This window comes from Trachypithecus francoisi, unplaced genomic scaffold, assembly GCF_009764315.1.
Source record: "Trachypithecus francoisi isolate TF-2019V2 unplaced genomic scaffold, Tfra_2.0 Lachesis_group4, whole genome shotgun sequence".
NCBI lineage: Eukaryota > Metazoa > Chordata > Mammalia > Primates > Cercopithecidae > Trachypithecus > Trachypithecus francoisi.
The window spans coordinates 16,649,650-16,772,996 of NW_022681469.1; the positions used below are offsets into that span (position 1 = coordinate 16,649,650).

The following is a 123,347-nucleotide window of genomic DNA, read 5'->3' on the forward strand; positions in this document are numbered from 1 at the left end:
AGACAGGTCTGGTGGTAACTAATTTCCTTAGCATTTGCTTGTCTGAAAAGGAACTTATTTATCCTTTGTATACGAAGCTTAGTTTTGCTGGATATGAAATCCTTGGTTGGAATTTCTTCTCTTTAAGAATACTTGACCATAGGCCCCCAATCTCTTCTGGTTTGTAGGGTTTCTGCTGAAATGTCTGTTCTTAGCATGATTGGGTTCCCTTTGTAGATTACCTGTCCCTTCTCTCTAGCTGTCTTTAACATTTTTTCTTTCATTTCAACCTTGGAGAATCTGATGATTATGTGTCTTTGGAATGGTTGTCTTGTATAATATCTCACAGGGGTTCTCTGCATTTCCTGAATTTGAGTGTTGACCTGTCTAGTGAGGTTGGGGAAATTTTCATGGACAATATTCTCAATATGTTTTCCAAGTTGCTTGCTTTTTCTCCTTGTCTTCCAGGCACACCAATGAGTCATAGATTTCATATTTTACATAATCCCATAATTCTTGGAGGTTTTGTTCATTCTTCTTTATTTTTTTCCTTTTTATCTGACTATTTTGGCGATCCATTCTTCAAGCTCTGAGACTCTTTCCTCAGCTTGGTCAATTCTGCTATTAGTACTTGTGATGGTATCTGCAATTCTCAAAGCGAGTTTTTCAGCTCTATCAGATCAGTTTGGTTCTTGCTTTAAATGGCCATTTTGTCTTTTGTCTCCTATATTGTTTCATTGGATTCCTTAGATTCCTTGGATTAGGTTTTGACTTCCTCCTAGATATTAATGATCTTCATTACTATTCATATTCCGAATTCTTTTTCTGACATTTCAGCCTAGTGAAGAACCATTACTAAGGAACTAATACACTTATTTGCAGGTAAGAAGACACTCTGGCTTTTTGAGTTGCCAGACGTCTTGCACTGTTCTTTCTCATCTGTATGGGCTGATGTTTCTTCAATCTTTGAAGGCGCTCTACTTTGGATGGTTTTTTGTTTGTTTGCTTGCTTTTATTTTCTTTGATGCCCTTGGGGGTTTGACTGTGGTATAACATGGGTTCAGTTCAGTGGGGTTGTTTCTGGAAGATTTTTGGGTCCCAAGGCTCAGCTCAGCACACCTGAGCCGTGTGCTCTAACTCTGGGGAGCTGGTTCCAGGACCCCAGCTTTCTTCTCTGGCCCCTCAAGGCTAGGAACCCACTGTGCTGAGGGGGCCGAGGTATTCCTGGTCCACTGGCCACAACACTCTGATGGGTTGTGCTGGCAGCCGTGGCAGCACAGTAGGATGCATGCATGTTGGCTGGGGCAGGCAGGTACTGGCAGAAGCGGGCTGTGACATTCCTGCACAGGCTCACGCCAGCAGTGAGTCACAGGTGGAGACAGGGTTGTCAATGTGTGTGCTTGCACTGGCACCTGTGGCAGGGGCTGCTGGCCTCCGTGTACATGATTACACTGGTGGCCATGGCAAAGTGAAGGGGAGGTGTGGGTAGCCAGTGTCCATGCACACATTCATGCTGCCAGTGGAGTCCTGAAATCTTATCATTATGTAATTGTTTACCTATTTATTGTTAGCCTACCCCAATAGAATGTATTTTCTCCAAGGACAAGACTCTCTTGGCCACCACTGCTCGGCTTGGACAAGACTCTCTTCGCCACAGGTCAGTGTCTGGTGCAGAGGAGGAGCTGACTTCTTTAAGGTCTCAGAAATATTTTTAAACAGAGCTTGGGACCATGTGGTAGAAAGATCAATAGACTATGAATTGCCATAATACATTCGCAAATTGCTTAATCATTTAATCACTATGAACCTTACTTTCCACAGCAGTAAAATTAAGTAGTTGTGTAAAGTCATCTATAATATTCCCTGTGGTTGTAAAATTATACAACTTTATAAACAGGGTGAGATTGAGTAATGGATGAATAATAATTTGAATATTAAAAATTGAATGTTTAATACATTGAAAAATACCAAGATGTTATGTCTTAATATTATTCTACTTCAAATGTGAATTATTTTTATAGATTATAAAATGTTTATAACTTATTTCAACAAATATTTCAATATTAATATCATATTTTGACAAAACATAAGTGAGTATAAATAGAACCATGTGCAGACAAGTTGAGGGACAATTAGCATCCTGTGTATACCTCAGCTGAGGCTGGATACAGTCGGCTTTGGAAAAACACTGTGAAACTCAACATCTCACTGCCAGAACAGGAGACAAGCCAAGGTCTCTCTAAGCCATAATGATCACATTTATTCTGTGGATCACCATCAAATAACAGTGTTCCTAGAAGAACATTATGGCCGGGCATAGTGGTGGTATAATCGTGCAGGATTATTCACCTGTAATCCCAGCACTTTGGGAGGCCAAGGTGTGCGGATCACAAGGTCAGGAGTTCGAGACCAGCCTGACCAACATGGTGAAACCCCGTCTCTAGTAAAAATACAAAAATTAGCCACGCCTGTAATCCCAGCTACTCAGGAGGCCGAGGCAAGAGAATTGCTTGAACCCAGGAGGCGGAGGTTGCCGTGAGCTGAGATTGCACCTCTGCACTCCAGCCTGGGCGACAGAGCAAGACTCTGTCTCAAAAGAAAAAAAAAAAAGAAAGAAAGAAAGAACATGATGAAACACTATGTTTAATTTAATCACACAAACCAAAGAAAATTTTACTTGTATATTGCCACATAAAATAATGGTCAACCACACTGATACGTTCAATATGCACTCTACTGACTGTTTCAAAATCTTTCTTGCCTGATATTTGTTCATACATTTTGTGCTTAGCCAGAGCTTCTACAAGGCAACAAATGAATAGCAGCAAACATAAGAGACTTAAGAAAAAAAAACTGAAAAATATCATAAAATTGGGATAACTGTATCCATGAACTATTTTATAAAGTGAGGAAAGATGAGCATTATTTAATTTAGCAGTGAAACATTTTGTTCAAGTTCAAATAAAAGCCCATTTTACCCACAATCACAGTTTGAGACACACTAGAGACAACCTCTGGAGATAGCTTCCCTTCACAAAGCTTCAGTTTGAAAAAAAAACTCAGCGCAGCCTTATTATAAAGCACCAGTGATACAGACAGGAGGCGGAAATGCTGGGTAGAAGAGGATGGTTCCCCGGAAAAGGCCCCACCCTCAAGTCTGAAGACCCATGGCCCTAAGTGGGGACAGGCAATTCTGTTTTGCCGCCATCCTGCCCACATATAAACCCTAGACTTTAGCGGGCACATGCAAGCAAGCTACTGAATGTTGGAAGCAGTAGAACAGCAATGACAGAACAAGAGGTAGAGAAAGAGAGAAGGAAAAGGAGGTCTGGATACCTAGGGGAGTTCAGCTGGGGGCAGTTGGAGGAGAGTCCTTCTCCCACTGCTGGGTGGCCCAACTCAGGGGAAGACCACCTTTCCACTCCATCCCCCTCTCTGGCTCCCCATTCATCTCATGAGATGCTATGCCACAGAGTTTTCCCTTGTGTCTGGGAAAATTCCATAAAAACCAAATCCAATCAAGTGAAAAGATCCCTGGACTTGTATTCAGCAGACTGAGAGTCAACATTCAATTCTGCTTTTAGGCGTCCTCTGACTGTGGGGAGTCACTGGCTAGAGATAATCTTATTTATCTCTTGGGGTCACAGCCCCCCTTCCTCATCTCTTATTTCTTCCTTATTTCTTTTTAGCAGAGTACCTGGCTCTCCAGAAAACCTAGATTCCCATATATTTGAAGGGGCTCTTAGTTCTCTTCACACCACAACCCCTATCCTCTATTCCTAGCGCTAGCGTTGTATTAAAATTAAGTAATTATGTGCCATTGTTGACTGACTGAAGTGGAGAAAACGTTTCATCTCCACCACTCAATAAAATCTTGCACTCATCCTTCAAGCCCATGTGTGATCTGATTCTTCCAATACACTGGGCAAGGACTTGGGATGCAGAAGGTTGTCACACTGGCCCCCTGCCCTTGCAATAAGGCAGAGGATCCACCAAGCTGATTAATACATAAGCCATCTGCAGACAGCATATCTAAAAGAGCTTAGTAAGACATGTTCACTTGGGCTTCAGGAGTCTCAGACACTCACCCCTAGACACTGCCCTGGGACTGGAGCCCTGAAGCACTCATGCTGGTGTCCGCACCTGCCGTCTGCATGTTCCCCCTATAGGGGGCTGAGCTGCGGGGTGACCAAGCAGGCCACACCCTTGTCACCTGTATTGCAGGGGGGATCAGGGAACTCTCCGTTTCACCAGCACTAAAGAGAAACTTCTCTGCTTCCAGAAGATCCAAGGGGAAGAAAAAGGAAGAAAAAAAAAAAAAAAAAAAAACAGCTGAAATAGACATCAGAACACTCAGGGAATTACAGAATAACAATCATGAATAATAATAAACCTTTGTGCATCGTTTTACAGACTGAAAATGCATTTCCATGTACTTTATTGTAGTTCAGATGTTTACCTCATCCTCCAGATGTGGGAATTGAGGCAAGAAAGGAAAAAACAGTGTCCATCTGAAGCAACAGCCCCCACAGGTGGTGCTCTTAGCACAAGTCCAGTGGAGTGTACTGCACGTATTGGGATCTGGCATCTGAGCCAGCTGAACTCAGGACTCAGAAGTAGCAAGCTGCTGGTCAGGCGCAGAGGCTCATGCCTGTAATCCCAGCACTTTGGGAAGCCAAGGCAGGCAGATCACCGGAGGTCAGGAGTTCGAGATCAGCCTGACCAACATGGTGAAAACCCCGTCTGTACTAAAATTACAAAAATTAACTGGATGTGTGGCGCATGCCTGTAATCCCAGCTACTCGGGAGGCTGAAGCAGGAGAAGCGCTTGAACCTTGGAGGTGGATGTTACAGCAAGCTGATATGGTGCCACTGCACTCCAGCCTGGGTGACAGCAAAACTCTGTATCAAAAAAAAAAAAAAAGGTAGGAAGCTGCTAATTTGCTTTTACCTCTTCTATCTCCACACAGGCAGCCCATCCCTGCCCATTGGTGGCCTCTTCACTCTCTTCCTTATATCTAGGCACCAAGCTGTCTGTGTTCCTTTATCCTAACTTGTGGAGACACAATTCATTCCATACCTTCAGCTCCCTTTCCAGAATGTCTGTTTACTTCCAAGACCAGGTACTCTCCTGTGCTTTAAAATGTATTCTTTATCCGTTTTCTCTGTTTCAATCAGTCAACAATGACATATAATTACTTAATTTTAATACAAAACTAGGAACAGAGGGAAGAAGTTGTGGTGGGAAGAACCCCTTCAAATACATGGGAATCTAGGTTTTCTGGAGAGCTAGGTACTCTGCTAAAAAGAAATACGGAAGAAATAAGAGATGAGGAAGAGGGGCTGTGACCACAAGAGATAAGATTATCTCTAGCCAGTGACTTTTCCAGTCAGAGGATGCCTAAAAGCAGAGTTGAATGTTGACTCTCAGTCTGATGAATACAAATCCAGGGATCTTTTCACTTGATTGGATTTGGTTTTTATGGAATTTTCCCAGGCATAAGGGAAAACTCTGTGGCATAGCATTTAATAATTCTGGCTCTGCCATCAGATGGCAAGTGTTCAAATCTTACGTCTGCTACTTACGAACTTGCCATCTTTAGCTAATTATTTAACTTATATAAGCTTCAATTTCCTCATTTATAAGACGGAAATAAAATAGTATTTCTTTATATTTCCAATAGTATTGTTTTGCATATTTACTTCAATAACACATGTAATACATTTAGTACAATGCCACCAAATACTGTAAATGATAGCTATGAAGCTGACTTCTGCCTAAGACATCACTCCCCGTACAATGTGATTAATTCCCTACACCACCACAAATGACAAGCTCAAAAATAAAGCAAATGCGGTACATATACACTGTGGAATACTAAGCCATAAAAAGGATGCAGTCACGTCCTTTGTAGAAACATGGATGAAGCTGGTGGCAATAATTCTAAGCAAATTAATGCAGGAACAGAAAAGCAAATGCCACATGTTCTCACTTATAAGTGGGACCTAAGGTGGCAACAACAGACAATGGGGACTGCTAGAGAGGGGAGGGAAGAAGGGAGATGAGATTTGGAAAACTGTTGGGTACTATGCTTACTACTTGTGTGGTGGGATCAGTCATACACCAAACCTCAGCATCACATGATATACAAAGTTAACAAGTCTGCACATGCACACCCTGAATCTAAAATGAAATTGAAATTATATTTGAATAAATGAACAAAAATAAAAAAAAAACAAAGACTTGGAAAAAATGGAGAGTACTACCTTTAAATGCATAGCTCATATTATAATCCCATTAAATAGAAAACATCGTGTAATGGGGGAAAAAACATCCCATTCTTCTCCAGGCTGCCATGACAGAAGAGTAACAGGTTGTAGTAAAGACGTTATTCAAAAACAGTGGAGCTGTTCCTTCAGTCTATCCTTTGCTCAACATATGGGGCAAGTCCTAGAGGCCAAGGCAGCCTGGGTCCCAGACATGCTCTGTAGTCTTCCCTCTCCTGAGAACCGGATATCTCCTGTCATCATGAGGAAGAGGCTTTCATTCCCTTCTCCTAATCTCCCAACATTTGCTTTAAGGATTTCTTCAATTTGGCCATCTTTGTATCCTTACATAAAGTTCTTAGATTACACGGAGATTGTGTTCTGATAGTTGATTTATAGGTAATATGCTTCCTACTTAGAAAGCATGTTGGTTAGGTTCCTGAGCTAGCCCACGATATAGTGCCTAACTCACACAGCAGAAATTAAAGAAAGTATGTCATTGTTCAGAATTGGTTTTCCTCATTTTTTTTAAAGCAATGATGTCCTTTCTTCAAATAAAATCTTATGCAAAAATACAGAAGAGAAAACACAAAAAAACAAAGCAACTCTGATACAACTGGGAAGGAAGAGTTTGACCTTCCCTCACCCTAAAGCAGCTTTTAGGAACCCCAAAGGTTCTTCCTCAGGGGAAGTTTGAAATTATAATGCTATTTACAGGTGGGCAGATCTCTTTGCAATCATTTCTCCAACGCTTAACCTGATAAACAGTATCAGACCAGTTGTTTAATCCTCTGAACAACAGTTTTGTTTTTCTGTTTCACATATCTATAGAATCTAAAGGCTTAGCACAGGGTCTTTAGTAGATTAAATTTAGTAGATTAAATCTTTAGTAGATTTAAGAAAATGTCCTTTTATTCAAATAACTAATTGTGATCTTGTTGGGACTCCCCTCTGGAAAGGAAGAAGAAGAAAGTCAGGACCTAAGAAAGAGAAAAATGGACTAATTAACAGACAGACATAGCTCAGACATCCTTTCTCTGAGAACTCAGTAAGAAAGGATGGATTCTTATCTTACAGAGAAAATGATCATAATTCTTATACTGTTTCCTGTCTAGTATGCTTTCCTAAAATGTTCAGTTGTTCCACCTTATCTCAACTGCATTTTAAAATAAGAGAAAGATGACAATCTATATTGGACAGAGTATTGGAAGCAGCAGTGAGGGAGGGCTTGAACTCCAGATCAGTTTGAAGACTAGCTGAAATAGGGAAAAGGCAAAAGCACCTCTCCCTGAGATGCGTCCACCAATGCCATGTCACTTGACCTCTTCCCAGTTTACCACTGCCATGGCAACAACCAGAAGTTACAACCCTTTCCATGGCAACGACCTGGAAGTTACCACCTCTTTTCTAGAAATTTCTAAATGACCTGCCCCTTAATTTACATGTAATTAAAAGTAGATATAAATGAGGCTGCAGAACTGCCTCTGAGCTGCTACTCTGGGTACACTGCCTACAGATAGCCCTGTTCCACAAGAAGCAGTGCCTCTACTGCTGCTATACACTGCCACTTCAGTAAAAGTTCCTGTTCAGCACCACCTACTTGCCCTTGAATTATTTCCTGGGCAAAGCCAAGAACCCTCTCCGACTGAGCCCCAATCTGTGGGCTTGCTTGTCCTGCATCAGCACTCCACTTCTGCCTGATGTCAGCATATGGAGGTGAAATTTATCAGTAAGTGACCACTAAGGAGCAATTAACCTCCCAGGGGAAGATTTAGAACCACAAGGTCTGTCAATTCTCCCTCTACTACCACCTCTATGTCCAAACACATGCACCCTGAAGAGACTCTTTGCATAGCTTACCCTCAAAAATGTGGGTTTTCCTTTGATTGAGAAAGATGACATTTTCTTTTTGTAGAAAGTCAATAAATAAGAATCTTCCTCTACAAAAACTGCCTATGCAATACTAATTTAAGTAAAAGGAAATTTTAAAATGAATAATAAATATATTAAAATGGTGGTATTTGTTGAGAAGTCATTGAATTAGAGGGAGGAGCGAACGGCATATGGTGACTTTCCTCAGGAGATGGGACCCTGAAACAGACGGGTAATAGGAAGTGAATCAGAAGGCCAAGCTCTACTGTGTTTTAAGAAACTGTGTTCTTGAAGCAGTCATTCAACGTTTCTAAGTGTTCCTTTTTGCTTCTGAGAAAAAAAGTGTAAGGATTCCTTCCCTCTCTGCCTCACAGCAGGAGTGGAACTAACCAAAACATTTATGGGAGGCCCTTTGCAAACGATGGATTATGGTGCAAATATAAGGGGTTGTTTTTATGTACAAGGCCCATAGATTGTACAGACTCCTTTACTTCTTTTCTTGAGCCAAACTTTTCTCAATTACATAGTAAAAAATTTCCAAAGTCACCTTCTCTGAAGCCATCAGAGATTGGCTAAGGTGAGAAAACCTCAAACTTCCTTTGGGTCCCAGATCTAACTTTTGTACTCCAACTGATTCTCCATTTTTCCTTGGAATAAGTAATTTATAAAGCATTACAATGTTAAGGATGAATGTTCACCCATCATTCTAACAGGTAAGAGCAATGTGAAATGAGGCAGTGTATGACTTTTCTGTATTCTCAGGCTTTCCTTTTTTCTTAATCTTAGCCCCTCTTCCTCAATGCTAAGTTGAAATTCTTTTCTTATCCAGTCAACAGACCTCATCACTTTCTGGTTATTTGGAAGTTTTCAAGAATTTGTATCATCTAAATCGGTATGTCATTTTCACATCCATGTCAAGTTTTCTGCTTCCCCAGAGACCACCTCCAGCAGTGAGGAAGGGGATTATGGTCTATGCTTTCACACTTCCATATTTTCCTTCTCCTCTTCCTTGACTGTTTCCGGGTATCCTTCACAACCAATGGAAATTAAAGGAAAAGACAAAGGTTCCCATGTGATGGATGCTATGGCAAGGCATCCTTGGGTACCCTCAGCATGAGAGGACCCCAGTGTTCATTTCTTCTCATGGGCACATTAGTGAGTTTTTCAGAGGCCTCTCGTGCAGCATCTAACATGAGGTGAGATGCAATCTGCAGGACCTACTTTGACCTCTCCCCACTACAAACTTAGTTTCTACTCTTGGAAATCCCTCTATGACCTCTCATCACTAGAGTCTCTTCTCCACTGGACAGATTGCTGCATGACAGCCCTAGTCCAGCCACCTCCTCACACCCATCTGAGGAGCCTCAGCTTCCTTGTCCATTGAACACTGTTGAGTCCAGGTTGCACCACTACTTCCCTGGCTCCACATCCACTACTGCAGGGTCTCCAATCCCTGCCACCTTTGGAATTCTCCAGGTAAGACTCCAGCGCCTGGAGTCTTTGAGATTTCATTGGCTTCCACACTCTAGGAGATGCATGATGAGGTTTCTGAAAACCTTGCCCATGCTCCACTGTATCACCTAGTGGGGGTGAGGGGTAAGAGTTCCTGCAGTTCAGCAAGTGCCCAGCTGGGAGTGAGATGCCAGTCCCAGCTCCTCACAGGCACTCTTAATCTCCATGAGCAGTTCTTCTGCAGTGCCCTTCACACAGAGCACCACTCCACTCCCCATGGGGAAGGAAATGTGAAAACCAAAGTGTGCTCTAGCCCTATAAGTTTCTTTACTGGCATGAATGCTCTTTCAACCCTCATTTGAAAGTCTAATCTCATATACACTGAAGTCTGGTGATGGCAATTGACATATTTTAAATCTTGTCTCTTCTCACAATGCTCCTCCTGTAGAAATAGTGGACTATTTTATATCTCCTAATCATACTATGTAAAGTCAGTCTCTTTGTCCAACTCATTCCCCACCTGAAAGGCTTTCCTTGACTCTTTTTTTTTTTTTTTTTTTTTTGGTGCTACAGGGTACCTCCCAGCTTCCCCTACTCCTTGAAGTATTCCTAAATACCTCTAGACTCCCAGTGAGTTTCCTGTTAATCCAAAACATGTCATCTGTATTCCTCACTGAAAAATTAACCATGCACTATGTGTGGCATCTCTTAAATAGTCAACATGAATAGTGTTTACATAGTGATAATTGGAATACTAGAAAATGAAGTTTAAATTAATAACTAGAAATTTTAGGTGTAATAATAATGATGTCCATGGTAATGGTAAAGGTAGGAATGTGTCAAGTACCAGAAGTGTAGAAAAGTAAATTTCTTTATACTTAGAAAATGAGTTATAATCATTAGTACAAAATTAGCATCACATATGTAGGTGACCCAGTGGGGCCAGTCATTATGGAGCTTAGGAGTTTCTCTAGACTTTGTAAATCAGAGTCCACGTACAGGTTTTGCTAGTGTTGCCAATGGTAGTATTAGTGTGTCAACATTGCCCTCATGTTTTCTGAACCAGGTTCCAGGACCACTACTTGTGCATTGACTCCTGAGTTTCAATTCTCAAGTCTCTTCAAACATCTGACCAAAGTCCAGACTTTCGTATATTCAAAGTATTTCTGACCTTTTCAAAATTCCATGATTTCCATTATGTTCCATTTACGTGTTTAAGAGGTTGGACTTTGGTAGCTTCAGAACTATGCTTGTTCAAGCAGATTCGTCTTCAGTTTTCCAAATCCCAGCTGCTTCAAGAGAAGTTGTTGGTCAGTGAATGAGCACTGGTATGGTGGGCTGGCAGCAGAATCTCACGGTACCTTAGCCCACAGAGCACTTTGTCCTGTATCAGAGTTTGTGGTGCCAACAAGATAAATGCACTAAGTTTCCCTCAGTAAAGATACAAGTGAGGGAGTCTGTGACCAAGCCCATAGAATTTGGAGTTTTGTTTTGAGTTGGAAGGTCAAGTTAAGACTCATGTATACACAAGAATAAGGTCTATCAACTTTGTTCAGAGGACTGTAGCTTGTGGACAGATTCCAAAAGGCAAATGTTGCTGACTGATGAATCTGTGCCCCTCATCTGGAGCACCATCAAATCGTCTGGACAATAGTACAGCTGGGCTGGCAGATCAAAAAGCTGGGCAGATGTATTTGTAGACAGTGGAAGATATTCATGTGGAGTAAGTCACAGATGCTGGAGTACCTACATGCTGGGGAAGTTGATAATACACTTGACAAGGACACGAGAGTGGAAATATGTTTCTGCCCACTTAAAGGAAGTTGTTCTCAAACTCTTTACCTTAGAATCCCTTTACATTCAAATTTGGTGAGGGCACTGTGCTTTATTTATGTGGGTTATATCTGCTAATATTTACTGCATTAGAAATCAAAATTGAGTCATTTGTAAAATATTTTTTAAATATTTATTTTTCATTCATAATAACATATTCACTTTGTGATAACATAAATATGTTTTTAATGAAAAATAACTATATTTTCCAAAGCAAAAAAAAAATGAGTGAGAAGAATGGCATTATTTTACATTTTGTAAATCTGTTTAATGTCTAGCTTAACAGAGGACAGCTAGATTCTTTTTTCTGTTTCTATATTCATCTATTATGACACAATATGGCATAGAGTATCTGGACAGTGCCACTATCCACTAATGAGACAATGAAACTGAAAAAACAAATAACTTAGTATCATTATGAAAGTAGATTTGAAGAACCTGTGTGCCCCAGAAAGTCTTGGGGAAACCCATGGATCCCTGAACTAAACTTTGAGAATACTGTCCTAGGGTTAAACCTACAATAGTATCCAACTGACCAGATTTGGTAATGACCATGTGTCTACTCATGGGGGTCTGAGTGATCTAAGAAAAGAATGGATCAAGGATGAACGATGAATTTGGATATGAAAAACCAGGAATAGACCAAAAACCTTAACACAATGAAGGAGAGTCTGAACAGTGAAATTATAAGGGAAAAGCTTGTTTTAATAGAAGAAAATGCAAATAAGATTATGAACTCTGATTCCAATGTGGAGGCTGTCTTCCTTATGCTGTATATTTACATTCTCACCTCTGTCTGGGTAATTTCTGATTTATACTAGAGTCAGAGCCAGTCATTGGTGGTAACAGTGAGGCTTTAAGACTATCTCATAATTTAGATTAATTCTAAGTTTCTGAGAATACTCTACTGTCTACAAGTGGAAGTACTTATAAAATCTGTAGTAAGAGTATTATCAGTACCTATGAAATAATGGTCACAAAGTTCAGGAATTTATGTTTTAGGATCTATAATAATTTTATTTTCTATGATAGTCAAACCCACATGTAATATTTATAATTTAAATTATTTCAGTGCCTGAAGTAAGGTTACACAAGATCTTCAAAGGTAGCATTTTCCATATCTGTAGCTACAGCTAGGATCTCTTCAGAAGCAATAATACTATTAGTATGTGTAATGCAAAAGACTCTATTGGTAGATATGGCATTTGGAATAGTCCATAGGAAAATAAAGTGCATTTTTTTAGCATTACTAATTACATACTCTACTGTAATATCAATAACTGGTGGTATAGAAACCATTTGAGTGCCAGGAGTATCACCAGTGCACTCAGTTACGGTATTATGCTGCCATGTGACCCAAGAAACAAGTTGGGCTACTTCAATAACTACATCTAAGGCAATAGTATTTACAGAGCCTAATGTGGTGTTATCTGAGATACCAAAGTTACCTGTGAAATCTGTAGTAAGGATATATAAAACATCTGTAGTTTAACTGATGAGGTTATAGGAATAATAACTATAATTTAAAAGAATAAGAGTACATATTATGGCTGCAAAATAAGTACCCATAGCTGCTTTGGTGAAATCTATAAGGTTTGTAAGCCTTCCTAAACATGTCTGCAATGACGAGAGTGTTTGGAGTAGCTGTGTCTTTTATGGCTAAAGTACTAATATTTGTGAAAACTTAAGTAGCATAAGATACAGTATCTCATAACTGATTTGCTATATCTGTAATAGTTGTTTGAAGGAGTTATATAAGGTAACTACCCTGCCTTGAGTAGTAATCATGGAACTTGAGTAGCATTTATGGCATTGGTAATATAAGTAGGTGCAGTAGCAGAGGTATGTACTGTACTATCAGGAGTGGCAGTATTTAAAGCATATTTTGTAATACTTGTAGTATCTTTGGTAGCACTAGTTGCAGTAATAGGTAAATAACTAGCCACAGAATTTGTTACCATGTGGGGAGTTTGTGAATCTAGACCAGTAGCTGTTATTGTGTCTGAAGCTGTTGTGATATTTGAAACAGAAATGTGTGTAGTGTTACCTGTAACACTGCTGGAGTTATCTGCATCAGTAATATCCATGGTGCCTAGATTAGAAAGATTTGTAGGAGCTAATGATGTGTGGCTTAAGGCCAGTGTTGTAGTAGTAGTAGAATGGGGAGTAGTGAACTGTGTGATGTGTGTGGTGAATTTGTCTGTGGAAGTAACTGTTGTATCTGGACTTATGGTATTATCTCTGGTGCTGGTAATAGTGACCATAGCATCTATTATCATGGTACTTTTTGTATCAAGAGTGTTGAAAATTATGGTGTTTGCATTTGTAGGAGTAGTAAAATTAGTAATTTTATCAGTAGTGAATGTATGACTTGTTGGAAACATGCTCAAAATAGGAGTAATAGAGCTAGGAATAGAAGTAAGAGTATGGGTAGGAGTGGTAGGAGTTTGGTAATAAGTAGTCATGCCAGGAATAGTATTACTACTTGTAGTAGTAGCATCAGGACTTGGAGAAGGAGTAGTCACAATAGGAACACTATTACCAAAAGAAGTAGTTGTTATGGAAATACTATTACTAGTTGTATTACCAGCAGACATTGTAGCTAAAAGAGAATTTGTCACAGAAGCATCATTATTTGTGCTAGCAACATCAGCACTTGTAGGAGAAGTGGTTACCATAATAACAGCAGTATCCATAGCATTACTACTTTCAGAGAAAGAAGTGGTCATAATAGAAAAACTGTTGCTAGTAGTGTCAACACCAGTATTTGCAAGAGAAGGAATAGCTGTAATTGGAACAGTATTATTAGGAACAGTATCATCAGTTCTTGTATGAGAGATAGCAGTTATATTAGCAACATTAGTACTAGTGCTAGCATTAGTAGTATCTGTTTGAAAAGGAGTACTTATATCAATAGTAGTACTAGTGCTAACATCAGTAGTAATTGTCAGAGAAGGAGTAGTGGCAATAAGTACAGTAGTACTGATGGTGGCATCAGCAGTACTTGTCAGAGAAGGAGTCACTGAAATGGGAATGGTAGCAATAGTACTCACAGTAGTACGACCTGTAGGAGAAGGCATAGTGGTATTAGGAACAGTATTATTAGTGTTAGCATCAGCAGTATTTGTAGGGAAAGGTGTGGTTGTAAAAGGAACACTAGCCCTAGTGCTAGCACCAGTAGTACTTGTAGGGAAAGGAGCAGTTGTATCAGGAACAGTAGTACTAGTTGTAACACCAATAGTACTTGTTGCCAAAGGTGTGGTTGTGATAGGAACAGTAGCATTAGTGCTAGCAGTAGTAATATTTGTCAGGAAAGGGACAGTTGTATCGGGAACAGTAGCATTAGTTGTAACACCAATAGTACTTGTTGCCAAAGGTGTGGTTGTGATAGGAACAGTAGCATTAGTGTTAGCAGTAGTAGTACTTGTAGGGAAAGGAGCAGATGTATCAGGAACAGTAGTACTAGTTGTAAGACCAATAGTACTTGTTGCAAAAGGTGTGGTTGTGATAGGAACAGTGGCATTAGTGCTAGCAGTAGTAGTACTTGTAGGGAAAGGAGCAGTTGTATCAGGAACAGTAGCATTAGTTGTAACACCAATAGTACTTGTTGCCAAAGGTGTGGTTGTGATAGGAACAGTAGCATTAGTGCTAGCAGTAGTAGTACTTGTAGGGAAAGGAGCAGTTGTATCAGGAACAGTAGTACTAGTTGTAACACCAGTAGTACTTGTTGCCAAAGGTGTGGTTGTGATAGGAACAGTAGCATTAGTGCTAGCAGTAGTAATATTTGTTGGGAAAGGAGCAGTAGTATCGGGAACAGTAGCATTAGTTGTAACACCAATAGTACTTGTTGGAAAAGGTGTGGTTGTGATAGGAACAGTAGCATTAGTGCTAGCAGTAGTAGTACTTGTAGGGAAAGGAGCAGTTGTATCAGGAACAGTAGTACTAGTTGTAACACTAGTAGTACTTGTTGCAAAAGGTGTGGTTGTGATAGGAACAGTGGCATTAGTGCTAGCAGTAGTAGTACTTGTAGGGAAAGGAGCAGTTGTATCAGGAACAGTAGTACTAGTTGTAACACCAATAGTACTTGTTGTCAAAGGTGTGGTTGTGATAGGAACAGTAGCATTAGTGCTAGCAGTAGTAATATTTGTCAGGAAAGGGGCAGTAGTATCGGGAACAGTAGCATTAGTTATAACACCAATAGTACTTGTTGCCAAAGGTGTGGTTGTGATAGGAACAGTAGCATTAGTGCTAGCAGTAGTAGTACTTGTAGGGAAAGGAGCAGATGTATCAGGAACAGTAGTACTAGTTGTAACACCAGTAGTACTTGTTGCAAAAGGTGTGGTTGTGATAGGAACAGTAGCATTGGTGCTAGCAGTAGTAATATTTGTCGGGAAAGGGACAGTTGTATCGGGAACAGTAGCATTAGTTGTAACACCAATAGTACTTGTTGGAAAAGGTGTGGTTGTGATAGGAACAGTAGCATTAGTGCTAGCAGTAGTAGTACTTGTAGGGAAAGGAGCAGTTGTATCAGGAACAGTAGTACTAGTTGTAACACTAGTAGTACTTGTTGCAAAAGGTGTGGTTGTGATAGGAACAGTGGCATTAGTGCTAGCAGTAGTAGTAGTACTTGTAGGGAAAGGAGCAGTTGTATCAGGAACAGTAGTACTAGTTGTAACACCAATAGTACTTGTTGCCAAAGGTGTGGTTGTGATAGGAACAGTAGCATTAGTGCTAGCAGTAGTAATATTTGTCGGGAAAGGGACAGTTGTATCGGGAACAGTAGCATTAGTTGTAACACCAATAGTACTTGTTGCCAAAGGTGTGGTTGTGATAGGAACAGTAGCATTAGTGCTAGCAGTAGTAGTACTTGTAGGGAAAGGAGTAGATGTATCAGGAACAGTAGTACTAGTTGTAACACCAGTAGTACTTGTTGCAAAAGGTGTGGTTGTGATAGGAACAGTAGCATTGGTGCTAGCAGTAGTAATATTTGTTGGGAAAGGGGCAGTAGTATCGGGAACAGTAGCATTAGTTGTAACACCAATAGTACTTGTTGCCAAAGGTGTGGTTGTGATAGGAACAGTAGCATTAGTCCTAGCAGTAGTAGTACTTGTAGGGAAAGGAGCAGTTGTATCAGGAACAGTAGTACTAGTTGTAACACTAGTAGTACTTGTTGCAAAAGGTGTGGTTGTGATAGGAACAGTGGCATTAGTGCTAGCAGTAGTAGTACTTGTAGGGAAAGGAGCAGTTGTATCAGAAACAGTAGTACTAGTTGTAACACCAATAGTACTTGTTGTCAAAGGTGTGGTTGTGATAGGAACAGTAGCATTAGTGCTAGCAGTAGTAATATTTGTTGGGAAAGGGGCAGTAGTATCGGGAACAGTAGCATTAGTTGTAACACCAATAGTACTTGTTGGGAAAGATGTGGTTGTGATGGGAATAGTAGCAGTAGTGCCAGTGGTAGTATTTGCACTGGCAGAACTGGTGATTGTCTCAGAACTGGTGGCACTGGTAGTAGATGGAGAAGGAGGAGAATTCGTTGGGATGGTGCTTGTCTTAGTTGGAGTGGGAAGTACAGGATCACCATCAATCCAAGTAACCTCAGTTAACTTTTCCAGGTTGATACTCTTGTCAGTCAATTGAATAGTTAGTGTCTGCCAGAAAAGAAGAGATATAAATGGGTACTTTGGAACTTAAACCTCACATGTAGGTCACCTCTTAAATCATAACTAAAAAAAAATGTTTATATCCAGTAATAGGATATAAACATTCCTTTTTAGGTTAGGTCACATTGATTTTGGTCAGATATTACAGAGAGATGCTCTGTGTGCATAATCCCTATGCTGGAAATCCTTTCTTTTCACTTATTTAGTCAGAACCTTATTGTTTACAAATATTTGTAGCTGTGATTAAAACCAACATTTATTAAAATCTCTTTGCTTTGCCATTGGGTTTTAGTCCTCTTGACAGCAAGCTGGTTTCATGTTTTCCTCACTCCAGACAGTATAGTGTCTGGCACATACTAGGCATCAGATATGCCATATAATTTTCTCAAATACCTCAAAAAGAAGGTATTCAAGGATTTTGTGCACAATCTTAACTGGAAGCAATTACTTGCAAAAAGTGGTTTTGAACTCAATAGTCCAGGTAAAATGCTTCAAGGTAAATACCCAGAAGAGGCTAGAGGGAGAAGATCTATTTGAGTGCTCAGAGGGGCCATTTTCTGAAGTCCAAATACCATCAGGGCACCCATTTCAGTTTTTAGAACACAAGAACTATGGTTATCCATTTTCACTTTTCTAAACCATCCCCTATGGGTTGCTGGTTCTGTATTTATGATGTCTTATGTTCTAAAATTGAGATACCTTTTTCTTTGTGGTTGCCTTTGGTAACTATTGGCATTTCATCTTCCAAAATTCTGTTTTAGTTGGTTCTAGAATCCTCCAGTAGGGCCTGCTACTTATGTCCCCCTGTTTTATCAACCGTTTATCTTATACCACAGGTGGGATGTATTCATTTGATGATTACCACAGTTTACTGCCAATTTTCATCCACCTGTAAGATCCATCAGTTTGATCAGGGACATGAATAACTGCAGGAAGCATGAGGGAAACCTTCAACAGCTTTAGGGAATCGCCTTTGTTTTAGCCTTTGCAGCAGAAAAAAGTTTTATTTTGCTAATGTGGAAGACTAATCTATCAAAACACAGCACAGTCTCTTTGGTAAATACATGGAGAGGATCTCATCAGGCCAGTGATCAATGACCCCTAGGCTATACCAGAAAGACCATTAATGTTGCACATTTTACAATACGATCCAACTTTGCAACTTTTCAGGAACATATCTATTGCACATATTTATAACCTTCTAATACACGAGAATATAACAATGATAATAATTTTAATTGTTAGCAAAATTATTGGTGATAATTTTGCAGAATGATAAAATTTACTTATGATATGCTAATATTCCTTTCAGACCTACCTGATTATAAGGGTCACTCACGAAATTTGTCTCTATAAATTGCCAGTTGTCATAGGTGAAATTGACTTGCGTCACATAAGTAGAGTTCACACCCCAGATTCTAATATATCCAACTTTCAGTGGATTCGAGTCACTCAAATACTTATTGTGTATGGTCTGGATTTGCAGGATGTTCTATAAAGAGTTCATACAGAGAAAAAAAATAACATATTGTTGATAGACTATGGTCCATATTAAAATATTAACAAACCTAAATTTACTTTTCTTCTATCAGTTTGCTATTTCTATTTATGTATTTACATTTTTATTGATACATAATAATTATACATATTTATGGAGAACATGTGATATTTTGATACATGTATACAATGTGTAGTGATCAAATCAGGGTATTTAGGATATCCATTATCTCAAATATTCATCATTTCTTTGTTTGTTGGTTTTTTTTGAGACAGAGTCTTACTCTGTCACCCAGGCCGAGTGCAGTGGTGTGGTCTGGACTCACTGCAACCTCTGCTCCTGGGTTCAAGCGATTCTCCTGCCTCAGCCTCCCAAGCAGCTGGGACTATAGGTGCATGCCACCACACCTGGCTAATTTTTGTATTTTTAATAGAGACGGGGTTTCACTATGTTGGCCAGGCTGGTCTCCAATCCCTGACCTCGTGATCCACCCACCTCAGCCTCCGAAAGTGCTGGGATTATGGGCCGGAGCCACCATGCCCAGCCATATTCATCATTTCTTTGCATTGGAAACATTTAAAATCTTCTCTTCTAGCTATTTTGAAATTTACAATAAATTGTTGTTAACTATCATCACCCTACTATGTTACCAAACACAAGAACTCACTCCTGCTATTTAACTGTTTCTTTGTTCCCACTAACCAACCTTTCTTTATGGCTCCCACCCCTTCCCAGCCTCTGGTTATTATAATTCTACTCTCTACACACTTCATGAAGACATACTTCTTGAGTATCTGCTATAATAAATTTGGTAATGCCAAAAATAAGTTTATTGTACCAGCATTATGGAAGTTATTTTCCCTATATTATAAGTATTCTTATAACCATTTTGAAAAGAAAATATCATTATTGCTATCTTAGAAATAAGGAAACTGAAGCTCTGGAAAATGAAGTGAGTAGTCCAAAAAAATAACATATTGTTGATAGACTATGGTCCATATTAAAATATTAACAAACCTAAATTTACTTTTCTTCTATCAGTTTATTATTATTATTTTGCCCATTAGTTGATGCAGTTTCTTCATAGTGTCAATGGTCTGCTAGTGGTTTTTTCTTTTCCATATTTAGTGCTTCCTTCAGGAGCTCTTGTAAGGCAGGCCTGGTGGTGACAAAATCCCTCAGCATTTGTTTGTCTGTAAAGGATTTTATTTCTCCTTCACTTATGAAGCTTAGTTTGGCTGGATTTGAAATTCTGGGTTGAAAATTCTTTTCTTTAAGAATGTGGAATATTGGCCCCCATTCTCTTCTGGCTTGTGAGGTTTCTGCAAAGAGATCTGCTGTCAGTCTGATGGGCTTCCCTTTATGGGCAATCCAACCTTTCTAGCTGACCTTAATTTTTTCCTTCATTTCAACCTTTGTGAATCTGACAATTATGTGTCGTGGGATTGCTCTTCTCAAGGAATATTTTTTGTGGTGTTCTCTGTATTTCCTGAATTTGAATGTTGGCCTGTCTTGCTAGGTTGGAAAAGTTCTCCTGGATAATATCCTGAAGTGTGTTTTCCAACTTGGTTCCATTCTCCTCGTCACTTTCAGCTACACCAATCAAACATAGGTTTGGTCTTTTCACATAGTCCCATATTTCTTGGAGGCTTTATTTGTTCCTTTTCATTCTTTTTTCTCTAATTTTGTCTTCACGCTTTATTTCATTAAGTTGATCTTCAATCTCTGATATCCTTTCTTTTGCTTGATCTATTCAGTGATTGATACTTGTGTATGCTTCATGAAGTTCTCATGCTATATTTTTCAGCTCCATTAGGTCATTTAGGTTCTTCTCTAAACTGGTTATTCTAGTTAGCAATTCCTCTAACCTTTTATCAATGTTCTTAGCTTCCTTGCATTGGGTGAGACCATGCTCCTTTAGCTCAGAGGAGTTTGTTATTACCCACCTTCTAAAGCCTACTTCTGTCAATTTGTCAAATTCATTCTCTCTCCAGTTTTGTTCCCTTGCTGGCAAGGAGTTGTGATCCTTCGGAGAAGGGGCATTATGGGTTTTGGAATTTTCAGGCTTTTTGAGCTGGTTTTTCCTCATCTTCGTGGATTTATCTACCTTTGATCTTTGCTGTTGGTGACCTTCGGATGGATTTTTTTGCATGGTCATCCTTTTTGTTGATGTTGATACTATTGCTTTCTGCTTGTTAGTTTTCCTTCTAGCAGTAGGGCCCCTCTTCTGCAGGTCTGCTGGAGTTTGCTGGAGGTCCACTCCAGACCCTGTTTGCCTGAATATCACCAGTGGAGACTGCAGAACAGTTAAGATTGTTGCCTGTTCCTTCCTCTGGAAGTTTCATGCCAGAGAGGCACCTACCAGATGCCAGCTGGAGTTCTCCTGTATGAGGTGTCTGTTGACCCTGCTAGGAAGTGTCTCCCTGTCAGGAGGCATGGGGGTCAGCGACCCCCTTGAGAAGGCAGTCTGTCCCTTAGCAGAGCTCCAGTACTATGCTGGGAGATCCACTGTTCTCTTCAGAGCTGGCAGGCAGGAAGGTTTAAGTCTGCTGAAGCTGTGTCCACAGCAGCCCCTTCCCCCAGGTGCTCTGTCCCAGAGAGATGGGAGTTTTATCTACAAGACCCTGACTGGGGCTGCTGCCTTTCTTTCAGAGATGCCCTGCCTAGAGAGGAGGAATCTAAGGAGGCAGTCTGGCTACAGCGGCTTTGTGGAGCTGTGGTGGGCTCTGCCCAGTTCAAACTTCCTGGTGGCTTTGTTTACACCATGAGGGGAAAACCACCTACTCAAGCCTCAGTAATGGCAGACGTCCCTCCCTCCACCAAGCTCAAGCTTCCCACATCGACTTCAGACTGCTGTGCTGGCAGGGAGAACTTCAAGCCTGTGGATCTTAGCTTGCTGGGCTCTGTGGGGTTTGGATCCACTGAGCAAGACCACTCGGCTCCCTGGTTTTCCAGGGGAGTGAATGGTTCTGTCTCATTGGTGTTGCAGGCACCACTAGGGTATGAAAAAAACAAACAAACAAACAAACTCCTGCAGCTAGCTTGGTGTCTGCCCAAACGGCCACCCAGTTTTGTGCTTGAAACCCAAGGTCCTGGTGGTGTAGGCACCTGAGGGAATCTCGTGGTCTGTGGGTTGCAAAGACCGTGGGAAAAGTGTAGTATCTGGGCTGGATAGCACTGTCCCTCCTGGCTTCCTTTGGCTACAGGGAGCTATCATACTGGATAGAACAGCTCTAAAATATGCTCTCAATCTGGTGTTTTAAAAGAAATCTAAGTTAACTGGAGTCTAAACAGAATGATCAGATCTGGAAACCACTATAAGCAGGAAACAGAGGAAATATGAAGTTAGCCTGGTGATGTATAATTCTAAGAAGACAAAAGGAATAACTGAGAGACATCTTCAAATATGTGAATCACTGTTATAGAAAAAAAACAGATTTCTGCTATACTACTCCTAGGTTAAAGTGACTAGGTAAAAATAGAGAAGCAGAACCCAGGTTGGACCTAGAATGATCCTCCTCATACTCTAATTAAAATTGTATAGATTATCCATGGGATCATTTAACATGCAAGGTGCATTGATTGCATCACTGTTATGAATTATTCATCCCTTACAAATCCATACCCTTTTCCATGCAATTTTGCAATGCCCTCCCACTCCAGTTGAGGCATTCTGTCCCTCCTCTGTCTCTGGGCTTGACCATGTGATTTTGCTTTGGTAATGGGAAATTAGTCAACTCGATACAAAAAAATAAAAAATAAAAAGAACTAAGGGATCTCCACTTTTATTTTTTTCTTTTAGCCCTCTTCCATAATTATGAAGAAGCCATGCCTAGACCTTCCCATAAGGCCATGATAAGTCGTATGAGAGTCAGCTGACCAACCCCCCCGCCCAGATATGTGAACACACAGCCTAGATTATCTAAACAGCCCAATAGAGCCAAGACTGACTGGAGATGTATGTGAGCTGGCAAAGATCAGCCAAGACCAGGCCCAGATCCTCCGAGCCCTGCAAGCTCATGAGTCAAGTAAGTACTTATTGTTAGATGCCACTAAGGTTTTGAGGTCTTTCATGCATTATTGCATAATTAATAACTTATATAGCATTTTCTTTCAAAATTTATCAGCCAGTAAATTTCTCATCTTTGGGAAACATGTTATACATTTAAGGCCCCATTTTTTCCCCAGCATTGTATGAATTCCAAGTTTCTTTTCATAGAGATGGTATGCTGAAAAACTGCCAAAATAAGGATTGTTTCTTTCTTATTTTAAGGACAACAGACCTGGATTATAAAAGTAAAGGCAAGAAGAACCTCCTATTAAGATGTGGGATATTACATTTACACAGTTGACTGTAATGTTTAATCTGTAGACAACTGGGAAAAGATTTATAAAATGTAGTAAATTAGTCTTACCTGAGCTGCTATAAAGTTTGCCAAAAAATAATTTCCATTTTCATAGGTATCTGCAAACGAGGAAAAGAAAAGAATAAACAACTACTAACTGCTTCAATTGCAGCAAATAATCTTGAGCATGGTCAGAAAATATCTCTGTGGGGTCACAGTTACTGATGATTGTCACCTCTCTGAGAAGTACTGAAGACAGTGGCTAAGAGACTATTTCATTGCATGTTAGTGTGGGGATGTGCAAACAGAAATGGGTACCTTGCCGGGGAGGTCAGAAGATTACAAATGCAAGAGAATCTGGGTTGAACTAAGGATAGATTAGCTGAAGTGTGGAGACTACTGTTTGGTTATTCTGTGCGAGACAGCAAGCATGTAGTCATAGCAGTTCACATAGCTATGATGTTAAAGACTATGATGATAAAGCAGAGGCAGGTGGTTAGGAGTTTAGGCTCCCAAGTCAGGTAGACATGGATTGAAATCCCAACTCTTGTACTTAATAGTTGTGCAACCTCAGACAAGTTACTCAACATTTTATCATCTATTGAATGGATATAATAGTACCCACTTAATGGCAGTAAGGCACACAATGTTCTTCTTGTGCAGAATAAGTACTTAAAATTGATTGCTCACTGTCATCGAAGTCATAATCAATCTTCACCTTCACCATTCTTCTCTCCCTACTCTTAGCTCATCCTCCCACAGTGCTCCAGATTCCAAGCACTTCTGCCTCTGTAGAATTTACTCCATCAGTTCTTCCCTATACCTTCTCTGCTTTTTCAAGCTACATTTATGCTCCAGAGTACTCTGTTCTGGTAACACTTTTACTTAATTCTATTTATATCAAGCTACTACCACATCTCCTTTTTATTATCATACATCTTAAAAAGGTAGCCTTTGCTGGGTTGGGCACGGTGACTCATGCCTGTAATCCCCACACTTTGGGAGGCCAAGGTGGGTGGATCACGAGGTCAGGAGATCGAGACCATCCTGGCTAACATGGTGAAACCCCATCTCTACTAAAAATACAAAAACAAAATTAGCCAGGTGTGGTGGTGGGCGCCTGTAGTCCCAGCTACTTGGGATGCTGATGTGGGAGAATGGTATGAACCCAGGAGGAGGAACTTGCAGACAGCCAAGATCGCGCCACTGCACTCCAGTCTGGGAGACAGAGCGAGACTCCATCTCAAAAAAATAAATAAATAAAAATAAGTGAATAAATAAATGTAGCCTTTGCTTGTTATGTCTGTGTACCCAACTCATAATTCAGTCTTACATCTCCTAAACTCCAGCTCCTATGTTTCCTTTTTCCATAGAATCTGACCCTTTCTAAGTCACCAGTGCCATAGTATATAAAATCTAAATATCTCCTAATATTGTTCAGGACTTTTAGGTCATTTTGACCACACACCCCTCCTTTGAAATACTTCTTACTTTATGTCTCCTTCCCATATGGTTCCTATAACTCCCTGTTTCTTTTTTTTTTTTTTTTTTTTTTTTTTTTGAGACGGAGTCTCGCTCTGTCACCCAGGCTGGAGTGCAGTGGCCGGATCTCAGCTCACTGCAGCTCCGCCTCCCGGGTTCACGCCATTCTCCTACCTCAGCCTCCCAAGTAGCTGGGACTACAGGCGCCCGCCACCTAATCCCAGCACTTTGGGAGGCCGAGGCGGGCGGATCACAAGGTCAGGAGATCGAGACCATCCTGGCTAACACGGTGAAACCCCATCTCTACTAAAAATACAAAAAACTCCCTGTTTCTTAAAAGTCAGTTTCACTTCATGTTCTGTTCTTGGCCCTTCTCAACATTCCAACTCTTGTCAGTATTCCAACGTATTCTCTCCCAAACCAACTCACTCTCTAAGTATTCTAAATTACTTCTACTTTTATGGAAGCAATTATACAACCCATATTTTAAAATTTAGTCTTGGCTAGAAAATGTAACCTGGGCAAACACTACAGCCTTTTCTAGCAGTTAATAAAAAATTGTAAAGAATGGGATTCTGTCAACATGTTTTTTTAAGATTATCCTTGAATTAGCCATTATATCACCTTATGTGAGGAAAAGTTAAATAAATGGTTCCAAGTCTGTTAACAGAACATTTAAGTTACACTTACACTTACACTGTATCTTAGTAGTTTAAATTTGACTTTTTAAGCCTGTCTGATTTTTAAAAGTGATAAAAATTCCGTAAAAATTTAAAAGTTTGAAGTTTCAGGTACTATTAATTTTTAACCTTAAGACTAAAATATACTGTAACAGAAAGTTAAAATTTTGTAGGAAATGGCTTTATTTGTTTACATTTTCGAAACATATTGCTCATAGAGGGTTGATTTTGCATACTAATTGTGATGTTATTAACCTGCAATGACATTACTCATCTAGTTCTAATCAGTTAAACCTGTATCAAAGGACTTTCCATGTTCTCTTAAAACATTAATCCTCAACCAGCAGTAAATTTGCCTCTCTGGGGACATTTTACAATGTTTAGAGATCATGTAGTTATCTTGAAGATAACTTTGTTTTTGACATCAAGTGGGGAGAGGGCAGGGATGCTGCTAAACAGCTGTAATAACCAGCCCAGCCACCACCACAAAATAATTACTTAGCCCAAAACGTCAACATTGCTGAGGTTGCAAAAACCTGCTTTAAAATAAGGCACATTTTTGAAAACGAACAAAATTGAAGAACTCCTGCTTCCTGATTTTAAAATGTACTACAAATCCACTGTAATCAAGACAGTGCAGTGCTGACATAAGAATAGACATGTAGATTAATACAATAGAACTGAAAATTCAGAAATAAATCCTCACAGTAATGGTCTATTTATTTTTAACAAAAATTCCAAAATAATTCAATGAGAAAATAATAGTCTTTTCACAAATGGTTCTGGGAAAACTGAAATCCACACACAAAAGAAAGAAGTTAGACCCCTGTCTCTCACCATATACAAAAATTAACTAAAAAGAACCAAAGAGTTAAATGTAAGAGCTAAAATTATAAAACTCTTAGAAGAAAACCTAGTAGCAAATCCTTGGGACTTTGTAATGGGCAATGGTTTCTTAGATGTAACACCAAAGGCACATTAAACAAATGGGAAAAAAATTGATAAATTAGACTTCATCAAAATTTAAAAGTTTATGCCTCAAAAGAGGCACCTGCTAAACGAGAGAAAATATTTGAAAATCACGCATCAGATGAGGGACTTTTATCTAAATTCTATAAATACTGTTTATGACTCAATAATAAAGACACTTTAATTTTACAATGTGAAAAGCATATGAAAAATCATTTCTCTGAAGAAAATGTACATATGGATAATAGGTACCTGTAAAGATGTTCAACAACATTAGTTATCAGGGAAATATAATTTAATCAAAACCACAATAAACTACAGCTTTTCACCCACTAGAATGACTATAATCAAAAAGATAGATAATAAATGTTGATAAGGAAGAAGATAAATCAGAGCCCTCATACACTGCTGATTCGTATGTAAAACGGTGCTCCCTCTACAGAAAACAGCTGGATATATCATCAACAGTTAAACATAGAGTTACCATATAAGCCAGAAATTTCACTCCCAGGTATGTATAGTACACAAGAGAGTTTTTTAAAGTGTGTCTATTCAAGAACTTATACTCAGATGTTCATAGCAGCATTATTTATAATTGCCAAAAAGTGGAAACAATCCAAATGTCCATCAATTGATGAATGGATATACACCAAGTACTTGTCATGATCTGACAACATAAAATAGTCTGCAGTCCCATTGGCAAGAATGTCACTGAGGTACCAAAGTGTTGAATGTCTCATCATGGGCACTGACTCCTTTTATTATCATTCCTTCCTCACCTAGCAAACCCTTGATTAAACGTTCATCTTTCACAAAGGCTTAATTTGAGAAAAAAATGTACTTTCCCAAGAGACAAGAATATTAAAGTGCATTTAATAAATACAGTTCTTAAATTTAAAAATTGGCACTGTAGTATATTATGCCCTTATAAGGCTCAAGTCCTGCCACAGCTCTGAAATCCAGGACGGCTGGTCAACCTCCTCTTTTTGACTTTTGGGTGCCTTATTGTTTTATTATCTTATTAACCACACTAATTTTATTTTATTTACTTGTTTATTTTCATTTTGTTTTCATAAGTTAGACATGCTAATTTTAATGTAAAGTATCTGTATCTCATATTAAATGTTTAGAATAGAGTATTATTTACTTTACATATAAATGACACATTTTATTCAGAACTCATGTGCCAGGAATGTTTTACGTATGTTAAATCATTTTATCCTCATAAAATTACAACAGAGGTGTATGTTGTAGATAATAAAGAAGAAATGAGACAACAAAATGAAAGTAATTTTCCAGAAGACACACAACCAGAAAGTTACTGAGATGATATCCAAACCTAGATCTATTTAATTTCAGAATACCACATGCCTCTTCTAGAGTTTCTTATCAGATTATGTTAAAAAGAAAGTCCAAAGACTAAACTGAGCTTTGAAGAGAGAAGTTGTTTAATCCCTTCATATTTTTTCTTTAGCAAGTTTTCACCCATAAATGGATAATAAAACCATTTGAAAAATATCTCTCATATATCATATTAAGTGAATATAGGGTTATATTATCCATAAACTGTTAGGAGAAATTTAAAATATTATTTAAAATATCATCAAAAACTTAAAATACTTAGGACATATTTAACAAAATATGTACAAGATCCATACACCGAAAATTATAAAACATTGCTAAGAGTAATTAAAGAAGATCTAAGTAAATGGTAATTATATAGAGATAGATAGGTAGATAAGTAGGTAAGTAGATGAGAGAAAGAGACAGAGGAAAAAAAGAGATGACAAATATTCAAAAATTGACCTTAAGAATAAAAGCAATTCCAGTCAAAATTCCAGAAGGTGGTCTTGTTGTTAAAAATTGATAAGTTGATTTAAAAACCTGTGTGAAATACAAAAGAGCTAAAATAACCAAAGAAAAAGAAGAACATGAAAAGTATTTCCTTCTAGGATTTGTATAGTTTGAGGTCTTACATTTAAATCTTTAATCCGTCTCTAGTTAATTTTTTTATACAGTGAAAGGTAAGGGTTCAGTTTCATTCTTCTGCACATGGCTAGTCAGTACAGAGTCTTTCTCCACTGCTTGTTTTTGTCAACTTTGTCAAACATCAGATGGTTGTAGTTATGTGGCTTTATTTCTGGATTTTCTATACTGTTCTATTGCTATGTGTCTGTTTTTATAACAGTACTATGCATGCTGTTTTGGTTACCGTAGCCTTCTAGTATAGCTTGATGTTGGGTAGTGTGATATCTCTGTCTTTGTTTCTTTTGCTTAGGATGGCTTTGGCTATTTGGGCTCTTTTTCTGGTTCCACAGGAGTTTTCGAATAGATTTTTTCTAATTCTGTGAAAAATGATGTTGCTAGTTTGATAAGAATAGTGTTGAATCTGTATATTGCTTTGATTCTTTGAATCCACGAGCATGGAATGTTTCTTTCCATTTATTTGTGTCTTGTCTGATTTCTCGACATTGGTCTTAGCAAAAAATTTTGGCTAAGTCCCCAAAAGCAATTACAACAAAAACAAAAATTGACAGGTTGAACTTAATTAAACTAAAGAGCTTCTTCACAGTGAAAAAAGCTATCAACAGAGTAGACAACCTACAGAATAGGAGAGAGTATTCACAAGCTATGCATCCAACAAAGGTCTAACCTCCAGATTCTATAAGAAACTTAAATCAAGAAGCAAAAGCCAAATAACCCCATTGAAAAACAGCCAAAAGACATGAACAGACACTTCTCTAAAGAAGACATGTAAGTGGCAAATAAACATGAAAAAATGCTTATCATCACCAATCATTAGAGAAATGCAAATCAAACCCACTATTATTAAAAAGTCAAATTATAACATATGCTAGCAAGGCTGCAGAGAAAAGGAAATGCTTAAACACTGTTGGTGGAAATGTAAATTAGTTTAGCCACTGAGGAAAGTAGTCTGGAGATTTATCAAAGAAATTAAAACAGGACTACCATTCAACCCAGCAATCTCATTACTTGGTATGTACCCAAAGGAAAATAAATAATTCTACCAAAAGGACCCATGCACTCTTATGTTCCTCGCAGCGCTAGTCAATTGCAAAGACATGGAATCAACACAGGTGCCTATCAACAAAGGATTGGATAAAGAAAAAGTGGTACATATACACCATGGAATACTACACAGCCATAAAAAAGAATGAAATCATGCCTTATGCAACAGCATAGATGCAGCTGGAGGTCACAACCTTAAGAAAATTAACACAGAAAAAGAAAACCAAATAATGCATTTTCTTACTTTTAAGTGGGAACTAAACACTGAGTACACATGGACATAAAGACAAGAACAATAGACACTGCAGGCTGTTAGAGAAGGCAACAAGGAAGGGGGGCATGGGTTGAAAAACTACTCATTAGTTACTATGCTCACTGCCTGGGTGACGTGATCCATACCCCAAACCTCAGCATCATACCATATATCCATGTAACAATTCTGCACACGTACCTCCTGTATCTAAACTAAAAGTTGAAGTTATAAAAATTTACCATTTTATATAAGGAACTTGAGCATCTGTGGAATTTGATACCCATAGGGGTCCTGGAACCAATCCCCTATGGATACCCAAGCAACAGGGGTCCTGGAACCAACCCCTATGGATACCCGAGCAACAGCTGTACTTCTTTCCAGCCAGCTTCTCCCCACTCCTGAGCCTTCCTTCCAGGATCTGGCAACTACTGTTCTGCGTTCTGTCACTATAAATTAGATTTGTATTTTCTAGATTTTATGTGAATAGAATCATACAATATGTACTATTTTTTGTATTTTTAGCATCTTTAACTTAGCAAAATGCTTTTTACATTCATTCATGCTGTTGCATGTAAAAGGAATTAATTACTTTTTATTCCTAATAATAATCCATGGTGTCTTCCATGGTAATATTCCATGACTGTTGACCAATGTACTTAATGATGAATATTTCAGTGGTTTCATTTTTTGACCATTAAAATGAATCTGACATTATTACTTGAATGTAAGTTATTTTGTGGTGTAATATTTGCATATAACTTATACACATCCTCCTGTGTACTTTAAATAATCTCCAGGGTACTTATAATACCTGATCCAATGTAAACATTATATAAATCATGGTATTCTGTATTGTTTACAAAATAATAACAAGAAAAACATGTCTGTACATGGTCAGTATAGATGCAACTATTGTAGGCTAACTACATTTTCAAACCACAGTTGGATGAATCCACAGGCTGACTATAAAAGGGGAACTTTTGGGGTTATAAAAATATTTCACATCTTTATTGTGGTAGTGGCTGTACAACTGTACACATTTGTCAAAACTTCACTATATTCTTAAAATGGATACATTTTATTTGTATAAATCACAACTCTTTTAAAGGTGATTAAAAGATAGTAATATCACTTCCAGGAATCCACTCTATGGACATATTCTGAAATGGAAACAATGGTTAACACTCAAGGATGTTATTTATGGGCTGGGAACGGTGGCTGACACCTGTAATCTCAGCACTTTGGGAGGCCGAGGCAGGTGAATCACTTGAGGCCAAGAGTTCGAGACCAGCCTGGCCAACATGGCAAAACCCCATCTCTACTAAAAATACAAAAATTAGTGGGTGTTGTGCCACACACCTGAAATCCCAGCTACTCAGGGAGGCTGAGCCAGGAGAATCACTTGAATTAGGGAGGAGGAGGTTGCAGTGAGCTGAGATCACGCCACTGCAGCCTGAACAAAAGAGTGAGACTCAAAAAAAGAAAAAAAGAAAAAAGGATGTTACTTATAACAGTGAAAATCAAAACCATCCTGTACATATTCTCTCAATAGAATTTGAGCATCATAATAGTATTTATAAGGAGTAAATAATAACGTTCACACGCTTCTGTCATTATGTTAGAGGAAAATAAACAGGATTCACAAATTAAATATGCAGAACGTTTTCAGTCATATTAAAAATTAAGCATTTTCTTAATATAAAAGCCAAAGTCAGTACAGCAAAAATATTAAAAGTGCTTCTATTTTTTTTCTAATTTTCTATCTTTAACATGTGTTACAAAGAATATCTACTCCTCTAATGAGAATTTCTTGTCTTTATAATGAAGAAACCTAAAAGAGAAGGAATCTCTAGAAATATTAGAAGTGAAAAATAAGCTATAATTTCAGAAAATGTGGTATGTTGCAAGATTATAAGGTTCTGGTGCACAGTAATAAGTAGTGAACAGTGAGAGTCAGCTGGTAACAGTGTGTCCATATTTCTGTAAAAAGTCTGAGTTAGAGGGTGTTCTGATGATAATGACAAATCTCACTTATCTGAAGTAGAACTAACATATTCTACCTCAACTGGGGAAAGGAAGCATACAAAGTAATATTTCACTGATGTAAGTATCCTTTGAGCAATACTTCATTCCCAGTTTATAAGTCACCAAGAAATTTTCTAACCTCTAAATTGCCTCCTGAGCAGGCCTATGTGTGAGGAACAGGGTGCCTGGTATAGATGGCTGACCCAAATAATAGAGTCATGTTTCTGTCCCATTGAGAATGAATTAACCATCAGCGTGATATTTGCATCCACACTTTTTTTAAATCAAGAGTGAGACAGTTATACAGAGATAGATCATCCCTGACTGAATAACAGCAAGTTCCTGGACCTACAAAGGTAGGGACTGTACCCCATCTATACTAACTACAGTATAATATAAATGAGCAGGCAAAAGTTGGAAAAATTCTCCAAATGTTATTGCCTTATCGTCAACAGACAGAGAGAGGTTTTCAGTTCATACTAATTATATGCCAAGCCTCTATGGTATGATTTTTCTCAATGAGGTACGGGGACCCTGGAAAGTTTATACTCACCAATGCTTTGTCCATCATCCCAGAACACCTGGCCTTCAGCTTTCCCATTGTCATCCAAAGCAACAGTCAATCCCATAAAATTCTGTCGACTACCAAAAAAAAAAGATGAGTTATTTTTCTCTAGATTGTAAGTTGTAAGAATAAAGAACAGACTGTGTTAAAACATTACTTATTTAGAAATAAAAGAAATGTATTAAATATGCATATAAAGTTCTAAAAACAGGTAAAATAGATAAAATATAAGACACGTGAAAGTTAATGGAAAACATTTAAAATTTAATAAAACATTTGATTTAGCTTCAATTTCCAAAAATCAAATATACACACAGGTAATATAATGAAATATTAATTTCATAGGAAGAAAATCCCTGAAAAGAGAATCCTCAGTAACTTCTAGGTTGCCACAGAATAAAATGCAAAGTAATTGGCTTGGCATTCACCATTCCCCAGGATCTGATCCTAACCTGCTGGAGTTTTACTTATTTTATCTCTTCCTTTATCTGTGCTCCAGTTAAACTGGATAGTTTACTGTTCCCAAACCCAACCCATTTTTCACCTTCAGTACTTTAATCTGACCAGGATCTCTCTTTCCCTTTTTGTACATTCAGATCTCATTCATTATGCAAGATCCAGCTCAAAGCCCTCTTTCATATAAACCATGCATTACACCACAAGGCTGAAAGTTACCTTCTCTCCTTTTGAGTTGTTAATGTTCTCATGTGCCTTTCTTGATGTGACACGTTCTGTTTAGTCAATGATTTTATAAATTTTTACATAGTATATGTGTAATTTATATATGTGTGTGTACACACACACAACACACAAACATATCTTTCCTCTGTTGACCAAAGTAGACCTAGGAATGAGCACTAAGTCCTTGGACAGGACAAGGACTCAGTCCTATCTAGTCCTTGTTCGATCACAAGTCACAGAGCTCATTAACATTCCCTATTCCTTTTTAATAGTGTGGAAAGAGAAACATTTTTCTGCCTTCAGGAAAATTTTTGCCTTTGATACAGCACTACAGACAAAAAATGTGTGTGTGTGTGTATATATATTTTAACACACTTTATGAACTAATCTTCTTCCAGGTCCCACTCAGAAAGCACTCACAGGATCTGACCAGTAAAACTGTTTGGCAATTTAGTTTCTAATCCACATATCCCTGGTGAAGGTGGGACAGCCTCCTGTAAGGCTTCCTCATTAGGGTATAGCAAGAGGCTGTGAGACATCACCTCTTCTCCTCACCTGGAGTGAGTGTTCATTGCAGGCTCTTGCCAGGGCAGGATGTAGCCTCCTCTGACATGAAGGTTGATGTGGTCAAGGGGAGCTTTCAGGATTTTCCTTTGACCTGTCGATTTGCTGCTAGTTCCCTAGAAAGGAGAATACAGGCAAAAAATGATGGGCGATAAATATATTAAATGAGAGCATGTTTAATTACAAGTCCTTCCTTTCATGGGAAGCATGTTAGAAAGTCAGCAAAAGACTGCAAACCTAAAGAGAAAATCTCTAATCTTTCATTTTTGCTTAAGACTGAAAATCTAGACTTTGTTTCTCCAGAAAAGTTGAGAGGTAAGGGCGAGGGTGAGCGGGGAGCTTCAATGAGGTGTAGGTGCTCAGATTTCATCTACGCTCTTATACATGCTTTCATTTAAACAAGCCTTGCCAAGGCTAAAAAGGTCAAAATTATTGCCTTAGAAAATATGTACTTGGAATTAGAAGGCTCTATCGACCTCTCCACCTCCCCACCCTGCATAGACCAAACTCGTTCCTCACAAATATGTTAGTTCTTACCGTGCTATAGTCATACCAACGGGCTCTCGGAAAATAAGCAGAGATCTCAAATGTGCTCTGAAACATAAAATTGACATGTTGTTATGAATATTTCAATAAAAATGTCTCATTTTCATTTTCAAAACACTCTATAGAATTAAGACAAAAAATGAAAATTTTATTAGTGATTGCAACAATTTGAGGGACTTTTTTTTTTTTTTTTTTTTTTTTTGAGGTGGAGTCTCACTCTGTCGCCCGGACTGGAGTGCAGTGGCCGGATCTCAGCTCACTGCAAGCTCCGCCTCCCGGGTTTACGCCATTCTCCTGCCTCAGCCTCCCGAGTAGCTGGGACTACAGCCGCCCGCCACCTCGCCCGGCTAGTTTTTTTTTTGTATTTTTAGTAGAGATGGGGTTTCACCGTGTTAGCCAGGATGGTCTCGATCTCCTGACCTCGTGATCCGCCCGTCTCGGCCTCCCAAAGTGCTGGGTGAGGGATTTTATTAAGAAAAATCCTGAAAAAGTATTCTTCAAAACTACAGAAAAAATGTATTTTTAAAAAGTATATGACAAAATTTTAAATTGAGAAATCAGTCAGTGTAGTAAAGGTTTCATTAACAGAGAGATCTTTTAAAAAAGAAGATCTCCTGTAGATGTTCTAGAAAGGCATTCACCTGAAAATAGTGAGCTGGGCAAAACCAGATGATCTTTAAAATGCTTTTCCCATGATTTCAGATCATGTGATTGAAGGGTTTCTGATCTACAGAGAAGAACTCACAGTTTCCAACACAGGGCTGATTAAGATAGCAGGACCCAACATGAACTGACGGTCTATATCCCATGTTGTCCTGTCATCCGTAAACCTTAAAAAATAAACGGGGAAAATTCACCTATCCTCTTATGACTGCTACAGTGGATTATTTGCAAGACATGCCTAAACCTGCTGCTTGGGGAAAGAGACTGTACTCACTCATGGAGAAGGGGTCGAACAACAGTGCTGCCCTCAACATGAGCTTTATGCATCAGAGTATAGAGATAAGGAAGCAGGGTGTATCTGGTCCTTAGGACTTTTCTGGACAACATCTCAAAGGTTGAATTCCAGGCCACAGGATCTTGTCTCTGTAGGGATAAAGGAGCATATAGTGGATCACCTTTTCTTCATTCCATCCCAGTGGTATCGGAAAAGAATCAATGGGCATTTATTCAATATGTAGGTTACAAGCCACTTATCCCTTCATTCCTGGCCTACCCTTTCCCCCTTCTCTGCCACCCTACAAAATTAGAATTTCTTGCTTTCTCCTTTTTATCACTGATTCCTAAGTCCCTGGAATAGGTCCGGCTCTGGCCCTCTATATGTGTAGAGGGAGAGGTTTCTGTGTAGCACCAACATATCTTGGATGAGTTTGAGTAAAATACAAATTCAATATTCTTAAAAGCAAAGGGAGCTTCTTTCATTTTAGCCCCATGGGGAACTATACAAACTTTCCCTCATGGGTGCTAATTCTCCAGGAGATGAGAAAGGGTATATTTCTAAAAATTACTGATAATTCCAGAGTTCTGAACTCTGTGGATTTTCCAAGAAATTAAGATTCTGGTGATGTTCTCTGATTTTTATCAGGAAATGAGTATAATACTCCTGGGGTTTAAAAAGAAGTTATGATTTGAGGGTATGCAACACGTGGAGCATGAACTGCTGCCTCACCCTTGTCCCAATGTTGTTGTGGTTTCTGGAAAATGGATAAAATGCCCCCAGTTGCATCCAGCGAACACACATCTCATATTCAGCATCTCCAAAGAACCCACAGATATCTGCTCCTGTCTGAGAAGATGCACAATGAGAGCATGAGGTGGGAATTTCATGAGGCGCTGACTCACTAAAATCTGACTGGGCAATTAATAATGGTCCAAATGTGACTTACATAAGGTATTCCAAAGAGACTGAACTCCATCATGCCTGCAAGAAGAAGCCACAGCTGTGTTAGATGAAGGAGCACTTTGGGAGGAGAGTGAAGCCTTGGCCTGATTTTTCCTTACCCCATTAGAAAGCCCTGGACCATTCATGATGAAAATATTGAAAGATGGGTGTAAATTAAAATCCATGCCCAGAGAGAACTCAGTTCTTGTTAATTTTACCACAACAGAGATGATGACAGGGACATAACCAGTACTGCTGAACAGCACAAACTCCAGTGCCCTCCCTGCCAGCACAGGCCCCTGGGAATGAGCCCACACACCAATGATAGATTTCCCCAGCTGGTCCCACGCAGCTGTATTGTCTCCCAGCCAGTGTCCTCCCCAGCGTCCAGAAGAGGGAAATGTGGAGCGGGTGATGACAATCCCTCGCTGTCCTGTCACCTCCTGCACAGCTCTGATGGGAGGGGAATAAGGAGGTGAATTGAAGAAATGAACTCCTTTACAGGAAGTAACTGCAGCTTGGAGCATGAGGTGGTGAGGGTACTTTGGTCCGAGTCAGATAACTTCTTCCCAGAAAGAATCTGTTGTCTAAAAGCCATGCTAAAGACCCCAGCAAACTTCACAGCAAGACTAGAGGTATATCTGCACCTAGAATGTGCGTTTCATTTTTGAAAAATCTGATTAATTAACTATCTCCCTGGAGTAAGAGAAAGAGGTGGGAGTGAGGGGAAATATAGCTATTTATGGAACAATTCCTCTATCCCAGTATTATACTGGTCACTTTCCTATGTGGTGTCTCATAACATCATGAAAAGGTGTCTTTACACTCCTTTTACTGTTAGGAAGCTACGGTTCAGAGAAGTTAGAAAGGCATTCACCTGAAAATAGTGAGCTGGACAAAATAAGACGATCTTCAAAATGCTTATCAAAGGTCGTTTAAAGAGTAAAGAGGGTCGGGTGTGGTGGCTCATGCCTATAATCCCAGCATTTTGGGAGGTCGAGGTGGGTGGATCGCTTGAGGTCAGGAGTTCAAGACCAGCCTGGCCAACATGGTGAAACCCTGTCTCTACTAAAAATACAAAACAAACAAACAAACAAAATTAGCTGGATGTGGTGTGCACACCTGTAATCCCAGCTACCTAGCAGGCTGAGGTAGGAGAATCACTTGAACCTGGGGAGGTGGAGGTTACAGTGAGCCGAGATCGTGCCACTGCCCTTCAGCCTAGGTGACAGAGCAAGACTCTGTCTCAAAAAAAAAAAAAAAAGGGTAAAGAGGAGGCCAGGCACAGTAACTCACACACGTAATCCCAGCACCTTGGGAGGCCAAGGCAGAGGACTGCTTGAGACTAGAAGTTCAAGACCAGCCTAGGCAACACATTGAGACCCTGTCTCTACAAAAAAATAAAATTAGCTGGGCAGGGTGGCGCACGCGTGTCTGTAGTCATATGGCAGGAGGGGAAAGAGGAAAAAAGAATAAGGAGGCAGATCTGGGATCCAAATAAAAGCTACAGCATTTTGGAAATATTCACTCTGCTTTTCTATACCTCAAAAAGCAAGACATGTTTTGCACACAGAGGCAAATATACATAAAAGATGTTTATCTTTCAGTGGAAGATAGATCATCTGCACACACCCTTAGAAAATGACAATTGTGTGAGGGAAAAATCAACTGAACAAAAGAGAAACTCTATTAACAGATCCTAGTATCTATACAATCCAAGTATTTGCTTTAAAAAAGCATCACAGATCAATAGACACAGATGAATTAGTCAATAAACGATGTTAGGAAAAGTAGCTGACTACTAATGTGGAAACTAATCCATTTGGGTCACTTCCAATTTTTCACACCAAAACAAATCCAAAACTGAATGGAAATACACACACACACACACACACACACACACACACACACGTTCTATTAAAACTGAAAGAAGACATAAACCGCCTGATTTCTACAAGAGAAAGGAATTTCAAATAAAAACAATGGACAAAACATAATGAAGTAAAAGGTACAGATTTAACCATACACAAATTGGAAAAATGCATATGTATGTACGTGTGATAAAGAAATGGAGGTAAGGATCACTTAGATTTTTATAGTAGTCTAGATGAGAGGTAATGAAGACTTGGAATAAGGCAGGAAGATAGAGTAGTGACTGATGTAAAGAACTGAGTCACCAACTGAAAGCAGAAAAAGAAGGAGAATCTAGGATGACCTAAATGACTAGTTAAACTTGGTTCCTCTCACTAAAACAAAGAATGCTGGAGAGGCCACGCGCGGTGGCTCACGCCTACAATCCCAGCACTTTGGGAGGCCAAGGCGGGCGGATCACCTGAAGTCAGTAGTTCGAGACTAGCCTGTCTAACATGGCAAAACCCTGTCTCTAACAAAAATACAAAATTAGCCAGTCATGGTGGTATGCACCTCTAATCACAGCTACTAGGGAGGCTGAGGCAGGAGAATTGCTTGAACCCAGGGAGGTGGAGGTTGCAGTGAGTCAAGATCAGGCCGCTGCACTCCAGCCTGGGTGACAGAGCAAGACTCTATCTTAAAAAAAAAGGAAAGAAAGAAAGAAAGAGAGAGAGAGAGAGAGGAAGGAAGGAAGGAAGGAAGGAAGGAAGGAAGGAAGGAAAGACAGCAGGAGGACAGATTTAAGGGAGAGACAAATAGTTCAACATTTTAAGTATTAGGTTTGAAGTGCGTATGGGACATCATAAATGAGACATCTATGGGCAATTCTAGGTTTGAAGCTCAAGAAAGGTCTGGGTTGGGAACATAGGTTTGGGGGCCATCTGAATCCAGAATGTATCCAGACTTTCTGGATCATCCCAGTAGAGTTAATTGATTTTCCCTCTCATGTTTGACTCCTGTAATCAGACAATGAGGTCCTTGAAAGCAGGGACTGTGACTTATCCGTCCTTGTACTCTTCTGAGGTAAGGTTATTTCTGAGGATACAAAACATCTATTTGTTTTGTGTGTATTTCATATATAGACATGGATGTTTTCCTGAAGAACTAGTTTTTCCTTGGTTGGAAAAGCCTCAAGCTAGGTGTAGAAAGCAAGACTGTGAAAGAGCAACTGAAAGATGAAGATGTAAAGAAAGTGGGAAAGGGAAGAAGAATTTCTGTTCGGAAGACCATGTTGCCCCTGGGTGTGGAACATCCAGTTGATAGCCCAAAATCAATAGTATCACCTGTTGATAGCCCCAAATCAAATAGTATGAGGTTCTTGTAAGCTCTGCGGACAGAAGGCAGAGAGCTTAGATACTTGAGCAGAAATGGGCAGTTGAACAGAAAAGATCACACTCTGTCCTGGAAAGAACAAGTCTGAAATTTCCCAATGACCAATGACATTGGAAAATGGCAAAATCTCAGAAGGATAAAAGACAAAGGGACAGATAAATATTTATAGAAATAATGGCCAAAAACATATACATTGAAAACTAAAAATAATTGTTGAAAAAATTAAAGATCTAAATAAGTGGGAAAACATCTCATGCTAATGAATCAAAAGAGACTTAATATCGTTAAGATGGTAATACTCCCCAAACTGATCTATAGACTCAGTGTAAAACCTATCAAAATCCCTGTCTTCATATTAGACATAGAAGACAGAAAGTCTTCATAGAAGAAGTGATGTTTGAATGTTGCTTAAAAGAAGAGTAGAAATTTTCTTTTGCAAAGAAGGGGCTTGCAGGGCAAAGAAAGCAGCAATAGGCTGGGCGCGGTGGCTCAAGCCTGTAATCCTAGCACTTTGGGAGGCTGAGGCGGGCAGATCATGAGGTCAGGAGATCGAGACCATCCTGGCTAACACGGTGAAACCCCGTCTCTACTAAAAAAAAAAAAAAAAAATACAAAAAAACTAGCCGGGCGAGGTGGCAGGCGCCTGTAGTCCCAGCTACTCGGGAGGCTGAGGCAGGAGAATGGCGTGAACCGGGAGGCGGAGCTTGTAGTGAGCCGACATTGCGCCACTGCACTCCAGCCTAGGCGACAGTGCGAGACTCTGTCTCAAAAAAAAAAAAAAAAAAGAAAGCAGCAATAAGAAGATGTGAAAACTTGATAGAGTTCCTGCCAAAAGTTCATCTTTCCCGTGCACCATCCCCTCCTGTCTCTTCGGGGAAATTTGCTTTTCACACATCGGCATCCCATCGCCATCTTTCTCTTATGAGAAGCTGGCTATTTTGTCAAAACTGACAAAGTGATTACAAAATTCATATCAAATGCAAGGGACCCATAGTAGCTAAAACAATCTTGAAAAAACAAAATTAGAAGAGTCACACTTCATCAGTTAAGACAGTGTGGTACTGGCATAAGGATAGATACATAGAGAGAGATCAATGAAATAGAATTGAGAATGCAGAAATAAGCCTTCTCATTTATTGTCAATTGATTTTTGACAAGATGCCAAGACAATAAAATGAAGGAAAGAATAAAATTGAACCACTACTCACACCATACACAAAAATAAACTTAAAATGGATGACAGATCTCAGTGTAATACCTACAACTATAAAGGTCTTAGAACAAGACACAGGAGTAAATCTTCGTGACCTTGAATTAGGCAATAGTTCCGTCCTTAAATATGACACCAAAAGCACAAATGACAAATAAATAAGTAAGTAAATGAATAAATAGGACTTTATAAAAACTTTTAAAAATGTGCTCCAAAAGGCATGATTATGGAAGTGAAAAGTCTACAGAATGAGAGAAAATATCCTCAAACTATCTCATGAGAAGCTTGAATTTAGAATATTTAAAGAATTTTTACGATCCAATAATTTTTTTTTCTGTAGAGATAGTCTTACTTTGTTGCCCAGGCTGAAGTGGAGTGCCATCATAGTTCACTGCAGCCTCAAACTCCTAGGCTCAAGAGATCCTCCTACCTTAGCCTCTTGAGTAGCTGGGACTACAGGCATGCACCATTCTGCCTGGCTTATTTGTTTGTTTTTTGTAGAGACAGGGTCTCATTATGTTGCCCAAGCTGCCCTCAAACTCCTGGACTCAAGCAATCCTCCCACTTCGGCCTCCCAAAGTACTGAGATTACAGGTGTGAGCCACCATGCCTGACTACAACTCAGTAATAATAATAATAAGATTCTATCAAAAATGAGCAAAGGATTTGAATAGATATTTGAATATATACAAATAGCCAATAGCATATGAAAAGATGCTCAATAACACTAGTGTTAGCGAAATAAAGTGAAAACAACAATTAGACATCACTTTACCCCCACTAGAATGTCTGTAATTTAAAAAGGTGAATACCACCACGTATTGGCAAGGATGTGAAGGAATTGCAACCCTTATACATTTTATCACACATGCAGGTAAGAATGTAAAATGGTAGGCTAGGCGCAATGGCTCATGCCTGTAATCCCAGCACTCTGGGAGGCCGAGGCGGGTAGATCACCTGGGGTCAGGAGCTCGAGACCAGCCTGGCTAACATGGTGAAACTCCGTCTCTACTAAAAAATACAAAAATTAGCCAGGCATGGTAGTGTATGCTTGTAATCCCAGCTATTCGGGAGTCTGAGGTTGGAGAATCACTTGAACCCAGGAGGTAGAGGTTGCAGTGAGCTGAAATCACACCACCGCACTCCCACCTGGGCGACAGAGCAAGACTCCATCAAAAAAAAAAAGGACGTAAATGGTACAGTCTCTTTAGAGACAGCTTGATATTTCTTCAAAATATTAAAAATACAGTTCCTATATGACACAGAAGTTCCACTCTTAGATACATACTCAAAACAAAGAAAACATGTCTACTCCAAATCTTGCACATAAATATTCACATACTCACTACTCATAATAGCCAAAAAAATGGAAATAACTTAGATGTCCACTCATTGGTAGATAGGCAAGCAAAATATGGTGTATCTATACAATGAAACATTATTAATCAGTAAAAAGAAATCAAGTACTGATACATGCTACAACATAGATGATCCTTGAAAACATTATGCCAAATGAAAGCAGCCAGATACAAAAGAGCATGTATTGTGTGATTCAATTTTATGAAATGTCCAGAATAGGCAATCTACATAGACAGAAAATAGATGAGCAGTGGCTAGAGCTCAGGAGGTAGGAACAAGCTGGAAGTGATTGCTAACGGGCAAAGGTTTTCCTTTTGGTGTTCTGAAAATGTTCTGAAATTTAATTTTTGTGATAGTTGCCCAACTCTATGAATATATTAAACACTACCTAATTGCTCACTTTAAATAGGTAAATTTAGTAACCTACTCGATAAATGCGCTCAGAGGTGGTTGGTTGGGCAACCATGCCTGAAATTTTGACATTAACCCATTAAACTGGGATCACGTAGATACATGCACAATGCAAATATGAAATGGCAAAAGGAACAATGTGGAAAATGATCTTGGCTGCCATGACAAAAAGACTCACTCGTATGTGGGTCTGGTCTGGGACCACCCGTACAGGCTGTGCACGTCGTAGTGCTTCACGGAGGAGCCGTCTGGCAGGATCTGCTGACTCTCCATGCACAGGGTCTTGCTGTTCAGGCCCCTGTCCCTAGATTCCAAATCTAAGGGGAAATGTCGCGTTATTTCCTAAACAATATAATTTGCACATTCACTAGAAATGCCCATCATTTTGGCATTTCTTTATTTCAGTCAACAACTTTGTTACAAGTCACAGGCCCAGTTTTATGAGTTTTTAGTCTATAGAAAACAACGTTCTGTGTCTTTATAACTAATGAAGGGTAAGGATAAAATATGGAGCTGGGAAAAGCAGCTCCCCTTCTTTTTGCACCAACTCTGATTTAATGTATAGAGTGTTGTCATAGCCCTTTTGCTAACATAATAAACTCCTTCATTGTTAGGACTGTTTCTTCCACTAGATGGTAATGTTCTCCAGGGAATAAATCTTATTTCGCTCATTTTTTTTGTATTTGTGTCTCTAAATCTTTCTGATTTGACAGCATTTGCTTGATACATAAGTACAGATGATCCTCAACTTATAATGTGATTACATCCCCATGAACCCATCACAAGTTGAAAATACTGTAATTTGAAAATGCTTTGAGTGGACCTAATCTACTTTAAATGTGCTCAGACACTTACATTAGCCTAAGATGGGCAAAATTATCTAACACAAGGCCTGTTTTAAAACAAAATGTTGAATATCTCTTGTAATTTACTGAACACTATAGTGAAAGTGAAAAATAGAATGGCCATTTGGGTCTCAAAGCTCGTTTCTACTGAATGTATGTCACTTTCTCATCATTGTAAAGTTGAAAATCATAAGTCAGACCATTGTAAGTCAAACACCCTCTGCATTAAATTAATGAAGGAGACAATGAATGAATGAATGAGTGAGTGAGTGAGTGAGTGAGTGAGCAATGGGCAGCATAACAGTGATGTAGACATCAAGAAACTTGGATTCTAGATTCTGTCAAGATTACTGGTATAGTGTCTTTTGTTGTTGCTATTTTTCTGTTTTTGGGTGTTTTTGTGTGTTGGGGGGGGGTCTCACTATGTTGCCCAGGCTGGTCTCAAGACTCAAACTCCTGGTCTTAAACAATCCTCCCACCTCAGCTGTGGTACTGTACTTTTAGGAAATGAGTCATTTCCTTCCTTGTTTCTCTGTAACATGAGAAGATTCAACTTTCTGAGATCTTTTTGATACCAACATTTTATTTTTGTTTGTACCACAGGATGACCAAGAAATATGCTTCATCAAATGTCTGTTTACATGGGCAGAGAGACTTCAGAAACTAGGTTTTAATTCTCTAATCCAAAGAACGTCTCTGTAATCCTAGCACTTTGGGAGGCCGAGGCGGGCGGATTGCCTGAGCTCAGGAGCTCGAGACCAGCCTGGCAACATGGTGAAACCTCATCTCTACTAAAATACAAAAAATTAGCTGGGCGTGGCAGTGTGCGCCTATAGTCCCAGCTACTCAGGAGGCTGCGACAGGAGAATTGCTTGAACCTGGGAGGCAGAGGTTGCAGTGAGCCAAGATCGCACCACTGCATTCCAGCCTGGGTGACAGAGTGAGACGCCGTCTCCAAAAAAAAGAACATCTCTCCATGTGTGTGTATGTGTGTGTGTTAGGGTTTATTTAAAATTGTATCAATCTGTTCATAGTTATCAATAGAATCAAATGTACCACACATTGTATGCCTTCTTTCACACCACATCATGTCATTATTTCTTGCTTGATTAGTAATTCGTTTATCTGCACTTATTCAAGGTTATCTTACTTGGGATTTCATGGCATGCTGGAGAATGCTTTCTGTCTTCAACATTAGGCTTCACTTTGACAGTAAAAGGAAAACTTTTAGAGTCTTTGAGTAGGGAAGTAAGTTGATGAAGTAATTATTTTACATACACGGCATATAGGGTGGGTTATTTAGCATTTCATCGCTGCAGCCCCTGACAGATCCATTCACAAAGTTTGATGGCTCATTCATATCCTGAAATGAGTTAACAAAAAAAGATCCCATCATGTCAGGGGCAGGATGGCTTTGGTTGTAGAGGACACTACCTCAGGGAGATGACTTTTGAAGCCCTCACCTCAGCTGGTGGTTTAGTTCACTGTGTTTAATCCCTGGCATTGACCCAAATGGACTCTAAAAATGTATATCGGTCGAAGTGGAGTGCTAAACTCCTTCTTGCTTACCTGGCATTTTAAAACTTACAAGGATTGTTTTATAGTGGCAAAAATAGTCAGGTAATGCTGGACCCAGGACCTAAGGAAATCTCTTGATACAAAGCCCCAACAGAGGTAGCCCATCTTTGTTTTTCTGTGCATGGATTATTCACTTTTTAATCTGTGGCCAGATGTTACTATTATCTTTGTCTATTTTACCTTAGTCCCATTGCTTGGGCTAATTCTGATATTGGCATAGGCCAAACACGAGGAGAGTTATCTCACTTTCTGCCATAAATATATTTCTAAAAAGCTGTACATCACTCAGAAACAAGTTTGGAAATAAAAACGTACTTTGGGGAATTTATTACTTAAATGCAAGGAGTAGGGGCTCCTAAGGGAATGCTCGCTTCACACTTAGACAATGGAACAGTTAAATTTTTGAATGCCAGACTATTTTAAATAGGACATATTAAAGGCAAATGAAAGTACTTGAGGAACTATTCATTACTTTGAATTACCCAGCTATAGCTTTCCCTCCACTGGAAAAACAAGTATGACCCCAGAGTTCTCAGTATATCTTATTCTCAAAGCTGCCCATACCTCTTCACTGTCTGATTTGCCTGTTTGAGTTAATTTGTGTCCTTTCACGTGTCTACTCTGTGCCTAACTATCCCAAAGGTGCAGATGGCCAGGAAGGCCCCAGGAGTTTCAGTGGACTTTTGTCCACTGAATCACAAACTTCTTCCAGCCTGACCCAGCGTTGAACAGCCCTTCAGAGCTGGCCTAGAGCTTACTTAAGATTTCAGGCCACTGGACAGTGGGGAAGGAAATCAGGACAGAAGAAAACACAGATAGAGTTGCCCTTGGACATATATCCCAGGGACATCTCAGGAAGTCCTGCTTTTAAGGCCAACTGGCATTTACAACAAACGTCTGAATAGGCCCTTTAAGCCATTCCCTCAGAGTTGTCTGCCCCAGTACTATGGTGAATGCCTACTTGCTCTCAGCTCCATGCCTCACCCACTCCCAGTTCTGCCCTGTAAGTCTCCCTTACCAAAAGCTTTCAGGTAGATTTGGCCAATGGGGGAGATTGGCAAGAGATTGGAGATGGGAGGTGATTTCTCCCTCTCTCTTTTGCTCTGGCATCTCCAGCAGTAGCAGTCTCCTCTGTGGGCTCCCACTTCCACCAGACAATATGTCCCTGGGCAGATCAGCAAGGGTCTCTGCTTCTCTTGGTCCCAGCACCCAGATTCTATAACAGCATTTCTCCCTTTCATCTCTTCAGTCCTACGTCTCTGCTTTGCTAGTCTCTCCTCCCCATGTTTTGACTTGCTAATATTTCAAAAAAAAAAAAAGACAAGCAACGGTGCACTTACAATCCACAATCCATCAAACTTCAGGCTCTTCTCTGGCTCTCGAGGGTTTGCATAGAGCTCTTCTATCTCTTTCTTCCACCATGCAGCTGTGCTATTACGAAAGAAGTCAGGAAAGGCAACGTAGGCCTTGTAAAGCTGTAAGAATAACACACACTGTCACGGTCAGGGTCTCAGCCTATCCAGGGGACCACAAATGGGAGATGAACAGGAAATTGTGCCTGCCCAGATCAGTCTCTGCTGTAATCTCAGATCTGTTGCTGTTGCAGAGTTTACAACAGAAGCAGAGATTGGGGAAGGCTGATTTCATTCTTTATTTTCTTAGAAGAAGGTTAGATTAAAATCCCTTTCAAATACAGGATTTGTTTTATAACTGGACATGTAATCACAAGACTGGAAAATTAGCAATGTCTAAACAAGTGAACTTTAGAGATGCAAATACTTTTTCTTTTTTTCTTTTTCTTTTTTTTTTTTTTTTTACTTAAAAATTAGTGAATGTAGCAAAAGCTTTTTCTTTTTTCTTTTTCTTTTTTTTTTTTTTGCAGGCCAGTTTAATTCTCAACATACATACCACTTGAAATTGCAGAAAAGATACATATTCTATAGGCTACTTTTTCTGGATATTTCTATGCTTCATTATAGTTCATCTTCAGAAAGACACTGGCTTTACTTAGAAAATCATTTTTTTTAATTTTATTATTATTATTATACTTTAAGTTCTAGGGTATGTGTGCACAACGTGCAGGTTTGTTACATATGCATACATGTGCCATGTTGGTGTGCTGCACCCGTCAACTCGTCAGCACCCATCAACTCGTCATTTACATCAGTTATAACTCCCAATGCCATTCTTCCCCCCTCCCCCCAGAGCAAACACATTCAAAAGCTAGCAGAAGGCAAGAAATAACTAAGATTAGAGCAGAACTGAAGGAGACAGAGACACAAAAAAACCTTCCAAAAAATCAATGAATCCAGGAGCTGGTTTTTTGAAAAGATCAACAAAATTGACAGACCGCTAGCAAGACTAATAAAGAAGAAAAGAGAGAAGAATCAAATAGATACAATAAAAAATGATAAAGGGGATATCACCACCGACCCCACAGAAATACAAACTACCATCAGAGAATGCTATAAACACCTCTATGCAAATAAACTAGAAAACCTAGAAGAAATTGATAATTTCCTGGACACTTACACTATCCCAATGAGATCACTTGGACATGGGAAGAGGAACAAAAGCTTTTTCTAAACCAGTCAAATGAGACGAAGGAGGACTCTCATCCAGGGACAAGTAAACTCCAGAGTAGAGGGGATGCTAGATGACCAGGCTGAAATTAACAACTTTCCTTCATTCAACTGACTTGTATTTTCTTTTGTATGCAGATAATTTATTAAAATTCAGTCTGTTCATAATGGATTCCCCTCTAGTGAGAAAATGCAAGACTTTGGTTCACTATTTTTCAAGCGACATAAAGTTCAAACAAATCACAGCCCATTAAAAGCACACTTATGAGAGGATTTCATTGATGATTTCCTTCTACACATTTCCATGTTCACTATTTGTTGAGCCTTCCACTCGAGGATCTCTTTCTGCCAAGAAACTAACAGTGGATAAGCATCCTCAAGTTAGGGCTACTTAACTCAAGGGTTATCTACTTATTCATCAGGATAAAAAACATAAACATCCAGATGTTTAGGGCAATGTTGACAAAAATCTATATACAACTGTACCTTAACCTGAGTTTCATGGTCAAGGGATCCATCTACAGTTATATCAGGCAGATCTGGCCAAACCTAGAGAAAAAGAAGGGCAATTAAAACCTTTAAAGATTATTGCATACAGACTATGAGATATTTCATGTGTTAGACTCTGATGACTTGCATCTCCATAAAATGCTTGGGAATCTTTGCCATAAATTAAACTGTAAAGGCAGAATCTACAAAATTACATTAGGTGAAAGTAGGCTGGGTCTCTTGACTCATTCCATATGTTTTCAAAATTCTATTTTTGAATTTAATAATTAACTGAATTTCTTTTAAACATATCCTCTGAACAACCAACTTTCAAGTGATTTCTCAGATCTCTGATCTCCTTGTCATAGACCTATAACAAAATTCACAGTAAGTGTGAAGTGTGACTCTAAAGAAATAAGATTGATTTCCATTCACAACCCATAAACCTCATCTCAATACTTTTAAGCACTATCATGACTTATAGGGGACTCCAAGTATATGTAGCATTAAAAAAATCCATAGCATCAACCAATTTTACCTGTAACTACCAGGACATTAACTATACACACACTGATTAATTGATTCAATCAACAGACACTTACTGAGTACTTCCTGTATGACAAGCACTCTTCCAGGATCTGTATTTACTGAGATTTAAGTAAGAAATAGTACTTTTTTCCTAAGAGTTCACAGATAGTACATAAATGCTACACTGTATGCTATGCTGAAGGCAATATTACAGACAAGGGAAAATTGGAAAAACTAAAATAGTTACTAACTACTTCAAATGAGGTAAGATTTGAGTTGATCCTGAAGTGAAGATATTATGTGGGTAAGCTGAGAAAGTAATATTCAAAGTAAGCATGGGGCCAGGCGCAGTGGCTCACACCTGTAATCCCAGCAATTTGTGAGGCTGAGGCAGGTGGATCACCTGAAGTCATGAGTTCGAGACCAGCCTGGTCAACATGGCGAAACCCCATTGCTACTAAAAATATAAAACTTAATCGGGAGTGTTGGCGCACACATGTAATCCCAGCTACTCAGGAAGCTGAGGCAGGAGAATCGCTTGAACACGGGAAGAGGAGGTTGCAGTGAGCCAAGATCACGGCACTGCACTCCAGCCTAGGTAACAGAGCGAGACCCAATCTCAAAAAAAAAAAAAAAAGTGAGCATGGAATACACCCATAGCATAGTATAATTAAGGGGCAGAATTTGAATCTAGGCTAAAAGCTACGATCACCTGAAATCCACCTAAAATGCTATTGCTATAAATCAGACATATGAAGATGAAGATTGAAGCCATAAAGATGAATTAAAGGAAATAAGAGAAAGAGGAGAATCTATAGGATTTAATGATTCATTTAGATATGAAGGCAGATTAAGCACAATAGGTCAAAGATGAATGCATGCTTTGCATGTAGGTGGCTGAGAGACACAGATTTCAGTGTCATTCTAAAAGGGATTCTTAATGTTTGTTAAATGACCACGTGGAATAAATAAAGAGTGGGGACATCAGAGTATTTCCAGGCAATAGACAGTGCTCAATAATAACAGAGGATAAGATTTGTAACCTTGGTCTTATTAATGCTTATTGAGCTAATCAGCATCGGACAGATTTCTACTCATTCATAATTTATTGATTGTCCAATACATTTTCCAACATGTATCGAGAGCTGTTTTATTTCAAGACATTGTGATGTTAATTAACTATAAGCACCTTCCCCAAGCCTTACCTTTCCCCAGACAATGTCACTGGTGTCAGGCCATTTGATGAACACGTTATTTTCCTGTCCTCTAATGAATGGGAGATACTGTGTCTCGTTGCCAGAAATGGCTGGGTCCTGCAGTAAAAGAATTTCAAACAGCAAATGTGAGGAAAACATCTCCAAGAAAATTTCTCTCCTACTAGTTCATAGTGCAGAAGGAAATGGTGAATCGCAATACCAAAAATAAAATGAATTAAAATAAAAATCAATGATAATTTGTCTTATGTCTTACTGCATATATTACCATAGCCAATTGAAAAGAGATGGTGCCATGAGTACTCAACGTAAGATATAAAACCCTTATGCGGGGTAATCTCTTTCGAAGGGTATATGAATCTGTGTCAACAAATGAAGAAGCCTTTCTATATTACAAAAAGTTACCACCCAAAGCTATAAGTAATAAAATGAGAGGAAAGGGGACAATATGGCCAGCTAGATGCAGCTGGGAAGCACCTCTCCCACTGAGAAAAACCAAAGTATTGAGTAAACCATCACACTTCAAACAGAGCTTTTGAAAGAAAACACTGACTGTCTATAGAGAAGCAATGCAAACACTGAGGTATAAGAGGGAGAAAGTTGGAAATCCCACCCAGAGTTGCTGAGTGCCAGGACGCTCCTGGAACTGAACAGGTCCTAAGGAAGGGGTGAGTGAAGGGACGCTCCCACTGCAGACATCCAGGATCCTGGCTACAACAGATGCCACAAACACCATAGACATTTGAATTGGCAAGAGAAACTGCCTGGAGAGTAGGCAGAGGCAGAGTTCAAGCCTGTGCAGAGACCAGACAGGGCATTTGCAGCAAAACACGACCATGGGAACCCATCTGCAAAGGTTCTCGATCTTGCTCTGAATGGCTCTAGCCCCTGCTGACAGCTGAGCTGGGAGGCAGCAGCGTTGTCTTTCCTACAGAACCAGGGTGCATGTGATCTGCATGCCACCCCTGTCTGCCAGCTCCTTCCAAGGCCACTGCTTGGCTGCTCCCAAAAGAGAATGCACACAGCACAGCCTCCACTGCCCTATCTGAGTTCTTTGCTGGTGGCCTGGAAGTACTCTGACCCCTAGCAGAGCCAGTGCTTGACCCTAGGGCCAGAAAACAAAGCTGCAGGCCCAGTCCCAACCTACCAGAGTTTAAGCACACAAATCAGGATTATCTAGCTGATATTGGAGCAGGAATTAAAATAAATTAAAGAATGTGTAAGCAAAAACTCAGTTGTATGTAAGAAAACCCAATTTTCCCTGAAGAAGAAAAAGGGCTGGAGTCCTTTAAAATTAACTGTCTGTTTTTCTGTGGCTAGTGAGCCTTATCTCTCCTTTTCCCAGGCATTGCGAAGACCCTGTTTCTCTAGCTGTGCAGATGCAAGGTCACTAGACAGACAATCTCAAGTCGTAAAACATGTTGTTCCTTGAAAAGTAAGAAATAATGTAATGCATGTCTTAATTGAATAACTGTCTTTGTTTCTCACTTCTGTAACATGCTTCTCCCTGCAGAGATCTCTCTCTGCCCCACAAAATGCTTAAAAGGTAGCTTGATTCTTTGTTTGGGGCTCAGTCCTTTCGATGTTAATCTGACTGGGTCAGTGCACCTAAATAATTAAATAATTCCTCCTCAACCCCTCGGTCTCTCTGATTCCTTAATTATCCCGCTGCAAGATCTGTGGCTGAGGCTTGAGCAGAGGAGAAGCCCCACTCTCAGAACACTGACGAGAGCGAGGTATGGGCTTGTGTGCTGGTGTGGGAGTTGGGCGTGCCTCCCTCTGCAAGACTGGTCTGGGAAGCATGTAACCTGTTTACCAGCCACAGCCTCTGCCCAAGTGAGCTCCACAGCCCAGAACATCTAACAGACCAACAATCTGGGTGCAAAAGGCTTGGGACAAAACTAGATTGTCAGGGCAGCTACTGGGGCAGACATTGGAAAGGAGACTCAGTCGGGGGAGAGCAAGCTGAGAGGTCCCCAAAGCCAGCTGCTATGCAGAAAATACTGGACCATGGCACTATATCAGCTGCACCCCTACAGCAACACTGCGGTGCCTGAGGATCTTCTGCCCTTGACCCACTGCATCAACAGATCACCCCCAGACATACACCACAACCCACTCCGACTCTGCCAAGTACAGAGGACCAACAGGGAGCTGCAGGTCTCATGGTGACCTGAACTTTGGCTCAGGCTGCCCCTAAGAGGGAAGAGCATAGCCTGTTAGGGATTCCCTTGGGGCTAAGGAAACATAGGCATGACATCAGTGATTAGAGGGGGCTCCCTCAAGTGCCAAAAATCGACTTGACAAGGGGGCTATCTCTGGATCCCCCATCTCCCTCACCCCATAGCACTATTGCAAATGTGCTGAAATATGAAAGAGGCCTGCAGCTGAGTAAGAGGCTATGTTCTGGCCCTTACTCTTAAATACCATCTACTGTATTGTAGCCTAAATTACACCACCAAACAAAATTATTTAGTATACACTGCCTGTGAAACCCAATGCAGGAACTGAGCCACAGATAAAGATCTCTGAAAGAGCCCTGGGCCTCTGAGAGCACCCAGAAATGAAGCCAATCAACTATATTCAACATACACCGCAGTCAAACCCTCAAGGAAAATAAAGACTATAAAGGCAAAAAGCCATATCCAGAAGACAGCAACTTCAAAAAGATAAAGGAACATCTGCCCTCTCAGATGAGAAAGAATCAGCACAAGAACCCTAGCAATTCAAAAAGTCAGGGTATCTTGTGACCACCAAACAATTTTACTAGCTCCCCAGCAACGGTTCCTAACCAGATTGAAGTGGCCTAAGTGACAGATATAGAATTCAAAACCTGGACAACAAGGACACTCAACAAGATTCAGGAGAATGTTGAAACTCAATCCAAAGAAGCCAGTAAAATGATCCAAGAGGTGAAAGATAACAGAGCCATTTTAACTGAATGGCTAAACTGAACTTCCTAAACTCAACTTCTGGAATTAAAACAAAAAATTATAACACAATTGCAAGCATTAACAACAGAATAGACCAAGCTGAGGAAAGAATCTCAGAACTCAAAGACCAGTCCCTGTAAACAACTCAGTCAGAAAAAAAAATTTTTTAAATAATTTTTAAAAATGAACAAAACCTCTGAGAAATATATAATTATGTAAAGAGGCCAAATCTGGCCAGGCGCGGTGGCTCACGCCTGTAATCCCAGCACTTCGGGAGGCCGAGACGGGCGGATCACGAGGTCAGGAGATTGAGACCATCCTGGCTAACACGGTGAAACCCCGTCTCTACTAAAAATACAAAAAATTAGCCGGGCGAGGTGGCGGGCGCCTGTAGTCCCAGCTACTCGGGAGTTGGGAGGCTGAGGCAGGAGAATGGCGTGAACCCAGGAGGCGGAGCTTGCAGTGAGCCGAAATCCCGCCACTGCACTCCAGCCTGGGCAACAGAGCGAGACCCTGTCTCTAAAAAAAAAGCGGCCAAATCTATGACTCTTTCGCATTCCTAAGAGAGAAGGGGAAACAAAAAATTATTTGGAAAGCGTATTTGAAGATATCGTCCATGATAATTTCCCCAATCTTGCTAGAGAGGTCAACATGTGAATTTAAGAAATTCAGAGAATCCCTATGAAATATTATGCAAGATGATCATCCCTAAGACACACTAGGAAAGTGTATAGCCGTAAATGCCTACATCAAGAAGTTAGAAAGATCTCAAATGAACAATCCAACTTCACAACTAGAAGAACGATAAAAACAGGAACAAACTTACCCCAAAGACAGAAGAAAATAAATGATCAAAAGCAAAGCAGAGTTAAACAAAATTAAGATTCAAAAATTCATACAAGAGACCAACAAAAGCAAAAGCTGCTTTTTGGAAAGGATAAACAAGATTATAGGCCACCAGCTAGATTAAGAAAAAAAGAGAGAAGATACAAATAAGTATAATCATAAATGACAAAGATGACATTACAACCAGTCCCACAGATATACAGAATATCCTTAAAGATTTTTATGAACATCTCTATACACACAAACTAGGAAATCTAGAGGAAATGAATAAATTCCTAGAAACACACAACCTCCCAAGATTGAACCAGAAAGGAAATAAAACCATAAAGAGACCAATAATAAATTCTAAAATTGTATCAGCAATAAAAAGCCCAGCAACCATAAAAAAAGTCCTTAACCAAATGAATCCATAGTAAAATCCTACTAAATGTACATAGAGCTGGTACCAATCCTACTGAAATTCCAAAAACTTGAGGAGGGATGCCACCCTAAGTGATTCTACAAAACCAGCATCATCCTGATACCAGTATCTGCCAGAGACAATAAAAAAAGAAAACTTCAGGCTGATATCCCTGATGAACACAGATGCAAAAATCCTCAACAAAAGATTAACAAACCAAACCCAGGAGAACATCAAAAAGTTAACTGACCATGTTCAAGTAGGCTTTTCCCCATAACCCTGGGATGCAAGGTTGGGTCAACATAGGCAAATCAATAAATGTGATTCACTATATAAACAGAATTAAAAACAAAAGCTATATGATAGCTTCAAAAGATGTAGAAAGAGATTTGATAAAATCCAACATTCCTTCATGATAAAACCCTCAAGAAATTAGGCATCAGAGGGAAGTACCTGAAAATAAGAGCTATCTCTGACAAACCCACAGCCAACATCATACTGAATGGGAAAAAGCTGGAGGCATTCTTCTTGAGAACTGAACATGACAAGGATGCCCCCCTCTCATGACTCCTATTTAACATAGTACTGAAAGTCCTTGCCAGAGCAATCAGGCAAGAGAAAAAAACAAAACGCATCCACATAGGAAAAGAAGAAGTCAAACTGTCTCTCTTCACAGATGACATCATTCCATATCTAGAAAACCCTAAACACTTTACCAACAGGCTCCTAGAACTGATAAACAGCTTCGGTAAAGTTTCAAGAAACAAAATTAATGTACAAAAATTAGTAGCATTTCTATACATCAGTAATGTTCAAGCTGAGAAATCTCAAATTAGAAATCTCAAGTTAGAAAGACCTCAAATTAATGATCCAGCTTCACACCTAGAAAAACTATAAAAACAAGAATGTTTTATAGTTCATCAAGAAGGCAATCCCATTTACAACAACAACAGAAAGGATAAAATACCTAGGAATACATCTAACCAAGCAGGTGAAAGACCTTTACAAGAAGTGCAAAACACTGTTGAAGGAAATCAGAGATGACACAAACAAATGAAAAAACATTTCATGCTCACAGACTGGAAGAATTAATATCATTAAAATGGCCACACTTCCCAAAGTAATTCATAGATTCAATGCTATATCTATTAAACTACAAATGTCATTTTTTGCATAATTAGAAAAACTATTCTAACATTCACATGGAAGCAAAAAAGAGCCTGAATAGCCAGAGTAATTCTAAGCAAGAAGAACAAAGCTAGAGATATCACATTACCCAACCTCAAAGTATACTATCAAACACCTACAATTATTATCTGATCTTCAGAAAAATTGACAAAAATGAGTAAGAAGGAAAGAATATTTTATTAATAAATGGTGCTGGGGGCCGGGAGCGGTGGCTCAAGCCTGTAATCCCAGCACTTTGGGAGGCCGAGACGGGCGGATCACGAGGTCAGGAGATCGAGACCATCCTGGCTAATACGGTGAAACCCTGTCTCTACTTAAAAATACAAAAAAAAACTAGCCGGGCGACGAGGCGGGCGCCTGTAGTCCCAGCTACTCGGGAGGCTGAGGCAGGAGAATGGCATAAACCCGGGAGGCGGAGCTTGCAGTGAGCTGAGATCCGGCCACTGCACTCCAGCCTGGGTGCAGAGCAAGACTCCGTCTCAAAAATAAATAAATAAATAAATAAATAAATAAATAAATAAATAAATAAATAAATGGTGCTGGGATAACTGGCTCACCATATGCAAAAAAATGGTACTGGACTCCTACCTTTCACTATATACAAAAATTAACTCAAGATAGATTAAAGACTTAAATATAAGATCTCAAACTACAAAAATCCTAGAAGAAAATCTAGGAAACGTTCTTCTTGACATCAGCCTTGGCAAATAATTTATGGCTAAGTCCTCAAAAGCAATTGCAATGAAAACAAAAATTGACAATGGATCTAATTAAAATAAACAGCTTCTGCACAGCAAGAGAAACTGTCAACAGAGTAACGAGGTAACCTACCAAATGGGAGGAAACATTAGCAAGTTATGAATCTGACAAAGGCCTAAAATCCAGAATATATATGGAACTTAAATCAACAAGTCAAAAACAAACAATCCCATTAAAAAGTAGGCAAAGGACATGAACAGACACTTCTCAAAAGAAAACATACAAGTGGCTAACAAACACATGAAAAAATGCTAAGCATAACTAATACAGAAATGCAAATCAAACCACAATGAGATACTATCTGACTTGAGTCAGAATGGCTTTTGTTGGAAAGTCAAAAAATAGATGTTGGTGGGGCTGTGGAGAAAAGAGAACACTTAACACACTGTTGGTGGGAATGTAAATTAGTTCATCCACAGTGGAAAGCAATTTGGAGATTTCTCAAATAACTAAGAATTGATCTAACATACCACCCAGCAACCCCATTACTAGGTATATACCCTAAGGAAAATAAACTATTCGCTCAAAAATCATATGTACTTAGGCCGGGCGTGGTGGCTCAAGCCTGTAATCCCAGCACTTTGGGAGGCCGAGATGGGCGGATCACAAGGTCAGGAGATCGAGACCATCCTGGCTAACACGGTGAAACCCCGTCTCTACTAAAAATACAAAAAACTAGCCGGGCGAGGTGGCGGGCGCCTGTAGTCCCAGCTACTCGGGAGGCTGAGGCAGGAGAATGGTGTAAACCCGGGAGGCGGAGCTTGCAGTGAGCTGAGATCCGGCCATTGCACTCTAGCCAGGGCAACAGAGCAAGACTCCATCTCAAAAAAACAAACAAACAAAAAAAACATATGTACTTGTATGTTTATCACAGCATTATTCACAAGAGCAGAGACATGAAGTTAACCCAGGAGCCCATCAATGGTAGATTGGATAAAGAAAATATGGTGAATATATACCATGGAATAGTACACAGCCATAAAAAGAACGAAATTATGTTATTTGCAGCAGCATGGATATAGCTGTAGGCTATTATTCTATGTGAATTAATGCAGGAACAGAAATGCAAATACCACATGTTCTCACTTATAAGTGAGAGCTAAGTATTGTGTACACATGGACATAAAGGTGGGAATAAGGGACACCAGAAACTACAAGAGAGGAGAGGGAGAGAGTGGGGCAAGGGTTGATAAACTACCTGTTTGGTACTATGTTCACTACCTGGGTGATGGGTTCCACCATACTCTGATATGGTTTGGGTCTGTCCCCAGCTAAATTTCATCTTGAATTCTCATGTGTTGTAAGAGGGACCTGGTAGGAGGTAATTGAATCATGGGGACAGGTCCTTCCCTGCTGTTCTCATGACAGCAAATAAGTCTCATAAGATCTGATGGTTTTAAAAAGGGGAGTTTCTTTGGGAGGCCGAGACAGGCGGATCACGAGGTCAGGAGATCGAGACCATCCTGGCTAACGCGGTGAAATCCCGTCTCTACTAAAGAATACAAAAAACTAGCCAGGCGAGGTGGCAGGCGCCTGTAGTCCCAGCTACTCCAGAGGCTGAGGCAGGAGAATGGTGTAAACCCAGGAGGCGGAGCTTGCAGTGAGCTGAGATCCGGCCATTGCACTCCAGCCCCGGCGACAGAGCGAGACTCCGTCTCAAAAAATAAAAAATAAAAAAAAAGGGGGAGTTTCCCTGCACAAACTCTCTTCTCTTGTCTGCCACCATGAGAGACATGCCTTTCACCTTCTGCCATGATTGTGAGAACTCTCCAGCCATGTGGAACTGTGAGTCCATTAAACATCTTTCCTTTGTAAATTGCCCAGTCTCAGGTATGTCTTTATTGGCAGCATGAAAATAGACTAATACATACTCCAAACCTCAGCATTACATAATACACACTTGCAACAAACCTATATATGCATATACTGAATCTAAAATAAAAGTTAAAAAAAGTTTAACCCTGAATTATTTAAATAAACAAATAAATAAGATGTTAAAAACCCTTGTAGTAATTTAAATATGACATAAGTGATTTTTTTCCAATGACATAGAAATCTATTTTTACAAAGAGAGTTGAGAAGTAAAAGAATGTATTGGTGTTTCTCCATACAATTCTTGAGAAAAACTTTTGCTAGTGTTTGGAAACAACTCCTGGAGATAAACCAGTTTAATAAGACTTAATCTTCAAGCAGAGAGAGCCAATTTATTGTGTTTCCAGAGTAAAATAGCAATATTCCTCAAAAACATGAAACTTCTTTATTGCCCTCTGTGTCCCAATGTGTCTATCTAAAGTAGCTTCCCCTGTTCACTCCATCCCATACCTGCCCCAATTATTCCCTATAATATTATGCTGTTTCACAATTGTCATATAAATCACTACTGTCTGAAATTATCTTTTCAAATGTTTATTGGCTCTCTCCCTCCATTAGAATAAAAACCTTGTAAACAAAACGGCACTGTCTTGCTAATTTAGACTATGCATGCACCCTCACATATGCACACACAACTTATAGAAGAGTGGTTTTCAAATATTGTGTTCAATAAATACATGAATTAGTAAGTGAACAAAACTCACCAAATAATACTGTAATTTTTTGGAAGCTAGAAGGGAGAATCATTTGCAGGTAATTACCTCTGCATTTATCAAGATGCAGTTTCCTAGTAATAAAATAAATTGGTATTCTGGATCTTAACTCAATTGTAAGTTTAAGAAGAAATGTCACCTGAGCCTTACCATTTCTGAGTGATGATACAACGTAAGAGATTTTTGAACCCCCTGAGGTAAAGATGAGACTAAGATACAGCTATTTTTCCTGAGACATAGCCTGAAACAGTGAGATGCCCTCTTTTTTTCTCTATCTCCAGTGCTTCAGCCCACAGTTGTTCTAACTCTACCAAGAGAACAATAATTATATTCCAGTGACAGTTACGGAAAATAAACTTTATAATGTATCATATTTTAAAAGCCCCTTTTCATTTCTTTCTTTCATTTGCTTTTAAATTAAAAATAATAATTATAGATTCACCACAAGAAGTTGCAAAACAAAAAAAAAGTACAGAGTACAGGAACATTTCTTGTACCCTTCATCCAGTTTCCCACAATGGTGCTATTTTTGAACCATGAATATGGAAACATAAAGTAGGATCTAATCTGTCTCAATACCTACCAAAGTGAGAATAAATCTCATGCCATTTTTCTTCATTTGCTCAATCAGAAGACTGAGGTTTTGAAAGTTGGCACTGAGGGTGAAATCCAGCTTCCGGTTCATGTAATCGATGTCTACATGCTGGACATCCTGCAGAAAGAAGCAGCAAGGCGCTTGGAACCCTGCAGAAGGTGCCCTGCAGGTCACACTAACTGCTCTGCCAGGCCCCTGGTCCTGCTACCTGCCTGCCCCAGTCCAGGCCCCTCTTCATTCCTCATCTCATTACTTCCTTCTGCTGACTTTTCAATTACGTAGATTGAAATTGCTTTCTGATGCCTGCATGCAGTTCACCTGTGCCCATCCTTCTCCTTCTGTTTCCCCAGTTGGAACTCTATCCCCTTTCCTTTCCTCAATTCATGTCTTTCCTACTCTTCAAATCTCCAACTCAGTCTATCAAACAAAGTTCTAATTGAAATGTTCAAGGGTAGAAACTGGGACTTTCCTAGGAAACAAACAGGATTGTATATCTGGTTTTTTCTACAGTAAATACGGCTGATTGAAAACTCTCCATAAACTAGGTACTAAAGGAACATATCTCACAATAATAAGAGCCATAGATGACAAACCTACAGCCAATATCATACTGAATGAGCAAAAGCTGAAAGCATTCCCCTTGAAAACCAGCACAAGACAAGGTTTTCTCTCTCACCACTCCTATTCAGTGTAGCACTGGAAGTTCTGACCAGGGCAATCAGGCAAGAGAAATAAATAAAAGGGCCAGGCACGGTGGCTCATGCCTGTAATCCCAGCACTTTGGGAGGCTGAGGCAGGTGGATCACCTGAGGTCAGGAGTTCGAGACCAGCCTGGCCAACATGGTGAAACCCCGTCTCTACTAAAAATATTTTTAAAAAGTAGCTGAGTGTGGTGGCCCGTGCCTGTAGTCCCAGCTACTCAGGAGGCTGAGGCAGGAGAATCACTTGAACCCAGGAGGTGGAGGTTGCAGTGAGCCGAGATCGCACCACAGCACTCCAGCCTAGGCAGCAGAGGGAGACTCCGTTTCAAAAAAGAGAGAGAAAAACAAAGGGCATTCAGATAGGAAAAGAGGAGGTCAAGCTATTCATATCTGCAGATGACATGATCCTGTATCTAGATACTAGATCTTGTCATATAGACAAGATCCTATATATAAAACTCCATCATCTCAGCCCAAAACTTTCTTAAGCTGATAAGCAACTTCAGCAAAGTCTCAGGATACAAAATCAATGTACAAAAAACTCTACCATTTCTATGCACCACCAACAGTCAAGCCTAGAGCCAAACCACAAATGAACTCCCATTCCTAATTGCCACAAATAAAATACCTAAGAATACAGCTAACCAGGGAGGTGAAAGATCTCTACAAGGAGAACTACAAACCACTGTTCAAAGAAATCAGAGATGACACAAACAAATGGAAAAACGTGCTCATAGATAGGAAGAATCAGTATCGTTAAAATGACCATACTGCCCAGAGCAATTTATAGATTCAATTCTATTCCCATTACCATTGACATTCTTCACAGAACTAGAGAAAATTATTTTAAAATTCATATATGTAACCAAAAATGAGCCCGAATAGCCAAGCAAATCCTAAGCAAAAAGAACAAAGCTGGAGGCATCAGACAATCCCACTTCAAACTATGCTACAGGGCTACAGTAATCAAAACAGCATGATACTGGTACAAGAACAGACACATAAACCAATGGCAAATAATAGAGAACCCAGAAATAAGACCATACACCTACAATTATCTGATCTTCTACAAAACTAACAAAAACAAGCAATGGGGAAAGGACTCCCTATTCAATAAATGTTGCTGGGAAAACTGGCTAGTCATATGTAGAATGGAAACTGAACCCCTTCCTTACACCAACATACAAGAACTACATTATTTTATAGCTTTCTTGAATGTCTAGATCTCTCTATGCAGTACCAACCCAGGTTTCTGCACATGAAACTTACTCAAACCATGATTATTGAATAATAACTAAAGTGGTTAATATTTAGTAAAAAAAAAAAAAAGTTGCTTCTTTTTAGCCCAAAGGGATAGTCCCCAGCATTGCCATATGACCCTAGGTGAAACTTGTTTGGTAAAACAGAGACTTGTGCATAAGCCAAAATTTGGAAAAGAATAAACTAGCATGTTATTAATGTTGATTACTTTGGTAAGGTATATCAATGGATTTTTTTCATCCTGTAATTTTTCTATTTCTAATTTCTGTTTAATAAGTATATAGTACTACAGTATATACAAAGAAAAAAATTCAGCCTGGATGTATCAAGTTATCTTTGATAAGAACATCATAGCACTTCTAATATAAAATTAGCCACAAATTCCTGTAACTGATTACACCTCGGGCTGAGTGAGGGTTTCATACATAGGGAATCTGGGCTGCCACCATTGCATCATACAAACTGGAGATTTCAGCATCATTCTGGTATCCATAGCGACTTAGCTGGAATCCCAAGGCCCAGTATGGAATCATTGCTGGCCGACCGATCAACTAGAATAAAAAGAAAAACGCATCCAGATGAACTTGTTAGGGAAGAAAAAAGGTGGTTGACTTATACTTGAATCAACTAGAGTGTTTCTGCTAAGTACTGTCTAAGAGGCCTCACCCAAGAAAGATAAGAAAGTCCAATAAATGTGGAGCAACTATGGACATGCAGAATGATAGAAACATTGTAATTGGAGTTTTTTTATATTCCAGAGTTTTCATTCTAGGAAACCTGAGATTTGCTGGTTATTACTGATTAGCAATTCTTAGATAGGCTGTTTTGCAAGTGAGGGACACATGGGATATTAATATGGCTTTATAGAACCATAATACTAAAATATGATTTCAGCAAAGGCAGTAATAATCTAGTAGTGACACTCAAGGATCAAAAGAAAAAACTGCCTTATCTCAGTGCTAATAATGTAGTAATAGCATTTGACAATATATTGATGGACAGAATGGCTTCTAACCTCAGTGTATTGCTGAGTTACAAGTTCAGGGGTTGGCCCCAAAACAATGTAGAAGTCCAAAATCCCTCCAGTGGTGCGGTATGTCAGGGCAGGAGTGGGCTGTAATGTCACATCTGTAAGAAAAACAACATACATGAGGCACATCCTTGGAGGAGTAAATCACCCAGATAGAAAACCTGCTCTAAAATTTGCTTTCTTCACACTCTCTGATACCTGCCTTCTCTAGAAAGTCTTCTCTCATTCATTAGAATCAGAGGTGTATTTGCAGGTACCCCAAATGTAATATGCAACCTCAACTACTTTTATCACTCTGTGAATAAGAGCCAAAGTTTCACAGTAAAATAGGCTATGCCAGAGTAGGAGCCATAATTGATCAAAATTCCACGCTTAACACCTGATCCAGAGTTCTTAATAAATCTTGAATAAATAGATGAATAAATGGAAACTCAGTTTATTTGTTCCATTTCTCTTGCTCCCTGAATGCCTCTATTTCTATTGATAATCCAGGTCAAAATAGAGTGGTTACAGCTGTTTCTAGTGGTGCACGGGAGCTGTGCCTCTGCCTTACCCATAGCATTGCTATTTAGCAGGAGCACTCCATGGGCACTACCATCCTCCTCCAGTGCCATGTAGTAAGGGTGGACACCATAGGAATTCTTCTTGTACTGGGAGTCACGAGGGTAATAAACAAAAAGAAAGTTCAAGATATTGTTTTCATACCATAACCCAAACAGCAAACTCTTATTCATCATTAAAGATTCAGCTCAATGTCATGTCCTTTGTTGGACCTTCCTTGACCCTCCCTTCTACTCCAAGTTAAAAGCTGTGTCTTCCCCACTTCATGCCTTCCTCATTTATTATTATTTAATTCAATGATATATTATTACATAATCCAGTGATTCCACTGTGCTATCACTATTTCCACTTCTATTTCTCTCACTAGCCTATAAGCCTCTGGAGAGCAAAGAGAGTGTCTTATTAAATCTGTAGCTAAGCACTTAGCAATGTGCCTGACACATAGAATACATTAAGTAAAAGTTTGTGAGATAAATAAAATTCATAATTGACAGAGGGAAATATATATATATATGTGTGTGTGTATATATATATATATATATGCCTTTTCGGGACAAAAGAATGTGACATGTAGCCTATTACAACTGAGAGCAGAATATAAGAAGAAGTTGATGAGCAAGGTATCAGATATAAGCGTAAGGATTCAAAGAGATTTACATTGAGAGACACTGATTTCTAAACTTATTCCATTGTCCCTACCGCAGGTGGCTCATCGCGAGCAAACATTCCCCATGTGTTCCAGTTCATGTTTCGTCTGAAAGTCGTGTGCTCAGTTTCCCCAAAACCATAGATGTACTGAGAGGGCAGACGCGTAGAAATGGAGAGAAACATGTCATTGAAGGTGAAGCCAGGGAGTTGAGAATCCCAACTGCAACACAAAAGCAGACCACGCTGAGCTGGAGACCACTGGTCAGAGTTACTTGGAATGTGTTTGGAATGTCTAGTTGATTCCAAAGCCTCCTTAATTATTGCAGGTTCAAATACTGTGACATGACCCAGAGGTCATAACAATGGCCCTGACTCAGGACCAAAGTTCCATGTTCACATTTCTGTTCTGTGGTTTGTCAGACTGAGATCTCCTTTTCTGGATCCTTGAGAGCAAGGGCCGTGACTCATTCTTCTATTTATTTCAAGTTCTCAGTGTCTGGCTTATCAGCTTGAGTAAATATATAAATAAACAAATAGGGTTTAAGCAAACTTTGCAATAGAAAAATGTGAAACTCTTAGAAGAACTTCTCTTGAGTTGGTCAAAGGACTTCTTACCAAAGAGGGCAACAGAGAGGAAATCACTCGCATAGCCAAAGAGAAAAGACATACACAGGAAGGCAAAGGTGCACACACAGGTGACAGCTTCTACTGGGACAGGGAACCTCGCCCCAGGCAAAATCCAGACCTTCACTTCATTCTATTCAGCAGCAGGACAAGAGATGGGAGATGACAATTCCTTTTATGCTTAACATTGTGAAAAGGCTTGAAGGCTTCTGTGTCCACAGAAGCAAACATTACAAGAAGTTATTTCTTTCTCCTTTTTAACATTTGCCCCTCTCTCCTGCCTCTTATTATTTCTTAATGAGACATAATATGGAACTCATTTGTATCTTAGGTTATCTGCTGTACTTATTAAATAGAGTTTTCTGTTCTACTTAAGAACAATAAGTAGAACATGTATTTTTCTTTCTCTGAAATCAAACAATACTTCATTTCTTTAAACTTTGATTATTTTTGTTAACAACTAACCAAAAACAAAGTACCCATTAAAGCATGGGAGAAATAGATATACTCTAACAAATGCACACATATTTCCACAGGGTCTCTGAGATTAATATTTCACTTGAATTAATTGTAACTACTGTAATTAAATCTAGAACTACTCTAATTAGAACCAAATAAATAGTGCTTACATCACAGTGCTGGAGTTTTTGCGTTGGATCTGGATTCCAAAAGGATTGTTCTGAATCCTGACATCATACAGACGGTTTTCAGGGTCACCAACTGGTTGGGGAGGAGTGTTCAGTGGTACTGGAACCTCGTACCTTTTATTAGTGGGGTCATAGATCTGGCAAGAAGAGAGAAGAAAACTTTCTGGTAGGGTCTCAGACCTAAAACCCCTCATGCCACCCCATATAATTCAGTTTCCACGTTTTTGACCAGTTTGCACTGTATCAGTAGGCATCAAACATCCCCAAGCAAATGGATGTGAGGCCTGCCCGCCCACTGTGCCCCACACAGATGCTGAAGTTCAAAAATGCCTCAGTAAAACCCATTCAAAGCCAAGGAGGGCTCTTCCTCTAAAGAACTTGTGGTAGAAGGGGATAGAATTTCATGAATAGAATGTGTGTGTATATGTTTGTAAGTGCGTGGCATGCAGACATGTATGTGCATAGAACTGTGTAAATTTGTATGTGTGTATGCATGTTAGGAATTAGAGAATTGAGTTTTCATGTGGACTCTGAGATCTCCTTACTGTTTGAGCTTCCAGATGTTGCACAGCTTTCCCATTCCTAAAGTTTCTTTTCTGTATCCACCCCTTGTTCCTACTTACCTAACAGGAGTGACATGTGGGAAGAATAAAAGGAATGAAAAATGTTATGCAAGGACAAGGAGTATCACCATTATGAGTGACTATCCTCTTCCTCATATTATTAGCCCCACATTTGTGCTTAGGTGAAGGTTTTCTTTTTTCTTTCTTTCTTTCTTTTTATTATTATTATTTTTAGATGGATTCTCACTCTGTCGCCAGGCTGGAGTGCAGTGGTGCGATCTTGGCTCACTGCAATCTCCACCTCCTGGGTTCAAGTGATTCCCCTGCTTCAGCCTCCTGAGTAGCTAGAACTACAGGCATGCACCACCACACCTGGCTAATTTTTTGTATTTTAGTAGAGACAGGGTTTCTCCATGTTGGCCAGGATGGTCTTGATCTACTGACCTCATGATCACACACAGGTGGATCACACCTGCACATTGGTTAAATAAAATATTATTAAAATTAATTTCACTTTTCAAATATATATTTAAAAATGTGTCTACTGGAAAATATGTGTGGTTCACACTGTATTTCCAGTAGACATATGTTTTAAGTGCGCATAGCAGTAGGTCTCAAAGTTTGGTCTCTTGACCTACAGCACCAGCCTCACCTGGGAGCTTGTTAGAAATACAGATTCTCGAGGCCAGGCGTGGTGGCTCACACCTGTAATCCTGGCACTTTGGGAGGCCAAGCGGGTGGATCACCTGAGGTCAGGAGTTCGAGACCAGCCTGGCCAACATGGTGAAACCCCATCTCTACTAAAAATACAAAAAATTAGCTGGGCGTGGATGCAGGTGCCTGTAATCCCAGCTACTTGGAAGGCTGAAGCAGAAGAATCGCTTGAATCTGGGAGGCAGAGGTTGTAGTGAGCCGAGATTGCGCCACTATACTCTAGCCCGGGCAACAAGAGCGAAACTCCATTTCCAAAAAAAGAAAAAGAAAAAAAAATTCAAATTCTCAGGCTAGGCCCCAGCCTAGGTCTACTGAATTGGAAACCCTAGGGGTGAGGGCCGGAAATCTGGGTTTTAAAATGATTTGAAGGTGATTCTGATGCATGCTGCAATTTGAGAATTACTGCTAGAGAAAATAATTCTAATATTGCAATTAAGTTAATGCCTCTCATTTGAGTTTGCCACAAAGCAGATGCATTTTTCTCAGGGCTAAAGGATGATTCTTTGATGATGTTTGTGACCTAGAATGCTCATCATTATAGGGAATTCATGGTCCTTACAGATCTAAGGTCACATCCTGGCTCTACCATCTACTTTATGACATTTACCTCTCTCCAGGCCTTAGTTCCCACATCTGTAACATGAAGGATTTGGATAAAAAGCTGTTTTGGCCAGGCACAGTGGCTCATGCCTGTAACCCCAGCACAGTGGGAGGTGGAGGGAGGTGAATTGCTTGAGGTCAGACATTTGAGACCAGAAACATGGCAAAATCCTGTCTCTACAAAAAAATACAAAAATTAGCCAGGTGTGTAGGTGCACACCTATAGTCCTGGCTACTTGGGAGGCTGAGGTGGGAAGATGGCTTGAGCCAGGGAGGTGGAGGTTACAGATTGTACCCCCTGCACTCCAGCCTGGGTGACAGTGGGAGATCCTGTCTTGAAAAGAAAAAAAAAAAATGTTTTAATTGTTTCAATGGCTTCTATCCATACAGAATCGTAAGTTAAAACTCCATATTGAGAACCAGAATCTGCAACATGGGCCTTACCTTGACCTGCAGCATGGTTGCTGTGTGATAGATCACGCTGAGGCGGAGGAGGCTGATCTGTGCAGAGACAGAATCAGAGGCAGCAGCAGCAGCAGCAGCAGCTGACTCAGAGGCCATCAGGAGGGAAAGGTTTGCAGTAATGCTAGTGCTCAGGTACTGAATGTCACTAGAAGCATAATTAGGGATGGTGTCATAGTAACAGGTGGGCACTCCAGGAGTAGATGTGTCCTGGAACAACAGGAGAAAGTCTTGCTCAGCCTCTGATACAACACTGAGGCTGTCATTCCTGAAGAAGTTGGTTAACACAGACTAAGTCTCTGATACCGTGTCCACGGTTATGGATTGAATTGTGTCCCCCAAAATAGATGTTAAGTCCTAACCCCTGATACCTGTAAATGTGACTATTTGGAAGTAGGGTTTCTGCCATGAACAAATTAAGATGAGGTCATTGGGACAGGCCCTGATCTGGTATTACTGGCATCTTTATTAATAACAAAATTTGGACACAGAAATAGATATGTACACATGTGACTATGAAGACAGAGAATGGGGTGATGCATCTACAAGCGAAGAAATACCCCCAAAGTCCTCAGAAGGGACCAGCTCCACTGACACCATGATCCTACTTCTAGACTCCAGAATTTTGAGGGAATAAATTCCTGTCTTTCTATGCCACTCAGTTTGTGGTACTCTGTTATGGCAGCCCTAGCAAATGCACACACCCATTTTTTAAACACACACATTGACCTATAATGAGTGAACAGTGACAGAGCGGCAGAAAGTTTGATCTGGAGACAGAAGCCTCCAGGCAGGGTTCTACTCCCCGGGTCCTTATTGCCTCCCATGTAATCTAGAGGAAATCACTTGTTCTTTCTAGTTTCCATTTTCTCTATTGTTCAAATAGAGAGGAACAGCCTGACCTTATGCTTCCTGATTGTGTTCTGCAATAGACAAAACAAGATTGGTTAAAATATGCAATGTAAAATGCATACCCAATGTATATTATTATGCTTAAAGTTGGGTTTTTAATGATATGGTTGGAGTGGCAATGAAAATGGCAATAAATTTCTTCTGATCTAGGATATCTGGGGAAAATACTGATGACCTATTTTGTAGAGTTGGCAAAAGGCATGTTGCACAGTGTCCTGGTTTTCTTCAAGCCACAGACATTTGAAAAGTGTTTTCTAGGTACCTAATTACTTGTGGGACAGTTTTTACAACTTCCTAATCTGTTTCTGGTCATTTACCTCCCAAAGACACCCCCGCTGCCGACAACTCTCCTCAGAGGCTGTTGGATCGTCAGGGTAGCAGTTGAACTTCTCCAGGTCACTGACAGGAAGATTCCACCTAATAGAGAATTCTTGTCCCAGTACCAGTCCTTGGAGATCATGATGGTTACCACCTGGGGAAAGAGACGTCACAGTGACAAAGGAAGGGAGAGAAAGGCACCCAGAAAGAGTTCTTGGCTGCAAGTCTGGAAGTCAGGACAAGGGGATCTATTCCTTCCTCCAAAACCATTTTGTCATGAGATACTTGGAACTTGGATGATTCCTGGACTTTCTCACTTCATGGAGTCATTGTGGAAGTGTTGGATGGGAAGAGTTTTCATCATGCTCATGAGTGCAGATCACAGGCAGGACTGTCATTGTTAGGCTTACTGTCCTCTGGGTGTGATGCTTATCAATTTAATAAAAGTAGTAATAACAACAACAGCTAAACTTTATGGAGCATTCACACAAGCCAAGCACTGTGATAACCACTTAATAAGCATGATCTCCATTAATCCTAGAGAGCAGTTCCATGCTGTCAATGTTATGACTATCTCCATTTTACAGAACAGAAAACTAAGATACAGAGACATCTAATACCCTAAGAGCTGAGATTGGAGCCCCATTCTGCCTAACTCTAAAAATCAAACTCTTACCTTATGCTATATGTCTTGTCAACATGGAAAGGGCTGATCTAAGAAATAATGAATTTCCCAGACCTTGAAATATTCAACTAACAATGTAAGGGAATCATTCAATAAGAGCAAAACTGGATTTCTCCTTGTGTTACTCCACTCACATTTTATTAGTGGCATGCAAATAGCCTAAAACAGTAAGGACAAATATCAACTGTTTCTCAAAGAGATTCTCCCTTCAATGAGAGGATAAATGTGTAAATACCATTACACAATCTATTCACTATGTCACAGCTGGGATCAGAGTGTCTCATTTTTCGTGTGCCCAGAGAAGAACTTCCTTCTCTCAGGGTTCCAACTCCCACTATCTTCTACAGAGCCCTGATACAAACAAAGCAGAGAGGTCCTTCTTTAGCATGCACATGTTTCTCCTGCATCCTCCCTGTGATATGTTGGACCTCCCAGCAAGTCAGTTGTGTCTGATTGCCCACAGTTAAAAGCAAAGTAGGGCCGGCTGTCAGAGCCAGGGGTTCTGGAAAGGACCCTGCAGAATGGAAGGATCTCTTACCTTTGTGGAAGCATTGTAGGCAACGCTTGGACTGGAGGTGGCGACATTATTCAGTAAGATAGTAAAATTAGCTGGCTGTTTGTCCATTCCCAAGATTGTGATTTCTGTAAACATGAGGTTGTCAGTGTCCGTATAATTATTATTTATAATCTTTGCTTGTAGATGGTTCTGGGAGGGGGAAAAAAAGTCAGATTAGAAACCAGGTACTTCAGACTCTTATTATCCCTAAATACCAGTCAATGTCTCATTTTCTGAGATCCAAGCTGTTTCCTTTTCTCTGCAGTTTCAAATGTTGCTGGGTCATCATCTCTAGGGAACTCGTTCACTCAGACTCTTATCAATCTTAAATTTTTAAGTAATATTTCATCTTCCTTTTGGTTTGCTGGTTCTCTACTGATTCTATTACTCAGAAAATTTGTCCCTGACACTGTAGAATTTTCAAGCAGACAAGATAGGTACTCACACCGTAAACAAAAAGATACGAGACTCGTTGGCACACAAAGATAAAGACATACACATATACACCAAAAGGGTCCAAGTAAGTTTTCCTTTTATTTTACTAATAACGATGATAAGAGCTAAGAGTATTTGAGTGTGTATTATGTGCCAGGCCCTATGCTAAGCATTTTACATGTACTATTTCATTCCGTTTTCACAGTAGACTATGAGGTTGAAGCTATAATTACCCTGATTTTTCAGATGAGGAAACTGAAGCACAGAAAATTAAATAACTTATTTAGGAAACAAAGGTGACACAGTTGAGCTATGACAAAGAAGAAGGTAGAAATTAAGACCGAAGAAAAAAGTGGCAGTTTGATAATTTAAAAAAATTAGAAGTCCCATACATATATGCCCAAATGATTTTTTACAAAGACAGATTTTCCAACAAAGATGTTGGGGCAACTGGACATACACAGGCAAAAGGTTGAACTCCAACCTAAATCTTACATGTTATGTAAAAATTAACTGAAAATAGATCACAGACTTAAAAGTAAAAGGTAAGACTATATTTTTTTAAAATGGGAGATAATATTCAGAATCTAAGACTTGGCAAAGAGATCTTAAACTTGACATCAAAAAGCATAATCTATAAGGAAAAGAATGATAAATTAGATTCATCAAAATTAAAAATGTAAATAGATGGTAAATAGACATATGAAAAGATGTTCAACATCATTAGCCATCAGAGAAATACAAATTGAAAACACAATGAGCTATAACTACATATCAATCAGAAAAGCCTTAAAAAAATAGTGACAACATCAGATGTTGACCATGATGCAAATAAATTAGATTACTCAAATGTTGCTGGTGGAAGTGTAAAATGGCACAGGCATTTTGGAAAACAGTTTGGAAGATTATTATAAAACTAAACATGCACTACCATAAGACCCAGCAACTGCACTCTTAGGCACTTATTACAGAGAAATAAAAACTTATGGCCAGGCACGGTGGCTCACGCCTGTAATCCCAGCACTTTGGGAAGCCGAGGCAGGTGGATCATGAGGTCAGGAGTTTGAGACCAGCCTGACCAACATGGTGAAACCTCGTCTCTACCAAAAACAGAAAAATTAGCCAGGCGTGGTGGCATGTGCCTGTAATCCCAGCTACTCAGGAGGCTGAGGTAGGAGAATCTCTTGAACCCAGAGGCAGAGGTTGCACTGGGCTGAGATCGTGCCATTGCACTCCAGCCTGGGTGACACAGTGAGACTCCATCTCAAAGCAAAACAAAACAAAACAAAAAAAACTTATGTTCACACCAAAACCTATACATGAGTGTTAGTAGCAATTTTAATTTACTTGTAGCAGTTCACAACTGGAGCCAACTCAGACACTCTTTAGCAAGTGAATGATTTTTAAAAGGTGGTACATCCATAACTTGGAACACTACTCAGCAATAAAATGGAACAAGCCGTTGTCACACACAACTTGGATGGGTTTTGAGGGAACTATGCTGAATGAAAAAAGCAATCCCAAAGGTTGCAAACTGTTTAATTCTCTTTACAGATAAAGGATAGGATAAAAGTATAGGATAAAAGTATAGAAATGGCGAACAGATGATTGGTTGCCAAGAGCTGAGGAGGGATAGGGAGAGGAAGCAAGTGGACATGCTATTGAAGGGCAGCAGGAGAGATCTTTGTGCTAATGAAATGTTCTGTATCTCAACAGCATCAATGCTGGCATTCTGGTTGTGAAATTGTGCTATAGGTTTATAAGATGCTACCATGGGAGAAACTGGGCAAAGGAGTATATGGGAACTCTGTGCTAGTTCTTACAATTGCATGGGGATCTTTAATTATTTCAAAATAAAAAAGTTACTTTAAGATATATATTATATCTTATATATATAATATATATATTCTATATCTCAAAGTAGATCCATTTTTATAGATATAGATGTAGATACATATATATATATTTAAAAGAAAGGAGAAATAAGAGAGAGAGAGAGACCGCCTCAAAAGAAAGTTCTGCCTATACATGAACAGGCTTCTAAGAAAACCACGTCAGAATTCCCTCATTTTCTGCTAGCCTTGCTGCTTTTTATTCCTCAGAGGCAAATGATGTTCTGTATCTTCCAGACTTTGAAAGTCACTGCTTGATACCTGTGCCAAAGGCCGAGTTTTACCTGCTACGAAGGAGAGCTGTTATGGAAGAACCTTAAAAAGGTGCTACACTACTCACTAACCCACCCACACCTCATATACACTTGCAAACGTCAAAAAAGGCACATCTTGGAAGCCAGCACCCATCACATAAAACTCAAAGGCAATCATTTTTTTTTTTTTTCCGGGAAAAAACAGTTCTGCACAGAACTCATACCGCTTTTGTAGCAGCTTATAAGCCTGACACACATTAAACACTTTCATGTTCATTTGATTCCTTTTCGGAATCGTGACAGTAAAACCCTGTCTCTGTTGCACATAACCATGTGTCTATATTAAACTACAAATTCAAAGAGCCATCACAGTAAGGAACATACGCTGTGTGTTCCTCGAAAAAAGTACTTACAGAGGTAACAGAGAAATCATATAGAATATACTTCTTTTCAGTTACAGCATCTAAAAAAGAAAGAGGGGCACCCGTTACTATGAGAAGCCATGCAGCTGGGGAGTCCTGCTCTTCTCTTCATTTCATCTGGAATTCCTTTACCAACCATCTAGTTCTGCTCATCTGAGTTCTGTGCATTTTTTCTTTTTCAAACTTCTGCAAATATTTCCTGGACCATTTTCTCTAAATTCACATGTCAGTCTGTGGCACCATTTCACTGGCATGTAAAACATTTTGATTTGCATTATAGTTATCTACAAATGCATTGTATCTAACCTGCTGGATCATGAGTTCCTCAAGGTCAACACAATACATACTAATTCCATGTAGGACAGGATTTTTATATAATCACATAAGCTCATGTGAGGTGTTTACATGGAAACCTTACAGTGAAAAGACACACTATACAAATCGGATATTTCTTCCACAAACCAAAGCAGTATTTTCCAAAGCTATTAAAAAAGTGTATTATCTGTTATTAATAATAATGTCCAAGAAAGAGAATAATTAAGCTAAATGCAATAATGTCAGTTGCTTTGGTAGAGTCAATAACACGTAATTTGTGCATTTGAAGTCTATTTTAATGCATTGTGCTTGGCTAATGGAATTTTCAGAATGGATTTTAACCCATTGATTCTAAGCTACAGATGTAAACGACAGTGCTAGTAGGACTAGTGCCATATTGGGCAGCCTGTGATGTCTAATTTTCAGGGAGAACCACAGTGATCCACAGGAGTGGTGTCTTGAGAAAGTCTACCTTTAGATACACCGTCATCCCAGTACAGCTCCCCCTTTGCTTCTCTCTTATAGTCCAAGGCAATGATGAGTCCCAGGGAATTCCTCCGGCTGTAAAAGAGTAGTTCCCAGTTTCAGCAAATGTAGGTAAGATGGAACTATGTGAAACCAGCCGCCTTCATGCCCCAGAGACAGATAATCCAAGAGTCTATACCAGAAACTAAGTAGATGTTGATATTGGGTGGACACATAGGAGCTGGGTGTGGGCAGGCAGCAGGGACTGATAGTGAGTGGACATAAAGGGAAGGGTGGATAGAGGCAGTTCTTACTGAAAACTGTTTGGGCTGCAATACATAATATCAACAATTAGCCTTGTTAGGTGCTTAGCATGTGCCAGGCACTCTTCTAAGTGTCCCACACACATTATTATTTATATTAATTCATTTAACCCTCATAATAACTCTACAAAGTTAAACTATCATCATCTACAGTTTACCAATAATAAAAAGAAGCACAGAGAAGTAAGTTGCCCAAGGTAAACACAGCCAGTATGTAGCCCAAACCAAGGCTTGAACCCAGGTTCTGTAGAATCTGAGCTCTTGACCCCCAAACAATGTTGACTTCCACGTGATAACTTTTATCTCCTATTTAGCTCAAATTCTCTGACACAGTAAGGAATATACCTAAGGACAGTTTCTGGCCATAGGGAAATCCTCCTCAGTGATTATTTTGACTAGTTCTATAACCTGATTCAATCCCAAAGTGAAGGACTCTGCAGATGTCCTTAGTAGACTACCATCTACTAAATAAGGACTAAGATGCCAATTTTGGATCCGCTTTGAAAGGAGTGGGGGATGATTACTGATGGGTGACTTACCCCTTGGCTCATCCACAAAAATCCCTATTTGTCTTTCTCATAATGCCCTGCTCCATTAGAGCACCAGAATAGTCATACCTTAGAAGAGTGAGGAGCTTACCTGGCTTCTGTGGTTGTGTTCGGCTTTTGAGTGGGAAACACGTAGCCCCCTCGCAGATGAAGTCCTATCTTATCACCTGGGAGAAGCATATTCACCAGCTGCTTCCTCCATGGGATAGCCACTCCCTAATCAGCAACAAAAACAACAGATCAGGTAATAAGTTGTTTCAGCTAGGAGGGGCCTTAGATATCATGTCGTTCAGTTGACATATCTTAAAGAAGAGACAAACAGAGACCCCCAAAATGAAGTGACTTGCTGAAAGCATATGGGCTGAAAGCATAGAGGGCAGAGCTGACATTCCAACCCCCTTTATTTATTTACATTACATCAAGCTGTCCTTCCACACCTGGGCTTCAGTTTCTAGGCTATCACAGCCAAATAGCCAAATGGCAAAGCCTAGTCCTGATAGCTACACAGTATCCAGGTTGATATAATGAATTTCCATAAACTTACTCCAGTTATTCAAATTATTTCGTCGTACATTTGGAAAGGCCTTCTGCTATGGTCTGAATGCCGGTGTACCTCCAAAATTTATATGTTGAAACTTAATACCCAGAGTGATAGTATTAAGGGGTGAGGCCTTTTGTGATATGATTAAGTCATGAGGGAGGAGCAAGGAGGTGCCATCAATGAAGCAGAGAGTGCCTTCACCAGACATGGAATCTGCCAGCACCTCGATCTTGGACTTTCCAGCCTCCAGAAAAGTGAGCAATAAATTCGTGTCGTTTATAAATTACCCATTGTAAGGTGTTTTGTTGCGCCATCCTGAACCAACTAAGATGCATTTCTCACAGAAAAAGGACCACAATCAACTAACTATAAATCTTGCACTATTATTCTATGGCAAGCTTCCAAGACTGCTGCTTTAGAATTGACCTCTGCTAGAGGCAGGTCTCTGAGCCATCTGGGGCTGCCTTACTTACTGTCTCATAGTCATACCAGGTGGCATCAGGTATGTATGCTTTCACTTCGTCCACACCCTAGGTAAACAATGAGTAGCATTAGCATACCCCACTCTACAGTTTACAAAATACCTCCAAGCATCATTGCACATGCTTATCTGAACAATCCTGAGAGATGGTTGAGATCATCCCATTCTACAAAGGAAAACACAGACACTTAAAGGTTGAGCAATTTACCCAAAGCAGAATGTAGCTAAAAATGATTTGTTTTGCTCAACGCTGCTGCACTTTCTAAGAGAAGCAGAGAACATCCATTCACTGAGTTAGTCACATAATTTGACAGTTGGGAGGACAGTGAGCCAGCCAGGCCCCAGGGAAGTCTCCCAGCAGAGCTACTGGTTGGTTAGCAGGACCTGTCATCAGATGGTGTGGCTAAAACACCAGTTCAAAGGGCCTTTGATATGGGTACATTGGCGATATTTCATGTTTACAAGCGGATCAGCATAATCCTTCTGATCCTTGCCCCACACTTTGCCACTCACCCCTGCTTCCAATCACACTTAATAGGATACACATGGTCCTTCATAGTTGGACTTCAGAGCATCACCTTCCCTTTGCCCAGCACTCCTCTCTCCCTCCCTTCTCGTCTCCACAGGTATTCTCTCTTCACAGCCCAGCCTAACCCAATCCAAGAGCACACTCGCTCTGGACAAAGGAAAATACAGACAGATGTTCAGCACACACACCCCAAAGTATTTAAAGCCATTGTCAATGCTGCAGCCATATGCCTAAGGACTTAGGCTTTAATTTTAAGGCAATTTTGCAACATGAAAATTGTTTTGTTTGGTGGGGCAGTAGGACCAAGATTACTAGTTTTTTAAAAATTTCCAAACTTTCATGATCTCTCTCATTTATATTCATATTTTGATATAAATGCAGTCACAGATACTCAGGAACCAACTTATCCAGCTATAGAACCATCAGGACAAGTGCAATACCCCCTTTCATTGTTTAGATTATAAACATACTTCATATAAAACCGGCGTGATGAGGAGTCCAGGTCCCCATAAGAACTGCTCATGCACATCCCACGTGGCTGAGTCCTGGTAGAACCTAGTAAAGAGGTAGCACAGTGAAGGCAGGTGAAGTCTCCAAAACAGGACAACAGCACATTATGTAACAAGATCCTAACTAAGCTTGCTACCACAAACAAAGTCAAGTGAAACTACAAATCAGAAAGGGAGTCTTTGAGAATCAGGAAACTCACTCATGTACAAGGGGCCTTGCTACCGTCTCTCCCCGGGTGTGAGCACGGTAGAAAAGGGTATAGAGATAGGGCAGCAAGGTGTAGCGGATGTTCAGATAATGTCTGGAGGAACTCAGCAGCAGGGAATCAGCACCAAAGGCAGCAGGATCCTGGTCCTAGGAGAAAATGGGAAGGAAGGGCTGAATATTTCTTTCCATCGTAGTTCAGAAGTTCTCTTACAATAAGAAGCTTTCCCAGATGAAAGTAGCCACTTCCTCCAACTTGGAGAACATCAAAGCATTTCTAGAACTGAAAAGATACTGATCCTACTCCTTCATTTTATGCATGAGAAAACAATATCAAGGATTATATGACTTTCCCAATGGAGAATTGCAAGCAAGTGGCAGAGTTTAAATTTGGTTGTCTATCGGCCGGGTGTGGTGGCTCACGCCTGTAATCCCGGCACTTTGGGAGTCTGAGGCAGGTAGATCACAAGGTCAGGAGATGCAGACCATCCTGGCCAACATGGTGAAACCCTGTCTCTACTAAAAATACAAAAATTAGCTGGGTGTGGTGGCCCATGCCTGTAATCCCAGCTACTTGGGAGGCTGAGGCAGGAGAATCGCTTGATCCAGGGAGTAGGAGGTTGCCGTGAGCTGAGATCGCACCACTGCACACAGCCTGGCAACAGAACGAGACTGTCTAAAAAAAAAAAAAAAGTTGATGTCTGTCTTCTGAGGGCAGTTTGCAGCATCCCCAGAGCAAAATGGAAGCCCCACAGAGGTTGCCATGGAGATAAAGTGGGACCTGCTCCCTCCAGGGTTATTCCAATTATTTTATGTGTTGAGGTTTCTCATAATATTTTATCTGGAAAATAATATAAGCTGTATAACTACTAAAGAGAAAACTCCATTGCCTTATAAGCCACATTGCCTGCCACCATGGTCTGTAATCCACCATTTCCTTTCCATGTGCTTGTATGAATTTTCATTGTAACATTTTATGTCCAGTTTTATCTGTAATGTTTCCACCATCCACATTTGTTTTATTTTCCCTGTTCCAAAGACTAGTGACCGCTATTTGTTCCTTGACATACATTGTACAAATAAATTATGAAGATGTTTTTTAGCAGATTTTATCCAAGAGTAAAAAAATAACCCTTTAGAAGAAAAATCTAATTTTCCTTGGACCCAGGGATGGAAATTTTCCATCAATGGTCGGCATTCGTTTTGTTCATTTCCCAAGTAATTTGGAAGATGCGCAAGATATACACGTCATCTTTTGACTTGTCATCCTATACTGTGTCACTGAGAATGAGTTTTGGATAAAGTTACCCGAACTTTTTTTTTCTTTTGCTCCCTAAGAGGCCCATTTCTCCCCTCTAAATAGAATGATTCCATCAGATCACTTTATGCACCCAGTGTAAGGCTCATGAAAACTCTGAGGCCAAATATTAAACAGAATAACACTCCACAGCCTCCATCACTCTGGTTGTCAACTGAGAAAGTCCAGAGTTGTGCTGCCCACTATGGTGGCCACGAACCACATGAAGCTACTGAACGCTTGAACTGTGTTTATTGAGACTGAGGAAGTAAACTTTACATTTTATTTGATGATAGTTACTTTAAATATAAATCTTAAAACTGAATCAATGTAATTTTTTTTCCCATTAAACCAACTTTATTGCTTTGGTAGAAAAGCATTTTACTTCAACTGCATACAAAAAATTTTAGCATACAAATTGAGATATGCTACAAGTGTAAAATGCATGCCAAATTTTGAAGACCGAGTAGAATGAAAAGGATATAAAATAGCTCATTAATAATATTTTGTGTTAAACACAGGTTGAAATGATAATGCTATACAATACACACACACACACACACATATATATACACATATTGAGCTATATAAAGTATTTTTAAAATAATGTCCCTGTTTCTTTGTACTTTTTTTTTTTGAGACAGAATTTTGCTCTTGTTGCCCAGGCTGGAGTGCGATGGCGTGATCCTGGCACACCGCAACCTCTGCCTCCCGGATTCAAGAGATACTCCTGCCTCAGCCTCCCGAGTAGCTGGAATTACAGGCATACACCGCCACACCCGGCTAATTTTGTATTTTTAGTAGAGACAGGGTTTCTCCATATTGGTCAGGCTGGTCTGAAACTTCTGACCTCAGGTGATCCTCCCACCTTGGCTTCCCAATGTGCTGAGGTTACAGGTGTGAGCCACCGCGCCAGGCCTCTTTGTATTTTTTAAGTTTAAACTGACATATGTGACTGTCCTTATAATTTTATTGAATAGAGCTAGTTTAGTCAAAAGAAAACATGTGTTTAAACCTAGCTTCTGGGTTATCTGGGTGCCCCCATCTATGTAAGTCTTCCAGGACACGGCTGCATGAAGAGCACCCACCCACCTGCTCCCAGCCACTTGCTTAGACATTTAGAAATAATTCATCTCTCTCCAGATCATAAGTGGCCAGAATAGCCCAGGGATAAAATACTTTGAAGGTTTGCCTGTTAACCCTTCCTTGGTTAAAGGCAAAGTCAAGAGCTGGAGCTAAAATGATCATTAGGAAGTTATTCTAATGAACCTATTAAGAGTTAAACCACTCAATTGAAAATATTTCAACTTAAAATTACTTTACTAAAAGAAAGGACATCTCACCCTACTTGCTTCTGCCATCATCATAACCACCTCCTTAGGGGGGACTTTGAACCCACTTCTATGTACTTGCCCATCAAAACTACTATTTTGGGTGGAAGATCCTAAAGGTGGAATGAGTCGTGAGAAATAGTTGGTAAGTCCTCCCAACTATTCATAGAAAGGTAGAATGTTTTAACAAGGTGGAAGAAATTTTGAGATCACTGGCCTAAGCCTCTTTAAATTCTTTCTCCTTGCTCCTCCATACCTATGAGGGACTTCCCTTGTAGTAATTGAAATAAAATACCAACAAATTCCAATTGCCCTATCTTATATAAGGTAGTAACAGAAGTGATGGCAGCACCATAGAAACTTTAACAAATCTTCTCACTTTGTTGGTGAGTTTCCAAGAATAAAATCATTCAGTATATACATACCCCTTCCAACGCACCCTCACCTTGATTTGGTACCCTGCTTTTTAAGGCTATGATGCAAGACTTTTTTATCCTTCTTCTGCGGTTAGTGCCAACCTGTAGTACTATTTTCCTCAAACCCTCTTTAAGAGCCACTAGATTAGCTAATCCAAAAACTTTCCATCACTTCTCTTGGTGACCTTACCCTGAACCCAGGCCCATTGTGATTCCTTGGTAGTGGATAAAATGCTCCAAGTTGCATCCACCTTCTGCAGAGCTCCTCCGTGACATTGTTGGTATAACCACAGATGTTGGCACCTACCTGGAGAATTAGCACACATACAAGCACAGTGGTCAATGAGATGTGAAAGCATGTAGTGAGTATTTATATGATAAGGGAAAGGAGAACCTCTTAGTCACATCATTCCATGCTTAAGGAGATTCCAGAGTCACAGGGCACACTCCCAGCCACAGGAGAGAAACAAGATAGAATCCATCACGGACTCACTGATAGTGCAAACAATGGTCTTTGTGTTGAGGCTGTTCCTTAATATTCAGTTCCCAATTTCATACTTTCTTATTTACTAATGCTCTCTTGATGGAATTTTCCTGTGATACTAATACATTTTATTCATGCTGTCTCCTTCCTATCTTCAGAGATTCCATGGATGACAACTCAGTGATAAAGTACTACCATTCCATCTTCAGAAGGCAGCTCACATAACACACAAAAATTGATTTTTCCAATACATATCACCTTGGAACATGCTTCTTGGTTTTTCAGATAATCTCTAAGACTGCTAATTAAAAGAATGTCAACAGACGAAGGGTTAAAGTTCCCTGGTTGGAAATAAGGCTCACCATGGGGATGCCAAACAGGTTGAACTCAAGGATAGTGGGAATAGACCATCGGAGGTCATCCCATGTGGCCGCATTGTCCCCCAGCCAATGAGCAGCAAATTGGCCAGATCCAGCAAAAGTTGAACGGGATAAGATGAAGCTCCTATTATTCATGAAGACGGTCTCCAGGGCTCTGGAAAGGAATACAGCCAGTGGAGTGTGAGGTGGGCTGTGAATGTCTAGGACTCACCTTACAACAAGAGCAGCAATGGACTTTCTAACCAAACTGAGAAAACAACATGAGGGTGTCAGAAACCAGGTGTCATAAACTTAGCACTATTTAAGAGCTTCTTTCCCATTTTTGGGTAAGGTTTCAGATCTCATATAAGACAGTACAAACCTCTATATTCTAGCCCCCACAGCAATTTCTCTAGGCTTCCATCCCCCGATTTTGTTTTCTCTATCTCGTTGGATCTGGTTGTGGTCTGGTCCTTTTGGCCGACAGTACATTGGAACCATGATTTGGGTTATTTGTCCCATCTTCTTTCTAATGTCCTTTGGTTCCACGAATTTCTGTCATGCATAATCCTGTTCAGCACAGCACCTGCTCCGATGGGAGCTCTGCACCCTCTGCTGGACTGAGAGGAGAGTTCATGCACCAGCTGGTACACCTCTGAAACTTCAGAACTTATCCCTGGGTTCCTCTGAAACTTCAGACTTATTCTTAGCAATTCTCAATGTTAGCAAATTTTAATCTATGCAAAATAAGAGTCATTGGAATGAGTAAGTCTCAAAAGATCACATCTGATACTTCCTATAAAGTTAAAAACAACTAACATAGAAAATATTATTTTCATTGTATTATATATAAAATATTACATATTATGTAAAATGATATAAAAATGAAAGCAGGCTGGGGCAGTGGCTCACGCCTGTAATCTCAGCACTTTGGGAGGCTGAGGCGGGTGGATCACGAGGTCAGAAGATCAAGACCAACCTGGCCAACATGGTGAAACCCCATCCCTACTAAAAATACAGAAGTTAGCCGGACATGGTGGTGTATGCCTGTAGCCCCAGTTACTCATACTCAGAAGGCTGAGGCAGCGGAATCGCTTGAACCCAAGAGGCAGAGGTTGCAGTAAGCCGAGATCTTTCCACTGCACTCCAGCCTGGGCGTCAGAGCAAGGCTCCATCTCAGAAAAAAAAAAAAAAGAAAGAAAGAAAGAAATGAAAGTAAAGAAATTAAAAGCACAGCATTCAGAATGGTAATTACTTCAGGGGCACAGATGAACATACAGTGGGGTAACCTATGGTTGGATGTAGGCTGTTTGCCTAGCTTTTATTCTGGACATCTTTTGAATAGGCATTTTATTGAAATGACTTTCCTCTTTTGTTTTTTCCCCCTGTGGTCAAAAGCCCACATCTTCCATTAGAGTTATACAATTGAACAATAATACAATTAGAGGACAGTAAGACCTGAGCCACAATTGCTGCTAGCTCTTCACAGGCAAGCTCTTCTTTCCTGCTTTCTAATGCATGGTCTGAGACAAGTGTATCTTTTCCTAAAACCTCTCTCTGCAAATCTTTATCACCAGGTACCAGGCAATTCCTCAAGACACGATCACAGTCACCAAGGCCTCCTCACTTCCTTTTCCTAGGGATGTTTGGAGAGTCTATAAATACTGAATGGCTTATAATGGCAAAAGGGAGAAAATTTTGAAATGGAAAACTGCTTTAAGAAAGTAAAGTGCTTCATTCTGACAATTTACTGTCAAAAATAGGAGTAGGTTGGAGGAGAGGACTCACTCAACTCCTATCCCCACTTCTACTTTAATGTAGACTGGCTGACATTTTGCTTTTATTACTACTGCCTGCAGGTTTATTGTACTCTGCAATCATCAATCACGAAAGAAACACATTCAGCTTACAGAGAGTGAAACTGAAACAGGGTTGAAGATATCTGTGGTTACAGTTTATTTAGAAGCAGGTTATTACTGTGGTAAAACAGATTAGATAACTGCCGGGGTTGTTTTGTTTTGTTTTGTTTTACATCTGAAAGGAACAGTCTTACTCAGGGACTTTGTCTTTTGTATTGTATCTTTTAGTTTTCTTTTTTCTATCCCCCAAGTCTGGCCAATGTATTAATCAGGTTGTGATCACTGAAAGAATCTAGTCTCCTTCAGCTTTCAGCCTAGAGGTGGGGGTAATTTTATTCCTGCTTGACCCACTGTCCCCAAACTATATTTCCATTTAAGGTTGAGCCAATTATTTATCAGACCAATGACTTTAGTTCTTCTGATATCCAGATCCCATTGAATGAAAATCTTATCCATTTTTTGATCCACTTCTGCCTCATGCCCAAAGACCAAGTTCCACTTATCTCCACTGTCCTCTGGGAGCGTAGGCCATTATGCCTGGCCAGAGAAATTAGAAAGACACTATTTGTTCAATCACAATTACCTTTTAACTATTAACCATAACTATTAGAATATATTAACCAACCCATTCTTGATTTTATAGCACTTTTACCACATGGAGTCACTGGCAACAAAGCAATTTGAAACTTTCTTCCCCTCCTCCAACCCTTTCTTACACTTTCTTTCTTACCCTGACTATTCACCCTGTTTGCCACTTCTCATTCTTACATAGAAGCATCTAAGAATAAAAATATATCAGAACAGAAGACTATGGGAATACCAACCCAACTCTCTCATTTCAGAGATGAGGAAAAAGAGTCTTATTTATCCAGTTTATTTCTCAGGAAAAATAGAATAAGAGAGAAAAGACAAAGAAAAAGAAGACGATGAATCAGAAATATATGTCTTTCTTCCTAGAGCTTTTTTTTTTTAACCAAAATATAAACTTTCACATTTTCTGGACAAGAACTCTCATCTGGACAATCTAACATAATGCAAAGTCATGAGGACAAAATAGTGCTGAAAAATAACACCGACCCAGTCTCTGCCTCTAAGTCATCAGGGGCTGGGTCCTGCCCTTCTGTCTCTCAGGCCAGGCATTTATCCAACGAAGTGTCTTCAGCATACACATTATTGATAAGGCTAATGATATGGGGTGACTTTGCCTTCAAAAAACTTACAGTCCAGCAGAGAGAAAATGAGCATCTAAAAACTGATACCATGTTTTTTGCGTACTAAGCATATTGGAATATGAACAAATGTGGCACAGAAAATGGGAAATAATCTTTTCCTAGAACTGTCAGGAAAGTTTCCAGAATTGAGATCTGAGGTGAGGTTTTATAGATAAGTATATTTTGCAAAATGGACAGGGTCAGGAAGGCCATCTCGTGCAGGGCAAATAGCACACGAAAGGCATGGAAGAATGAACAGCCCTTGGATGTGGGAACAACAAGAAGCTGCAAAGGTGACAGAAAAATTGTAAGAAAGGGTTAGATTATAAAGTACCTTACAGGTTATGCTAAGAATTTTACTGTATAAAAAATAGCAAGGCACAAATAATTTTACGCTGGGGAGAGAAATGAGCAAACTGTGCTTTAGAAAGGTCACTTTGTCAGGAATGTACAGTAGTGCTTTCTAAATTTTAACATACATTCAATACACCCAGGGATCTTGATAAAATGCAGGTTTTGGTTCCTAAGTTCAGGGTTGAGGTCCAAGATGCTAATGTTTTCTGGTGATGCTGATGCAGCTGTTCCTTGGACTATGCTTCAAGTAGAAAGGGTAGAGGACAGGCTATTGGGAGATAAGGGTAAAGTCAGGGAGATTAGTTCTGGGCCTAGTGTAATGATTTGTGTGAGGGATGATGATAACCTAATTAAGAAGTACTCGTGGGGAAAAAGGGAGGTGGTTACAGAAATGTTTCAAAAGTAACATCACAAGGATCGAGGACTGATTGCATGTGAGGGTACAAAAGGCATAAGGGATGGTGTCATGCTTCTCACTTGGAGTCTGGGATATAGGGATGTTGTTGCTACCAACCAAGATACAGAATTTAAGAGTTTCAGCCAGGCGCAGTGGCTCATGCCTGTAATCCCAGCACTTTGGGAGGCCGAGGCAGGCGGATCACCTGAGGTCAGGAGTTTGAGACTAGCCTGACCAACATGGAGAAATCTTGTCTCTACTAAAAACTATAAAATTAGCTAGGTGTGGTGGCGCATGCCTGTAATCCAGCTACTGGAGAGACTGAGGCAGGAAAATCGCTTGAACCCGGGAGGCGGAGGTTTTGGTGAGCTGAGATCATGCCATTGCACTCCAGCCTGGGCAACAAAAGTGAAACTTTGTCTCTAAAAAAAAAAGAATTTAACAGTTTCGAAAATGATCAGCTACAGTGGGAAGATTAGGTGAAAACAGGTAACAGAGCAAGGTGAATGGTGTTTGAGGTTCTACAAAACATCCAAGTAGACAACATCAGAAGATGGTTTTGGATATTTGTGTCTAAAAACTGGGGAAAGACCTCAGGAAGAATTATAGATTTTAAAATCATTAGAATTAATTACAGTGAAAACCACGAAAAGAAATACGTTACCTATGTGTTGGCATAAACTGTAAAGCGAAGAGGCCAGAGGATGGACTCCTAAGAATCATCAACGGTGAAAGAGCTGATGGAAAAGATCCAGGCACACAGATGAGAGGGAACAGCTGGAAAGAGCAGAGGCACTAGGAAGAGCAGTATCTTTTTTTTTTTTTTTTTGCGACAGAGTTTCACTCTTGTTGCCCAGGCTGGAGTGCAATGGCGTGATCTCGGCTCACTGCAACCTCTGCTTCCCAGGTTCATATGATCCTCCTGCCTCAGCCTCCAAAATAGCTGGGATTACAGGCACCCAACACCACACCCAACTAATTTTTGCATTTTTAGTAGAGACAAGGTTTCACTATGTTGGCCAGGCTGGTCTCAAACTCCTAACCTCAGGTGATCTGCCCACCACAGCCTCCCAAAGTGTTGGGATTACAGACGTGAGCCACCACACCCAGCCAGCAGAGCAGTATCTTAAGGACTGAAGGATCTGAGTTTAAAGGAGTGGTTATGGCCTTGAGTACCACAGAGAAAGAGAAGTCAAGTAAGAAAAGGATTGAAACAGGTCCCATAAGCCCATCAAAGTCTCCCTGTCTTCTAGAGCACAATAGTGCTCTAGAAACACCAAAACAGGAGGAGAGAAGCCAAGAAAGACAAAGATGCTCTTTCCTAAGCCACTGGAGGATCCACAGCAGCTCTTCTAACACTTTAGTTTCCCCATCTGTGCTGCAAATTCAAATTAAAATCTTAAGCCTGGCCCCAAATTTTCTTGCTGTCTTAGGTATAATGATTGTATTGTACTGTCTTCCACAGAAGAAACTGCACAGTAAGAAGAGGAGCTATTTCTCAGTTTACAAAGTCACAAGTAAACAACCTACATGACAAGATATAAAGGATGTAATGGTTTGAAGAACACATCTGTCTCCTTGGTAGAGTTTCATAATGGGTGGTGGTGGCAACAGCAGTAATGGTGATGGTGATAGTCATGGTGGTGATGGGGATAGTGATGATGGTGATGGTAGTGTAGGGATGGTGGTGGTGGTGATGGCACTGATAGTGGTGCTGGTTATGATGGTTATGGTGAATGGTGGTCATGGTGGGTGGTAGTGATGGTGGTAGTGATTGTGGTGGTGGTGGGGGATGGTGGTGATAACTGTGGTGGTGGTGATGGTGATAGTAGTGGTAGTGATGGTGGTGGTGATGGCAATAATGGTGGTAGTGGTGGTAATGGTAGTGGTTATGATAATGGTGATGGTGTTAGGTAATGATGGCAGTGGTGATGGTGATAGTGTGTGCACATGTGTATGTGTGTCTTGGGGTAGAAGGGAGGATTACGAGGTAGACAAGCAGGATATTGGGAAGGAAATAGAAGGTTATTGTGTAGCATTTCCAGATAAATAAAGGAAATACAGGTAAATTCAAATTCCAAGTAAACAGTGAATAATTTTTAGTATGAGAATGTCCCACATAAATTTAATTTGGTGTCCTATATATTTATTTGCTAAAATCAAGCAATCCTAGTGCATTCAGTAAAAGGATCCAAGCAAGAGCTGACTTCTAGCTGAGGACTCTAAATGCCTTACATAGTATTGCCTGCTAGTATCCTTGAAATAAACTCCTTAGCCATAAGCCAATCAAAAATAATCCTGTACAGAAACCAAGGAACTTGGTTCTTGAGAGGAACTCTTAAATACTCTCTAAGAATAGAGTTTTTCTGTTTCTATAAATGCAAAAATTATTTGAACAATATGTTACTTATAGAACAGAAGAAAAACCCTCCACCTCCACCTCCCACCTCCACATATCTAGAATTAGGGTGAAAATCAAGTCCTTACAAGTTTGTGGTTCTTGCCATGGAGTGGCCATACAAGCTGTGGATGTCATAGTGAAGGCCTTCATAAAACTCCGTGTCCATGCAGAGAGTTCTTGCAAAAAGTAAGTGATCCAGAACTCCTGGAGGAAAATACTCGTTAGTGAGGCACTTCCTCATTAACCATCTTTAACAAAATAGCAGCCCAATTATTTTCTTCCTGATTACAGTACCTTCCCCACCAATCTCCACCTGACCAAATCCATTCCAGATTTTAAATTCTATCCTAAATGCTATGTCCTGCCTGGGGCTCACATTGAGCCCCCCAAGGAGATGAATTATTAAAATTAATCTGCATTCCCTCGAGCTCACAAAGAATCCTGGTGAGGGGAGGCAACTGAGAAACGTGCTCAGAGTAAACACAGTGGATGTGAGCCTAAGTATAAAGTATATAATGTTTATCTACACATATTTAATCAAGAGAAATTGAGTGTACAATGTATAGGTATGAAGGCAGAGAAATGGAACTTTTTCTTTTTTATAATACAGTCACACTTAGAAGAAAAATAGGGGCCGGGCATGGTGGTTCACACCTGTAATCCCAGCACTTTGGGAGGCCGAGGTGGGTGGATCACCTGAGGTCAAGAGCTCAAGACCAGCGTGACCAATATGGTGAATCCCTGTCTCTACTAAAATTACAAAAATTAGCCGGGCATGGTGGCGGGCGCCTGTAGTCCCAGCTACTTGGGAGGCTGAGGCAGAAGAATTGCTTGAGCCCAGGAGGCGGAAGTGGCAGTGAGCCGAGATTGCACCACTGCACTCTAGACTGGGCGACAGAGTGAGACTACATCTCCAAAAAGAAAAGAAAAGAAAAATAAGATGTGACATTTGGGTAGTCTGATAGTTTGATGTGTAAGTACTCAAATCCTGCCTCTGAGAATTCTTATTGTTTGCATTTTCCCTTCCTCAAGCCTAAAATGGCCAATCTTCTCTGCCACTTCCTCTCCTTGTGAACTCTTCACTGGGGCCATATCTACCTTCCTTCACCAAGTCTTGCCCATACCTAGGACCTGAGTGTGAGGCACAATTCCAGAAAGTGGTGGGACCAGTAAAGATTGAGGTTGAGTTTTTCCTATCCAGTATAACAGAAGCAAGGTTTGGAGTTGGAAATTAGGTAGAAATGTAAGATGGGAAGAAAATTCTATTTCTTGCACAGCTTGGTGTGTGGCATGAGATTCACAACCACTTCAATGCTCTTTCTCTTGCTAATTAATGTGCACTATGCAATTCTGGAAATGGGAGGGGCTGCCTGGCTATGAGCAAAAGTTGCCGGTCATATGTGAGTAGACAAAATGCTGAGGGTAGCAAGTGGGGTCCCCACCAGAAGCAAGCAGAAAGTGATAGGATTGAGGTTTTCTGTAGGGCAAAAAAAAAATCAAAAACAAAAGTTAGTTTTGGCCCAAAAGAGGATTGAGAGATTAAGAAAAAAGAAAACATGATAAACTAATCCAGAGTGGAAAAAAAACGGGGAATACAGACAGAGCAGAGAAGAACAAAGAGGAAGTCGAAAAAGCAAATAGTAGATTTTGCAAGAGGTCAAGACTTCCTCCATGGCCGGGCGCGGTGGCTCAAGCCTGTAATCCCAGCACTTTGGGAGGCCAAGACGGGCGGATCACGAGGTCAGCAGATCGAGACCATCCTAGCTAACAGGGTGAAACCCCGTCTCTACTAAAAAAATACAAAAAAAACTAGCCGGGCGAGGTGGCGGGCGCCTATAGTCCCAGCTACTCAGGAGGCTGAGGCAGGAGAATGGCGTAAACCCGGGAGGCGGAGCTTGCAGTGAGCTGAGATCCGGCCACTGCACTCCAGCCCGGGTGACAGAGCGAGACTCCGTCTCAAAAAAAAAAAAAAAAGACTTCCTCCAAAAAATTATTTACTCCTTAAGTGACCAAAAGGAGTTAAAGAAACAGCTGTACCTTGGTCTCAGGGGTATAAGTAAAGTGGGCAAATCAGAATACACTGACTGCTCAGGTGGCCAACATGCCAGCGTTCTCTTCCTGAATATATAAGAAAATTATACCTTCCCTTGAGGTTAAGCTGAGGCCACGTGACCAGATTCCGGCAAAGAAATTTGGGCAAATTGGGTACACCTCCCTTCTGGGCCTGCCCTTAAAATCTTCTCCACCCTCTCCCTCCCTCACCCAGGAAGCCAGAAGCAAAGGTCTCTGAGGAGATGGAAGAACCAGACATAGATCTGTGTCACCACTTGGATTCAAGTTACCCATCCCTCACCAGAGTATGATGTGAGCAAAAAACAGACGACTATGAGGTGAGCAAAAAGTAAACGATCATTGTGTTAATCCACTGAGATACTGGGGTTTATTTGTCGCCAGAGCATAGTCTATTCTACACTGCTACCGCCACCCACCACCTCCACACATATTCTTTCAGAATCAGAAACTGGAAAATTGACCTTGACTAGAAATGGCACCTATAAATAGGACCTTGAAGGCACCACTGATGCTTTAAACTGTTGTTAATGACCAGAGAAAGAGGGAGGGAGGGAGGAGGGAAAAAAGAAAAAGGGAAGAAAGAAGGGAGGGTAAGGAAGAAAGAAGGAAGGAAAGAATAAAGAAAACAGTTAAGAAGATTACAGGTTTGCTTCAATTTAAGGTAGTTTGTATCCTAAAGTGTCCTGAAATTCTCATAGATGTTAAAATTGACACCTGAGGGATTTGGGGGCAATGAACAGGATGAAAGCATTTTGAACTCTAGATTGGAACGGCAACCAGGGGAGGTAGGCAGACTCAGACTTTGTCACACGCTTGCCCTGGAGTTATGACAGCAGAAGGGTAATCAGAGACCCAACACTGCTGCAGACTTCGGTAGAGGAGTGTTCAGATGTTTAGGAGACCCCTTGGACTGGGAAGTGAAATTGCTACTGACCATACTGAGTGTAATTACTGAGGGTGTTTTAAACATGGCTTATTCCTACGTCACAGCAAACAGGTGAAAACTTACTAGGAAGAAAAGGAGGAAAGTTCAAGTCGTTGGATTCACACTGGTCATTAGAAGCTTGGAGTAAGCTAGAAACTTCATTCATTTCCTTCAAAGACACAAAACACACCAAGTGTAAAATGCGATTGAGCTACATTTAGCTGTTGAGAAATGCTTACTGAACTAGGAGCCAGGATATCTGGGTCCCTTATTAACTGCTTTTTGGATTTTAAGTAATCTCCCTAACTTTTCTTACCCTTTGTTTCATCTTTTATAAAATTGAGTCATTGGATTAGGTTATATATTTGTAAGGTATGTTCCACTTCTAAATGACATCATTACCTTTTATCAATTGATTTCAATCAGCTAATTCAGAAATACTGTTTCAAAGGTTGATCCCTGCCTACAAATTGTAAAGATTTTATTGTTATTGTTAAGAACCAAAGATAAACTAACATTTCTATTGTATAACTGTCCCTATCCTTTATTCCTCTGAATGAAGAACAATAAGAGAATATAATTAAGATCAAATCTATTTTCTTACATGAATTAAAAATAAGTATATCTAATCTTGGTAACAAACAAATTTTTTTTAATCATTCATATCTTAGTCATCAGAGTGCTTCTGAAAATGACTGCTCCAATGCCTTGCACATTGGCACTCAGAGAACATTGGTTGAAGAAATTCCTATTGTTCTTCCACAAAAATATAGACCCTCATTACATTATTATCTAATGATTAATTTAAATTTTTATGAATGAATGCTACAAATAGTAGCAATTACAATACCATTTTAATAAAACAGTATTTTAAAACTGACAACCAGTTAACGGAGATAGCAAAAACTTTATCAAAATGAAATAACCAGTTGATGAAAGATGCAAGGTAAGAACCTAAGGCTCTTAGGAGCCTAATTCACTGGATATAGACTCAGCATTAAGTAAAATAATTTTTAATACTACTATGTAAAGCAAAATATTTTTTACTACACATCAAGGTCAAAACTCATCTGAAAATTTGGCATATCTGTTTCCAAAGGAAATTTGAGTCTGCAATAATAACTTACAATCCACACTCCATCAAACTCCAGATGATCATGAAATTTAGCAACCTGATCTATCCACCACTCAGTGCATACTGGATTGGTGTAATCGGGAAAGACTGCCGGTCCTGGATATCCCTAGGACACAAAGAGGAAGGCAGCGGCAATCAGCTTGGTTGAAGGTTTTTCATTTTTACAGACAATGATTTCTTCTATTCGGAGCCTCATATTGCTTGTCATTTTAGAAATAAAATGTGTGACTCCCCCAACAGAAACCAAACAATAAAATGCATGCAAGGAACAAGAGGAAGAAACAAGAAAAGGAAAAGCAACTGAGTAAATTGATGAAAAGCCACCATAAGTCCTTTTCTGTGCAAAAAGAAAATTTGAAAAGTACAATGTCATTACGTCAGGCCAGTTGGGAGACAAATTGTTTAAAATACTAGAAAGTCTATAGAATATTTTTCAAGAGAATGAGCTTTTTCCAGGTGTTCTTAATTAAAGGTCACATAAAGTCTACTTTGAATAATTATGATTATAAATAACGTGTTGATATTTTTGGCGTACAAACACTATTTTATAAATGGTTGAATGAAGTTTGCACTTCTTACTGAGGTCACTTTTTTAATTCTACCTCCCTTTTCTGTCTATGCCTATCAAACAATAGCTTTAAAGATTTTCCACAACAAAGATATAACCATAGCCAAATTTTTGAAAATTTGGAATTAAAAGGATACCAGTTTTTGTGAAAAAATTTTGTTCATTTTCCCCATGCATTTATAGATTGTAATTTAGGAACAACTTTACACTCTGGGAACATAATGAATACATATTTTAAAATGTGGATAATTCTCAAAGCTCAAGATGGGAGCTTGAAGTACCCACAGGAAATGGACTGAGCTCCTGGCTCTTTGTCTTAGGTGATGGGCACCAACTAACCATTAGATGTAACTTTGCCCCCCAGGAAACAGGTGGTGTCACAAAACAGTCACCTACAGCAACTTTCAACCTAGAGCAGGCCAGCAAATTTGATTCAACCAAGTGCGTTTAAAACAAACCACTGGCCAGGCACGGTGGCTCACGCCTGTAACCCCAACACTTTGGGAGGCCGAGGCGGGTGGATCATGAGGTCAGGAGTTCAAGACCAGTCTGGCCAAGATGGTGAAATTCTGTCTCTACTAAAAACACAAAAATCAGCCAGGCACAGGGGCAGGCTCCTGTAATTCCAGCTACCTGGGAGGCTAAGGCAGGAGAATCGCTTGAACCTGGGAGGCAGAGGTTGCAGTGAGCTGAGATCGTGCCACTGTACCCCAGCCTGGGCGACAGAGCAATACTTCATCTCAAAAAAAAAAAAAGAAAACAAAACAAAAAACACACACCACTGTGCACCTCCACTACTGCTATCTCTGCCAACATCTTAGATTAAATGATTCATGCCATTTATTGGTCAATGAAGTCAACCATCTAATTCATTCTTTGTAATTATATGCAAATTCTTAATTATATATCACTCAAACACGAGTACTATTGAAATGACTTGTACGTGTGGATAAAATTTTAGGTGAGGAAAATAATTTTTATTTGACTATGGACTCTAAATGCAGTATATAAATATGGGCTTATCTAATATTTTAGAAATTAGCTTCTAACGAATCCGTGAAAGCAAAGACTTGTGCAGAAGGAAGAAAACTTTCCTACTGCTTTATGAAAAGTTAGAATCGATGAAAAAAAAGTAAATAGAATTAAGCATCGAAAGAGTCAATGAAAGGAACTAAGTAAGCAGAGTTTGGTAAGGGATCATCCATAATCCTGAAAAGACAGTTCTGCAAAATAAACTACTCAGGAGCAACAAGTTCTGCAGTCACCTGAACTCTCTAGATGAAGCACCAATTTGAGTAAATCTTACAGAATCCAATCATCTAGGGCTGACCCTACACATAATTGAAATTGCCTATGTGATTTGATTTAAAGTACCCTCAGAAATTTTGTTATCCTGAATATAGGCACCAGCTCAGCCTATTCCAATGCCTGAGTCTGCTACCTTAGAATCTAAACTGTGCTCTATCTATAAGTCTTGTGTAAATTTAAAACATAGGCCGGGCACGGTGGCTCACACCTGTCATCCCAGCACTTTGGGAGCCTGAGGCAGGCGAATCACCCGAGGTCAGGAGTTCAAGATCAACCTGGCCAACATGGAGAAACCCCGTCTCTACTAAAAATACAAAAGTTAGTCGGGCCTGGTGGCATGTGCCTGTAATCTCAGCTACACAGGAGGCCGAGGTAGGAGAATTGCTTGAACCCAGGAGTCGGAGGTTGCAGTGAGTCAAGATCACGCCATTGCACTCCAGCCAGGGTGACAAAAGTGAAACTCCATCTCAAAAAAAAAAAAATTAAAATTAAAAATTAAAAAAATAAAATATATTAGCTGAGATCCGTTCCACATTAATCTATGAGCACTTGCTATATTTTTGTAGTTCAATTTATTGTCTTGGGAAAGAGAAATTTGGAGGTGGGAGGGCTTTAGGAACTGATTTTTCTTCTAATTATATATTGCTTCTCAATTATCTATGGTATTAGAGGATCAAGGCTGGCTTTTTAAATGCTTCAGATTTTTAATCATTCTATTATTATATCCACTGGTTTAAAATAGTAATAAAAGAAACCTCTAAAGCCATGAAAACAGTAACAATATTGTAACTTGCCTTTCACCCATCTTTGTACCAAAAGTACAAACTCCCCAAAACAATCATAATTTACTTTGATTTTCTTAAGAAATTACCTCCCCAACAGCAAAACCATTGTTCCCCAAGATCCACACTCTCTTTAGGCTTCCATTATTATAGGGCTCGTAGTTAGAGTTTTTGGAGATGCCAGGATTCTAATAAAGAAATATGATACAAATATTATTTTTATAAATTGTTTTACACTGTGAAAGAAAAAATAAGGTAACAAGTGTTTGAACGTACCATAATAATAACATATTTCTGTCCATTTTCATGTAATTCCTTGACAAAATCTGGGAGACCAGAGTAAGAGACTTCATCAACAGTGAAATCCTTCTTTCCATCCATGTAGTCTATGTCAGAGTATTGGACGTCCTGAAAGAGAGCTCTGGCCAGTCAGAACCTAGGAAACAGTACTGTGCTGATGGAAAGTATTACAGCTCTGGTTCCTAACCATTGAAAATGAAACCACATTTCCTACTGATTCTGGAACTTCCAGGGCTTGGCTACTTCTTAGGAGTAAATAAGCCGTCTTTGAAAGACATGATTGCTGTTTGGTTGCAATTTTACCTCCTTGTCCTGACAGGTGCATGTCATAAGGTATTGGGAGGGACTTAAGAGCAGGAATTGCATCTTGTTCATCTCTGCAACTTGAGAACTTAGATGCTTGACATAAAACGGATGCTCTTTAAATGATTGTTTGAATGAATTATATTGTTAATGTTATAACCATGTACTAACTTAACCCAAGCATCAAGCCAGAATATATCATATGGGGAGAAAATGATCTTTTGCCCTATGAAAGTGCTAGAGTAATGATTAACAAAGATCAATGACGAAAAGATAAAGCCTTACTCAGCTAAACTCTCAAGCACTCATTTTTCCTTGTGTTTGCATACCAGCCTATGGGGAGCAGGTGTTATTCTTAGTGAGCAAATTGAAATGTCAGGGAGTTCAGTGACATTTCCCAAAGTACATGCCCTGGGAGGTGGGGTGGCTGATGAGAGCTTTGGGGACAGGCTCTTTGGCTTCAGATGCTCTTTTTTTCCCCAATCTGCCACTTTCCTCAAAGACAAAGGACGTGTTCTTCTAAGTGTTCCTCAAGTATCATACAGTAGGAGTCTCGACCTTACAGGCCTGAAGAAAAATGTGGCTTGTAGTCTGTTGCCCAAAGTGGCATCAACTATTCTAATACTAGGCAGTCATTTAGGACTCAGGTGTCCTCCACAAACACATACAGGGAAAGAGTCTATTTGTGGAAGAAAATTCTTCCTTGAATTGGATGTTTGCAGATAGTAGATATGAGAGAAGTAAAATTAAACACAATCAATTTCCCTTTGACACCAAAACACATTGACCATCTGTTTTTTTTACAGGAAGAATTGATCCCCCTGCCTGCCCTCATCACTACTCTGAGAGAGGATTGAAGAACCCTGAAGGCAGGCCAAAGCCATTTCCACGTGTTCAGTCTTCCTTCAGATGTTAACATTGTATTCCATTTTTTTCTTTTTTTTTTGAGACAGAGCCTCACTCTGTTACCCAGGCTGGAGTGCAGTGGCACGATCTCAGCTCACTACAACCTCTGCCTCTAGGCTCAAGTGATTCTCCTGCCTCAGCCTGCTTTGTAGCTGGGATTACAGGCATATGCCACCACACCTGGGTAATTTTTTTGTATTTTTAATAGAGACAGGGTGTCACCATGTTGACCAGGCTGGTCTCGAAATCCTGACCTCAAGTGATCAACCCACCTTGGCCTCCCAAAGTGCTGAGATTACAAGTGTGAGCCATCACACTGGGCCAACACTATATTTTTACATCAAAGTTTCAAAATCCCAAAGAGCTACCCCAAATAAGTTGTTTTGATAAATTCATTAGCCACATATTATGCATCTCCTGGAGAAGATGATCAAATATTACACACTTAATAATTATCTTGACTTACTGGTGGACATGGAACATCATAAATACTGATGCAACTATGAAGCTTCAAAATTAGAGTTTGTCAGATCTGGGAGGAGTATACGAGGTCACCGTGAGAAACTCATTTACAGTAAGTATTATAATCATCATCTCTTGTTACTCATGTCACCTCCAGTGTTGCTTTCTCTAATATCATAACAGCTAACTTTGATGATGTTCACCTTCTGTGCTAGATGCTTTACATGCACAGTATAAGGCATTCCTTACTACCAGCCCACCAAAGCAAGTCTTACATTCTCATTCTCTAAAGGTGGAAACTAAGACTCAGAGATGTTAATTAAGTAGTGCAACATTGCACAGAGCTAGGAAGAGGTAAAGCCAAAATTCAAAGCCATATCTATCTAAATTCATTAACAGTATACTTTTCATGCTCAGATACGTAACTTAACATGCAAATTTCTGCCAGCAAGTGTGCCTATCAATCTATTGATTTATCTACATTTTTCCTAACAAATTGAATTTAATGCAAAAAATAAAAATGGGAATTGGTGTCAAATGCATGGTAACAGAAGTTTCAACTTACATATGGTATCTCAGCTAAACGATTTCGGCTTACAACTTCTTTCAATTTATCGATGCCACCATAATCCCTGCGACTAAGCTGGAACCCAAGACTCCAATAGGGAGGCAAGAATGGCCGTCCAACAAGCTGAAAAGATAAGCAAGTAAGTGTGTAGATTTTTAGCATAAACACTGTAGCCCCATGCCTAACACTGGAGGCATTAGCCCCATTTCATTTTCTGTGAAGTTCCCAGAGCCGAAAACATCAGAGCTGAGCGTAATCTGCTAGAATAATCTGTGAAATCCCACAATCACATCCTTCTTTACTAAGTACATAAATGTATTCCCAACATCAGACACTAATAAAATTTGCAGAAAATGTTTCAATAATAGTGTCACCTTGGGGGGAAACCAGTGACATTCATTATTCTATAAGTGTTTTTCTGAGTATTTGTTCACAGTGTGGCAAGGGCTAAGATGGGCACTTGGAATATGGTAGCACCGAACAAACATAGCTCCTGCCCTCACAGAGCTTAGAGGAAATAAATAAATGTCTAATATAATTTCAGATAGTGGTGTGTGCAAAGGGTAAAGGAATAAGAACTGATGAGATTAGGAGTGAGATTACAGACACACGCCACCATGCCCAGCTAATTTTTGTATTTTTTAGTAGAGACAGGGCTCCGCCAGGTTGGCCAGGCTGGTCTTGCCCTCCTGACCTCAAGCGATTTGCCTGCATTGGCCTCCCAAAGTGCTGGAATTACAGACGTTAGCCACTGTGTCCAACCTCAAGTTTCTTCCTTTTCTATAATTTGAGTCAAATATGAATAGCTAGCAAAGTTTATTCAGGTAGTTCCTTTTCACTGAATTTTAACTTATTGAATAAATAAGCTTTGCTGATTCGTGGGACACATGAATGGACCATGAGTTACTTGAAAGCAGGATGGTGTCTGACTTATTTTGCATTTCTCAAGCCTTGCAGTGTCCTTTTGAATGCACAAAGCACCCAATAAAGGTCATCAAAATAAATAAACAATAGATGAAAGACTATCCCAGCATTTATAATCCATACAGTTTACTAATACCTTTTATTAATTTATAATGAGTATATGAGATAATAGCAGTAAATAAGGACTATCTAAATGCAAAAACATACCTCCAAGTATTGCTGAACCACTTGTTCTGGAGTGTTTCCTAGGAATACATAAAAGTCAAGAATGCCTCCAATCGTGCGATAAGTGATTGCAGGAGCTGGCTGAAGGGTAACCTCTGAAAAAATTATAATGAGATTTATTAGAATCTTATGGTTGGAAGTAGACTCTTCTCTGCAGTATGAATAGCTGAACCATCTAAAAGAGTCTCAGTCTCATTTTGAAAGGGATGAAAATCACACTGTTCTTTTTATCAGAGGATTGTTGTTGGAGTTTGTCAATATATTTAATGTGTAAGACACCAATGAAGACTTGAGTTTTTTTTTTTTTAACAGAAAGAAGAACAAATTTTATTTTAACCTGGCCACGTACAAATACAAGCTTCTGGGTTTTGTGAGTGGCTTCACCCAAAAAACCTTTTAAAATTTTTATTAGATGAGTTTGACTACAACTAAATATTTAAAAATAAGTAAAAATGCTTATTAGAGTACTATTAATCCAGAAGCTGGAGGAGGAAGATTTGGAGTGGGGAAAGGGTGGCTGGGCTATGAGAAAGAGCCTACAAAACACAACCTTGTTGCCTATAGGCAGAAGCACAATTTACATGTTGAAATCTACAGGTATTTTTGGAATGCGTCTATCAGTGGATCCTATTTTCTATGGACTATAAGGGGAAACATTATATCAAAGAAGACCCTGCAGTGGTTTTCAATGAAAATAAGGTCAAGTATGACCTGGATTTGTAGACAGGTTAACCTACTTTCAGGTTCCAGTTTCAACAAAAGTATTGTAGGTTCAAAATTCTTTCTGTTCAACAGTGATCTCACCATAAAAGTAAGTTTTTATAAAAGCAGAATCCTAAAACATATTCCTATCTACAGAAGATAAAAAGATGCTTCCTACCCATGGCATTACTGTTCATCAGAAAAACTCCAAAAGAGGAGCCACTGGTGTCTTCAAGGCACAAGAAGAATGTATGAGCTCCATACAGATTAATCATGTCCTGCCAGCAAAACGGAAGAAAAGTAATAGTGTTATGTGTTAAGAAAGTGTTCATTCACCCTAAAATAAATTCAAAAGCCATCTATAACATATACTTGCTCAACACTTCATGTAGTATAACGTTGTATCAAAAAGGTATTGAAATGCTATTATCAACTGGAGAATGAATAAACAGAATACGGTATATCTATACAATAGAATTCCATTCAACAATAATAAAATAATCATACACACTACAACATAAATAAACCTTGAAAGTGTTATGCTAAGGGAAAGAAACAGACACAAACAACCGTATATTGTATGATTGCATTGATATGAAATATCTAGAAAAGTCAAATCTATAGGGACAGAAAGTAGGTTAGTATTTGGCTAGGGCTGAAGCAAGCCCTGGAGTTTCAGTCTCAAAGGGCAGAAGGGATCCTACTGCAGTGATGCCAAAGTTATAGAACTGGATAATGACGATGCTTGCAGAACTCAGTATATGTGCGCAAAGTCGTTGAATTGCACACTTAAAACAGATGAATTTTATGGCCTATACATTATAACTCAATCAAGTTATTTTATAAACATATTTGCTATGATGTATACCAAAATATTAGCAGAAAGTGATGGTATTATGAGTAATTTTGAAGTTTTTATGCCTAGTTGTATTTTCTAATGTTTCTGTAGTTAACATATAATACTTAAGTGGAAAAAAAGCTTAAAACTAATAAAAAGAGAAAGAAAAAATATTTAAATTTGTGACAAAGCTGTGATGAGCACTGATGTAAGAAGAGATAATGTGTGTGTGTGTGTGTGTGTGTGTGTATAACTCTAAGTGCCTTAAGAAAAAAAGAAGTTGAGATCAGAATACGGAGAATGTTTTACAAGCTCCCTGTGTGACAGTATCATCATCTTAGCCACAGCATAAGGCAATAATACTGATAATGGTAAATACCAGGAGAGGGGGAAAAAAAGAATCAACATAATTTGCAAAATTGGGAAGACCAAGAAGCCTCAACTAGATGTAAAATTATAGCCAGGAAAACTAATGGCATCACACTTGGATAGCATACAGACAACATTTTTAAAATACATTTTGAAGAAAGAAAAAAGCAGGAGAGAAAGGAAAGAAAAAAGAAAGGAAGAAAAACAGGAAGGGTGGAAGGCATTACATCTAATTTGTGATTATACAATTTAGAAATGTCAGCTATAGAAAGCCAAATGTAGTACGATTCATAGTTTTCAATATTTGCCAGGGTCCTTGAGCACACATTTATTACATGGGTTGGCCATTGCTTTTTTGTCTTTGCTCTGCTCTGCAAGGTCACTCCCTCCATTGTATCAGATGCTGGTAGCTAGGCTACAGGTTAATGTGCTACTTGCTTTGCTCATCTCCCGCCAAATATGAATTGCAAAGTGTCAGCTCTCTGTCTCCCTTGCACCATACTTCAGCTTGCGGCTCTTGCACAGATCCAAGAAATCTCATCAGCACAATGGAGGCTTCAAGACATGCTCTACAAACCTACATGACTCAAAGCGTTGTCCATGGAACAATACCCTCCTCAAATCCTTTGTTATCAGTCAGCCACAAGACAAGCACAAAAACCAAAAGTCAAAGGTTAGAAATTCTTTCACAGCAATTGAAAAGGGTAATATTTTATGTCTGTTCAACTGAAAATTTAGGCTTTTTTGGTATGTCTTTGGATTTTTTATTTCATCTTTTCAGTAATATATTTTAATTGTATTTTACAAAAGTATTGCCCATGCTGGATTTTTTTTTTTTTTTTTTTGAAAGAAACTAGTCCTTCACTCCAGATAAGCTGAGAGACACTAATCTAGAGCACGTCCTTCTCCCACTTTAATACGAATGTGAGTCACCAAGGGATCTTGTAAAAATGCAGATTTGGATCCAGTGGGTCTGGGCTATGGCCTGAGATTCTGCATTTCTAACAACCTCCCAGGTGATGCCAACGCTGATATCTCTGAAACATGCGTTCACCAGCAAACACCTAGAACAGTATGAAAGCTGTCAAGAGACATTTTTAGTCCACTGAGTTCTACTGAGCATGGCTCCTACTGAAGCCCTTCTTTCCTCAGTTATTAAAGCAAGATATAGTAATTTGGCAGAAGTATACTAGGTTCTAATATAATCATGAAATTATATTTCCCATTAAAAGTGAAATTTGTTTTAAAAAATGCTACATTTCAAATTTGCTAGCAAATTTCTAATTTATCTTTTTATTTCTAATATTGCTATATTCCTGAATTTATAGGTCTCAAGAACAAATATTCCTTAACACTAACACATCTAAAATGAGCGAGGTAAGATAGATGTATTCCCGCAGGCTACTTTTAGGAAAGGAAGGAGGGTATCCCTTACTGTAGGCGATACTGAGGAGGAAAGGCACCTCACCTTGGTGGGGGTGGCATCCCGGGTGAAGATGGGCCAGGTCTTCCAGGTCATGTTGTGGCGGTACTGCTGGTGCACATGTTCTCCCAGCCCATACACATTGGCACTGGGCAGTCGGAAAGACAGTTGCAGGTACTGCTGGGCAAACTGGAGGGGCCCGATGCTCGTGTCCAACCTGGGCCGTGGGGTAAGTAGAGCAAGCATCACCAAAAAAACACTCTTTCCTCTGCTAGGAAGCTATCTTTCCTTTCCATATACACTTAGACCTCTGTTGTTTCAGGTGTTAATCAATTTTCACACTACCTTTGAAGGCCTTTCTAGGGCACCTCTGGTTCTGTGATTCTAGAGGAAGACAGCATTAGTGGCAGGATGCCAGGAGCTCAGGTTGGACAATTGGGGAAGGAGAGCAGAGTTGACTTCATATTTAATGTGCATCTGCTACATTCCAGGCACCACCACTCTGGGTGTTTTATAAACAACGTCTCATTACCCCTAGCAAAAGTGGATATTTTGAGTCCCTTTTTTTGGTCGAGGAAACTGATACTGTTGAGAAGAGGTATTTTGCCTGATATATAACACAGTTGACTTGCCGGTACCAGTATGTGAATACTGGTTTTACTGACACTAATACTTCTATTTACTCCAGTACAGTTTGTGAATTAAGCTCAAACTGTTGGTCGGTCACTGCTTGATAGCAAAATTCACAGTAAATAATAATTTAAAATGATAGACAATGAAGTTTGAATTCCAGTATGATAATAATTTAAAACAATAAAATCCCCTATTTTACAACATATGTAAGCCAGAAGTATATTTCTGTGCATATATAAATATTATATTATACAAATAGATAAATATATTAAATATACTATATACTTAAATATATAAATATATATTATTGAATTTTATATAAATATTTAGATAAATAAAAATATATTATGCAAAATATATATTATATTCAATATATTGATGTATATTAACATATATTAAATATAAATTAATGTTTACTAAATATATTAAATATTTATATTACTATAAATTAATGTTTATTAAATACATTAAATATTTACATTAAACACAAATTAATGTATATTAAATATATAAAACATTTATATTTAATATAACATAAATATGGTAAATATATTCAGTGTATAAATATGACATATTTGTATATTAAATACATATGTTATATATTATATTTAAAATATATTTATATATTTATATATGATTTAAATATATCTATATATTATATATAATTATATAATCTAGCAAGCATTTTAGTATTACATTTTAGTATTCTGTTTTACAAGCATGATAAGCTAACATTGTTATTTTACAGCAAACTCTTTGACATTTTTCTGATATTTAAAAGTTTTCTCTAGTTGTACTTAAATATTTAACTGCCCACCCACAGTAAATCAGAATGAGTAATATCAGAACTGTGTGTTCAAAGATGCACCAAGAGGGTTGAAAAGCTCACAAGACTCTTCTGTTGCTTGTCCTCATTATTTTGATGCTGAAAGGTTTATCAGTAACTTCCACGTAATAGCTCAAATTGGAGGCATCAGCAGTCCCATCAACCAGCCTAATATTTTCATGGGAAACTTCATAGCGTATGTTATTAAAGTCAGTGATCTGTCAAAAACAGAAGGGACAACTGCAGATAAGACCATTTCCCTGTAGACAGAGCTATAAAAGACCTTCCATCTCAAATAGCACCCCATGAGAATAGCTTCTAATTCTTGACATTGTGGCTCCTGATTTGTGAAATCACCCAATTACGTGTGCCCCATCAAATAAAAATTAGCCCGCCCATCCCATCCAGAGATTCCTGCAGAGAGGAAGAGAGGTACCTTCTGCTTCCACACTTCAAGCCCAATGTGGGCATACTGCTTTCTTCAGAAATGTATTTAGCAGTCACTCCCAAACCAACCTTAAAATGAAACCGATTGGATGTCTGATATTCAGCTGTGAAAAGGGTGGTGGCGACATCATTTCCAAACAGAGATGGGGATGGCAACCTTTTCAACTGGGCGGTAAATCCTATGGGTAGCAAGATATGTGGAGAGAAAGAGGAGACTAACTTTTAGGGGTTTTTTGTTTGTTTGTTTTTATTTTGAGAAGGAGTCTTGCCCTGTAGCCCAGGCTGCAGTGTAAGGTGTGCTCTTGGCTCACTGCTACGTCCACCTCCCAGGTTCAAACGATTCTCCTGCCTCTGCCTCCCGAGTAGCTGGAATTATAGTCACCCGCCACCACGCTCAGCTAATTTTTGTATTTTTAGTAGAGACGGGGTTTAATCACATTGATGGGCTGGTCTTGAACTCCTGACCTCATGATCCACCTGTGTCAGCCTCTCAAAGTGCTTGGATTACAGGCGTGAGCCACCGTGCCTGCCTGACTTTTACCTTTTATTTTATTTTGCAGTTGATGTATCTGGGCCATAAGGAGTTGTTCCCAGGCACAACATCAGGGCAGTGCTCACCTGTGCTTCTATTTGTATGGCCACTGCTGGCTTCATAGCCCCAGTTACGGGGGAAGAAGCACCTAGGGACACTGGCATCCTCCACAGGTGACCAGCAGCACTTATATTGCCATCTGCAGATATCCTGTAACAATGACACAGAGTTAGCAGTATATAAACTGAGGGGAGGAAAGTATTACCTGTCTATTTATTTATAATCCATTTTATTCCAAGGAGAATTTAAGATAGGTTATAATTACATTCACTAATTTATTTGTTCTTTATTTATTCAGGCATCTATTCAACTGTCCAATATGTATTTATTATCTACCAGACAAGGAAATGATAATACAGATAAATAAGACAGAGCTTGTGCCCTCAGCAAACTTACTGTCTAGTGGCAAATCCATACAATTAGGAAAGCAATTACATACAGTATGATGATATGAGGTCTCCACCAAGTGTGTCCAGGAGCTGAGGGAACACACAGTCACTGTACCCAGCCTAGTAGGCTTGGAGTGGGGTAGGGAGACCTTCCAGGTAAGTGAAAGGTAAGTCCCGTCATGAAGCACCAGGGGAGGTTAGACAGAGGAACAGTATTCCTAGCGGAGAAGGCAGCAATGCATGACAGACTCAGAAAAACCACACATTTCTTGTGCTGAAAACATTGAGTATGAGAATGAAGCTGGAAATCACATAGTATTTTTATCAGGAGTGGGCTGGAAGCCAGACCAAGAAGTTTGGACTTTCCCATGAGAAAGAGTCATGCAAATGGCTAACAACACAGCAAAAAAAGAAATGCATTTCCAAAAAGTAAGCAAAGGGAAGCGAAGAAAATTAGAGATGATTAAAATAAAACTAGGACAGACGGCAACATAGAAATTCACAATGTCTCTACTATGTCCAAGGCAAAAACAAATCACATGTGGTTCTTTCTCAGAGTGGCTTGATTATAAATATTTTTTGGTGTTATTTAGCAAGATTTATTTTGTAAAGGTCTTATAATTTTCACTTTAATTTACATAAAATTATTTTGTTATGATAAATAAAACAAATGGCAACAGAGACCAATGTGTTAGAATAAACATAGGCATTCACCTTCCTCACCTAACTAAACTTACATGAAATGACAGAAATGATTTTAAGAAAAAAATTACAAATCTGTTTATAACACAGCAAAATAAAATGCAATGTGGCAGGTCAGAAATCCAATTACAATTGAATTTCTTTTTTTTTTTGAGACAGAGTTTCATTCTTGTTGCCCAGTCTGGAGTGCAATGGTGTAGTCTCGGCTCACTGCAATCTTTACCTCCTGAGTTCAAGTGATTCTACTGCCTCAGTCTCACAAGTAGCTGGGATTACAGGCTCCCACTACCAACACCTGGCTAAGTTTTGTATTTTTAGTGGAGACAGGGTTTCACCGTGTTGGCCAGGCTAGTCTTGAATTCCTGACCTCAGGTGATCCACCCACCTCAGCCTCCCAAAATGCTGGGATTACCGACGTGAGCCATCGTGCCGGCCTACAGTTGAATTTCAATTACAATTACAACTACAATTGAAGTTCAATTACAATTCAAGGTGAGATTTAGGTGGGGACATGGAGTCAAACCATGTCATTCTGCACCTGGCCCCTCTCAGATCTCATGTCCTCACATTTCAAAACATAATCATGCCCTTCCAATAGTCCCTTAAAGTTTTAACTCATTCCAGCATTAATCCAAAAATACAAGTACAAAGTCTTATCTCAGACAAGGTAAGTCTCTTTAGCCTATGAGCCTGTACAATCAGAAGCAATCAGTTTCTTCCTAGATACAATGGGGTACAGGCATTGTGTAAATATACCCATTCCAAATGGAGAAATTGGTCAAAATGAAGGGGTTACAGGCCCCATGCAAGTCTGAAATCCAATGAGGCAGTCAAAACCTAAAGCTCTGAAATAATCTCCTTTGACTCCATGTCTCACATCTAGGTCATGCTGATGTGAGAGGTGGGCTACCACAGCCTTGAGCAGCTCTGTATCTGTGGCTCTGCAGGTACAGCCACCTTCCTGGCTGCTTTTATGAGCTGGCATTGAGTGTCTGCGGCTTTTACAGGCACACAGTGCAAACTGTCAGTGGATCTACCATTCTGGGGGTTGGAGGACAGTGGCCCTCTTCTCACAACTTCACTAGGCTGCACCTAGTGTGGGACTCTGACCCCACATTTCCCTTTCACACTGCCCTAGCAGAGGATCTCCATAAGGATTCCACCCATGCAGAAAACTTGTGCCTAGACATCCAGGCATTTCCACACATCCTCTGAAATCTAGGTAGAAGTTCCTATACCTCGATTCTCGACTTCTGTGCACCCACAGGCTCAACACCATGTAGAAGCAGCCAAGACTTGGGGCTTACACACTCTGAAGCTAGAGCCCAAGCTGTACCTTGGCCCCTTTTAGCCATGGCTGGAGCTGCTGGAACACAGAACACCAAGTCCCTAGGCTGCACACAGCAGGGGGATCCTGGGACCAGCCCATGAAACCATTTTTCCCTCCTGGGCCTCCTTGCCTGTGATGGGAGGAGCTCCTGTGAAGACCTCTGACATGCCCTGGAGACATTTCCCCATTGTCTTGGCAATTAATATTTGGCTCCTTGTTACTTATGCAAATTTCTGTAGCTGGCTTGAATTTCTCCTCAGAAAACAGGCTTTTCTTTTCTATTGCATCATCAGGCTGCAAATTTTCTGAACTTTTATGCTCTGCTTTCCTTTTAAACATAAGTTCCAATTCCAAACCATATCATTGTGAATACATAAGCTGAATGCCTTTAATAGCACCCAAGTTACCTCTTAAACACTTTGCTGCTTAGAAATTTCTTCTGCCAGATACCCTAAATCATCTCTCTCAAGTTCAAAGTTCCACAGATCTCTAGAGCAGAGGTGAAATGCCACCAGTCTCTTTGATAAAACATAGCAAGAATCACCTTTATTCTAGTTCCCAATAAGTTCCTCATCTCCATCTGAGACAAGCAGCATTTGGTCAAAGTCATTCAACAAGTCTCAAGGAAGTTCCAAACTTTCCCACATCTTCCTGTCCTCTTCTGAGCCCTTCAAACTGTTCCAACCTCAGCCTGTTACCCAATTTCAAAGTCACGTCCGCATTTTCAGGTATCTTTACAGCAACACCCCACTACCTGGTACCAATTTACTGTATTAGTCAGTTCTCATGCTGCTAATAAAGACATTCCCAAGACTGTGTAATTTATAAAGGAAAGACATTTAATGGACTCACAGTTCCAAATGACTGGGGAGGCCTCACAATCATGGTGGAAGATGAAGGAAGTACAATGGGATGTCTTACATGGTGGCAGGCAAGAGAGCTTGTGCAGGGGAACTCCCCTTTATAAAACCATCAGATTTCATAAGCCTTATTTGCTACCATAAGGACAGTATGGGGGAAACCGCCCCATGATTCAATTATTTCCACCTGGCCCATCCTTGACATATTGGGAGTATTAAAATTCAAGGTAAGATTTGGGTGGGGACACAGAGTCAAACCATATCATTTCCATTTAAAAAAAAAAATGAGGAATGTGTAATGTTAAGATTTAAAACAACAAGATTTAAAGCTCCTTAATATTTGAACTGAATTACAAAAGAAAACAATGAAAGAGAAGTGTTACGAAAAAAACTTTAAAAATCAAATTTCAATTATCCCAGAAAATAATATAAAAAAAAAAAAGAAATGGAAAATATGAAAGAAAGAGTAGGTGAAGTGACAGACTCAGACAGCAGCACTCAACTAAGAACACTCCAGAAGGAGAAAGGAGAAGACAGATGAGGGAAAGAAAAGCAAATCAAATGTCATGGATCATGAACAACTCAATGTACAACCCAAGACACTAGAGAAGTACAAAATAAACCCACAAAAAGTGTGTCAGATAATAAAAACAAAAGCAGTAATTATAAACTAGAATGCTCTGGTAACAAACTGAAAAAGGGCAGTCCAAATAAACAAGCAAACAAAAATATATAGGCCCATTTCACTTAAAAAACATAGATGTGCAAAATATCAATAAAATATTAGCAATTTGAATTCATTCATATATTAAAAGAATTAATACACAATATATGAATAGGTCTTATTAAGCAAAAGTTAGAATAGTTCCAAATTAAGAAATATTTTAATGTAATTCACAACACTGACAAAAGAAAATCATATGGTAAACTCAATGGAAGCAATCTATTTTAAAAATATAATGTAGTGGCCGGGCGCGGTGGCTCAAGCCTGTAATCCCAGCACTTTGGGAGGCCGAGGCGGGCGGATCACGAGGTCAGGAGATCGAGACCCTCCTGGCTAACACGGTGAAACCCCGTCTCTACTAAAAAAATACAAAAAACTAGCCGGGAGCGATGGCGGGCGCCTGTAGTCCCAGCTACTCGGAGGCTGAGGCGGGAGAATGGCGGGAATCCGGGAGGCGGAGCTTGCAGTGAGCCGAGATTGCGCCACTGCACTCCAGCCTGGGCGACAGCGAGACTCCGTCTCAAAAAAAAAAAAAAGTAGTAAATTTAAATGCCTTAAATTTAAAAAGCAAGTTGGAAAACTATATAGTATAACCAAATTTTTGTTAAAACAAAACAAATATATAGATGCAAAAGCTTATAAAGATCAAGAGAAGGATATACACTAAGCTATTGATTTGATTCTGGGTGGTTCTGGGGGGGTAATTTGGAGATAGGAAGCATTAATACTTTCTCATTTTATTCTCTACATAACTATAATGTCTGAATCTTTCCTGTTCAAGGATTGTATTCAGTGTAGATTGTGACACCAAAAATGAGAATATATCACAACACTACTCATTCGAAAAAGGCATAGTGCTGACAAGTATTTTAGATGCTAACATCTGATGTCATTTTCCTGAAAAGCCACAATGTAAATATAACTTAAGTCAGTGCTTCACACTTATTATAAACGAAGTAATTACATTATAACCATACAATCTTTGTAAATGTACTTATTAATTCTCCATAGATCTAATTGACATTCCTGTCTCATTCTCTCTCTTCAGATAATAAAAAGGGCTGGAAGGGATAAGTGAAGAAAGAATTTGGGGGTCTGGATGGCCTGTGGATAGTTGATTTTCCTAAGGCAGACATTCAGTACCTCTGCTCCCTCTGAAACTGGGGTCAGTGTAATTTAAAAGGTCAGTTCCATTGTCATAAATTGTTTCAAAGTCCACAGACCTCTATAAAAAGCAATAAACATTTAGGTAAGCGGTCTGCCCTAACACCCCTACTTCAGTTTTCAACCATTACCAATATCCCAGACACCAAAGGTCAAACCCCAGAGGCAATTACTACTCAATCTTTCAGTCCCCGCATCTCTTCCACATGGATTTAGAATGGAGACAGGGAGACTTGTAAGTCTCCACTATAGTCCAGGCATGAGTTACAGTAACACAGACTCTAATGAACTGATGCCTGGGATATAGCAGTTGATTCACAACAAATCTCCCTGTCTCTATTCTTTCTGTCACACCAAACTTGAGTATTCTCCAGTTATCCTCCAAATAGATGTTATGTCATTTTTCATTAGACATTGTTAATTAATATAATTTAAAAATTAACAATTAACTTGGAAATTGTTTAGTACAACTTCCATTTGATGCAGGGATTTCTTCAATAGAGTCTCTGATAGATGCTTAAAATCTAAATGATATGTAACCAACTTCTTCCAAAACCAGGAAATTCCATTTCTATAATTAGTATTTTATTGCAATGTTATTTATTAGGTTTAGTTAAAATCAGTCTGCAGAAAGTTCCATTTTCTAAAACCTACTATAGCTGCATGTTGCCTTTCAGATAAACTGTCTCAAACTATATTGACAATTTAGAAAGAAAAGAGAATCTTGTAACCTATGAGTTAAAAGACATGGAAGAAAATGGAATGCACATGGGAAAAAACTTCCAACTGCTATTATTTGCAGGTAACATTATCATATCAGAAAAAAACAAGAGTCTACAAACTAGGACAATTAATAGGTAAATTTAAGATTTCTGATTACAAGATCAGTATTCAAAAATCAATTTTAAATCTATATATCAACAACAGAGAAACAGAAAATTAAAATTTAAGAATAAGACTTGAATAGAATCAAATAGAAAAAAAGTAGCAAAAATATGTGCAAAAGTTCTCTATCAAAAATTTTGAAACTAAAATCTCAGTACATAGAAAGATATATACCATGTTTAGGAATTGAAATATTCACCCTTGTAAAGATGGTAATTTTCCCAAATTTAACCTGTAAATTTTATGCAATCACAATAAAATTTCTAGTAAATTTTGTGAGAAAACTGGCAGGCTGGGATGAGAGACACTAAAATTAAAATGTATTCAGAAACCTAAAGGGCAAAGAATAAGCTAGGCAATCTTGAGGAAAAGTAAGAATGATTTGGAGGACTTCTACAACCATACATTAAGACCTATCATAAAGCAATAGTAATTAAGGCAGTACAGTATTGGCAAAAGAACAAACTAATAACTCAACCAAATGCATTCCAGAAGCAGATCCATACCTATAAAGACATAATTTACAGTAAAGTTGCCACTAAAATGCAGAGGGAAAAAGATGGTCAGTTCAATAAGTGGTGATGGATCTATTAAAAATTCAAGAAAAAAAATGTTTCTAAGCAGGTGCAGTGGCTCACAGCACTTTGGGAGACTGAGGTGGGCGAATCACAATGTCGGGAGTTCGAGACCAGCCTTACCAAAATGGTGAAACCCCATCTCTACTAAAAATACAAAAAATTAGCTGGACATGATGACGGGTGCTTGTAATCCCAGCTACTCAGGAAGCTGAGGTGGGAGAATCACTTAAACCTGGGAGTAGAGGTTGCAGTGAGCCGAGATCACGCCACTGTGCTCCAGCCTGTAGACAGCAAGACTCCATCTCACACACACACACACACAAAAAGTGTCTGGACTCTTTCCTGATACCATATACAAAAATCAGTACTATATTCATAAAAGATCTAAATTTGAAAGATAAAACAATAATGCTTTTAAGGGAAAGATAGTAATATATTTTTTCTGACCTGGGAGTAGGCAAGAATTACTAAATAGAATATGAAATGAATCAACCACTGAAAAAGTGATAAAGTGAACTATTTTAAAATTTTGAGCTATTTGTCATCAACAGTCGCCATTAAGAGAGTTAAAAGACAAATAATAGGCCGGGCGCGGTGGCTCAAGCCTGTAATCCCAGCACTTTGGGAGGCCGCGGCAGGCGGATCACGAAGTCAGGAGATCGAGACCATCCTGGCTAATACGGTGAAACCCCGTCTCTACTAAAAAATACAAAAAACTAGCCGGGCGACGAGGCGGGCGCCTGTAGTCCCAGCCACTCGGGAGGCTGAGGCAGGAGAATGGCGTAAACCCGGAAGGCGGAGCTTGCAATGAGCTGAGATCCGGCCACTGCACTCCAGCCTGGGTGGCAGAGCGAGACTCCGTCTCAAAAAAAAAAAAAAAAAAAAAAAAGACAAATAATAGACTAAGATATATGTCTAACAAATGATTTGTATTCAGAATACATAAATAACTACTACAAAGCAAGAAGAAAGATGAACAGTTTAGTAGAAAAAAAGGCAAAAAATTAAAAATACATTTCATAAATATGATTACCCACTAGCCAATAAGCATTTCTAAAGATATTTAACCTTATTAGTCAAGAGAAACGTGAAAATTAAAACCATAGAATAGTTAAATTGAAAAAGGAGGAAACACCAAGTGTTGATTAGGATGTAGAGCAAATGAACTCCTATATACTACTAAAAGAAATGCAAATTGATACAAATACTTTGAAAAATGATGTTGCAGTGTCAGTTAAAGTTAAACAGGCACACATCCTATAGACTGGAGGTTCCATCCTTAGGTATAGAGCCAATAAAAATTCTTCCAACTGTTCACCCAAAGATACCCAAAAATTTGATGTAAAATTTTTTGAGTCGTGCTGTTCATAGCAGCACGACTCAAAAAAAAATCTCTAGATGAAAACTCACAAATGACTATCAAGAATAGGGTGGACACAGCAAAAACAAACAAACAAACAAAAAAAATGTATATATATATATACACCTAACAACAGGCTAAATCTCATAAAATTAATTTTAATTTTGAGGTCGGGCGTGGTGGCTCACCCCCATAATTCTAGCACTTTGGGAGGCCAAAGTGGGTGGATCACAAGGTCAAGAGACCATTCTGGCCAATAAGGTGAAACCCCATCTCTACTAAAAATACAAAAATTAGCTGGGCATGGTGGTGCATGCCTGCAGTCCCAGCTACTCAGAAGGCTGAGGCAGGAGAATCGCTTGAACCGGGGAGGTAGAGGTTGCAGTGAGCCGAGATCGCACCAGTGCACTCCAGTCTGGCGACAGAGCGAGATTCCGTCCAAAAAAAAAAGAAGACATATTTAATAGAACTTGAAGTTTACAAATTTGAAAATATGGATGAAGTGGACACCATCTTACTATATGCCAAGGGAGGAATGGTTAAACTATGGCATACTCATATAATGGAATATCACTCAATGATACAAGGAATTATCTAATATTTGCAACAATAAAGATGAATCTCAAAAATGTGCTGAATGAAAGAGGCTTTCCACTACACTATATGATTCCATTCATATGAAGTTCTGCAACAAGCAAAACTAAACTACGGTGGAGATAAATCATCAGTGATTACCTGTTAAGGGGTACAAGTCGGAATAACTATTGGGAAATGTCATAAGATAACTTTCTGTAGTGATGGTAACATTCTGTATCTTTGGGTATAGAATGGTTTGGCTTACACATGTATTGTCGTTTGCCATAATTCAACAAATGTGCACCAAAGAATTGTGCAAAATGTATTAATAAAAACTCTTTGTATGTGCGTTGTATATAAGTGTAATATCTGAAGATAAATAACTATAATCAAACTTTGGACTGTAGCTAATAATATACATGGTGAGAAATTTATGAAAAAGTGAACTGGTTTCTAGAACTTACTTTCAAATGCATAGAAATCAGATAGTTTAACAGATGAATGAAGTGTGGGATAAGTGATAAATATGAGAAAGCAAAGTAAAATACTAATGGTGAAATGTAAGTGGTAGGTAATGGGTATTATTGTAAACTTATTTCAGTCTTTCCATATGTTTGAAAAGTTCAATACAAAATTGCTGGAAAAAATCCATTTTCCATTTCTTTTAAAAAAAAATTAAAGTAAGAATATAAAGGTGGTTGCTAATATATATCAATAAAATAATTCTCTTAAGCCAGTAGCTAACTTTGTGCTTGATACTTTGACCACGAATTTCCATTAAAGTCAAGCACAAAATAAGGGTTGCCAACCATCATCACTTTAATTATATTATTCTGGAAGAAATAGATAATACAATTAGACATATGAATGTATAGGATAATATTAATACAAAGAAAAATTATCCTTATTTTCCTATAATGTAATTCTATACTTAATATCCAGAGAAGGGACTACAAAAACATTTTTTATAAACAATAGGAGATTTAACTTGATCAATTATATAATAAATAGAAATAAATATACTGTATAAACATAATATAAAGTAAAAATAATAAATATAAAGTAATAGCAAGAAAAGAAGCATTACAATAAAAGAAGCACAACTTACAAAATATAATGGATTATATTTACAATAGAAACCAAGGATGTTAAATACCTAGGGAAAACATCATAATTCATATGCAACAAAACATATAAGAGAAACACAAAACTCAGTTAAGAAATATATATATACATGGGCCGGGCACGGTGGCTCACACCTGTAAGCCCAGCATTTTGGGTGGCCAAGGCAGGTGGATCGCCTGTGGTCAGGAGTTCGAGGCCAGCCTGGCCAAAACAGTGAAATCCTGTTTCTATTAAAAATACAAAAATTAGCTGGGTGTGGTGGTAGGCACCCGTAATCCCAGCTACTCAGGAGGCTGAGGCACAAGAATTGCTTGAACCTGGGAGGCAGAGGTTGCAGTGAGCCAAGATCCACACCACTGCACTCCAGCCTGGCGACAAAGTGAGACTCTGTCTCAAAAAAAAGAAAGGAAAGAATTACATGTATATATGAAAAGAACTGAAATGGAGATACTTTCTAAGTTTTTATAACAAGAAGATTCAAATCTATCAAAATGTCAATATTGTTTAAAATTTAACTGAAATTCAATACTGTCCTAATTAATATCTCAAGAAGATATTTAATTTAGAATATGGGGCAAATAAATACAATTTAAATATATAAATACATACAACCTTTATAAAAAAGTCCCAAGCCACAACTAATCAGCGTTCAAGTAGCTGATATTTTATGGAAGCTACTCAGGGAGAACACCTGTGTTCTTTAGTACATATTCACTGGGACCTCTATTGCCAGCAACATAATTCCAGAGGGCTCTTGTTGTAGCAAGTGGCCTGAGTTCTGTAAGTGACTTAACCAGTGACTCAGGTAAATGCTAATCTATTTTCTATCACTATGGATTTCTCTATTTGCATGTGCTTAATGGCCTCTATTCTCAAAGAATACATAGTCTAGCCCACAAACTTTTAACCTTTCTACCACAATCCTTGGAATCACACCTAAGGTACTTTTAGTAGCACCTGTAATTGCCCTCCACTTTAGACTTTATAATCCACAGGTTAACATTCTTTTTAGCTTTTCCTGCTCTTCCTTTTTCTCAACCCTGCTTCCCTCACGATCTTAATATTGTTATTTTAATAAGGTAAGAAAGAAAGAACTCTAAACAAATCAGAGGCCCAGAAGCCATGCCACCCCACCCTTTCCCCACTTCGCATATTCATCTCTTTTCAATAACATCCCGTAGGCCACCAAAAGGGAGCTTATTTCTCTGACCTCGGCCACCTCCTGGTCAGGTATGCAGTTTATCCTTTCCGAGTGGGGAATATCTGGGCACTCTGGAGTAAATGAAGTATCTGCATAGGAATTAAAGGATAAAGTTGAAAATGTGTAGTGTAATCACAGCTCCAGGAAGGAAGCCAGCAAAGTTACAGACTTTCAGTCAATTCTCCACACAACAGATCACCAGTAGCTGGTATCTATATTTGCATACAATGTTTAACACTTCTCCAAGCTGGTATCTATATTTGCATATGATGTTTAACACTTCTCCAAGGTTAAACACGTTTATTTCTACTTTGTTTGCTTTTTATATGGATACAATTTATATACCATAAAATTCATCCTCTTAAAGTATATGTCAATGGTTTTTAGTTATGAAGTTGTACAACCTATGACCGCTATCGAATTCCAGAACAATTTCATCACCCCAAAAAGAAATGGCATACACATTAGCAGTTATTTTCTATTCCCGTGTTCTCCCAGTTCCTCCCAGTCCCTGGTAAACACTCATCTATTTTCTATCACTATGGATTTGCCTATTCTGAACATTTCCTATAAAAAGATTCTAAACTTTGTGGCCTTTTGTGCCTGGCTCCTTTCACTTGGCCTACGGTTTTGCAGGTTAATCCATGTTGTAGTATGTATCAGTGCTTCATTGCTTTTAATGGCTGAATCACATTTTTTGTGCGTGGATATACCACATTTTGTTTATCTATCCATCGGTTCATGTACATTTGAGTTGTTTCTATTTTTTGAGCATTATACATAATTCTGCCATGAGCATTCAAAGGTTTTTCTGTGAACTATGTTTTCAGGTCTCTTGGTTATATATCTAGAAGTGGAATTGTTAGGTCATGTGGTTAACTCTATCTTTAGCTTTCCGAGGAACTGACAAAGTTTTCCAAAGTCACCACACCATTTTGCATTCCCATTAGCCATGTAGAACAATTCCAGGTTCTCTGTAACCTCAGCAACACTTGTTTTTATCTGTTTTTAATTATAGTCATCCTAGTGGGTGTGAAAGCGATATGTTATTGTTTTGACTTGCGCTTCCCAAATAACCAATGATGTTGAATATACTTCCATGGGTTTAGTGGCCATTTATAGATTTCCTTGGGATAAATGTCTATTTAAATGTTTTACTCATTTAGAAACCTTTTTAAAAAAAATTTGGATTTGTAGTATTTCTTTATACATCCTAAGAGAATATATTCTCTTATATTCCAATGTATTATGTTAGAATGTATAAAGAAATATATTTGCAGCCGGGCGCGGTGGCTCAAGCCTGTAATCCCAGCACTTTGGGAGGCCGAGACGGGCGGATCACGAGGTCAGGAGATCGAGACCATCCTGGCTAACACGGTGAAACCCCGTCTCTACTAAAAAATACAAAAAACTAGCCGGGCGAGGTGGCGGGTGCCTGTAGTCCCAGCCACTCCGGAGGCTGAGGCAGGAGAATGGCGTGAACCTGGGAGGCTGAGCTTGTAGTGAGCTGAGATCCGGCCACTGCACTCCAGCCTGGGCGACAGAGCAAGACTCCGTCTCAATAAAAAAGAAATATATTTGCAAATGATATATCTGATAACGGCCTAACATCAGATATGTCATCTGCAGATATGTTCCCTGAATCTGTGGATTGTTGTTCACATTCTTGATAGTTTTCTTCAAAGTGTGCTTCAAAGCACGAAGTTTTTTTCAATTTTGATGAAGTCCAATTTGCCTATTTTTTTCTTTGGTTGCTGTGCTTTGGGTATCATCTAAGAAGCTGTTGTCTAATCCAAGGTCACAGACATTTTTATTTATGCTTTCTTCGAGTTTTATAGTTTTGGCTCTTATATTTAGGTTTTTGATAAATTTTGAGTTAATGTTTATATATGCTGTCAGGTAGGGATCCAACATTATTTTTTGTTGTTGTTGTTACCAGGGAAGACCTGATTAAATAGCTGGGAAAGTCTTTTTTTATTTACTGTTTTTTCTTTAGTCTCTTATATATAGGCACAGCTGCTTAAAGACACCAGATGACTCAGGCTACATATCAGGAAGATATTATTGGCCTCATTGGAAACAAACACCTTCACTCAACATTAGCTATTCTTACTTTAGCCTTTATCAACTTTGTGGAATCTTCTCCCCATAACAACAGCAGAAGTAGGACTGGGTCATGGACTCCATGAACCATCTGAAATCCATAATTTCATCAGAATTTGGAGGAAACAGTTACCGTGGGCAGTAGCAGGTGCCCTTTAATGCTTTTGTTTTGATTCAAAACAAAGCCCCCAAATATAGTCACTATCACTCTCTTTATGGCTCTACATTTGTTTGTGTATTTATGTATATATTTCAATAAAAATTTGTCTTAGAACTGGATTCCTGCAATATGCAACAACATGGATTAACCTTGAGGACATTATGCAAAGTGAATTAAGCCAGTCACAAAAGGACAAATACTCTGGGATTCCACTTAAATAAATTATCTAAAATAGTCAAACTCATAGAGGCAAAGAAGAGAATGGTGGTTGTCAGGAGTTAGGAGAAACAGGGATTGCAGAGTTGCTAATCCCCATGTATAACATTTCAGTTATGCAAGATGAATAAGTTCCAGAAATCTGATGCACAACATCATTTCAATAGATAACAATACTGTCTTATACACTTAAAAATCCAGTAAGAGGGTAGATGTTATGTTAACTGTTCTTACCACAATAAAAACAAATTGATTTTAAAGCCCCCCTTTCAACCCATGGAAATATATCTTCAAAAAAGAAAAAAGAACCCAGAGAAAAGTTCAGTATGAAAGACAGTTAAAAGCATAACTACTCTGCATAAATCAGAATGTGGTTTAGGGTGAATGCAAGTGTGAAGATCTAGTTTTATATCAAATAAAAGAAACCAATTATTCATATACACTGGATAGCAATCTTATGAAACTTGTAATCTAAAAAATGTTTTAGAGGGGAGAAGTAGGAATAAGCTCAAAATGGCTTATATCAATGGTTTTCAAATCATCTTTCAAAGATATAAATAGTCCCTAGAAAGTGTCTTAATGTTTACTGTGGAGAGAGATGAAAAGAGATGGAGCAGGTAGGGTTCTACTATCAGGACAGCTTCTTTTCACTGTAGGCTCAATTCACATCTGTAAAGTGAGTTTGTCAAGCAGAACAAAGCCCAAATTCAGCTTTAACTGAAAATACATTTTTGAATTATATACATTTTATTATTTAGAGTACAATATGTGCATGAAAGAGAAGGCATTCTGTTTGATGCTTCCGGGTGTCTGAGAGAGAGAGCGAGAGAGACAGACAGACAGATAGAACAGTTTCAAAGGCACCTGTGAAGAAACTATAGCTATGTATATTGGTATAACCAAGCCAACTTAATGTAACCTCCCTGTAACCTTAGTTTCCTTTTCCATAGTATAATGGGACTGGAAGCACTGTTACCTTAACAGTCCTTTCTCATTGAAGGCAGTATGACTTCACGACTCTGGGTTGAAGGGCAGGCATCTGGTGAGCCTAATTTTGCATCTTGTTAAAATTGCACCAAATGGGGCTTGGGAGACCCTAAATATCACTACCATTCAGGGTTTCAGTGCAGAAAAAGAACACTTATCTTTTGGAGTTTAACTTAAAATAATTGGGGATGTGAATTTTGAATACCGCAATGTAGTGGCATATTGAAAAGTAAAAGAATAAAATAATCTCTTTGGCATTTAGAGGGGACTTCCTTTACCCAGCCTTCCAACCCACAAGCATCTCATTTACCTGAAGGTTCCTCCAACACAAGAAGCAGCAAGAGGACATCTATGACCACCACAGTTAGGCAGAAGATGATCAGAAGGACTTCCAATACACTGAGCTTCCTTGCCATCTAGATAGACACAGATAATTGGGTTAAAACAAATCACAAAGCCCCACCAATCTAAGAGGATACATAATCATTGTGATTGTGAAATTGTTTGCAAGATGTGAAATTGTTTGCAAGATGACCTTGATTATCAGCATTCTCTTTACATAATCTAAAGAATATTTGTTTCCATTTACCAGTGTCCCTAACTAACTCTAGCTTTACATACAACACCTGTAGAGCCCTTGACTTTTTTGCATGCAGTGGAATTGAGGATTGTCCAAGGAAAAGTATATCAGGCATGAAGAACTGAAGGGAAATTGTTGTGGAATAACACACAGAAGATAGATGAGGGGCTGAGGTAGCTCACAAAATCCTTTAGATGTCACTTTGATCTTCACATCTACCTAATGTAGTAGACAGGAAGGTATGCTCAGGGAGAGAGAAAATAGCAAAACTTGAATCTAAGTCTTCCTCTTTCAACTGCCCTGGGGATGATGCTGAAGTCACTGTTTAGGCTGTTTAAACATCACTGACATGCTTAAGGATCTGGTAACAAAAACATCCCGATGCCCACGATAAGGCTTGCTGGTATGTTCACACCACACAACTCACATAAATTTGGTGGATCCCAGTAACCCTGAAGATCATTTATTGACCCAAAATTTAAAATATTTTCTATATTGGAGGATGTACTGAACTGGGAATCAAAGGGCTTGAATTCTTGTCCTGATTTTCTTACTAACAGATGGGCTATTTACCTATTTGGACCTGTATTTCTTCATCCACAAAAATGAGATCAGACACTGGATGTGTTCTCATTTTTCTGCTCTGATTACAGTAAATCTAACATTATTACATGTCTCGCAGATCCATGACAGCCTCAGCTGCCAGGCCTTCATTGCCATTCCATCTCCACCATCCCCAAACGTTAGCTAGCCCCTGGAATTTATCATCCTCAGAACTGTTCCACTTTTGAAATTGTAAATCCATATGTAAATGAGCAATGTCCTTTTACTATCTCATTGTCTTACTGTATTTTATTTATTTATTTATTTATTTATTTTGAGACAGAGTTTTGCTCTTGTTGCCCAGGCTGGAGTGCAATGGCACGATCTCAACTCACCGCAACCTCTGCCTCCTGGGTTCAAGCGATTCTCCTGCCTCAGCCTCCCAAGTAGCTGGGATTACAGGTATGTGTCCTGTAATCTCAGGTGATCTGCCCACCTCTGCCTCCCAAAGTGCTGGGATTACAGACGTGACCCACCACACCCAGCCTGCCTTACTTTATTTTTAAAAAGTATTTTATCACATCAAGGCTACTGTTATCTTTCCATTTCCTTTTAATCTCCTAGCCCTTCCTAGCTGTTAACCTGAAAAGACCTAGGCCTCAGTGTTGATTATTTCACTTGCCATTGCTCTCATCTTCCTTGTTCTCTATCTGCTAACAGAATCTGCAGGATGAAACTATCCATCCAAACATCTGCCTCTGTGCTGACACACCTAGCTCAAGGGAGATGCCACTGAGGCTCATAATCTTCTAAATAAACTGGGCCTGCAAGCCAACTGATGGTCTTGACAGTGCCTCTCACTTTTCACAGCAGTAATTTTTATTTTATTTTATTTTATTGTTTTGGAGATGGAGTCTCACCCTGGAGTGCAGGGGCATGATTTCAACTTGCTGTGACCTCCACCTCCCAGGTTCAAGGGATTCTCCTGCCTCAGCTTCCTGAGTAGCTGAGACTACAGGTGCGTGCCACTACGTCTGGCTAATTTTTTGTATTTTTAGTAGAGATCCGGTTTCACCATGTTAGCGAGGCTGGTCTCAAATTCCTGACCTCAAATGATCCACCCACCTCGGCCTCCCAAAGTGCTGGGATTACAGGGGTGAGCCACTGTGCCTGGCCTCATAGCAGTAATTTAAAAAATTGATCCTTCTTCACAAGGTCAGGAGATCGAGACCATCCTGACTAACACGGTGAAACCCCGTCTCTACTAAAAACTACAAAAAACTAGCCGGGCGAGGTGGCGGCGCCTGTAGTCCCAGCTACTCGGGAGGCTGAGGCAGGAGAATGGCGTGAACCCGGGAGGCGGAGCTTGCAGTGAGCTGAGATCCGGCCACCGCACTCCAGCCTGGGTGGCAGAGCGAGACTCCGTCTCAAAAAAAAAAAAAAAAAAAAAAAAATTGATCCTTCTATCCTTCTTTTCAGGACTGACCTGTTACCTACACTCTTATTCTCATACAATATCATCGATGATATAAAATAGAAAGTAACTATTTTTCAGAAACTACTCCATCTCTCTGCTTCTCAACCCAAGCTTTTCCACAAAAGGTTATTCACATCTAAGTAAATTCTTACTTTTCCCCCTCTATTCTCAGGGAAACAGTTTTTCCTCTTGTGTAAGTATAATCCTTGCATCTATTATCTAGATCTCAAAGCTGTTGAATTTCTCAAAAATCTCATTCCGCCAATTATCTCTTCTTTTCTTGCAGAATCAATTTCACTCTCTGAGTATTTTTTCTTCATAAATATACCCCAAATCACCTCAAACTCTGTTAATGACTCTGTGTGCTTCTCCAGGTAACATAATAACTTTCTTTTTCCTTTCATAGCTAATCCTCCAGAACGATAATTCCACACTTTCTATATTCCCTTCCTCATATTGGCTTGGCTGTGTTTTCTGCATTCCACTGGAAATGCTCCCACCGAGGTTACCAGTGATATAGTAGCTGAATACAATGAACACTGTCTTGACCACTTAACCACTTCCTCCTCCATGAAGCTTTCCACCTATGGATTCCTTGATAAGAATCTTGGCTTTCCACCTATATTTCTGGCTTATCTTCAGTATTCTTTGTAGTCTCCTATTCCTTTTCTTCTTCTTTTTTTTTTGAGGCATAGTCTCGCTCTGTTGCCCAGGCTGGATCTCGGCCTGATCTCGCTTGATGGCACGATCTCGGCTCACTACAACCTCTGTCTCCCAGGTTCAAGTGATTTTCCGGCCTCAGGCCCCCAAGTAGCTGGGACCTGCCATCATGCCCTGCTGATTTTTCTATTTTTGTAGAGACGGGGTTTCATCATGTTGGCCAGGATGGTCTTGAACTCCTAACCTCAGGTGATCTGCCTGCCTCGGCCTCCCAAAGTACTGGGATTACAGGCATGAGCCACCACCCTCGGCCCTATTTCATTAAATGTTGATGTCCCCCAAATTCTGATATAGGTTTCTTTTTTAAACTATGCACACTCCTTGAATAATCTCCACCTCTCATGTGACTTTATGTGACATGTGATGGCAATCCAATCTGTATTTCTAGCCCAGGGATTTAGATTCATATATTAAACTGCCTGTTGGATGTCCCATAGATTCAACCAAATTTAACATGTTTAAACCTGAAATCATCTCTCCCCACACTTCAGTCCCAGTTCCTACCAATTTGGCCAAATTATTTGTTCCTCAAATAATTAATAACTTGAGGAATAGAATCACATTTTAAAAAAAGCAACCTAGGAATCTTTTTTAATTCCTCTCATTCTGTTAGTTCTCATAGCCATTTACCAGTTCAGTCAGACTACTTTCCCGGTATCTTTGCGTCATTACACAAGTGACCAGCACAAACAGGGTCATTTGGATCTCCTATGTTCAAGCTTTTAGTGGATCTCTGAATAAACCAAAAACCCTTTAGCTTTGTGATCAAAGGTCTTCATGGCACCTCCTAAACCCAGCTGCTCAGGTCTCCTCTCCCCATATTCCCACCATACTAAACCAGCACTTATGCAGCAACAAGCTATTAAATATAAGTCAACAGGGACAAAGAATGTTCTCTCTCGTTTTTATGTTTATTTTGCATCTCCTCTTACTTTACATTTCCCTGTATCCCTGCTCTTCTCAACTCCTCCCCAATGCCATGACCATTTCTACAAATATTTTATATAGGTATATAGCTTCAATTTTTAATTACAGTAACCTTTAGGTTAATGTGTAATAATTCCATAAAGGAAGCAGTTTAATATTGAAATAGAGGTAAGGAACTAGGATCTACAGGTAATTTGACAACAGGCCTTTAGGAAGAACCCTTAGCCCTTGGAGACTTGAGGTTTGGGATTAGAATTGGGGTTTATTAACTATTCTTTACTATTTACCTAAATGAATCAGTTGTCTCTCTTTTAGTCTAAATTATTTAAAAGACATACTCTAATCCCCATAAAATACATATTGTATTGCTGTATTCTCATAAAGTCCCTGCATTGAAGCTGATCAGACAGATATCATGATTTCCATTTTACAGATGAATATTAAGGAATTTTGTCTAGTCACGGTTAGTGGTGAAACTGAGACAAACACTAAGAGCCGCTACTTTTTAAAATAGTACTTGAATACTCTCTCCACAATGTGTCCTAGGCTCCAGAGCTTAAAGACTTAGAGGATCAGTCTCCAATGGTGGAATTTCAGGTAGTGAAAGAATGAAGAACCTACCCTAAGAGAGCTATGGTATCAAACTTCATTTCTTACACATACAGCCCACAACTCAGTACCACAGCAAACGCATTCTTCATCAATTGGTCTCTTTCTCCAAGTATTATTTCTCTCCACAGGGAGACTTTTTCTTTCTAGCCTGTAAAAATCAGCAGCAGGGACCCACTCCACAGCTCCTCAATCCTCCTGAGGGAACAGGTCCAGCACCTTAGCTCAGGAAGTTGAGGAACGCCGGGAATAACCCTAGGTATTTTCCTGCCTTAGGAGCTATTGCCATTCAGACAGAGGACAGGACGGGGGTTCCCAAAGGTAGAAATTCTTCCCTCCTTAGAAACCCTTCCTGCCCCAAAGCTGGGAGGAATTCACCTTCCTCCAAATCCATGCCATCTTCAGACAGTTTCCAGAAGGATCCCATCTGTTTCCTCTGTCCTTAATTTCTCCCAGTGAGAGAGGAGGATCTCACACCAGACTTCCCCGAACTTGTCCTCCAAACACAGACAACACACACACGCGCGCGCGCACACACACACACACACACACGCGCGCGCGCACGCACACACACACACACACACACGTCTCTCCTCTCCATCAACTGTCTCATCCTCACTCCTCATCTTTTTTGGAAAAGGAAGAAAATATTAAGTCCAGGAGAAAAACATGGGCATCCAGATCACTTAACAGAGCAGCAGACAGAAAATCACACAAAGAGAAAGGGACCCCCCCCCGGCCTTGTTCAAAGCACTGCTTGCATGCAGAAGCGTACTCACCGCATCACCTTTTTTCTGTGCTGTGTCTCTCCCTCAGCAATTCATAGGAAGCACTGAGCAAAGGTAAATCGGCCGAGGTAGCCAGCTTCTGCCACGATTAATTTATTGCCCTATAAAGTTGACAGTAACTGGAGGAGGGGAGTGCATATTCCAATAGACCATAAAAGAACCCTTGCTCTCCATGTGACATAGAATGAAAGCTCCTTTTGTTAATAAAAGGGGAAGGTGGTGTTTTTTCTAATCATTGTCCCTCCTCTGTATCCCTGTTCATATCTGATTACTTTGATTATCAAGTTATGCTTCCTCATCTGTACATGTAGCCTAAAGGGCTCAAGAGCTAGGGTCTTGTCTATCTTCTTCACTGTTGTATCTCCTGTGCTTAGCACTCTGCCCAATCTCCATAGTTATTTTTAAAGATATAGCTATTTATTTAATAAGTAAGTGAAAGATGGATTAGCTCTCAGTTCATCACTTTGTTCTTTTCTCCATTTTCATCCTCCAGAGTTCTCTTGGTATAACTCAGCTTTTCATTAATTCAAATGATCCTTTCCACCAATTATTCTAAATAGTGAAGTACCATTAAGGTAGAAATTATGCAAATCTGTCTGGGCGCAGTGGCTCACACCTGTAATCCCAGCACTTTGGGAGGCCAAGGCAGGTAGATCACCTGAGGTCAGGAGTTCGAGACCAGCCTGGCCAATGTGGTGAAACCCTGTCTCTACAGCTAGGTGTGATGGCAGGCGGCTGTAATCCCAGCTACCCAAGAGGCTGAGGCAGGAGAATCGCTTGAACTCGGGAGGCGGAGGTTGCAGTGAGCTGAGATTGCCCCATTGCACTCCAGCCTGGGCAACGAGAGCAAAACTCCATTTCAAAAAATAAAAAGAAAAAAGAAAGAAAGTATACACACCTAAAGTGGGAAGATGCCTCTAGTGGATATTTGTCATGTTCTTTGATGGCTCAGCATCTTTCAAAACTTCTTGATAAGATGGGGGAGGTGGAGAGGGAGACAAGGGTTGAAACACTATCTACTCACTACCTAGGTGACAGGTTCAATCAAACCCCAAACCTCAGCATCACACAATATACCCTTGAAACAAACCTGTATATGCACCCTGAATCATAGACCCTGAATCTAAAATAAAAGTTGAAAGAAAAATTATAAACAAAGGATCCTTAAAAAGAAAAAGAAAAAAAAAATACCTCTTACTTAAATCAACTTAAGGAATTTTTCTCCAAATCCTGCCTCCCCAAAGAAACAGCTGGAAATTCTCTTTTGCAGCCTCTCTTTCACCCATGGTAGAGGCAAGTGACTGGAGCTTTGTGAATGAGATATTCCCTTGAGTGACTTACATCCAGAAGAAGGTGTAGATAAGGAGGTACCA

General features: G+C 39.5%; 1 protein-coding gene and 1 long non-coding RNA gene across 3 annotated transcripts; one reads left to right on the top strand and one right to left on the bottom strand.

Moving 5' to 3' along the window:
• Positions 1 to 12,886: 12,886 nt before the first annotated feature.
• On the bottom strand, positions 12,887 to 117,763 carry MGAM2 (maltase-glucoamylase 2 (putative)). Its single transcript, XM_033193022.1, has 47 exons — positions 116,641 to 117,763; positions 112,874 to 112,953; positions 101,997 to 102,120; positions 101,448 to 101,557; positions 100,995 to 101,149; positions 99,518 to 99,689; positions 97,021 to 97,120; positions 96,123 to 96,235; positions 94,989 to 95,114; positions 92,729 to 92,860; positions 92,542 to 92,640; positions 89,787 to 89,900; positions 88,744 to 88,828; positions 85,748 to 85,865; positions 79,443 to 79,614; positions 78,787 to 78,903; positions 75,548 to 75,702; positions 75,309 to 75,393; positions 74,302 to 74,358; positions 73,379 to 73,503; positions 72,424 to 72,512; positions 71,628 to 71,677; positions 68,591 to 68,783; positions 67,392 to 67,522; positions 66,145 to 66,372; positions 63,806 to 63,960; positions 62,604 to 62,772; positions 61,897 to 61,993; positions 61,329 to 61,441; positions 60,739 to 60,864; positions 58,341 to 58,469; positions 49,038 to 49,145; positions 47,302 to 47,364; positions 45,574 to 45,708; positions 43,934 to 44,018; positions 41,989 to 42,127; positions 35,907 to 36,040; positions 35,592 to 35,626; positions 35,375 to 35,491; positions 34,643 to 34,791; positions 34,451 to 34,535; positions 33,697 to 33,753; positions 33,151 to 33,275; positions 31,903 to 31,991; positions 22,980 to 23,029; positions 18,385 to 18,558; positions 12,887 to 17,054 (listed from the first exon to the last, which is right to left on the bottom strand). Exons 1-47 carry the CDS (start codon positions 116,744 to 116,746, stop codon positions 13,188 to 13,190), a joined length of 9,237 nt encoding a protein of 3,078 aa, XP_033048913.1. The 5' UTR covers positions 116,747 to 117,763; the 3' UTR covers positions 12,887 to 13,187.
• Positions 63,902 to 72,401, top strand: LOC117072658. 2 transcript variants are annotated; one of them, XR_004432897.1, is made up of 4 exons: positions 63,902 to 63,989; positions 66,091 to 66,297; positions 71,198 to 71,284; positions 71,669 to 72,401. It is a non-coding gene; the product is annotated as an uncharacterized LOC117072658 (long non-coding RNA). The 2 variants fall into 2 exon arrangements; XR_004432896.1 differs by lacking the exon at positions 71,669 to 72,401 and having other exon boundaries at positions 71,198 to 71,418.
• Positions 117,764 to 123,347: the final 5,584 nt, after the last annotated feature.

Coding starts and splice junctions, on each gene's coding strand:
- MGAM2 (XM_033193022.1), bottom strand. CDS start 116,746: ATGGCAAGGAAGCTCAGTGTATTGGAAGTCCTTCTGATCATCTTCTGC. Junction 73,504..74,301: donor CCTGGTATGACTATGAGACA/GTAAGTAAGGCA, acceptor GTTGCTGATTAG/GGAGTGGCTATCCCATGGAG. Junction 35,492..35,591: donor GTCTCTTTGGAATACCTTAT/GTAAGTCACATT, acceptor GCATCTTCTCAG/ACAGGAGCAGATATCTGTGG.